The sequence below is a fragment of the Argentina anserina genome, chromosome 6, assembly GCF_933775445.1.
Source record: "Argentina anserina chromosome 6, drPotAnse1.1, whole genome shotgun sequence".
Taxonomy (NCBI): domain Eukaryota; kingdom Viridiplantae; phylum Streptophyta; class Magnoliopsida; order Rosales; family Rosaceae; genus Argentina; species Argentina anserina.
In genome coordinates this window covers 27,400,169-27,543,881 of record NC_065877.1, presented here as the reverse complement: position 1 = coordinate 27,543,881, position 143,713 = coordinate 27,400,169, and the positions used below count along the sequence as shown (strand labels likewise).

Here is a 143,713-nt window from a genome sequence, read left to right as displayed (position 1 = left end):
AGTACGCTCAAGTTTAATTTCGTTGTATCTAATAATGTAGCGGAGTACGAGGCACTGATCGCAGGACTATAGTTAGCCCTAAGCACTGGCGCAACGAGTATCAACGTATTCAGTGACTCTCAGCTGGTAGTCAATTAATCAAGTCACCGGGTCTTTCACCGCCAAAGGCGAGCAATTAGCAGCCACAGTGCTATTGAAACGATTCGAATTCTATCACATCACCCAGATCCCGAGCGCCAGTTACGCAAGGGCGGACTCCTTAACAAGGCTTGCCACGGCGCAACCACATCAGTGCCATAAAGATACCTTACAAGAGATATGCCAGATAGAACAACAACAAGGATTGTGGATGGATGAGATCGTAGCCTTCAAACATGATGGCAAGCTACCAGAGGACAAGGATGACGCAAGACAGCTAAGGAGGCGTGTGGTGAGATACCACTTGCAAAACGGCATACTATATCGCCAAGGCCTTCTAAACGCCAGTTTAAGATGTGTCACAACTGAAGAAGGCAAACGGATCTTGCAAGTGATTCACAGTGGCGACTGCGGTAATCACTATGGCAGTCGCGCACTAACCGGAAAGACATTGCGGACAGGCTATTACTGGCCCACACTTGCCGCTGACGCACAAGAGTTAGCAAGATCTTACTACGAATGTCAGATACATTGACCTATACTACGATAACCCTAGAACCACTATCATACATAGTCAGCCCAAGGATCAACTGCCTCTGGGGCATGGATTTGATCGGCCCACTTCCCGTCGAAAAATGCCAGGTCAAGTGGGTCATCGTATGCATCGACTATCACTCCAAGTGGATTGAAGCTGCACCCTTGGCCGCAATAACAATTGAGAAAGTCCAATATTTCCTACAACGCAATATCTTTTACCGCCATGGTACGCCAGAATCCATCATTACGGACAATGGCACGCAGTTCAATAATGACCTCCTAATCACGTGGTGCAAAACAAGGGAGACTACGCTCAAATTTGCATGGGTCGCGCACCTCAAAACTAATGGGCAAGTGGAGGCTGCCAACAAACTAATCAAAGGTCTCCTAAGGAAGAAGTTGGATGATGCAAAGGGGCTTTAGCCCGAGAAGTTTGACGAAGCATTATGGGCAATCCGAACCACGCCAATAGAGGCCACGGGCGAGATACCCTTTTGTCTAATGTATGGCATAGAGGCAGTACTCCCCATCGAAGAGATCCAACCAACACAACGGGTTACATTATTTGAACCAGAGACCAATTCAGAGAACATGCAACTAGAGAAAGACCTCTTGGAAGAGAAACACATTGCAACACACCACCGCAACATCCTGAACAAGTAGCGCGTGGCACACTTCTACAACTCTTGGGTGAAGAGCATAACACTTCAGCTCGGGGACTGGGTCCTAAAGAAAGTTCAAACAAAGGTTACCAGACTACGCCCGAGATGGGAAGGACCATATAAGGTTGTGGAGATCATTACGCCCAACACGTACTATCTGGAAGACAAGTACGGAGAAAGACTAGCCCATCCTTGAAACATGGAACAGCTTAAGTACTACTACAAGTAAAGGTCCGTGCGTAACGCAACACTTACCGACTTGGACTGTTTTAAGAACTTATGGCACACTGCCAAAGTTATCTTTGTAAATGTTCGACTACGGCCAAGCTATCAATGAAATGAAGAATTTTTCAAACCATTGATTCTTACTACGCGAGTACACACTGGATAGTATTGAGCATGTAACCAAAAGTATGAAGTACAATCACACAATGTTTGCTACGGAAATAAACACATGGGAAACAGGAAACTTTGAAGGCCCAAGGGCACAAGGCTTATTACAGATAAAGCTAGACACAAGGCCCATTACATATAAAGCTAGTTAAATACAAGGAAAAACGCTTAAAGAGGGTGCATCGAGAACAAAGGGACTTCTTCCATTTCACCCACCTCATTCTTCCCTAGGCACCATATCTTCGGATATACTCCCTTTCCGCTCCTTTGCTACAGCTTAGACTACGCCGTATTGCTCAGGCTGTGCCATCTACTCGCTCGATATCCGAGTCCGCCGTTTGCTCTGGTTATCCTTGTGACGACTGTGCATCCTGGCGCTCTGCGAGGGAGGAGTAGGAGAAGGAGTCTCTGGATTAGAATCACACCTGTCATTATCAGAAGATAAACCAGTAGAAGAAGAGTCAGAGAATTCCTTACCATTTTCCTAATGCGCGTCGTCGTCCGCAGTAGAAGGCAGCTGCGAGAAGGGTGGCACTACCTGATGCGGAATGGGTGGCGCCTCCAATCATTTCTCCTTCAGCCGCACCTCATAATCCATTGGGTCCAGCATCTCAAGCTCTTAGAGCTGTGCCACCATGTCGCCCACAACCGTGACATAATACCCTTCCAGGTATTCCATCATCTCTGGTGACATCTTGAACGCTTCAATTACGCTGGCCAAGGCCTCTTCAATTGCACGCGTTTTCCTGACCGCCGCTTCCGCCGTCACCTTCTCAAGCAGATCCTCCACTTTCGCTAAGGCTGACTTCGCCGCATCCCTCTCCGCAGTCATCTGCTGCGCTAGAGATTCTGATACCTCTCGCCGGGCAACCTCTTGACACAGATCTTCTTGCATGTTCGCTACATTCTCTAGCTTCGCACGGGCATTAGCCAAGTCATTCTCTAGCAGCAGACTCTTTGTAGCGTGCCCGTTATCGCACTCCATCACTTCAATGAGCAAGCGCTGCTCCTCCATGACTTCCAGCTCCACCTCAAACAGGTTAAACACTAGCTGTGTAACGAGCCGCCCCGCGGCTCGAACCGACTACGGTCGTGCCCTCATCGCGCATTTCAAAGGGAGCTCCAGAAAACACCCCAACTGGACTTAGTCCAACATCGAAGGACATGTGAGTTAATGATCTACCTCAACTCAACCATAAAAGGTCAAACCCTTGACCTCATAAGGTAAGCAAACTAAACCAGTTACTGTTACTCTGTAGAAATTACTATCTATCTGACTTAAGCATCAGAGAGTTGAAGACCATGCTGTCGTGGTATCCAGTATGAAATTTATCTTAGGCATTACGCCGCAGCAAGCAACACCGCAGCCAAACACGAACAACCTAAACCTAGAAGTCAGAGAGTCAATCAGACTAGTCTAGAGTACCATAATGATGAACATGAAGAACACGAAGAATAAGAGGAACACCAAACCCAGATTCATGCGACATTCATCAACAACCACCCACACAAACACCTTAACTAGCCAGAAAACACATCCCCACAGATCAAACAGACCCAAAACCATAAATTTTTACCGAAAACCAAAGGCCAAAACCCACTACATCACCCCAAAACCCAAAATCTACCAAAACATGCAAACAAGGATAAAGGGTTTCAATAGATACTAACATTGGAGAACGATTTGCACACCAACTCTAGCAAGATTTCGATTGAGGGTGAAGAATGTGGTCGAGAACAAAGGAGGGAACGAGAACTTTCAGGAATTCAAAAAACTTAACACTGTTGATAATGAAATTTTCTCTCTCTCTCTCTCTATGTCCCCCTTTTATATTAACCCTACACTTGATCATACCCGTTGATCTCTCACAGGCAATTTCCAGCCGTCTCACAGGCACAAGTCGGATCGCAGTCGTTGACTCGAAAGGCGTCATCCTAGAACCTGCCACTTGACACGCGTCAGTGAGGCGACGCCAAAACGTACACAATAACTGCCTCAGCCACTACGCATAAAGATTCGCTACGCTATGACATACACACTATGCTCAAAGACAGCGTCAAAAGACGTCCTACGCGTAAAGATTTACTACGCTATGACGGACGCAGTACGCTCAAAGAAAGTCTCCAAAGACGTCATACCCGTAAAGATTTAGTATACTATGACAGACGCACTACGCTAAAAGAAAATGTCAAAAGACGTCCTACGCATAACGATTTACTACGCTATCAGGAACGCAATACGCTCAAAGAAAGCGTCCAAAGACGTACTACGCGTAAAGATTTACTAACCTATCATAGATGCACTACGCTCAAAGAAAGCTTCCAAAGACGTCCTACAGGTAAAGATTCACCACGCTATGACAGACCCATTACGCTGAATGACAACGGTCAAAGATGTCCTCCGCGTACAGTTCACTGCGCCATGACGGACGCATTAAACTCAACAACCGCCCCATTAGCATCCACAGCTGAGAGGCGGCATTGCTTAACCGGGGAGTGGAGGGCCTCCGAGTAGGGTCCACTAGGCCCTGCAACGCTAATTGTGGCAAAACATTTAATTTTAACTCCCCGATCAAGAAATTGCCTCCTAGACTGGAAACTTAGGGGAGTTGTTGGCATAGACTTATGCCCAACCATAATTAGCGTGCCTATTAGCACACTTAGGCTTAAAAATAACCCAGCCCCGCAGTACAGGCAGGAAGCCAGCCACACCAGCTGTGTAATGAGCCGCCCCGCGGCTCGAATCAACTACGAACACGCCCTCACGTGTATTTCAAAGTCAGCTTTGGAAAACACCTCAACTGGACTTAGCCCCACATCGGAGGACGAGTGAATTAATGATCTACCTCAACTCAACTATAAAAGGTCAAACGCTTGACCTCATAAGGTAAGCAAACTAAACCACTTACTGTTACTCTGCAAAAATTACTATCTATCTGACTTAAGCATCGGAGAGTTGAAGACCACGCCGTCGTACTCTCCACTCTGACATTTATCCTAGGCATTACACCGCAGCAAGCAACACCGCAGTTAAACACGAACAACCTAAACCTAGAAGTCAGAGAGTCAATCAGATCTAGCCTAGAGTACCACAATGACGAACATGAAGAACACGAAGAACAGAGGACAAACACCAAACCCAGATTCAAGCGACATTCATCGATAACCACCCACACAAACATCTTAACTAGCCAGAAAACACATCCCCACAGATCAAACAGACCCAAATTCATAAATGTTTACCGAAAACCAAAGGCCAAAACCCACTGCATCACCCCACAACCCAAAACCTACCAAAATCTACAAAAACATGCAACCAAGGATAAGGGGTTCAACATATACTAACCTTGGAGAACGATTTGCACACCAACTCTGGCAAGATTCCGATTGAGGGCAAAGAATGTGGTCGAGAGCAAAGGAGGGAACGAGAACTTTCGGGAATTCAAAAAACTTGACACTGTTGATAATGAATTTTATTTTTCTCTCTCTCTCTGTCCCCCTTTTATATTAACCCTACACTTGATCATAGGCAATTGCCAACCGTTGATGTCGAAAGGCACAAGCCGGATCGCAACCGTTGACCCGAAAGGCGTCATCCTAGATCTCACCACGTGGCACGAGTCAGTGAGGCGACGCGTCAAAAAATTACGCAATAACTGCCTCAGCCACTAACGTCACCTCCCCAAAATTGAACCATCCAGGGCACGTTCACCCAATGCATGTACGCCATGTGCCACCTGCAGCGTGAATAACGCCTCTTCCAGGTCACGTCATTATGCTACAAAACAGCATCCAAAGACATCCTACACATAAATATTGACTACGCTAAGACAGACGCACTACACTTAAAGACAGCGTCCAAAGACGTCATACACGTAAAGATTTACTACGCTATGATGGACGCACTACGCTCAAAGAAAGCGTCCAAATATGTCTTACGCATAAAGATTTACTACGTTATCACGGACGCACGACGCTCAAAGAAAGCTTCTAAAGACGTCCTACGCATAAAGATTTACTACGTTATCACAGACGCACTACGCTCAAAGAAAGCGTCTAAAGACGTCCTACGCGTAAAGATTTACTACGCTATGACAGACGCACTACGCTCAAAGAAAGCGTCCAAAGACGTCCTACGCGTAAAGATTTGGTACGCTATGACGGACACACTACGCTCAAAGACAGCGTCCAAAGACATCCTACGCGTAAAGGTTTACTACGCTATGACGGACGCACTACGCTCAAAGAAAGCATCCAAAGACGTCCTATCCGTAAAGATTTACTACGTTATGACGGACGCACTACGCTCATAGAAAGCGTCCAAAGACGTCCTACGCGTAAAGATTTACTACGCTATCACGAACGCACTACGCTCAAAGAAAGTGTCCAAAGACGTCCTACACGTAAAGATTTATTAAGTTATCACGGACACACTACGCTCAAAGAAAATGTCTAAAGACGTCCTACGCGTAAAGATTCGCTACGTTATGACGGACACACTACGCTCAAAGAAAGCGTCCAAAGACGTCCTACACGTAAAGATTCACCACGCTATGACAGACGCATTACGCTGAACGACAACGCCCAAAGATGTCCTCTGCGTACAATACACTACGCCATGACGGACACATTAAACTCAACAACCGCCCCATTAGCATCCACAGCTGAGAGGCGGCATTGCTTAACCGGGGAGTGGAGGGCCTCCGAGTAGGGTCCACTAGGCCCTGCAACGCTAATTGTGGCAAAACGTTTAATTTTAACTCCCCAATCAAGAAATTACCTCCTAGACTGGAAACTTGGGGGGAGTTGTTGGCATAAACTTATGCCCAACTATAATTAGCGTGCCTATTAGCACACTTAGGCTTAAAAATAACCCAGCCCCGCAGTACAGGCAGGAAGCCAGCCACACCAGCTGTGTAACGAGCCGCCCCACGGCTCGAACCGACTACGGACGCGCCCTCACGCGCATTTCAAAGGGAGCTCCAGAAAACACCCAACTGGACTTAGTACCACATCGGAGGACGAGTGAATTAATGATCTACCTCAACTCAACCATAAAAGGTCAAACCTTTGACCTCATAAGGTAAGCAAACTAAACCACTTACTGTTACTCTGCAGAAATTACTAGTTATCTGACTTAAGTGTCGGAGAGTTGAAGAACACGGCGTTATGGTCTTCACTCTGACGAGTTGTGCTACTTGTGACAAGAAAGAGAGTAAGGAGCACGGCGTAGTCAGTGCATGAGTGGTGGAGTGTATTGCCATAACGCAGTATACTACATTAACAGTGGGTTTTTCGGATCCGCGGGCTAAATGATGAGGCTACTTTCTAAGGGTCCTGCTTATTCCCATCACGTTATGTTTTTAAGTAAAATGCCTGCTGTTGACACTCTCAAATTAAATATTGATGGGCGTATAGATTCCGGCAAGATTGGTGCTAGATCTCTGGTTTTCAATTTAATCTTGGTGTTGGTGACATCTTGGATGCTGAGGCTTGAGCTCTTTATTGTGGTTTGAAAATGGCTGATAGTCTTTCTATTAACAATCTTGAGAGTAGTGGATTAGACTCTGATATCTTGGTGCAACTTATGCAGATAGACATAGGTTGCATCGTCTTGATACTTTGCTTGTTGGTTGCAGAAAGTTGATAGGAAAAATGCATAATGATAAGCTCAGTCACATTTACAAGGAGTTCAACATGACTGGTCACATTTACAAGGAGTTCAACATGACTGGTGATTCCCTTGCTAAGAAATTAAGAATAACGTTCTCCATGATGAAGTTTGATGAACCCCCTGTCATGCTGGTCAAGCCTTTCTAGATGTAGTAGAACCGGTCTTGATCAAAAATGCTTAGTTCTCTTTTTGTTTTTTGTTTTTTTGTTAAGTGCCCCCCTTTGTAACCAAAAAAGAAGTACTTGTTCCTTTTTGACAAGAAGCATCAGTTTTTCAGTTTTTCTGAATATATGGGAGAATAACTTTCATACAAATACCGGCAATTATAAGTCTATGATGAATGGGAAATTAACTTTGGTCTTTATTAGTTTGCAACAGATTCCTAACTCCATTACCTGTTACTAAACTAGGCTGAAAAGCTACGAACATGTCTAGTCTGTAGCTAACTGAATCTGCAGCTCCTAACCAAAAAACAATTCTGAGCTGGCAACTGCCAAACTGTACACATCAGCTAAGTCAACCAAACTAAGCTGAAGTATATTGACTTTCCTTTCTAGAAGTTGTCTTTTAATTTATGCAAGGCCTAATCTCTAATAAGGCTGCTAATTACTTACTTAAGCCAGCTGCAGCTAACGTTGGAGTTTATCCGTATTATTTCAAAGATCTTGACTCTAACACCAAACATGATTTATGTTGAAGCTTAATCTCTCTTACATTATTATCTGAAATTTCGTGTATAGAGGACAAAAAATTTAGAATACTACTTAACCTAGTTATCTATATTAGATAACGAAGACAAAATATGTCTGTCACATATATTATCCATACTCGTCAGCTACTTTGAATTTTCGTACGCGTTGAATTCCATGCCAGATTCAAGGCTCGACAGTCACACCTATATAGAACTGAAGCTGGGGAGAAGATGATGCAATAAAATATTACCATACAGACTAGAATGGCAGCTTTGAAGATTCATGTTCTGACCTTGGCATTCTGGGTTGGTCTTCTTATTACTTGTAGCTCCCATGGTGTTTCTGGGCTTAAGAAAAAGCATGCAGCCCTGTACATCTTAGGTGATTCATTGTTTGACCCTGGAAACAATAACTACATAAATACCACCAATGATTTCAAGGCAGATTGGTCTCCTTATGGTGAAACTTTCTTCAACTACCCAACTGGTAGATTTTGCGACGGGCGTCTAATCCCCGATTTCATAGGTAAGATCCTTTATTCATTAACATACTATGTTTCAGTCATTTCATGGAAGAACTTGTTTGTGAGACTGATTGTTGAATTGGCATTCATGTTGCAGCTGAGTATGCAAAGTTGCCAATTGTACCATCTTATTATCCAAGGATTGTGGACTATACTTATGGGGTTAACTTTGCTTCTGGTGGAGCTGGTGCTCTAGATGAAACTCGTAAAGGATTCGTATGTGCTCTACTTTCTAGATATCTGGTTACATTTATAATTTCTGAATTTATATTTTGGGGGATTACTTGGTTTAATTGTTTGAATTCTTGTTGTTAGGTGATACCCCTTAATTATCAATTGCATCTTTTCAAGAATATGGAGAAACAGTTGAGGCACAAGCTAGGTGATGCAGAAACCTACACATTGCTCTCAAGTGCTGTTTACTTGATCAGCATTGGAGGTAATGACTATTTCTCTCCATTCGCTGACAATTGCAGTTACTTCGAGACTCATTCACAAGAGGAATATATTGGCATGGTGATGGGGAACCTCACGAATGTGATCAAAGTACTAGACTTCTCCATTTCAAACATTTTTTTATAGTTCATTTGCATATATAAACCACCATACACATTGTTGATTTTACATGCTTTTTCCAGGAAATACACAACAAAGGGGGACGGAAATTTGGGTTTACAAGAATGCCGCCTCTGGGTCTTGTACCATCCCAGAGACCAGGAAACAAGAGAACCTGTGTTAAAGAAATCACATCACTAGTGAACATGCACAATGCAGCACTTCCTAAAACCCTCAAAAACCTGAAGAGCAAACTGCAAGGATTCAAGTATTCAATTGCAAAACTAGATACTTACCTTATTGACAGAATCAATAACCCATCTAAATATGGTATGTATATGCATGACCTCAGGCCCTCACCTTCTATAGTAAACTTTGTTCATTTCTTATCTGTATTTTTGTCATAAGCTAAGTTATGTCTCTCTTTCCATGGTTTTGTTACAAAGGTTTTAAGGAAGGAAAGAGTGCATGTTGCGGCTCTGGACCATATGGAGGAATTTATAGCTGCGGAGGGAAGAGAGGTGTGACTGAGTACAACTTATGTGCCAATGTTAGTGAGTATATCTTTTTCGACTCTTTCCATCCAACCGAACGGGTTTACCAACAAGTATCCAAGCTATGGTGGAACCGATCTCCTGATGCCAAAGAGCCTTACACTAATCTCAAAGAGCTGTTTGAAGTGTAGCTAAATGGGCATTTCTTTGTTTTATAATAAACTCAGAATTTAACAGATATATATATATATATATATATATATATATATATATATAATTAGTTGCTATGTAATAAGTTCAAAGTGACCAAAAACAGAAAAATCTGTAGTCATGGATTGTGCAATAACTGACATCAATAAACTGTGTAATTGTTTGCATCAGAGAGATTCTTGTGTCTGCTGGGTAATTGCGCCGGACTCTTAACACATGAGAATGTGAAATCCACTCTAAACAGTTCCACATCTAATGTGATGAGGCGTTGGCTGCAGTTGTCAATGATTTGGTGAGTAGAATATGCTCCGAAGAGACCGCTGCCTACCCACCATGGAGGAGCTCTAACAAAGTTGGGACAGCAAACTCAAATAAGATGCTGGAAGATATGCTGACAATCTGAGAATTATCTTATAGCTACATGAACATCAATATATAAAACTGTCATTCCAATGGCACTAAAAATGTCTGCCCTTTAATCTGGCTGCCACTATATATAGGGAATCCAAAGAATGAATTTTTCTTTCTCATCCGATCTTTAGTACATGTGAAGTTGAAGATACTTGGACTTAAATCTTCAACCATATGTCAATTCAAATCTAGTGTAGTTGATCTTGTGCTTATCCTACTCACTTGGTGGCATTGATTACCAAAATTTCCTATTAGCTGTCTGATCTATAGGCCTGCTGATCTTAGAGCTTGCCCTGAAACATGACTAGTTGATACATTGTGAAACTGTTAAAAAAGAGTATGCTAGTTAAAGCAAAACATGTTCTTCCTATAAAATAGAGTCAAATGATATGCATCCAGATGTATCCGGCTTCTATAGAACACAGTGAACTATCGAATCAAAGTGATAGAATTTATCACCTGATAAAAATGTACTAGCAAGTAGCAACTTCACAGGCTTTTGGAAAATATGCACTGATCCTTCTGCATCGCACAAATCTTCATCTTTCTCTTTTGTTTTACTCTTGTAAATTGTAATACCAGGTATCTGAAATGATGCCAAAATATAACACAAGTTACATAACTGTTCTCTTACATTGATAAGGATAATTTGAAATCAAGCAATTCCCTGGCAGCAAAAAAATCGATTAGGATTAGGACTGACACGTCTTAAACATAACAATATGGGCACAGAACAAATATAGCATCAGTTACTTGCTTCATGTCCTTTTTATGCAATTTTAGAAAAGAATCAGTTGTAATTCTGCAATAGTGCCACTAAAAGACTAAAGACATAGACTGTAATCCCTTGTCATCTTATAATTATGAATAGATTCTTCTTATTTTTCCAAACTTGGTTCAAATTGTTATCTCCCGTGATCCTTTAATAAACATTCTTCTGCATTGAAATCTGTTCAGTGATTTATGCACACAAGTATAATATAACATTCATACCTACTAGGGTGCGTTGAGATATTCATAGCCGGATATGACTTGGTGCTGGTTTCCAGAAATGTCTAAAACTGGCATATTCGAATGTCTTTCTTGCTTGCGTACTCGATGGAGAAATTATTAGAGACGACTTAAACATTCCTTCTACCTAAACAATTAAGAAAATAAATTCAATGCATGATTTACAATACTTCAATACAATAATTTTTAAAACCAACATTCTTTAGAATTTGCTGCATGATGATATCAAATAGTGAGACGAAACACAATGCACATCAGCAAGAACGCGGATTTGAAATTTTAAAATGAGAGTCAAATAAGGAAGGCACTGAAATAATAATAACATTAGGATCAAGACTCAAGAGGCAGCAAAGAGGAAAGGAAAGCTCTGGGCAGACAAGTGGACAGAAAGGTCACACTAAATTTAAATCAAAAGAAAGAAAGAAAAAATGTGATCGAATAGTCGTATGTATATGATTGTAGTGCCAGGTACTTGACAAGGTAACATGGTATGATTTTATGCGACTGGAGTACCACGTACCATTTGACAATGTTACATATTCACGTAAGTGGTGATTTAACAATATGATCATTTTCTGTTTTTTACTAAATTGCAGAAAACGCAACTGAAGAGTGATTATTTGTTGCATAAACTTTCTGAAAAGAATCACAAGATTTGATCTGGTACCGCTTACTGTCACAATTATGGTGTCACATCTACAATTTTCCTTTCCAAAATTGATGACTCAAAAGAGCACTTTGCACAGAAAGTAGTCAAGCACCAAGCTTTATCTTAAAAAAGTAAGTATGATCCACATGCCAGAGCAAAGTAGACAAGCATTTACCTTCAACCTCCCAACTCATGAGGTCAATCCCTCCACTCCCTAATCTTGTCTGTTTCATAATGCTCTACACATCACTCTCAACTTGGTTCTTCCTGTCCAAGTAAAGAAAGAACAAGATATGACTGCAATATCCGGATACACAAGATTGCTCAGCAACATTTTAGTTACGAGTTTCTAGAATTTAGACCAAGTAAAAGAAGCAGCGGAACATGCTGCTTTCACTGATACCAAATTACCAGAACCAGATAAACAAAATTTGACATGAGCATTTGCATTTACTTTATAAGAAACATAGCACGGCAGCACCATATATATGCTCGATCCTATTTAGTTCCTAAATGAGCAGATTGCTCACCTTGCAGTGGTTGCATTACCAACATGCAGAGTTTCCCAAAAGTAAACGCACACTACAGTCGCATTCAATTCTCAGATTCTGAGTTGCAACATGAATGCGCTGATCCCTAATTTTTGTGATAGAATGAAACGACATATTGCTAAGGGGATATCTACAAGCTAGAGAATGAAGAACTATAGAAAGAAAAACCTACCAGCAAACAGTATAAAACACTAGTTCTCTTTCCTAATTATTGTGGTTTCATATGCAGATACCTTGAACAAACTTCAAATGCTTATAGCAGTAATGCATCAGCAAAACCTCCAAATGTTTAGTATAGAATTCCAAAAGATATAAGGCAAGAGCATGAGTAAGAATAGTTTTAAGTAGAGATGAAAATGAGCAGAAATTCTAACAGACTGGCCTGGTGTGCCTGGAAAGCATTCAACTTTTTTACTAATGAAATGTACTTATAAGTTATAACACAAAGGGACTCCATAGAGCTTCAAAACAGTACCATTTACAGAGGTAAGGTTGGGAAAATCTGCATCATCAAACCATATATCTATGTGCAAGTATACATCTGAAGAACTTGGATATGTTAAGAAAAAATTTCGCTAGTCTTTATTTAAGTCTTGGTGAGATGCCCCTACATTTTCCAGCCAATGAACAACTTCGTTGATGGTTGGTCTCTTAACAGGGTTCTGGTTCACACACATGCAAGCTACATCAAGCACCTGTAGCATCTCTTCTTCAAAGCCTTTCCCTCTCAAAAGAGGATCAAAAACTTCTTCAGGTTTGCCTTCCTTCCTCATTTGCTCTACCCAACTAACCAAGTCCCGAGACGCCCTAGGTTTACATACCTCAAATGGCCTTTTTCCTGTGAGCAACTCAAGCATTACAACACCAAAACTGTATATATCTCCTCTTAAAGTGGCTACCCATGCTTGTCCATACTCGGGAGGAATGTAACCAAGGGTACCAACAAGTTCAGTTGTAACATGAGTTTCATACGGCAGAATCAACCGGGACAACCCGAAATCAGCAACATGTGCTTTGAATTTTTCATCCAGAAGGATGTTGCTGGACTTGATATCACGATGCACAATGTGTGGCTCACATATCTGATGCATGTATGCCAAACCATCCCCTGCTCCCCGTGCAATCTTCAGCCGTGTTGGCCAATCTAATCGGGAAGCACCATCAGGTTTCTCATGTAACCAGTAATCCAAGCTTCCATTCTCCATGTAAGAATACATTAACAGGCGAACACCATCATGCACGCAATACCCTTGCAGTGAGACAAGGTTATCATGTTGAGCAGTGGAAAGAGCCTCAACCTCGGCCTTGAATTCTCTTTCCATCAAACCCAAGTCTCCTGAGAGTTTCTTAACAGCCAGTTTGGTTCCATTTGCTAATGTTGCTTTGTACACCAGACCAAAACCTCCACAACCAATGATGTTTGCTTGATTGAAGTTGTTAGTTGCTTTCAGAATCTCATATATAGTAAGATCCTTGATTTCATTGGTGTTGGTAGGGAAGACAATGACCAGGCTTGTATCCTTCTCAAGCTCAGGAGTAACAACAGAAGTGGAATAGCTGGAGTATGTATCCAATTCCATCTTGTCAGAATCCCCTCCTGGAATGATTCTTCTCTTAGACAACATCCATACTGCTAGCATTGCAATGATAAAAACAATGCCAAAACAGATAGAAGATGCAAGGCCAATCAGAAGGACTCTATTCGACTTCCGACCATGAACTGGTGTTGATGATTGAGGTGCTGTTGATTGCGAGCACGAGTGCTGTTCAGTCATAGGGCCACATAATCCTGGATTTCCTTCAAAGCTGGAATTGGTAAAAGTATTAAACTGACCTCCAGTTGGCACAGGTCCCTGAAGATCATTGTATGCCACATTAAAGAATGACAAGAAATGCAAACCTTTGAGACCAGCAGGTATTTCACCAGACAGATGGTTATAGGAGAGATCCAACCTCTCTAAGTTAGTGAGGTTACAAATTTGATCAGGGATGCTGCCAGAGAAGTTGTTGTGACTAAGGTCCAACACGAGAATGAACTCCAACTGCCCTATCTGGGTGGGGATAATGCCACTAAGGCTGTTATTACCGAGATATATAGCTGGGGGAAGGTTGGACAGCTGATTATACTGCAGATAACTTACATTTTGCGGCATCACGAAAACTGGCAACTCTAGATAACTGCTGTTTGCTAGACTGGTGGCCTCTTTCGATGTCAAACCTGGCATTCCACAAAGCTCCCTAGGAAATCCTCCAGTAAGGAGATTATTGGACAAATCCATGTAAAAAAGGTTTGGCAGAGAACCAAACCAAGCTGGAATTGGACCTGTTAAGTGGTTAAATGACAGGTCCAACACTTCAAGTTTCTTAAGCTTGCCAAGCCATGTAGGAACTTGACCTGTGAAATTGCAGCCACCCAGGGCCAAAATCTGTATTCTCTCAAATCCATCAGAGCCTTTTAGGCTTTCATCATCTGGCAAAGGTTCATTCATAAAACCCCCTCTGGATAGGACCAAAGTGGTCAGATTCTTACAACTCCTTAGAATCCTAAAAGCCCCAGTGGCATTGGTCAAGTTGTTGTTAGAGATGGACAGGAAAGACAAAGATTTTAGCCCAGCTATGTCGGGTGATATCTGGCCTGTCAGCCGGTTACTAGCAAATCTAACTGCTGCTAATGACTTGCAAGAGTAGAGGCTTTGTGGTAACTGACCAGCAAAGTTGTTGTTACCAAGGTCAAGTATGCTGAGGCGTTGGAGTGTCGAAAAGTTGAAGGCAGAAAGTTCTCCAGACATGGAATTCACCCTCAAATTCAAGGTGGAAAGATTTGTGCAGTTACTGAGAGATGGAGGCAAGGCACCGGTGAGGTTGTTGATATGGAGAACAAGCTTTTCCAACCTGAAGAGCTTACCAATTTGGCTTGGTATTGGCCCTATGAACTGGTTCGAATACAGCTCCAGGATCTTCACATTGGTTAACCGCACAATGCGATCATCAATTGGTCCTGTCAAGTGATTGGCAGGCAGAGAAAGCTGTTGGAGATCAGCGAGGTCGTAAATGTCATCAGGGAGAGGACCAGACAGAGCATTGAAGCCTGCACTGAAGACTTGGAGCTTCGAACAAGGGCCAAGACCGGTGGAAACTGTACCATTGAACTTGTTGAACGAGAAGTCCAAGATGGTGAGGCTGCTGCCATTTTTGCAGAGAACAGAGATGGGAATGGAGCCGGTGAAGCTGTTGTTGCTGACATTGAAAACGACGAAAGGGCCTGCAGCCACAGATGGGATGAGGATCGAAGATGGGATCGTTCCATTGAAGTAATTGCTGGACAAGTCCACAATCTGAAGCTTGCTGGCATTGGATGAGAGTGGTAGGTACCCATTGAGCCTATTGAAGCTCAAGTTCAGAGCTTGAAGTCGAAACAGGGATTGAAAGAACCCATCTGGGAGAACACCCAATAAAGAATTGTAAGAGAGATCAAGATGGGTTAGATAGTTGAGGTTATTGATAGCTGGACTGATCGGGCCACGTATTCCTCTTCCGGGTAGGGAAAGATTGACAACTCGATCATCTTCTCCGCAGAGTACTCCTTCCCATAGACAACAGTCAGAAGAAACAGACCAGTTCAATGGGGAGGAGACCTTGAAAGACAGCCCCAAAGACAAGAGAGCATCTTGATCCACTTTGTGACAAAGAGCAGAGACAGAACAAGGGAGAAGAAGAAGAAGAAAAAGCAGAACGAGGGAAGCCCAGTTCGGGGAAAAGAAGAGGAGTGGCAGTTTTGGATGTGTTGGGACTTCTTCTGGCTTCTTGTCGTGTTTCATCGGAACAAGAGAAGAAGAAATGAACAAGACTTGGCCGGTCGCAGAAGAGTCGGTCATTGTTCCATACACGTCGCCTTCATTTTTATCATATCCCCCAATCTCACGAGGCACCAATGTATATATGTACGTCTCTGTGAACTACCTAGCTACCTGGTACAGAGAGATTAAGAGAGAAAGAAGGGGGAGAAGGGGCGAGTGACGTTGACATGGGCATAGAAAGAAGATGATGTTGATGATAAATTAAAGAAAATCAAAGGAAGAGGGAGAAGAGAAAAGGCGTTTACTTTGTGGTGGGCGGCAGCTAGTGGCTGTTGGTGTTGTTGGACATTTTTCTAATCTAGCAATCATGATGGCGATGATGGTGATGATGATCGATTCTTCTGAGCTTAGCGTGTGCAGTAGGATTAGGATATTGAACTTGCTGCAACCCTCTTTACTTTTTAACTCACTTGACGATTCCCGTCTGTTTTGTCTCCGAAAGTGAATTTCATTTATATACGAGGGCAGATCCGGTTTTATCCCCTATGCATTTATAGAGGATAAACCCCCATGCGAGACTCGGAAGCTAAAACTGGATTTGCTTCCAGACGAAGATGAGTGAAGAATGGCCTCCAAATCCGCGACAGGTAATGTCTTTCCGACGAATTGGGTTACGTTTTATCTCATCTGTTTCTAATCTGTGGATAATCTAGATTAAATACGATGGAAAAACTGAGAATTTGGGCGTGCAGCGATAGAAAACTCATTTCATTTTATCTAATTGGGGTGGGTGTTAAACCCTTTTCCCAGTCTAAGATTCGTAATTAGTTTTTGGGTTGGATTCCGATTGAGAAGTGTGTGTCTTACTTTTGATGTTAGAGACTTTCCGAGGTGCATGATAGATCTGAGTCTTGTAGCTTGACGATTCCACTTTGTACAATGTAGGTCACTTGGTTTGATTATGTGAAACTGCATCTGTGAAGCCACATAGAAGTAACTAAAGCAACATGTGTGTTTGCTTCTAGACATTTAGGGAACTACTGTCTAGGTGCAAGTTTAGGATACTGTGAACTTCAAGGTTGTTCGATCTCTATGATGTGAATCTGTGTGGGAGTTAGATTGTGAAGATTATGCAATCGAATTATTAATGCATCATGTAGTTGAGTTAAAGGAGTTAAAGAATGCATATGCAATGATGAGATTATGGTAGTGATTTTAGAATGTCACTGTTATCTTTTGGTCGGGAGAACTGCTCAGCAATAGGATCTATTTGCTGTTGCTTTTAAGTAGATAAAACTAGTGTATATGTATATAGGCAGAGGCGTAGAGCATTAGTAGGAACTAGGAAGCGGTGAATCTCGATATGGTCATGGTTTTCAGGGTAGACTTGTTGCATCTATTAGAACAGTTTTAACGTTAGTTCTCTGAAAGTCACTACTTCACGTCTTTGTTATTTGTAGTCGATTGCAAGTTCTATATGGGGGCTGTGAGGTGATTGTTTCTGGTAATCATTATTGTTAGCTTCTTCTATTTCGGAACTGGTGATAATAATCGTGCAAAAATTCTGTTAGTGACTGTTCTGTTCATAATGATTGACAATTATACGAAATTTGATCACATAGATGAGATAAGTTTAGTGTGAATGTGATGGATTTAGGGTTTTAAATCCCACTAGCTGGGCAAATTTGAGGAGTCTCTGACCTCTTGGTTCTAGATGGAGCTTTAAAGGATTGGACCAATTGATGTGGATATTGGAAGCTTTTGAATACAGATCGTCGACGAGATCTCAAAGGAACTAGAAGCGGGAGGAGAGCCAGGGAACCCAGCTTATTCCTGTTCCCATTGATCCTCTTGCTTAATTTTTAAATCATCGCTGGAGATTTTCTTTTACCAATTGGTCCTCACTGCATATTCGTCTTGGTAACCAGCCTAAGGTCCTAAGGACTGATTTATACAGCATAGTACTCAGCTCAGTACCATAACCAATTGGTTGTATATTAGATTTTGCAAAATGTAGAAATTTGTTGATGTACAATGCATGTTTGTAGATATACAAGCCTTCCTCCTCCCATTATCAGTTATTAGTTTTATAACTTTATCATAAACAAACAACAAATAGGGAATTGGGGATGGAGGGTTGCTGGTTGTTCAAGCCAGGGTCCGGTTGAAATTGGACCCTGACCCGGACGGACTGGGGTGGTCGAAGACCAAGAGGTTGCTATGTTTGGTAAACGATGGGCTATGGAATCTTCAATGGTGATTTGGTCACCTAGGTGTTGAAACTTGCTTTGGTCAAAGACTCGAAGGTAGGAATTGGAGTGAGGAAACACAATTCGGCAAACAAAAATGGGAATCCTTGGACTGATCATAATAAAATTTGTTTCAATTGATTTTGACGGATTTTAACCTTAATCATTTTGGTCAAAAATTACTGCCAGAATGCCGGGAACACTCGGTTGAATTAGTTGTGTTCTTCTTACAGAAGGAGGAGGGAAGTTTTGCGATTTAGCCAAGAAATGAATGTAGATTCACTATGAACAGAGGGTGAAGTGAACGTAGATAAGTAGGTCCACTCTTGATAATGAACCTTGATATAATCCATATTAACAAAAGTTAGTGAGCATAATCTCTCTAAAAGAAATATATTAAACAATAACCACATAGTTAGTGACCATAATTAGTGTGCACTACTCACAGAACTACGTGCAAAGTCAACTTAGGTATCATGACCCGCAGTGTTGTCTTTAATATTAAACTTGAATCAAACGTTACGAGACAAATGTATTTCTGCAAATATTAATAACCAGGTTGGATGCACTAGGCCAATATCAAATGAAAAAACAAAAAGATATAGTAAAGAAGCTAGTGGGGAATAATCAAATGATGAATGCATATGTCAAAACTCAAAACTAAGTAATAGGTATCTGAATGTGATCCCACTACAAAGAAACACCTCGTGGATTTGATCATTTCATAGATGTCGATTGGAATTACTATTGCTCTTGATCGATAAATTTTTAAGACATTAATCTTTGGGTTCGGGTTTTACTTTGGTTTTTTTATGCCCACTAGAACATGTGACTAAGCATGTATGCTTTTGATCACAAAATAGGAGATGTTCAAAGGGTTGCCAAAGAGGGGTTCTCGGGGTTGATAGGGATGTGATCTTGCTTCCAAGGATCATTTTACGACCTTCCATATTTAACTGGTCTTTAGCCCCTATCTTGTGGATATTAATAACTAATTCTTCGTTTATTATTATATCATATCAACGTGTTGAGAATTTAAAACTCTACTAAGTAATTATAAATGCTACATCAATGCATATAGAGTTGCAAGCCTCGATGCCAATTATCAACGGATTTATATATGTAAAATAGGGGAGTGAGACCTTCCATTAACCTTATAATGAAAATTTGATGGGGACTTTTAAATAAACGATTGGATAAATAGTTTTTAATGTTCAATTGATATTCTCAAATTTTAATGTACATGTCATTTAACCGTTTATTTAAAAGTCCTCATCAAATCTTCATTATAGAGTCCTCAATAAAAGTTTTCCTTGAAAAATACATTCGCATAGCTCAGAATCAGTCAACTTTAGTGTGATATATACCAACTTGTATCGATAGTCAAATATTGTTCAAACGACCATTTATCAAAAGAGAAACATTATTTGAGGAGTATAATTGTAGAAACGGAATACCTTATGTCCCAAACAAACGATTCATTCTTATGCCTCTAATAAGTAGGACATTGGTTTTTCATGCCTCTACTCGACTTTTCTGTAACCACGAAGTCCCTCCTCAAACTCCTAAGGCGGTCACCTCCTTATGAGCAAGAAGATCAATGTTTTGACAAGTAACTAGTTTCTCGCTACAAATTGTCTGAGGCTCAAATTATTGATGTGGAATTTGTAGCTAGACATGGCTTATGCAACAATGAGTCATGGGCTACAAAACTTGAGATTCTTGATCAATTTCATGGGCCTGGTTATTCTTAACCTAGATCTCCTCTCTATAAGCATTTTCCCTGTTCTGGGTCTTATTGAACTTCTTTCGACCCAAATCACCCAATAATAGAGAATTTTATTTTTCTCCATTCGTTTCGTTGTTTCGTTGTGGTCATTTGAGATCTTGTGGGTACGTATGTGCTTAGCGCAGCTACTTTGTTCAAAACGGAACTATATTATACCATTGACTACAATCGACCTGTTATCCACACTTGACACTTAACAGTAGAACAAACCTGGAACTAAAGGAGAGATGAAAATAGATATATGATACAGATCGTAAAATTGAACATATTCGATCCATAAATAGGTGCATACCTTCTTCATTGACTCAAATGATAGATTGACTGCATGGTTCATTTCTCGTTTTTAGGCTATAGGCATACGCACTCAACTGAACTATGTGACAATGTAAAGCAATAAACAATCATCCAACTGAAAATGGTTTACCATTAAGTTTCCAAGATATTCAACAAAAATGGTTGAAAAACAATCACTTATAAAAACAAATATAATGGATTACTTAAAGTGGGTTGCACTTTGATTAATAAAAGATGAATATATATTTGTTTCTTCAATGGTTATATGTGTAATTTAATTATGAGGTGAATGAGAAATTATCACGTAAAGATGGTTGTTTGAAATGAAAAAAAGAAAAAAGAGTTTGCCTCATGCACATTAGAAAAAGAGAAGTGGTGCTTGTTGTTAAGACTTGTAAATCTGTAAGCACCTTGCACGCAGGTTGGGGCGCAAAGAAAAAGTTTTGGGCACGAATGCAATTGTGATTTTAGGGTTTAAAAAGCAGGTGGCCGGGAAACCAGCGTCATTTAGTTCTTACAGTCTTACACATGATTGGACAAATCCTTTCCGTATTGGTTTTTCATTCTGCAAATTTATGATTTGTTCTTGATGGACAGGTTATAGAATATGGAACACGAGTAACGTACGTTTAATTTTATTGATTTGGTACGTAGTTTGGCTCCTTTTTAACTTACTAGTCCATGCATGCTCAATCTGCTCACCAAACTACCGAACCAGTCCTTAGCATGCAATCAACTACCAGTCCTTAGTGATAAAAACTTGAATTCGATCAGCTGCAAATTAATCAGTGCAGGCCAAGGGCTGTGATCCCGCGGCAAGTGAAAACAATTATTTTAATTATTGTATAATTATGATATAATTATTATGATTATAGTATAATTATATATAATTATAATATTATTTAACTCTAACTAGGTTTGAGATTTTACATTCCATAACCGTTTAAAACCGTTAGAATTGCACCGAAATGGTCAATTCAATTTGATTCGATTCTATAAAAAAATTACTAACCTTAGAGGAACCGCACCGAAACAATTAATTCGATTCGATTCTGGTTCTTATTTTTGAAAATGATTTTGGAAACCGTTAGAACCGAGTATTCATAACTATATAAGAAAAACCCCTAAAAGAAACATCTTTCATCGCCGCCTCCTTCATCACTTTCTTTTCTTTACTTCTTAGACCCATACTAATCACTATATATAAACTAAAAAAACCATACCCGCTATGCTTACACCCTCACTTCCTCTATTATTTTGTTACTCCCTAAAATCTAAATTATCCTAGGTTTGCAGTCTCTCTCTCTCTCTCAATTCTTTTTGAAATAATTGAGTATGTTAATTGTTGATCATTGGATAATTATATTAAAGAGATTATTGACGTTTTGTATTTACATTTTGAAGTTGGTATTTTATGTAATTATTGTTTTAGGCTTGGAGATAAATATATATTACAGTGAACTTTTGGAGCCGTAAAAATTTGAAAACCAACCCGATATTTTCGGTTCCGGAAGAAAATAGTGCAAAATCCGGAATATTTTTTCTTTTCCGATTCCGGTTTAAGGAAAAGTCAGCATTTTGGAACCGGTTTCAAGCCTAACTCTAATTATGATATTTGTGTATAAATATTGAATTTAATTTGAAAATTTGGTATTTTTTTAGATCCGTCACTGTTGAAAATCCAGAAAATTCATATCTAATGTGCGCTAGGAAGTTTAAATCCAAAATAATTACATATAACATGGCCAAACAGTACGTCCCAAATGACACTGTAGATACAGATGCAGCATGGCCATATGGAGAAACGTTCTTTCACCGTCCAAACGGAAGATTTTGCGATGGCCGTATAGTGCCGGACTTCATCGGTAAGCTAGACAAGCCAACTATGTATTATATATGCAATCGTACGTGTTTATAAAACAGGTTTTTTAGCTAGAAATTATGTGGCTACTCATTGCTAAATGATGCATTCAGTTCAATATTTACAATGAAACAATGCTACTTTAATTTGCAGCCAAGTTCGCAAACTTGCCTATGCTGCCACCCTACCTGCAACCAGAACGACAAAACTTTACTCAAGGAGCCAGCTTTGCTTCAGCTGGAGCTGAAGTATTTCAGACACGGGAATTGTAAAACTGTGATCGATCTTTACTCTTCATTTGCAAACTAACTAAGTTTAATAATTTGTCGCTGAACATTTGGCTCCGGCCAGCGCCTGATCTAATTCAGTTTCTACTCTATTCTTTGTCGCTCTGCTCCAGATAAACCTTCCAGTACAATTGAGCTATTTTAAGAATGTGACGGAATTGTTGCAAGAGCAACTCGGTGATGAAGAGGCCAAGAAGTTGCTGGCGCTGTGTACTTGATTAGCATTGCAGGCAGTGACTATTTCACCTTTTACGGCATATACCAAGAAAACGCCACCGAAGCCATTCAGCAGGAATTCATAGGAATTGTGATTGGCAACTTGACCACTGTTCTCCAAGTAAATTAATTAGGCTTAAATCGGCCATTATTTTCCTTTTCTAGTTCAGGAATGAACCTTAACATTTGAGGGTACCGTGCTACTTTTTTTTTTGGGTACAGACTGTGCTACTATTTAGTTGATCAAGTACTTAATTTACGTATTATTTGTAGGGAATATACGACTTAGGAGGAAAGAAATTCGCATTCCAAAATGTTGGACCTCTTGGGTTCTCACCTCACGCAAAACAAGAATACGACACTTAACTTATTATCTAGGATGCATGGAATCGGATGCGGGTACGTAAGCGTTTGGAAACGCGGAAGCGGTTTTCTTCAAAAATTAAGGAAGTGAGTGCGTTTTGGAAGCGTCAAAATAATAAATATTATATACTATTTTTATTTTTTATTTTTACATTATTTTATCTAGTTTTAAAATAACTTGATAACTATTAATAATTTTTCTTATAAACTATGATTATCCTTGGTTATAGCAATATTAAAGCTTCCTTTCAAAATTCAAACAAAAGAATGTCAAGTATAGTGTAAAGGTGTTGGACACGTGCAAGTGAAAGAGACATCACTAGATGAAATTGAATAAAAAAAAGTTTTGTCTTCTCTCTGTCTCGTCTAGATTTTCTTCATATCTCTCACCAGTTCTTTCTCTTTTCTCTGACACATATTAGATCAATTGATGATATTCATCTTTAACCGCTTGAAAAAATTGAAAGAAGATGAGACGACAAGAAAGAGACTCAAGACATTGATTGATGAAATAGAGGAAGCGAAGGAATCGCGCTTCTAATTTTGAAACCAACGCTTCCACCGCGTTTTCAATTAGGAAGCCAACGCTTCCACCGCGTTTCCAATTAGGAAGTCAACGCTTCCGCCGCGCTTCTAATTAGGAAGCCAACGCTTCCACCGCGCTCTCAAACCCTCCTTTTTTGGAATCGCGCTTCCGTCACGCTTCCGCTTCCGAATGGAAATCGGTCGTCAAGACAAGGTTCCGTGCTATTGCGTTAAAGGGCTCCAGAGTCTGGCGAGGCAGCACAACAAAACTCTAGCCACTCCTCAAAGAACTCGAGAGCCAACTACTGGGATTCAGATACTCAATATTCGAGTACTATGATGCTCTTGGCGACCGAGTAATTAACCCCACTAAATACGGTATGTTAGCTGATTAAGCACTATGTAAATGATCAGTGTCAATTTTTGATCGATTATCCGTAATATATATGCATTAATTCTAATTAGTTGCATAATTTGTGAAGGCTTTAAGGATGGAAGAGATGGGTGCTGCGGTAGAGGGGCATACAGAGGATCCGATTGCGGCGGATACAATGGAACAGTGCCATATGAGCTATGCAGTAATCCTGGAGATAGTCTGTGGTTTGATGGCGGTCATACAACTGAAAGGGCAAATCTGCAGTTAGCGGAGCTGATATGGAGTGGAACGCCAAATGTGACATGGCCTTACAATGTTCAAACAGCTTTTTGAACAAGACTGATTCTGATCGAGGGTTCAGGGTTGGAGTTTCTTCTTTTTTATCTTACTGGTTTCTTTTATTTTGTGTGGGTGGCTTTTTGTATTTTTGGTGAGGAGGTCTAAACGTGTTCTTTGCCTTTTGATAAATTATATCATATTGAAGTGTTGAGAATTTAAAACTCAAGTAAGAAAATATAAAGCCTACATCACTGCTTATATACTTAAAGAGTTACAATTGGCTTGTCAACGACTATTATATATACAATGCACTTATACGCAGATCAAAGCTCCAGTTAACTATGTTGATTTCAATTTGTGTGGATATTTGATAGTCAATTTAACAAAATGAAAACATTATTTGAGGAGTAGGTATTGCGTGCTTCATGTCTTAAACAAGAGATTATGTCTCATGCACCCCCCCCCCTAACAGTAAATAGGACATTTGTTTTTCATACCCCTACTCGATTTTTCTGCAACCACAAAGTTTCTCCTCAAAGGCCTAGAGTTTCTCCTCAATGTTTCAATCTGAGTTTCTCTTTACAACTGCCTGAGGCTCAAAGAGTCAAAGGTGTATTGATATGGAATTGAGTTATATTACTCAGTTTAACCCAAAAAAAAGAGAGTTATGCTACTCAAAACCAAAAAAAAAAAAAAGAGATGCTACAATGAGTCTGTTAATATGCATAATGGATCTACAAAATTGGAACAAATTCTTAATCAATTCCAGTCTGTTGCGAGTACAAAATCCAGGAGTCTTGTTCATGCAGTTTGTATTCAACCTTTGGTCTGTTTAATCTATACATAAACCGGGATTAAGGTCAAATGCCAGTGGTGTGCCGACCTATGACTCTCCAAAACTTAAGTTAGATTCCGGGGGACTTAAGTTCGTAGGTTAAAGATTTGGAAGAAGTTACCATTTTTATGAGGTTTATGGTTGCTTTTATATGCGCATTGGGAGAAGTGATTCTTCATTTTCCCAATGTGGGATAGTGTGCCCGCATGGTGCTTTGGCGAGCTATTTGGGTTTTGTTGGCGGCAGCGCCTGAGCTAGGGAGGCGTGGCCTACCCTGCTGGCTCAGTGTCTCATCTTGTTGGGTTAACTCTGGTCGGCCTGGCGGCCGGAATGAGAGGGAATCCAGCCAGGAATAGCCCCGTCCAGGGGGAGGTGTTGACACAATCAAAGCGCAATCTTACATTTTGGGCTTCTGATCTTGAGACTTGTTTCCTCTAAGGTTGGTTCGTCTTATAGCCTGGATGGCTAGATGTCCTCTCTGAGTCTCTGTAAGCGTTTTGCCTGCTTTAGGTTATTATTCAACTTCTTTCGATAGAGAATAACATACATGTTGTAGGGAAAATAGAATGTTTTACTCATCTCATTGATAATCTCATTTATATGGGGGTCATGATTACAATAGAAGTAAATAGTAATTACAATGGTAATTAAGGCTACATAATAGTGATTGATCCGTTATGTCCGTTAATCATAAACATCATTAACTCATTCCTTTTATTTACTCTAACGAAGGCTCACTAATAGTGTTTTCCTTCAACACTCCCCCGTGTGCCGAGTTGAAGATATAATGGTGTATAAAGTGTTGCCTCATTAAAAACCTTGCCAAGTAACAAAACCCAATGGGAGAAAATAAAACCTTGGTTGAAGGGGAAAAGAGCACAACACACCTATTACATTTTAGATTAAAATATATGTGTTAGACTCCCCCTGATGTCTGCACCTCCCTCTGAACTTTACATTAATCGTGGAAGCTTTGATAACTTTTGCATATTTACTTTAAGCACATCTGGTGACAATGTAGATAGTGTTCATCCTTACCATGTCGTTTTCTCTTTTCTGTATAGGAACTAAATAAGCCTAAACTTTTAGGTATTTTTGTTGTGTGGGCGCAAAGCTATACAACGAATGAGATGTCAAGTCTTGCATATTGTGTTAAGTGCAATGATGCATCTTTACACTTGTATAGGGAATCTCATTTCCTAACACATACTCGTCATCTTCCATTTAGACGAAGATGGATCTATTTTTAAAGACTTTGACTGATCATGGGAGTTATGGAAGCCTCACTTTTAACCTTTAGAGTGCTTGAAGCTGATTGATGATTAATCATCAAATTTACAGTCTTCGAGATCCATATCAAGTTTGTGTCTTCCCAAATATCTTTTTCATTCTCGACTTAGGATTTGCAATAACGACATTTTTTTAGTTCATCAAGAGACTGTGCAAATCTATATTGAACACGCAATGACATAATTCATCTGATCCCTATTCAAAATCAAGTATTTACTTCGTGCACGTTTCAATCCCTTTTGTAGCGTAACGTGGTCTAGTACCATTTCTTGAGTGAATACAGTATGTTCTATGACTTTCATGTATATCTCTTAATTTTGATCACACATAGAGATATCTTGTTAAAACAGTCATAAGCTGCATTTGTCAGTTTTTCAAAAAAATTCTAAACTGATAAAGTAGTGAAGTGCAATGACATCCATTACGAGAATATCTCATTGTGGTTCATTAAAAATGAATATCTTCTCATAGTCAATTCCAGTGCGTTAGTGAGAGACCTTTCGCCATAAGGTGAGTTTATACTCTTAATTCTCATACGCTATCCTAACAAAGATATATGATAGGGTTTACACTTGTGGTGTCGGCTTCACCTGCCCAAATACATATCTCTTTGTTAATGAACTTTAGTTCATGCTGTATCGCTTCTTTCCATTAAGCCAAAAGTACTACGTTTGTATATCTCAATGAAGTATGGTTCAATATCAAGAGTCAATATCCTACATCCTCATGTGGTTTGTATTTGTAGAGATCTCTATATATTCAAGGATTTCTTCTAACTTATTGGTAGATTTGAGATTATGGATCAATGGATCCAATTGTGTCAAACTCGCTTTCATCCTTTGATCGAGTATATATCAAACATAATGTGGTCTCCCCCTCTTCCTTGGAGAGCCACGGCCTATGACACTATTTATACCACTTTATGGTGTCAATATGCCACCATCTATGGCGGCAACACAATGCCCAATTCCTTTTGGGTAGTGTCATGTCTTCTTCTTAGGACATTGAACCTTGGAACCATATTTGCAGCTAATCTCTGTGATCTCATCACTTTGTGCAATTGTGAGGATCAAGATGAGACACAATGAAGACAAATCACGACAATTCATGTCGTTCCAGTTGAACATTCTTTGTTCTTATCTCCCTCTAACGATGGAAAGATTGTCTCATCAAAGTGATATTCCACATATCTTGTGGAAAAAAAAGATCGTTTGGCAAAGTTGCAATATAGCGGACTATATGGATGCTCGTCTCTAATAAGAACACGTATTCACATTAATTGACTTCATCATTATGCGATGTGGCGTCGCAATTTGGCAAGTAGGTTAATCTAGTTTAGCTCAAAGATTGTAGATCTGTGTCAATCCTGGCGAGCTCAAGTATTTCGATCCTTCGATGTTATAGACTGTAATTTCTTTGACAATGATTAAGGTGATAGCCAAGAACTAGTGAGTAATAAGTTGTGTATGCACAAATTACATTACCCTAAATGGAAAGATTGGTGCACATTACCACTATTAAGACTATTATTGTAGTCGTTTTCAGTGAGACAAGTGGGTTTGTATTTAATATAAACAACATTTGTTTTAGTAGTGAATGGTGCGATGACACATGACCAGCGTGTTGAGACATCAACCAACACCATAAATTATTTAAAGTGTCCGCAAGTTGGTTGAATTAATCCACATAATTTGTGTTGGATTCAATCCTTGAACATAGTGAGAATACATGTCATTTTGCATAGGATGATCTCAATCCAAATTTCTTTAAGAGATCGATAAGCTTTGAATGATTAGCTTTACATACCTAATCAGAATGGATATAAGAAGCATAATATGGTGTTAGTGCATATACTTGTGCATCAAACATTTCACGGTTTCGTCTTATTGGAGCGACGAAATATGGGGATGAAATAACTTCTTCAATTCCTCCATAAAATTATATTTCTATGATTTTTACAGTTCTTTTTTTCGTTTGTTTTGTACTTCTATTTATCCAAAACATGAGTGTATGTATATAATTATTTAAATATACAGATACACATATCACGACTTGGGTCGCAATGAATCGTGACAAAGCCCAAATATGTTAAGATCCTGAAATTCATTTTCTTTTCATGTTGTGGGATTCAATTTAGCAGTTTCATATATACTGGCTAAATATACATATAAACTTATGTAATACGCGGTTACATCAGCAGTTATTAGACATAATGCAAAGGATGTTAATCGTAATCTCACGTATTCTTTTCACATGGAAAGGCGTTGACATAAATATTTAAAACGTATGAGGATTCAATTGTCTCTTGTTGGCTCTTGTTACATAAATTATCAATGAAGTATATAGTTAAGACATGAGGATGAAATATAAACCTAAATTCTTTATAGTAATTTGATAGAATCGTAAAACGATATCTCCATCTCATAATGCATGTACATTGTGAATCCCGAAAGATTATACATTAGTGATCATTATTAATTTTATACCACAAATATAATACTATTATTCTTCAGTACTACTGTGGGTATCGCATGATGCATTTCTTTGCATTCAGTTATTCATGTCATACTAATATTTTGTGAAGTTGTTTTACTGTATGCGATACTTCGATAAAATATTAAAAATCGAACCATGTATATCTCGATTAATATTCGAATATTCTCAATTCATTGAGAAAAATTCATAACCTTGATTGTATGTCAACAATTGCATCAAGGTCTTGTCCAATCCAAATGTACTTCAATATCGACGTTTAATAAAATTTTAGGTATATATAATAGCTATTACAATTATATCTTGGAAAATTAGTGGCAGACTGTAATCGAAGTCTGAAACATTTTGAATTGACCTAGATTTGTGTCGCTCTTAAAATTGAGGAGTTTTCTCCTTGTAGTTTGATATTGAATATACTCTTTCAAATTGTCATACTCTCATTATTCTATACTCATTTTGTAAGAGGACATTTTATTGCTCATGTCATATCCATATGCATTTGCCAAACAGTACATTGTTATCAAATGTCATTGATCGATTTATATGAACCTACATGTTCATAATATTTGCCAATTACTTTAGGGTTATTACTTCTTTATTATCCATAGTTGGTTCTAAGAAAACTTTTTTTTGTCTTAAGAGACATTTCATTGTCATTTAAGATTTGAATTATGCTTCCAAGTTACGTGCAGGAAAACATGTTTGCATAATTCAATCAAGGTTGACCCTTGGTTGGCTTGTAAGGCAGGTTTGTACTCAAATTCTTTAGAGTCCAATATATGTTGTGTTGGTTTGACCAACTGTAGATAGAGTACGAGACATATTAGTTTCGCAGTCTAAATTTCTAAGTCTTTACACGAAAATTAAACATACCAAGATACATTATGTCCATTTTGGAGCTTTATGAAGTTGTTTTTTCACAGTAAAGATATATAATTTAATTAATTTTCAAGAAATACAAAGCGGATTGCAAGACCAAGAATTGAAATGGTCGTATTTTTAGATGCTTCATGAAAATACTTTATCACAAGAATATGTTTGTCCTCTCTTTATTTTTAAATTATAAAATTATCATGAAATTTTCGTTATCATGACAATGCTCATATAATATGCTAAATAACATAATTATTAAAATTATATAACATAGCATATGCAACAAATAGAGCATATCATTTGTAATAACCCTAAAATTTCAAACAATATTAGTTTGATTTGAATTCTATAAAATTGCGAATTTTAATTAGAATGAATGTGATTGGTTGCGATGTTATGAAACGAGAAACGGAAACGTTCTCGGAATGTTTAATTAGAAAAACGTTACGTTTCCGCAACGTATATATCGAAGTTTATTCCATCGCTCGTTTGCGAAAACTTCCTTCACGAAAGTTGTAGAGCTCGTCGATACGAGTTCATGAGTATGTGACGCGTTCGAATCGGACGTCGTACATAAAAGTTATTAACGACGGAAGTTAGTTTCCGATTTTAGAGGGGGGTATAAAAGGAAATGTTTTCAGCTAGGGTTCCCATAATTGGAAACCCATTCTTCCCTCTCTCACCCCGCCTCCTTTTCTTCTCTCTCCCGAAAACTCTCTCATCCTCTCGGCTCACCAATGAATCGCCGCCCTCCGTGCGCCGTGCTCCTCTCCGCCAGCATCAGCGGCCTCACAACCATGATGCGACCTCCCTCCGAGCAAGGCACGGACTCCAGTGACGCCGTGAAGCTTCGGCGTGACTCACAGGAACCGAGCACAATCGGTCTGATCCAACCAATGAGTTCAAACGATTTCAAACCGTGTTTTGGGTAAGGATTTGGTTAATTCAATTGTTGAATTGCTTGTTGGTGAATTTGTGGATGTTTTGGAGAGGTTTTGAGGTAGATCGGAGTAGGAGAACAGAGGAGGAAAGGGAGGAGATTTCCGCCACCATGGATGGCGCGTGGGGGTGCGTGGGATAGCCTAGGGACGGTCTGAGACCTTATGAAAGAAGAGGGAGGAGAAAGGAAGAGAAATGGGGCGGCGGTGGCGTGACATGCGCCGTTGGTGGCGTCGGCACGTGAGCCCCACGCGCAGCCTGCCAGCGGGTGGCGCGTGTATGCCACGTGCGGCGGCGTGAACAGTGTTTCTGGAAGGGTAATTTTGTAATTTATATACGTATGGTAAATGTAAATTTTATTTACGTACGGTAAATGTAAATTTTATTTACGTACGGTAAATGTAAATTTTATTTACGTACGGTAATTGTAAATATAAATTACTTTTAGTAAAGGTAAAAAGTAAATTCATAAGGGTAAATCAGTAATTATTATTTACTGAGACAATACGTACATCTGAATAGTATTTATACGTACAAAAATACACAAACAGTATGTACTCGTACAGAGATACGTATTGGATGTGTATTTGTACATTAATACATAAATAGTAAATACTAACAGTGAATCGTGACAGTGAATAGTAGCCGTGAACAGTATCAGTGAATAGTAACATTGAGCAGTAAATTCGTAAACCGAAAATTGCTGAACAGTAACCGATTATTACTGTTACGGCATTTAAAGGTTTACGAACCGTTTCTAAATTCTTTTCTTATCTTTTCAAGGTGATCGATAAATCAAGGAAATGAATTATCATCGGAAAATTGTGGAATTACGCTCGAGTCGATAAGGTGAGTAAAATCTCACATATTTATGAATCCACCCTTGCGGTGATTTCAAGATTTTTGCAAGATATTAAATATTGAAATACGACATGTATACAATATAGTGGATTACATATATATTGTATAAATGGTAATAAGTACATATATATATATATATAGTTTGCTATATTATATACTGTTATGAATTCATTTGAAATTAGTCATTTCGATGATGAGCATGTGAATTAGTTTGTACATGACTTTAATATGAAGTTTGTTAAATGTTTTGTCTTCGGACGTGTTTATAAATTATGACGTGTATATAATATAGTGGAGTATATATGTATTGTAATAATGGTAAATAAATACATATATATATATATATAGTTTGCTATATAATATACTGTTATGATTTTATCGTGATGATGTCATATTGATGACAAGATTTTATCGAGCATGTGATTTTGATTTGTACAATATGATGTGAGATTATTGTACGTGATTTAACATGGAGATTGTTAAAATGTGATTTGTCTTCGGACCTGATGTTTGGTACAATATGATGTGAGATTATTGTACGTGTTTGGCAAGTCGGAACTTAGCCTTTGGCCGGGCGAAAGTTACGATACAGTTAGAGCTCTAGTCTGTTTGTCGTAGTACTGCATGTGAGGTAACGGGTGGTTATCTGCTCATGGGTACTCAGATTGTTTTAGATGTTGGGTAGCGGGTAGCTATCCAATATCGGCGGTGTATTACGAGAGGGGTAACAGATGTGTACCAGCGTTCTTAGTACCCGTAATATAAATGCATTTGGGTAACCAGAAGGATTACTAATTTCTCATGAGCGTTTTATTTCATATTTCTTTGGGACGACCAGATGGGTTGTCCATTGACTCATGAGTGCATTTATATTTGTTTGATTTCTGGATTTTCGTATATATTGATATGCGGGTTATATTTTCATTTTACTCATACGAGCTATAAAGCTTACCAGGTTTGTGTTTACAATCTCGGTGCACCAATTCAATGGTGTAGGGGATACTTTCGCAGGTGTTGAATTGTGGTGATTGAGAGACGACTCCGGAGACTCGAAGTTGTTCGTTACCCTGCTTGTGGTGAGAATTCTAGAGTGGATTTGTGAGTGAGAATTTTGTGAGCATTTATTTTGTGAGTTTTGTAAGAGATTGTGAGGATTATTACATTTCCATTTTATGTATGGATTATAAATTTGGTTTGTAATAATTGGGTTGTCTGAGTTGTATTGAGAACCCAGTAATGATCCGCTGTGACATTTTAAATTATTTCAGTTTCATTGAGATTGTTTGGTATTTAACGACTTTAAATTTTTGAGTTTTTAAGCTCGAAATTTTGGGGTCGTTACAACAATGCTCATATAATATGCTAAATAACATAATTATTAAAATTATATAACATAGCATATGCAACAAATAGAGCATATCATTTAACATGATTAAGTAATTTTCAAAATTTAGGAAATTATCATATTCATGATACATGCCAATGACCATGTATAAATAAATAATGCTTAAAAATTTAAATCATAGTATCACGATTTAATGACATGCTAATTAAATTTTGATAAAACACATAGCATATAACATGAATAATATTTAGAGAGTACTTTGCTCACATAACATATATAATTTCATTTATATGAATGAAATTTAATAAAAATGACAATACTAATTTAGATCTTACTTGTCAGTTTGTCAAATAAACTGCACATTAAGCGAAACTTAATCTCATGATTCTATGTCGCTTGTCACGTTATTAATAAATCACATATAGAAAAAATGATATTTATATGATTAGTCACTTTTATTCATTATAAATTAAATTTATTTAACCATAAAAAATAAATTATATTATTGTAAAACAGTAAATTATAAAATAGTAAACTAAGATTAATTATCCGGTAATTTCGAGAATTACCTTTTAATTTTCTTTTATCATAATAGGTAAATTTCATTTTACCATGGGAAAAATCTATTTTCATGGGTCGGGTACAACAGATCCGGGTTGGGGGTGGTGGGTTGCCCCATTGCAGATCTGTGCAAGACTTCGTCGGCGCGCCGGAAGAGACGTCAGAACCAATCCAGTCAAAATGAAGCCGCGCTGGTGATCTGCAGTGAATGAAGGTGACGACTGAGAAGGCTGGGGTCGCCGGATTGGTAGACGTCAACCGTGGGTCGGTCGGAAACAACGTGAGGGCTGGTTTTCGATCGAGGGGTGACATCGTTGTGGCGCACCGATCTGGAATGAGGGAGCGTTGGTGGAGAGGATTGGATTGTCGATCTAGGTCGTGTCTTCAACGATCGGGGGTTTGCTACAACAAATGTCCGGATCTGGGCTCGTCGGTCTAGACGCCGCAGACATGGAGGCTCGCCGGCGTGGGTCCGGATAGGTGCAGGAGCGGCTGTCGGTGCTGTAGCGTTGACGTTGCATCGTCGTCACTAGGCAGCGCTGAGGAGATGCAGCTAGCGTCGCTGATTTGGGCAAGGCAAACGGCAGATCAGAGAACATGGGTGCCCAGAGAGATTTTATGGGTCCCCACTGGAAAATAAAATCGATTTATGCTATTTTTCTTGGTTTTTTCCTTTTCTGCAAAAAAATTTCCGTCTGCTGTCAGATATTTTTCATGGGAGGAGGGATTTTTCAGAAAAAACTAGGGTTTTTTTCCTTTTTTTAATTTGCCTGAAAACTCAAAGGTAAAGCAACGTGGTGACAACGTATTGTAGGAAAAAATAGAATTGGTTACTCATTTCATTGATAATCCCCTGTATATATGGGTCATGATTACAATAGAAGTAAATGGTAATTACAATGATAATTAAGACTACATAATGATGATTGATCTGTTATGTCCGTTGATCATAAACTTCATTAATTCATTCCGTTTATTTATTTTAACGAATGCACAATAATGATATTTTTCCTTCAACAATATACTAGTTTTCTTTCTCTTTATTCGTAGTTTTATTTTAGTCATTATAGGTACGTATGTGCTTAGCGCATGAAGCTACTATAATAAAAATAAAATGAAGACTATTCCATTGACGACAATCGATTTCTTATCCACTAAACCGTAGATCTTAGAACTAAAAGAAAGGAGAAAAATGATACAATAAAGATCGTACAACAGAACATATCTGAATGGCAACTTCCAGATTTCAAATTTATGTCCTGGCTTTATGTGCAGGCCTCCTTTTTCCAAGCAGCTGCCTTGAGGGTTATTCTGAGGTTCAGAAGCAACATGCAGCCTTGTTCATCTTTGGTGATTCAGTATTTGATGTTGGAAACAACGACTACATAAATACAACCGACATTTTTCAGTCCAATTTCTGGCCCTATGGAGAATCCTACTTCAGGTATCCAACTGGTAGATTTTCCAATGGGCGTCTAATCCCAGATTTCATAGGTAAATTTAAAATTTCGCAATTCTTACATTTTCTTCAACACTAGACTGTTCATGACAAGCTGATTATTTTTGAAATCGAATGCAGCTGAGTATGCAAGCTTACCTTATATACAACCATACTTACAACCCGGGTTCGATGACTATATTTATGGGGTGAACTTTGCTTCTGGTGGGGCTGGTGCTCTAGCTGAAACATATCAAGGATTTGTATGTGATCTTGCTTTATATTTGCCATCAAAATTTGATTTTCTGCATTGCATTGGGAATCAATTGAATATGTAAATGCCTTCTTTCTTAACTCAAATTATAGATTGACTGCATATTGTTCATTTCTCGTTTTAGGCTATAGGCTTAAAAACTCAACTTAGTTATTTCAAAAATGTGGAGAAGCAATTGAGGCACAAACTAGGTGATGGAGAAGCCTACACATTGATCTCTACAGCTGTCTACCTAATTAGCATTGGAATTAATGATTATTATACCCCTCTTACGAAAAATTACAGCTCGACTCAAAATGAAGAATATGTTGGCATGGTTATTGGCAACCTCACAAATGCGATCGGGGTAAACTATACTATCCTTTCCAACTATTCCTATGAGTAGTAGTCCATAACAAATGACAGATTCTATGATAATTAACAAGAGAAGAAAAAAAATTAGGATGAATTAATTAATTCACATGATTTTGATGTATGTGTCAGGAAATATATAAGGTAGGTGGTAGGAAATTCGGGATTGCAAACTTGTTACCTCTTGGTTGTCTACCAAGCTTTAGAATACGAAATCCAGATAACATTGGAGCCTGTATGGAAGAAGCTATATCACTAGTGGAATCTCACAATATCGAACTTGCTAAAGCGCTCCCAGAGCTGAAGAGCCAGCTCCAAGGATTCAAATATGCGAGTGCCGATTTCTACACATACCTGACTGAAAGAATGAATAGACCATCAGAATATGGTATTGATCCATAATCGACTAACGTACTCCTATTTTAATTTTCTGGTCTGGTTCCTTTGATTCGTTTGTAATCTCTGTTACTCTGTTTGTTATAGGTTTGAGGGAAGGAAAAGCGGCATGTTGTGGCTCCGGTCCATACAGAGGACATCAGAACTGTGGAGGAAGGGGAGGTGTGAAAGAGTATGAACTATGTGACAATGTAACCCAATATGTTTTTTTCGACAATCATCCAACTGAAACGGTTTACCACCAAGTTTCTAAGATATGGTGGAATCAATGTACTTCAAATGTCACAGACCATTACAATTTGAAATCTCTATTTGAAATTTAGAGAAATGTGGATTAACAATTTGAGTTATTTGCAGACACATGTTGTATGACATCTATCATGATTTTTATTAATCTATTCAATTTCTGAGATAATGTTATCCGCCATTTGTCAATTATCATTCATGATGGAAAGGTTTTTGGATTATGATGGATTGATGGAACAAGTCACGCACGTTTAATTACATTGATTTGTTTGTACGTGGTTCAGTTCCTTTTAACTTACTAGTCCATGGCTCTTGCGTGCTCTGCTGACCAAACTACCAGTCCTAAATAATATAATTACTCACTTACTCGAAGCCCAAATAATATAATCTCGCTGTAAAATCCAGAATATTCATAAACTGCGCGCGGGATGTGTAAATCTAATTTAACAGTGATAGTGTTGGAGAGGAGAGATCTCACATTTAAGAAGTGACAAAGAAAATAAAACTTATAAGTTAGTGGATAATAACCAATTGTACCGAGGTCTTTTGTGATTAAAACCCAACACCTGTGAGGTGGCTAAGTTGGGACAATATCGGTACAGTTGGTCCACGGGCCACGCTTGTCGCTGTTTAACTTGGTATCAGAGCATTGAGCTCTGTTTTTGTTCTGGGACTTTTTTCCCGTTTTTTTTTCTTCCGGTCGGGTTCTGCTTTCATCTCTTCCGGTCGGGTTCTGCCTTTCATCTCTTTCGGTCGGGTTCTGCCTCCTTCCCTGCGCCATCCGACGATCTCCGGTGATCTTACTCGACCCGAAGTAGTCTCTCCGCTCTTCGTCGCTGCTCGCCGCCGCTTGCCGCTCCTCGCCGCTGCTCGCCAGACGTCCTCAGTCGCCGCTGCTCGCCGAAGCATTTCCCCGATCTCTCTACACCGACCCGGTTAGAGCTCGCCCCGGCCCGGCCCCAAAAAACGCTCTAGACCCGACCCGGTCAACAGATTCGACCCGGTCATCCGACCCGGTCCACTAACCCGACCCGGTCCACTAACCCGACCCGGTCCACCGATCGGGGTAAAAACTTTACTCAATTGAGTTTGTTTTATGATCCTCATTCTTCAATTTGCACTTCATAATTATAATGGCTTTGGCTCACGATAATAATAACTGGGTTTGAGTTCAAATCAATGATAATCATGTCAAAATGTTACGCTACCTCGCAGGGATCTATATTTTCACATTCTTACATCCTCCGAGCTAAAAATTATAAAGAAAATGGCTAGCTAGTTAGTCCAAACCTAATGTTGCGTTTTTATTTAAATTTTGGCAAAGAATTGAGATTATTGCCTAATATAATATGTAATATCCCAGAAATTTATAATTATTTTTCGGATATATTTAAATTAGTGGTAATCCGATTATATACTACGAGAGAGAAAACGAAAGTGTTCGAGCGATTTATACTCAAAAATGTCACCGTGAGGGGTCAAGAGTTGACTCTTTATCCATTAGGAATCTCAGAAAACTTCATTCATGAAAGTCGTATAGTTCGTCGATACGAGTTCGTAGATGTGCGACATGCTTTAATCGGATGTCGTATGTGAAAGTTGTTAGTAACAAAAGTTTTGTTTCTGATTTTAGAACGAGTATAAAATGAAATTGAGGAGATTAAAAATTAGAAAATCAGTTTTTTTTTTCTCAAAATCAGCTCGGTTACTGTTCACCTGAGCTCGGGTTTTTTTTTCCTCTTTGTTGTCGAATCTTTCTCCGGCCATATCTCCGTCGTCCAACAACGGAATTGAGTGAGACCGGTGGCGTTGGAACCGTCTTTTCGTCCCCTGCCGATCTGGGTTAGTGTTTGGGAGAGATTCGAGCTGTTTGAAGCCCAGAAATGAAGAAACAATACAACTCTTCCATTTAAAGAAGTGAGGAGAACTCCCTCCTCCGTGGTGATCATCGGTGGTCACTGGAACGGTGGCGGCGCATGAACAATGGTTTGTTAACACTGTTCATGTGTTTAGCTGTAATGAATCGTCACCTGAGATTTTACGTATCGTTTTCTAAGCATTTTATCATGCTATTAGGTGACTGACGAAACGAGTGAGGGAATCGCTCTCGGTGTCGTGGAAGTTGCACGCAGGAAATAAGGTGAGTAAACCTCACAATGATCATCATGATCGAAGTAGTGTTATAATTATTGAATTTAGTTTGAGTTGTTAACATAGTCATTGCATCACTAGCTTATAAAAATTGTTCTAAAAATATGTTTTGGTTTAAATTACGTGAACCTAATCATCTACGGTTCATGTGTAAGTGAAACGCTATTTTAATAAATGATTTTAAAAGGTTTTAGTGATTATGGATTATGGTGAATGTGAGTAAACCTCACTATGACAAGTCTATCCTTGGCGGTGACTCATATTTACGATTTCTTAAAAAGAGTGAACTGTGACATCTATATAATATAGTGGGTTGTGTATGTGTACAAAAATGGTAAATACGATATATATATATATATATATATATATATGAGTTGTTGTATAGACGATATTTATATTATTGTACAAGAGTCGTTTGGTGGTAGTACATAAACATGTGATGATTGTTATATTGTACGTGGTTTTAACATTGAGTCTTGTTAAAACGTTTTCTGATCTTCGGACGTTGTTGGCAGTAATTAGAACCAAGCATTACCCGAGTGTCGGTTACGATTCAGTTAGAGCTCTAGTCTGTCTGCAGGTGTACTGCATGAGGGGTAATATATGAGTACCTGGGTCTCATGAGTACCCATTTTTTAAATAATTTTGGGTAACCAAATGGGTTGCCCAGTGCCTGTTGGTGTACTGCATCAGGAGTAATAGGTGGGTTGCCTGGGTCTCATGAGTACCCATTTTTCTAAATGATTTTGGGTAACAGATGGGTTGCCCAGTGTCTCATGAGTACCCATGTTTTTAAATGATTTTTGGTAACAGATGGGTTGCCCAGTGTCTCATGATTACACATATTTTGTAAATGGTATTGGGTAACATATGGGTTGTCCAGTGTCACATGAATATGTTTGTCTTTAAATGTTATCTGTCATATTTCTTTTGTGTGCGATGTATGTTATACTGTTGGTTTACTCATACAAGCTGAAAAGCTTACCGGGTTTGTGTTTACAATCTTGGTGCGCCAATTAAATAGTGTAGGGGATAGTTCTACAGGTGGGGATTAGCAGATTCAGAGGGCTTACTTTGAAGATTTATTTCTTCTATTTGTGATGATGATTGAGTGAATTTTACATTTCCATTTGTTATAATACTGAGATATAAACTGGTTATGTATTATTCAAGTCGACTGAGTCGTGCTGTGGACTCAGTTTCGATATACTGTTATTATAAGATGAATTCAATATATTTGAGATTGTTTTAAAATTTTCATGATTTTAAATTCAAATTTTTATTATTCGAAATTTCGGTACTATAAGATAGTATGACCGTAAATTGAACCCACAATTTGACACAGTCAGCTACCACTCGCTCTCACAAGCTCATCTACTCCTTCTAGTCTTGTACAATGACGGGCCATGCCCTAATCTCTATTTATTAATTAATGACGTGTTTTATTGTATGGTAAAGCACATCACATGCTGTTCAATTATCACTAATTTAACCACACCGGCCTATAAAACTGGAGACCGAGAATTCGAGATATGTCATGATATTTGGAGTATTATGGCAAGTCTTAGCTATCTTGTTTATGTGCTGGTAAGCCTTTTCAACCCAGTTAGCTACCTTCTTTATGGTCAAGATCACTTCAACAATAAACCTGCAGACGATAATGAGGTACGATATAAGGCATTGTTCGTGTTCGGAGACTCGCTGTTTGACCCTGGCAACGATCAATACCTCCCTAATGTCACCTTCGAAGACTACCCAGCAATGACATGGCCATATGGAGAGACCTACTTTCACCGTCCAAACGGAAGGCTTTCCGATGGCCGTATAGTGCCGGATTTTATCGGTAAGCTAGACTAGCCAAATGTATATCGTGCATTCGTACGTGTTTACAAAACAGGTTGTGTGGCAAATAGATAATGTAGTTCAATACTTAAAGTCAATCCATGCTGGTTTAATTTGCAGCCAAGTTCGCAAATTTGCCTATGCTTCCACCCTACCTGCAACCAGATCCAAAAACATTTACTGATGGAGCCAGCTTTGCTTCAGCTGGAGCTGGAGTTCTAGTTGAAACTGAGCCAGGAACTGTAAGAACTGTGATCGATCTTCACTCTCATTTGCAATTAATTAAGCTTTGTAATTGTTGTTGAACATTATTGGCTTCGGCCCCACGATCTAAGTTTTTTTTTCTTTTTTCTTTTTTCTCTGTCTCTCTGTTCCAGATAAATCTTCCATTACAGTTGAGTTATTTTAAGAACGTGACAGAATTGTTGCAAGAGCAACTCGGTGATGAAGAGGCCAAGAAGTTGCTGGGTAGCGCTGTGTACTTTATTAGCATGGGAGGCAACGATTATTTCACCTTCTACGCCAACTACCAAGAAAATGCCACCGAGGCCCTTAAGCATGAATTCATAGAAACTGTGATAGGCAACTTGACCACTGTTCTCCAAGTAAATTTATTAAGGATTAATACCAGTCCTTATCTTCCGTCTGAGTTCAGGACTCAGTCTTAAACTCTTAATAATATATCTCACACAAGTACTTATTTTCTGTATTGTCTGCAGGGAATATACGACTTAGGAGGAAGGAAAATCGCATTTCAAAATGCCGGACCTCTTGGATGCTTACCTTATGCAAAACAAGAATATGACACTCAAGGGTGCGTCGAAGGGCTCCAGAGTCTGGCGAGGCAGCACAACAACGCTCTAGCCAGTGTCCTCAAAGAGCTCGAGAGCCAACTACCGGGATTCAAATACTCAATATTCGAGTACTATGATGCTCTTGGCGATCGAGTACTTGACCCAGCTAAATACGGTAGGTTAGCTAAGCACTATGTAATTTGATCGATGGATTACTACTATCAATATACGATGATCCATGTAATTCTTAGTAGTGTATATATGGTGCGTTGTGAAGGCTTTAAGGATGGAAGAGATGCATGTTGCGGTAGAGGGGCATACAGAGGATCTGATTGTGGCGGACTCAATGGAACAGTGCCTTATGAGTTATGCAGTATTCCTGGAGATAGTGTGTGGTTTGATGGCAGTCATACATCTGAAAGGGCAAACCTGCAGTTGGCGGAGCTGATTTGGAGTGGAACATCAAATGTGACATGGCCTTACAATGTCCAACAGCTTTTTGAACAAGACTAGTTCCAAGGGCCGGTGTACAAATTTGAGATCTGTCCCTTGATATGGTCCAGGATCATTGCTAATTACGCTATACTTCTTTCTTCAGAAGTAGCGGTACGAAACCATTTCATAATTGATGGAACATAAAATAGACCTCTGTTTATCAATGTCTATCTCTTTCTCCCCACACATAATATGTGGCTCAAAACTCAAATGTTCACTATTAATTACTGGCTAGACCGACATTTTTTTACGATTATAAAAGAGTGTTTTTTAATGGATTACAAAGGAGAAGTAGTTGTTCGTGATCGAATGAGCACGGTATCTTTGATTTTAATGAATTCTTGGCCGGGACGTGGTTCAATTTCTTCTCACTTACTAGTGACTAGTCCATCTGTTCATGCATGCCTGCCTCACCAACTCACCGTGTACGTGCTTCAGGCACCCCCCCCCCCCCCCCCCCCCACTTTTTTTGTTGTTGTCAGAATTGCTTGTTCGAAAGCCTTAGCAATTACTCCAATAAGTTGTTAAGATTTAAATTAAGTGGAAACCAATTAAACAGTACGTTCCATCATATCTATGATTAATTAAGTTGAACACAAAGTGTTTATGTTAAGCTAGCTACTTATTTAACGAGTAATACGCTGTTTCTCAATTACGTATCTCCATATATATATATATATATATATATATATATATATATATAATCTCTATCCAGAGTGAAGCTTCATTCTGAAATTACAGAGTAAAGTTCCAATTTTGACACACTTTTCGATCAAATTTTTTCATCATAAGCGATTCAATATTTAGGTATGCTATTCAATATCATCTCTACAAAATTTCATCTAATTCGGACATCGCTAAGGTATTGAAATTAGATTAAATGAATGAATGAATTAAAATTGTTCAAACGTGAACCGTTCGTGTAAATCTCAATTTTGAAAGCTCAAACCATTATCAAATTGGATGAAACTTTGTGGAGATGATTTTTAATAACATACTAAAATATTAAATCGCTTATGGTGAAAAAATTTGACCAAAAAGTGTGCCAAAATTGGAACTTCACTCTGTAATTTTAGAGTGAAGTTTCACTCTGGATAGGTACTATATCAGTATCCAGAGAGAAGCTTCACTCTGAAATTACAGAGTGAAGTTCCAATTTTGGCACATTTTTCGGTCAAATTTTTTCAGTATAAGCGATTCAATATTTAGGTATGCTATTCAAGATCATCTCTACAAAATTTCATCTAATTCGGACATCGTTAAGGTATTAAAATTAGATTAAATCAATGAATGAATTAAAATTGTTCAACGTGAACCGTTCGTGTAAATCTCAATTTTGAAAGCTCAAATCATTGTCAAATTGGATGAAACTTTATAGAGATGATCTTGAATAGCATACCTAAATATTGAATCGCTTATGGTGAAAAAATTTGTCCGAAAAGTGTGCCAAAATTGGAACTTCACTCTGGATAAGGACTATATATATATATATATATATATATATATATATATATATATATATATATATATATATGGTAGCAAAAAACATTTTAATATGCAATCCCTGGCGTCACATACTTCATGCCAGTAGCTAGCTTAAGTAAGGATTAAGCAATCACGAAGAGACCGTATATATAGTAAGGTGGTATCTCCATAATTCCAGGCGTACACGTACGTACAACTATATGTTTCCCCTTGATTAAAATTAGTTTAAATTAATTTTTCTTTTTTGTTGTCTATAGCAAACCACTGAAACCAGTCACCCAAAAATATGCTCAATGCAAATACAAATATACCAACTTTTTTTTTATGGATAGGACAAAACTCTTTTATTCTAAATAAGTTCCTAATTGCTTCGTGAAAACTAGACCTCTTTAAGGTTCTTTTTCAAAAAAAAAATTGTTTCCATCTGGCAACGCGTCCATTGACATTGCTACCAGACGGGAGTTGTGCTTAGGTCAATTGGTGTCCAAGCTTTTCCACATCTACCAGACGGTGGTTGCTCCAAAAGTTGTACATTGGATTGCTTGGTTGTATTCTGGTATTGCAGGGGTCTAAATCCGATGGAGATGCTTATGCCTCTCTTGAGTTGGCAGGTTGGTCTCGTCAGCAGGTGGTACTAGCGTCATTGCGGTTTGTGAAAGGGAGGATGAGCCGACGATTTTTCTAGGTTGCTCTTCCAACCCAGATATGGAACTTGGCGACTTCCGTTGGATTCATCATGTTGCACAACGAGCAATGCTGGTTGTGGGTTTGGGTGATGGCTCAACGGAGGCGGCCGACATTGACTTTGGGTGGTGGTCTCTGAAAATAGAAGGTGGTGGCGGCAGGTTTTGGTCTGTCTTTTTGTTTTTGTTTTTTTTGTCATTCCTCCTCCTTGAGCGAGAGTTTATGTTTTAGATGGTAGAGTTTGGTCATGTCATTGAGTACGTGCACATGTTTATTATGCATGTCATTTTCAAATATTATTTTAAAATCGATTATGTCTATGTGTCAATGTGATGGGGAAGTTGACTCTGAAATATATCGGAAGTTTTGGTATGTGATGTTATTGGAATTTGGAATGGTTCTATCTTGAGATAGATAACGAGTAGGTTATCAGCTACTTTTGGAATCGGTTTGATTGGTTTGAGATTGTGTTTTCTTAGCTCATGTCGATCTATTATTTTTTGTGATAGTCTTGTAACTAACAGTGTTAATCGGATGGAATGTGGAGAAATTTTTTATAAATTAAGAATTCTGTACCCCTAGAGGAGCTGTCAACCTTTTCAAGTGCAACAATCTAATAAAAGAAGCTCATAAAAGACTCAAAGCCCAAAATGCGAAAGAGGTTGGTTCGGCTTGCCTATCTGTCCGGCAGCTTTGTTTTCACTCACTGCAATAATCTAATAGACTAATACAGTAATACACACCCTTCAAAAAAAATTAAAACAAAAGGCTACTACACAACAAAATCCAGAAATCATTAAGATATATCAGCTCCTAGTGTTAATTAGCTGGTAAGGGAGAAACTCTCTGACAAGTAGAATGATGTCCACTTCCTCCTCAAATAATGAGCTCGGCATACTTAATCTTCCTCATTCTATATTTTGTGTCACTGCAGTTGTTTTAGCTGCTATCTTCCTCAACTGCTATCTTTCTCTTCCTCTGATTCTAAAGTTTTCTTTTCGCCCATTCTAGGGCAGAAATTTATACCATTTGAAAGAAACTTTTCATCTAAAAAAACTAATTCATCAGAGTGATGAGTTCAGCCTAGTTTTGTTTTCGTACATAAAAAAAAAATTGGTAACTCCGAGGATTCTTTTCGAATTGAGTGATGAATGGGCCACAATTTACCTAAAACACAATTGATGGGAAGAACTTCTGTGCGAATCAAATTGTATATGGAAATCAAAAGGATAGGAACTTGAGAGCGTGAAGCTTTGTGTGGGAGCTAAAAACGCACAACGGTGAGAGAATGGAGGTTTTTGGATAAGTGCTTTTCGGGATGAAACGATTTGGGTAGATAACTTTGGTCTTGGTGTTTCAGAGCATGTAGGCTTGAAGACTTGAAGACTTGAGGATTTGAAGATTGTTCCTACGCTTACTGGATTTTCCTTACCCCTCGTTGCCGTTTCAAGCCTCTTCTTAACATAGGCTTAATTGGAAGGTACTATTAGAACCAACCAAAATCACGATTACACACAAGATATATATAACTGTATAATTGAATCGAATTTAACAACAAACAATAACACAATGAAATCGAGATTGAAAATACTAACTTGATTCAGATAGAGGCCTGTTTTGCAGTGATCTAAGACATAAATTTGTCCCCACTTGTGCTGCAGTTGCGAACGTCTATCTTGAAGATACAACTATCTGGTACAAGTTCTTGCACAAGAACTTGTCCCTGGCGAATTACTTTGTGTTTCAGAGAAGTCGATTTGGGGAGGAAGAAGAAGAGATGAAATTTTCGATGGGAAACAACGACCACAGTGTCATCTTTATATAAAGTCAAATTCGAACACGTAAAACAGTTCAAAAGGTTGTAACTGTTACCAACAATTATTCTATGACTTTATATAAATATATATTTAAATATATATAATTTTCTATTAGAAATTCAATAAAAAGCTCATTAAGCCCTCTCTAGACTATTCCACCCATTCACTTGCTCACATGGGTGTTTGTTTATAAGCAATCAGACTGCTAAATATAGAACGGTTCAGGTTCGACAAATTCAATACGTCCATTGGTTTTGATTAGTTCGATACATTAACGATCATGAAATCAGCTGAAATTTTGTGAAGATGATCTATACATTATAACCTAGATATTGGACGGTGGAGATGTGAAAACGCGATAAAAAAGTTGGTTAAAAATGAAAATCTGTACCTTAAGCTAAGATAAGGACCTCATTATGTGAAAAGTCTTGTATATATATATATATATATATACACACTCTTGTGATCAACTTTTTCTTTAGGTTTGAAGTTATGTTACTTAAGCCCTTCTTAATAGGTACATTAATAATGTAAATGGTTGAGATAAATAAGCTATCTCAATCAAAATTAAAATGACTAATTATATATCTAGAAGAAGAGAAAAAAATATCAAAGAACAAGATTGCGTAACTTTACAATTAGACACCTTTTGAGTAGACATATAACATCAAACGTAGTAAATATGAGTGAAAATGCAATCCAATCAATAAAACAAAATTGTTTCCCTCATTGGATCTCGTTCTCCAACCACTTTCACAACACAATCCATAAAACAAAATATTTTCCTCATTTCTTTTCCAACTTCTTTCTTTTCACATGACACTTATATAAAGAGTATATCTACATAAACAAGGTAAGAATGTAATATTTATGATAAAGTTAAATCAAATTAAATTTTAGCTTAGTATTTGACATCTAAATTGATGCTAAAATTGAGTATGATACCAAATATGACAATCTACAATTTGAATGACAAATCAGTAAATTAAAAAATTAAAAAAAAATATTAATCATAGACAAACTCTCAATATGATAAGTTTGTTTATGTGAAGTTAAAATGAAAGAAAATTATATATGAATTTATTTTAAAATAGACTTGATAATATTGGGTTTATATATAATTATCTCTATTATTTCAATTACCGAATGATCTAGAGTTCTAGACCCAATCTAATTTCTTCTTAACGCTCACCGACCTGGGTGCATCACATGGGCCGCATCGTCAAAACCTGAAACAAAAGGAGTCACATGCTTTGATTCTATCAAGATCCACTGATTCCATATCATCATCTGTACGTCGGCGAGTCTCAAGAGATCTGAACGCGTTAAATACTGTACTATATGTTCCCACCGCACAAACCCACGTTTAGAATTTTATCTTCTCCTTCGATGTGGGAACACATATGCTTCACGCGCATTTAGTCGATCTGTAGCTTAGCGTAGATCGAAAAGAGATCCGACGCTATATATGCAGAGAGACACCAACGACTACTAGTCCATCTGCAATTCTACAAACAACCAAACCAACTGAACTCGTCGTCATGGCAAGTCCTGGCTACCCTGCTTACTGTGTTTTACTTCTAGTGACTGTCTTCACTTTAAGCCCAGATAGCTCCTTCTGTAGTGCTGCTCACCAATCTAAACCACAACACAAGGCGGCATTGTTTGTGTTTGGGGACTCACTCTTTGATTCTGGGAACAACCAATACCTCAATGCTAGTAGCGGCATGGGAGCTGGATCAACTAAGCTGCCGTACGGGGAAACTTACTTCAAACACGCCACCGGTCGAGTATCCGATGGCCGCATTGTCCCCGATTTTATTGGTAAGAATCATCAGTTGATTTCACTTACCAACATGTATGCTAATTAGAACTATCTATTTGGTAATTATATTAATTTCTTCATTTCCTGGCTGCAGCTCAGTTTGCAAAGCTTCCTATGCCACCACCATATTTGCAACCTGGTGCGCATAACTTTACAGACGGGGTCAATTTTGCTTCTGCCGGAGCTGGTGTTCTTCCCGGAACATTCCCCGGAGCAGTGAGTAACCTGATAAATGAATTAAAAAAGATAACATCCATGTTAATTAGTTTGTTCTATTGTTCAACAAGGATGTTAATTAGATGCATGGCTTCCAACTTTCCATACATGTGGGGATCTTGCTTATAATTCAATAATAAACAAGGGAATTGCCTGTTTGCGTAAGTTGATTATTCTTTGATTTCCAGATAGACTTTCCAACTCAATTGAGCTATTTCAAGGCCATGGAGAAATCTCTGAGACAGAGACTAGGTGAAAAGGAAACCAGGAAGTTGCTGGGCAGAGCTGTTTATTTGTTCAGCATTGGAGGAAATGACTACTTTAGCTACGCTTCTAAGAACCCAAAAGCTCTACAGATCTATAAGAGACAGTATGTAGCAATGGTGATCAAAAACATGATCAGTGCGCTCAAAGTAAGAACATAAAACTACTATTCTGCAAGACTGCAACAGTTAAGGTTCGGAGATACTGATAAATTTCACTTTCATGTTATAGGAAATTTATAATTTAGGAGGAAGGAAGATTGCATTTCAGAATGTAGGACCTCTGGGATGCGTACCGGCAACAAAGGCAATGAATCCTTCACTTGGTAGTAAATGTTCTGAAGAACCACTAACACTAGCCAGACTCCACAACAGAGTTCTATTCAGTTACTTCGAGAAGTTAGAGAAGAGTTTGCCAGGATTCAAGTTCTCAATTTTTGACTACTACAATGCACTTGGGGACAGAATCAACAACCCTTCAAAATATGGTAATGCTCTATGCCTCTATCATCTATACATGTTACAGTTCATCATGAGAACACTCTTGTTTAGCTACTAAATTGATTGGGACAAATTAGAGTTCAAGTACTACCCTAGCCAGTACTAATATATATTTTGGCTGTTGAATTGGTGAAGGTTTCAAGGAGGGGAAGGCTGCTTGTTGTGGCAGTGGAGCATATAGGGGGTCTAATTGTGGCGGGGGAAAGAATGGGACAGCATATGACCTATGCAGCAATCCTAATGAGTATGTGTGGTTTGATGGTGCTCATACGACCGAAAGTACCAACCACCAACTAGCTGAACTTATATGGAACGGACCACAAAAAATCACACGACCTTACACTGTGAAACAATTATTTGAGCATGCTTAATTCTGTTACTACTTGGGAGTTGAGACTTTTGTAAAGTTCTTAGCCTCTTTGATTATTGTACTGCGCATATCAGCTTATTTAGAATTTTACCTTCAGAGGATTTCGTAGAAGTCATTTTGTAGATTTCAGCCTCTCACAGTATTATACAATCCACTTTCAGCTGAGATATATGCCGAGTTTAGCTCAGCAGGATATATTAATCCTAGAGGACCTAGATGATCCTTTTACTTAGAAATCCTTTTTTTAAAATTAGTTTTTAATGACTTTATATGAATGAGATTAAGTAAAAAAAATTCAATACTTTTTGTCCAACCTGAACTATTCAAGGTCATTAAACATATCCGATCCATAGGGAAGCCAAAATTTCAACTGATGTTTCAGCTCATCTTTGGTTCTCACTTCTCAGGGTGATTTCCTTCTTGCGTAATTTTTAATACTTCGTTTTCACTTTTTCTTGAATCGGTATATGTACGTGTGAACTGTGAACATGTGCTTGATCGATCAAATCACTAAGATAACTCATTAGTAAGATCTAAATCTTCTTTTAACCTAAGAGAAGAGGAACTAATAAGAACCGAACAACTTCGACTTTTTTTTTTGAGTATCTTTGTTGATGGTGAAAAGATGGAGGAGGAAAACGTATGAGAGTTTGTTGATGAAGACGACACGTACTTCAAAACATTTTAATCTATATATTGATTGTCTAACATTTTACTCTAAGCTGCACGTACTTCCTTGACGATTTCAGTCCTCTTGTGATTCCAATTTCACAATTTTATGCTGAATCGAATCTTTTCCCTATTTCTGCTTATTCCACCGCCGTAACCACCGTCGAGAACCGCTGTCCCGACGTCGTAGCAGCCACCGAGAGACCAACGTGAGGTCTGAGAACCCAGTTGAGCAGCTGCTACAATTTGGGTGAAGTGCAGAACTTATAATTTTGGCGTTGGAAGTTACAGGAGCAAGGAGAAGCCACTACTTTTGATTCCGACTTCTGGGACGAGAATTAAAGGTAAAAGCCATTCTGTTTTGGTGTTGTAAATAGCTGATTACCAAGGATAGGAAACTTATCAAAGGTAAATTGGATTATTTATAGTATGACTATCATTCTATTTACCTTACTGATATGGTCATTTGTTTAAATTGAATTGTGATTTTCTTGATCCTATTTTTGTGGCACAAATGGAGATCGGACAGAGGTATTCATTTACTCCTATATATACTGCGTCTGTGCTTGATGATCAATTAACCATTTTTCTATTTACCTTACTGATATGGTCATTTGTTTAAATTGAATTGTGATTTTCTTGATCCTATTTTTGTGGCACAAATGGAGATCGGACAGAGGTATTCATTTACTCCTGTATATACTGCGTCTCATATGCACTGGTCTGATATTGCACAAGCATATGTGCTAGTGTCAACTGTGTATTGATTCAAGGTTCTGAGATTAGTGTGACTGTTTTGTCTACTGCATATTTATCTCACTAAGAGATTGTTTACTTGTGTGCAGGAAGGGAAGGAGTTCTCATCAAAACTGTAATTCATGAGATGAATGAGATTTAGAATACAAGTTCACAGATCAAGTTAGCCACGGTTGCTAGTAAAAAGATATCGTTGTAATCTCTACTTGTTTGAAGTGTATTGAATAATGTTTACATTATGAAAGATTTTGTATGGACTACGATAAAAAGTCTTGTAGTGGTTTTCACCAATTATTGGTTTTCACTGTAGTTAACAAAAATTTGTTCTTTACTTCTGTGTTTGGCTTGTATTTGATTATTGTCATATTATATATCTCTCCAATACTTTTACATCGTTTCTAGATTAGGAAACTTTCCAGGAAACCTTATGGGTGTCCTTAGTAGATTTTGGGTTAACTAAAATTATTCTATTTATGACTTGACCAATCATGAATCCTAAACTCGTTGACTTGATGATTATCGATAAATAATGGAATTTGTCACATTGATCAAATAATATATATCACTTGGTAAATTCCTTGAATTATTAAGACAAACTTACTCATTTAATATGATATGCAGAAACCCGAATAATTATATTGTTCGAGTTTATTATACTATTTTGTATTATGAATCAATAATCCAAGCATCTCGTCATGATGGGTCAAAGTCAACCTTTGGTTAATCTCCTAGTCAAATTAGAAATGACTTAGTCAACCCAAAGTCAAAGTTCAACCTTTCCTAGTCAAGTTAGGAAAAGGTTACGTACTATTTTTATTGAGATTCTGGAACTTAGACTTGCGTTTCCAGAGCATTTTGTCACGGACCTAGCCATTCGGCTGCCACACTTGGTCCATGCGGCGTTCCATCCCCATGAAGTCAGCCTTATCCTACGGGGCAATACACTGGTTTCGCCCTGCCTTGGGCTCATCAGGGGATCGGCTCCAGACCCCTACCTGTGTGTAGGGCGGCCAACTCGCCTCTTTGACGTTAAGTCCTCGACTAGCGACAAGCTCTCCGAATTTAACTGGGTCGGCATGTCTGAACCCCTCGGAAGGAGCAGCCATATATCTCCCACACATTGAATCTTGGAGCAAATCCCACATATCCTTGATGTTCTTTCAACCAGCAGCCCACGATCGACACTCCCAAAATAGGGACGTGACAATTTGCTCAAGACTTTGAGGCCTTAAGAGGATTTCTCAGTACTTGGAGCTTACATTTTGGTTATGAGAATTTTGCACGTTAATCTAGGTGGGGGAGCTAACACTCCATATAGCTTTTGGCCAAATTTAAAGTTCATAGTCTATGCCTTGTTGATAATTTATGATATGCATTAAATGTTGCAAAAACGCAAGGCTTGACAAATTGTAGGATTTGTTGGTGAGATTCGCGAGTATGGAAAAACCTAAGAGTGAATGAGGCTCGGGAGTCCGGCAACCCCTCAGTGTCGATAACCGTAAACCTCTGGAGGGGTGATGCCCTGTTTTATTATCTTTTACCCCCGTTTATTGCACTTTGATGTCACGGTTAGGTTTGAGACTTGGATCCATCTTATACAGTGTTTGTTTAGGACATTCTAGTAAAATGGACACTCTCGCTCCTTTGTTATTGCAATAAAGGCGGTTGGCCTCGACTTTTGAGGTCACGAGTTTGGTCTCATTAGTTGCTAGGCTCGATCGTGCACTTTCTGTATTATCTACCATTCCTACCAAAAAGGAATCCATAATGTTTTAGCATGATTTAAGTTTTCCCAAAAATTTGCATAAATATTTTTTTATGGCTTTCTCAAACCTAAAAACTTACCCTCAACGTTTAATGAAAACTATTTTGTATCCCTACCTGTTTTCAAACCTATATGGGTGGCTGGCCCCTACTGAGCAAGCGAGGAGACGCTCACCACCTTAAAACAGTCTTTTGCAGGTTTTCATTTGTATTCTTGGACCTAGGAGCCTTGTAGAGAAGCGAAACCCGAGTCTCTTGTTATGTTTGCGTATTACTTCCTATATTGTTAAGTTTAGCATTTCCCGAGGTTTATTTCTGAGAGTTGTCATCATTTTGTTTTTGCTCTTTTTTGGGTTGTTGTAATAAAAGTGCATTTGGGCAGGTGACTTACCGCCACCTTCCGCACTTGTTTGTAAACTCTTGTTTCACGGAATTGCTCAAGTTGTTATTCTAGTTTTGTGAAAGTAAAGTTATTTTGTTTGTAAAATCTCTTTCACAGGTTTAGTTTGCCGAGTGTTCAAATGACACCATGTCATTTGCTTGTTTGCCAATTTTTCTTTGTTTCTATTTGTTAAGCCTAAAATCCCCCCAATATATTGTTCATGTACGTTCCATTCCGGGATGTGACATAACTTGGTTCGTTGAGCATATCTAAATCTTCATTTACCGAAGAGAAGAGGAACTAATAAGAACCAAACAACTTTGATTTTTATTTTTAAGTTTCTTGTTGATGTTGGAAAGATGAAGAGGGAAAACGTATCAGAATTTGTTGATAGAGAAGACTTCAAAACACAAAGTCTTAACGTTAATCAAATTACACTACTAGACTTGCTCGACCGAACAACTGAAGAATTTCGTGCCTTGTATCAATGTTTGTTTTACCTAAGAGTCTCTTGAGCATTAAGAAATCTGTTAGCTAGTTGCATCAATGCATTACGTACTAAACTCGTATGTGTTAGTGTGTTACTCACGAACAAATACAAAATTAAAAGACAACGCTCTAGAAGTTAGACATTTATTAGCATGCAATCAGCTGCATGTATATACGGACTATGAACTAGTATATATACAAAGGGTAATTAGGTATTGTAATTAACTCTCATCAGCTACGCAATTCTAACTAATTCTCAACAAGATAGTGAAGAGACCATCCGCTTGTTCCTCTATTAGTCTATCTGCAACACTAAACTGAAATCGCTCGTCGTCATGGCAAGTCTTTGCTACACTGCAACTTATTGTGTTTTACTAGTAAACGTTTACAGTAGCTACTTCTGTGCTGCGCTTGCTCACCAGTCAAAAGTCAAAACCACAACACAAGGCGGCATTATATTGTATGTGTTTGGGGACTCACTCTTTGATTCTGGGAACAACCAATACCTCAGTGGCGGCATGGATCCACTACACCACAAAAGATATATAACAATGTGCATTGCATGTTGTCAAAAGTAATTGACAACATTCAGCGCATGTTATAGATGTTAAAGTCGTTAAAAGTCTAAAACTTTCAACAACACAACTTGGACGTTGTAAAAAAGATATGATGCGCATTGTTATATTTTTTTACCAACATACATTGTTTGTTGTCGTACGTTTTTAACAACGTGCATGTTATGCGTGTTGTGCTTTGCAACAAGGCACTCTGCATGTTGTTGAAAACTTACAACAACATACATTATGTGCATTGTGCTTTTCAACAATGCACTTTGCATGTTGTTATAAGTTTTTGACAGCATGTCCTTGTTCGTCGTGCTTTTTAACAAGAAACTTTGCATGTTGTTTGTTGTACTTTTAAGCAACATGCCATGCTTAAGCTGCCGTACGGAGAAACCCTAACTTCAAACACGCCACCGATCGAGTATCCGATGGCCGCATTGTCCCCGATTTTATTGGTAAGAAAAATCAATTAATTTCTGTCACGTATGCATGCATGTCAAAGAACATAATTTAAGGTATAGGTACTTGAATGGTGTTAATTACTAGTACTGGTTGCAGCTCAATTTGCAAAGCTTCCTATGCCACCACCATATCTACAGCCTGGTGCTCATAACTTTACAGACGGGGTCAATTTTGCTTCTGCAGGAGCTGGTGTTCTTCCCGGAACCTCCTCCGAACTGTGAGTGACCTTATAGGCTTTATATATGGATTAAGATAGATGATATTCATATAACTGAACAGTGTTCTTCTCTTCTTTTGATTACTACTATTATATTTGGGTTCAGATTGTTTTGTTTTATTTTATTTTAAAGTATAACATGAACCTATGAAACTTGTAAATAGAAACATATTGTTTTATTTATATGATCTACTATGAGGCAACATTTTGATTGTTCGCCTCAAGCCACTAAAATGTCAGGTTCGGTCATGTTCAGTATGTTGGTTCAATTACCACATTGTTGTACGTGTAAAAACTTTATTCAATTGCTAAAAAAAAAACATGTTTTTTGATTTTGCAGATAGACTTTCCAACTCAATTGAGGTACTTTAAGGCTATGCATAAGTCTCTGAGGCAGTGACTGGGTGATGATAAGGAAACCAAGAAGTTGCTCGACAGAGCTGTTTATTTGTTCAGCATTGAAGGAAATGACTACTTTAGCTATGTTTCTGAAAACCGAAAAGCTCCTCAAGTGTACAAGAAACAGTATGTAGCAATGGTGATCAGAAACATGATCACTAGTGTTCTCAAAGTAAGAACATGCATCTAGCCATCTACTATCCTCCGATGAAACTTGATTAGATTCTGCGTACTGTTTAGTTTCTTTGTAATGAATCATATATCTGGGAGAGAGTGACGTATATATTCGTACTGACTAATTTACTTTCAATTTATAGGAACTATATAATTTAGGAGGAGGGAAATTTGCATTTCAAAATGTAGGACCTCTGGTATGCGTACCCGCAACAAAGGCAATGAATCCTGCACTTGGAAGTAGATATTTTGAAGAACCACTTGCACTAGCCAGACTACACAACAGAGCTCTATTCAGAAACTTCAAGAAGTTAGAGAAGAGCATACCAGGATTCAAATTCTCGATATGATGCACTTTTGGACAGAATCATTTACCCCGCAAAATTTGGCACGATGGATCATTCATGACACTGAACTTTAAGATCTTTCCTCTCCAAGATCTAGTTCTAGCTAATACTTCTTTTGGTTATTAAATTGTAAAGGTTTCGAGGATGGGAAGGATGCTTGTTGTGGCAGTGGAGCATATAGAGGGTCTAATTGTGGTGGTGGAGAGAACGGGACAGCAGCATATGAACTATGCAGCAATCCAAATGAGTATGCGTGGTTTGATGGACAGCATACGACTGAAAGTGCCAACCACCAACTAGCTGAACTTATATGGAACGGATCACCTTTCACCGGGCCTTACACTGTGAAACAACTATTTGAGCTTGCTTAATTTCATTGATACTGGCTGTGTTCCATATGAGTTGGGAATCCTTAAACATTCTCAGCCTCTTCGATTATTATACAGCTATACTATAGCATATCAGCTTCTTCACAAATAATCCAATAAATCAGCTTTCTTTAAAAATTTGCCTTCAGGGGAGTTTGTGGATGGCATATATTGTAAATCTTAGCCTCGCAAATAAATGAAATAATACAACTACTTCGCTGGTATTTACACGTACTAGCCTTTTATCCATGCAGTTGTACGGATTCAATCTTAACAAAAACAATGTTTATTCCCAATTTATTTTACCTAATTAATTAATCTCCAAGTTATAGAAATGTCGAGCAAGTAAACTCGTCCTCTTGTTCTCTGCAAATCTTGGTCCCTCTAGGGTTCTAAAACTTTGATATTTGTCCGTCCTTTGACGCTACCAAAGGACAATGAAGATGGACTTTTAATTGTTTCAGATCTAGTTGCATCTAATAGTGGTTATTGTCTGTGAAAATGAAAATGTTCTGAGTGGCAAAAGTAGTCTATAGGGGGTAAATTTTATAATCAGACCTAACGAGTGTTTCACTTCCTATAATTATTCGTCAATCGGGTGATTATTAACATTTTAATTAAAGATACATTTTTTTTTTACCAAAGACAAAATCTAAATTACCAAAGGAGATCATGATGAGTCTGGATTGTAAATCCGAGACTGATGGATCAACATTTTTTTTATACGAGATGGATTAATCAACATTGCCGTTGGTTTGGCAGAAGTAGTACACAACGAATGAACAAATTCCATCGGAAAAAAAAAAAACAAATGAACAAATTGACCTCTAAATTAACAAGTCAACAGCCAACCAAGAGCAATAATTGGCACCATTTACATTAGTCTATTCTGGTCAAGTGAATGGTTGATGAATATGTTGTTGCAGAAGAGAACCTAGTTGAAATAATACATAAAGGAATCCCAACTGTCAGTCTCTTACTGAAGTCACTCACCATGGCTAGTCTTGGATACCTCTACTCTCTGTTAACCCTCATCAATTTCGACCCTGTAAGCTTCTCTACTCACCGATCCACACCAGAAGCAAACCACAAGGCCCTCTTTGTGTTTGGTGATTCACTCTTTGATGCCGGAAACAACCAATACCTGAACACCAGTGTAGAAGGGTCTGCAGTTATCTGGCCATATGGGGAAACCTACTTCGACCACCCCACGGGTCGAATCTCCGATGGCCGCATTTTACCTGACTTTATTGGTAAGATGATCGGTCAATTCTGTGAGTTGATTGTTTTCTTGATAAAAAAAAACATTAATTTTTTCATTGATGGGTGCAGCTCAGTTTGCTAATCTTCCTCTGCCACCACCATACTTGGAACCTGGTTCTCATCAGTTTAGTGATGGAACGAACTTTGCTTCTGCCGGAGCTGGTGTCCTGCCTGAAACTCAACCCGGAACGGTGTGTAATAGTTTCTTTAATAGTTCCACAAGTTAATCAAGTCATCTTATTTGGTCTCGAGTCTTTCGTATAGGGAATAAGAAAGTTTCCTGAACTAGTTTGCCATGTCTGAATTGTTGGATTTCTATGTCAGAACCTAGGACAAGTTCTTGCTCCAATAAGAAAGTTTGCTAAACTAATTCACCAAGATCCTTAATTTAAGTTGATTAAAGTTTTTGTCTTTTAAGAGCTGATTGACCCCTTAATTTCCCAGATAAGTCTCCCTAGTCAATTGAGCAATTTTAAAGATATGAAGAAGTTACTGCATCAGAAATTGGGGGGAAAGGAGACCAAGAACTTGCTGGGGAGAGCGGTTTATTTCTTCAGCATTGGAGGAAATGATTACATTAACCTCTTTACCCAATACCCAAAATCTTCTAATAGCTACAAGATGCAATATGTAGCAATGGTGATCAGAAACTTGACCAGTGTGGTCAAAGTAAGAACATCTGCTCTTCTGCAATGGACCTTTAGATTTGTTATATGAACTGATCGATCTGTGCTTTGATAGGAAGTATATGATTTAGGTGGAAGGAAAATTGCATTTCAGAATGTGGCACCTTTGGGCTGCATTCCTACAGTGAAATCAGGAAATCCTGAAGTTGGTAGTAAATGCCTTGAAGAACCATTAAAACTGGCCAGGCTACATAACCGAGCTCTCTCTGTTGCACTCAAGAAGTTAGAGAGCCATTTACCAGGATTCAAGTACTCCATATTTGATTACTACAATGCACTTGGGGACAGGGTTAACAACCCTTCAATATACGGTAGGCTACATCATTCATTACATTAGTTCGGTTTTTGGCTAGCATTGCTTGCTGTTGTTCGTGTACTAAACGCGAGATTATAAAACCGTAACTTCATTCTTGTTTTGATTGCTGAATTGTGAAGGCTTCAAGAATGGGACATCTGCTTGTTGTGGCAGTGGAGCATTTAGAGGGTCTAGTTGTGGAACAGAACCATATGAATTATGCAGCAATCCCAGTGAGTATGTGTGGTTTGATGGTGGTCATACAACTGAAACTGCTAACTTTCAACTAGCTGAGCTAATATGGAGTGGACCTTCAAACGTCACAGGACCTTACACTATGAAACAGCTATTTGAACAATCTTGATTTCAAGTTTCGAACAGCATATCTGCATATGCTAGTTATTAATTTGTAGTTCTTAAACCTCTTTCATTATCAGTCTGGGTTTTAGGAGGTCATCTTGGAAGCTAGCCATCGAACATTTCTTTTTATCATCATGGTTTAGTGGTATCTTTTTCAGTCACGCCGCCCTGTGCTACTATTACTTCAATCATCCTGGAAACTTGAAGTGCGGGTTTTCCCAGTCCAGACAGGACACAACTTGTTACAGAACAACTAATGAAGAAGACAACATTATCCCCCACCCCCACAAATGTGCTTCGAATACTGCAAACTAAAATATCTGCAATGTTATCTTCTTCGAGTACATAGAAATGTGGAACCACAGTCCATATATATCTGCCTATCAGGTTTATAAAACTCAGGGAAGGTCCCCTTCTTAAAACATAGGCACAAATTCAATATTAACTGGAACATTTAGTGCTAAGCATATGCATAGGTGGTCTCATCACTCATGGTTTACCAAGGATAATGTAGGGTTATCAGGGATTCAGGGTGTTACAAACAAGCATGGCCTCAGTTTAAAAATCCAATTTCGGGTGTGAATAAAATAGCTACACTTTGCCTTAAACCAGTATATATATGTAGTTAGTGGAGAACCATAACTAGTAGGTGGATCATGGGTACATAGTTAGTTCATATATAACTGCATCGAATCATATACAGATGATATCGATAATTGCTCGCCTTTGATCATAAATTAGAAGAGGGGGCTTCCAAATTTTCACGGTTTCACCTAATACTTTGACACGTTCATGGCCCCTACATATCCGCCGTAATCATTCTCCTCGCATGTTTCTTCAGTACGAGGGAGTCTGTCTTCCACTCCAAATTCTTCTTTCTTGTCTCTTCCCCAGTTCCTTCAGCGAAGAAGGTTTTGCTGCAAGCCTTTTTAACAAATTAGGGAATCTAGTTTCTTCTAATCATGGCCATGCAAGTGTTAATTAGCAGCAGAAGTATGTTTGTCTCATCAGCAGCTAGCCTAGGCTCTCTGCTACTGAGCTATTGCGATTGTTTAATGAAATTCATTTTCCTCCAAAATTAATATAGAAGCAACACAAATCAATGTCGACAAATAATCAGAAATTGTATGATCATCGAGTTTTGTGGTGATTTTCTGCCAGAATGGTCCTGTGGCATGGTGGCTAATTTGCTCCACAATCATGAAGAGTTGAACCATTTTTTATGTGGCATGTGTTACACGTGAAAGAGAAATTTTGTTCGCATGCACATAATAAGGATTGGTACGTGAAGATGTAGATTGGAGAATGAAGTCGCACAAGTTAATTACATGCCACAAATTAGAAAAGATAAAGGAGATAGAGACTTATTCTGGAGACTAACGACGCAAATTTCCCTTTCGGAAAACAGTCAGAGAACCATGTTCATCTCTATCTGATATGCTCTACGTACCTATTTAAGTTAGATGCTGAATTTTTATGCGCAATATGGTACATGGAGAATCCAAGGAACTCAACCTCCTACAGTCCCACTTCACTCATCAGGTATGTTGGAATCATTAGAAAGGCTTCTGTCACAATATTACGCCAAAGCATGATTTGATATGAAATGGAAATATGACGCACCTAGCTTTCACTCATCTCACTCTCTCGATCAATTATTGCTCTAGAAATTTATGAGTCTTTTTCTACTACAAATGCAGGCAGAGGTACACAATACTGGTTACTTCTCTAATTTTTAATAACTTAACTTTAGTCCTTCATGTTTCAATTTCAACTGATCACTCTTTATATTTTCAAATTTTAAACAATTTGGTCATTACGTTAAGTCTCCGTCCAATTACACCATTAAGTGGTTTTTTCTCTCTTATGTGATGTTTTTCAAATCAGCAACTTAACGATGACTTAACGGAATGACCAAATTATTTAAAATTTGAAAGTATAAAAAGTAATTAGTTGAAATTGAAACATAGAATGACTAAACTATAGAGTTACAAAAAAATGGAAGAGTGACCAATATTTTATTCTTAAGACTCAGTCGGAAAACAACTCGCGGCCTAAACAAAAAAATTATATGGAAACATGTTGTTCACACATCTAAGATTTTATGCTAACATGTGTGCAGATGAGTGTGAATTATCTATAATCTTTTCGTTCTAAAGATCAGCATCATTAGAAAAATACTATTAAAAAGCTACATGTATTATATATCTTTCTTTTTACTGTCATAACATACATGATTTCAAAGTCTTTCACATTTTTTAATAGTAAGGTAGTTTAAGCCGTTTTAATCATTCTTCAATTACTATTATTTTATTTTACTTTTCTTACATTTCAAGATGGAAAAAAGAAAACTCAAATCTCTCCTCATGGACAGTAGAACGATTAAAACGAGTATCACTTAAAAGTTAAAACAACAAAGTTATATGTTGTGAGGCACATTAACCATGTAATAAAAGATCAAAGACTGTATATCTATATCAAACGATAATTAAAGATACGAGCTTTTGTTTGGAACACAATTACACACGCCAGATGTATATATGTAGCTTGTCCAGTTGTACCCACTGGCGGAGGCCAGAGGGGTGCATGGCCCCCTCCAGGGAAATTTTTATTTCCCCTTAATTAGGTATTAATATCATAATTAATGGTACATTTAGTGTAAATTGCCCATCCGGTAGAATTAATTTATTGTTTCCGCCACTGAATAAAAATTTAGCCCTTTTGAAATCTTTTCTCAGATTCCGTCACTGGTTGTACCCACCACGATCATGTATAATTATTGAGAATGAACCGATATTGATCCAAGCCTATCATGATCTAGACATCTTATCTATTGATCAAAATCGAGTCTATCAGTATTGAGAGGAAAGGGTTCCAAAGCCAATAACCTAATAACTTTCTTCTGATCGAAGTTTATGACTAGTAATGTGCAAGCAATAGAGCTATCAATTTTAACACGCATATATGTTCTAGTCAACTTGCCCTTATCGATTAAGAAAGCTCGAGTAACATTACTTCCAGAAAAAGCTATTTGTCAAAGCCCTACATATCATTCAATGGGTAAAAATTAAGAACAAAATACAAAATTGTCTTTGATGCATGAAACGTGTTAATTACCAGCTAGGGAGCTGTTGATGGGTAAAGCCAGTACAAATCGAATGAAATTGCTATAAATTTCCGGTAAATTTCCCTCCTGGATACGTAAATGATTGCTTTGACCAACCTCATGAGCGACACGTAGTGTCACTATCGAAGATAATCTGGGATAAGTATCACGTGGTGGAGAGGGTTCAGGTAGGGCCACCGCATCCAACTTGTCAGTCTCCAGCTAATCCCTGATTTGGACACGTTGACATTTGACAAGTAATTACCAGTAGACCAGGTCAGAAACCCCGGGCATGCCTCAAGTAATCAAGTTTAGCTAAATTTATTTAGTTTAATGAAGATATTTCTTTTCGTGAAATGGAGGGAAATATATATGAAAGATAAGGATGGAAGAAGGTTGGAAATATGGGTTACTGTGTGACAAATAGAAATGAGAAATGGTCATGGAGCGAGGGTGCAGCTAAACGTGTGGAATGGGGTTGCCCGCTTCATATGAATTAGGTCATTTCTTATGCTTTAGTGGGTTGAATTATACATCTAATCAAGTCCTATATGCATCTATGTTCATATGCCAACGCAACCATAGTCATATGTACGTATGGCGTTGATAACTATATAGATTGTGTATCTTGTAATATTTACAGTTTTGTGATCGATGTTAATTTCTAGAGAGAAGATGAAGCTTCAAACCTGTTCAAAAAAAAGATGAAACTTCAAAGGTCTTTCAATATTGCTAAGAGAAAAATAGATAACAATTAGGTCATTATCCTCAAATGATTGATATCTTTAATGTTAATGGCGTAATCATCTATATATCTAGAATTGTCAATCTCTTAAGATTGATGGGAGTTGAGATTACTACTACATTGAACATTCGATTCTTTGGATGCAATAGTGGTCAAATTTTCCAGGTAAGTTCATCAGAAATTTCACATTTGTGTTTAAGACTATTTTTCCTTTTTGTTATATATCTAGTAAATTGCATTAGATCAATAGCAAACAGCTAGAGTCTACCAAAACAAACTTACATAAGAATTTGGAAATAAAATCCAGAACAATTTAAGTATGTTAAAAATTCACGAACATAGTGTGTAAAAATCCCTAAGTTCCAAATTTCTACATCGATTCAGAAAAATTTTGATCCTTTAATTTGCATATTCCCCCTTAGAAAAAATACAGTAAATCGTTAATAAATTAGATATAAATGCATTTATTGGTTTCAAATTTAATCATTAAATACGACGCAAACATGGTAGCAATTGTGTGGAACAACAGAGATGGGGTTCTACACTCTTCCTAGCTTGAATGCATTTGCCTCACAGAACAGATGATAGTTACATGAACATGTAGACCCGGCTATAATGAAATTGTTCTTTGAATTATAAGAAAGAAAACAAGCATGTGTTCTCACCTCTCCGACCACTTTGCCCGTCCATGCTTATCATGTGGGTGACTTCTCATCAATCCGTTTTGAACACTCCAGAATGATTTTTTGATGCTGTTAAAAATCAACTATTCCTTTTAATTGGTTTGAGCTTCTTATTTAATTCCTTTTATCGATCATATGCCTACAGTTTCTTACACGGATTAAAAATTAAAGGTGGAAATAGTAAGTGTTACCTTTCTATTCGATATGTGGAAATAATAAGTCGGTTTGCCAATATTAACTTGTTTTTAGTTAGAGGTCAACTTATGTTATCGTGTGGTGATGTGGGTGACTTCTCATAAATTGGTGCCGAAATGTATTTTAGTGCATTAACCAATTTCATTAACCATTTCGCCTTCGGAGCAATTCTTTTACACTTAGAATTGAAGCATCAATGACTTGGGATGGGAATGCAGCATGTCGATCAAAGGCCAAAGGTTTTCTATGGGGACATATCACAGTCAATGCTATTGATTTGCCTGAATTTGATGGATGGATGCACTTTGTGCGTGACTATGTAGTCTCATGGTTATCTATTAATTTTACTTCCCATATCGCACTCATAATGTAATAACGGCTACATATATGATTTTCGGGAAGCATAACATGTATCAACGTACCATAGAATTTTCCGAATTTGATGCCTTTGATCATCTTTTTTTGTGATATTAACATATGTATTGTTTGTGGAGATATCTTTGCCAATTTCTATATCATTGCCCGGATCGGTGATGATATAATTGTTTTCATGCATTCACTTGCATTAGCGTTTCTATTTCGGCTTCGGGAGAATGTTTTTAGAGTTATCATCTATTGCTATATACTATAATATCTTGTTCATGGTTGTAAAATTAACTCTCTTACTGTTGCGATACAGACTAGCTAGATAGAATCGAAGAATAAATCTTGAAATCTTGAAGCAGCACTTCACTATGATATAGATTCATCGTCTAATGGAAGCATTCACTGTACGTCGATTGTACTGCCTTCTATTTCTATGAATACGTAATGTGGTAGACGTCATTACCCCAATGTACCAAGGCTATAACAGCGACTAGAACACTTCCAATATTATCTACTGCTAGCTGCATTAATGTTTGTCTAATTTTATGTGAACATGCATGTGATGCACATTTGAGCTGCTGAGAATAATTTCCAGCTTAGAGCGACATTTCAGACAAAGTAGCTAAGCACCAATTTCAGCTCACTCCATAAATGGGTTGCAATTCGATCTCAGATCAGGTATGATTAATTAATGATCTGAGAGTGATATTCAACCAAAATAATTAACCTAGTTGACTTGATGATCGAGAGATTTTTAAGTCTATACGCTTCCTATTAATAGAATCGTATATTTGAATATTACATAACTAGTGATCATGAAAAAATTATGAATTTATGCCGACCGCTTGATTACTCATCAACTATGATGCACAAAATCTTCAACGGAGGTCCAATTCCTACTTCGGAATCAAAATCGGAAGCGTAAGCGCCTGGAAGCGCGCTCTCGAAAAAGAAGGTTCTGGAAGCGCCGCGGAAGCGTGGTGGAGGCGTGAGGGTTGTTGGGGTTTTATAGTTTTCTTCTCTCTTTTTTGGCTCTAATATAAATCTCTCTTAAAAATCTTCATATTCTAAGGGACTCGATAATTCATGAAGATAAATTAAAATATATAATTGAATGAAAATGCAGAAAAACATACAGTTGAAGCCTCCGTTCAAGCAGGTTGAATGAAATTTGAGGATTTGTTTGAGCTTTTAGTTTTGTATGAGACAACAAGGGCATATAAGATTATAGATGAGTTTGATTTGGAGCAAGATACTGATTGAAACTAGATGAGTGAAAAATAAGTATTGTGGATTTTGGGGCTAGACTAGGATGAAGCTCAGAGAGAGCACGCATAAAGTTATTTAGCTTTGGGACACACCGCTCATTGCAAAATTTAGATACATATGTTTTTAATTTCACATACTTGGTCAGTGTGATTGGAGAGATCGGCATGTGTATGATAGATTGATTGAGAGGTGATGCGCAACATTTGTGGTTAACTACACTACTAGTATCATGTTAGTTATTAAAGTGTTTGTGTTGTTTATTCTAGGTAATTACAAAATGTTTATTAAGCTCATTTTCTATCATATTGTTCTTCTATAATATTAGTAATTAATTTGCTGTTTTATATGATATATTTTTAGATATAAATATATATTATGACGCTTCCAAAACGTACCACTTCAAGAAAAAAATTTCAAAAAACCGCTTTCAAAAGCTTCGCTTCCACGTAGTCGCACCTAATTTAGCTCATCAACCTCCATATATATTATCACTAAAACAATATTGTACTTTTAAACCGAAAGAAACAATTACACCGATTCAAACTTTCTTCCAATTTCCTTGTGCATTAGATAGCGAAAACTGAAAAAAAAATTCAAATCTAAACTTTTTAAATGTCATACGCGTATACTGTATTGATTGTAGTATTGCACTACCCTACGTTACATACTTATGATGGGAGGGAGTCAGGGAGTGTAAGAGTGGGAATGTAGTTTACAAATCTCCTATTATGGTAACTGTTCTTTTTCACCTGGCTTAGCTAATCGGGTAATTTTTCTTTTCAAGTACGAAATTGACTCCAATCATTGCAGTAATAAACGCAAAACCACCAGATGAATAGAAGAACAAAAATACCTCATAAATTATAAGAATACATGTAGAAAAGGTTGTACCAATGAGAGAAGGAGAAATGGAACCAGTAGATTCTCTAAGAAAGATTCTCGGTATAGTATTTTAGTTAAATAGACTTACGAAGACCTGTATTTAAATACAAACTATTAATATGGTATTTCAATACAAACTATACACTATAGTATTTCATAACAAGGAGGAGACGAGTTGAGCATGGGAAAGCATATTAGTATATTCTCCATTTCTCCCTATCATGATTAACATCTGAGATGTTCGTTTAGCAATTAAAATACAAATGTTGAACAATCATTGGGAATACATCTCCCCACCCCAACCTCATATTAGGCCAAGTAAAAAAAATCAAATCAAAGTGATAAAATGCAAAAAAGACAGAATTCCTCAAACACTGGAAATAAAATAAATTTTCTCCCTATACAATTCCCAGAAAAAATAAAAATTTCTTGGTAAAATTTGGGTTGACTCACTGAGTCATTGCTATTTCCCCATATAATTATGAAGAAATCGCAATAATATATAAATTTGACCCAGTAAAAGAAAAATGAAATGTTTATGAAAAAAAAAAGGAAAAAGAAATCAATGATTGTTTTTTGTGGATACAGAAGTCGAAGCTGTCATTGGCTTCTCTGCTTCCTTTAGGATCTGAGGCTTTCTCTGCCTGCTTTGCTTAATAAGCAAAAAAAAAAAAAAAAAAAAACAGATAGAGTCAGAAAGAGCTTCTCAAAGCCTCAGCCTTTTCTGTTTGTAAACTGTTTCTCTTCTCTTCTTTCTAGCTTCTGGTACCAAAGCTTTGTACTTTCTCAAACATATATACAAAATCTTTACAGACTTCTTGTCTCTCTCTCATTGTGTAACGTATTATGCATATTTACATGTCTGTGTCTGTGTCTGTGTCTATATATATATGGCTTTGTATATATAGAGTAAAATTCAGGGTCTGAAAGATTCTGGGGAGTTGAAGAGCGAGCTGGCTTGGTCTTGAAGTGGTGCTCAGGTTTTTCAAGCAAGAAGCTTTCTGCCCCCGGGCTATTTTGAGGCTCGGGTGGGTTTTGATCCAGAATCATGACTTCAGAGAAAGAGCTGCCGATTTGGGTCGACAAGGAATCCGAACCCGATAGTCCTCCTTGCTTTTTGCAGAAGTTCAAGCTCTACGAGACTCGCTCGGTAACTTTACTTGTTTTCCCAGATTGTGTTCGTGTTTGATTGATGCAGATATCTTGTTGGTATTGGAGTTGGGTTTTGGTCATTAGCATTGACTGGATCAGAAGCCTATCATGCTAATGTTGGTTTTGTGAGTCTGGATTTGACTCGGTAGAATAGGGTGTTGAACTCATTGCAATTCAGTTTTGAGTCTTGGGGGCAATTTATGAGATTTATACAGATTTTAATTTGGTCAACTTCATGATTTTTTTTCTGAGTGTGCTAATTAGCTGTTCATGTATCTTAGACTTTACTGCTGCAAATTTATCGACAGGCTTGTATATTGTGTCAACTAGTTCCTTGTACTGACTACTGAGGCAAATTTTGCCTGATGTCCATCTATTTTGATAGTAAATTTCCGGGCAAATGAGCTAGAGTTCTTGTCTGAAAGTCTGTTTTTCATAGTCTTTATTACTTTGGAATATGTCTTTAGACTTGTGTTCATTTGTAAATGCTTTGATTTTGGAAGCTGCTGTTCTTTAACTCCTTTTTGGAGTGAAAGCAAGCAAGCAAGCAAGCATGCATATGTTCCTTAGTTTCTTGGCTTCACCCTCAATATGTTCCTTAGTTTCTTGGCTTCACCCTGAATGTACTAATGGTGGCCTTGTGTGCAACAGAATTTTTATATGATTGGAAGAGACAAAAGCAGAACCTTATGGAGGGTGCTAAAGATTGATAGATTGGATCCATCTGAGCTGAACATTGTTGAAGATTCCGCAAAATACACAGATATTGAGTGCTACGACCTTCTAAAACGCATACATGAAGGAAACAAGTCAATTGGTGGACTTAAGTTTATCACCATTTGTTATGGAATTGTTGGTATGATTTTTTTGCTTATTTAAATACCTTTGCACATCTTTTGCGTTCTTAGTTGGATTTTCAAGATCTTTTCTCATCATTTTAGGGTTCGTGAAGTTTCTGGGACCTTACTACATGCTTATCATTACAAAAAGAAGGAAGATCGGATCAATTTGTGGTCATACCATCTATGGGATTAGCAAGAGCGAAATGATTCCAGTTCCAAATTCTTCTGTGCGGTCAAAATTGGCTTATTCTAGAAATGAGAACAGGTCTTTTGTTCATTCTGCATGTAAATGTAATATGTACCTGATATTTCTAAAGAGATCGTAGAATGTAGATTCAGAATTTTACGTTGTCTATTTGTACTTTGTTAAGTAAGTGCCATAGTGTTAATTTAGTTTCATTCAACTCATCTGGGCAAGTAGTCTGGTGTTATGATATTTTTAGTATTAGAAAGTTCTCTATATTGGAGGTAATCTCTTTACACCCTTCAAAGTGCAATTACTAATGTGGGCGTTGGCGACTCAATGTTGGCTCTTGTTGTAGTAGTTTTAGTTTGTCTTTACTAAGATAAGACATATCTGCTGGTATTACTTTGATAAATATGAAATGTTTGTGTTAGATTCTATTTTGGTTATACTGTTCTTTTAGGGGCTTTTGCCACTTGCTAGCCAGGCCATTCCTGCAATTGTGCAGGGGCAAACTTCATTTCCATTGTGATGATAATTTAAGATGTTGAATGGGAGAAGGTATCATCAGGGTTTGTCTGGGAAATCATTCAGTTTTTTTTCTGACTTCTTTTTACTTCTTCTCATATTGTGGTTATTTGCACTTTCTGATACTTTTTTTTATCTCTATTATTTCTCTTTTGATTAAGATTAAGATCTGTTTATTGATGACTTAGATCTAATTTTCCTTTGTTTTTTTATGGGCGTAGATACAAGAAGCGCTTATGCACAGTGGACCTGACAAAGGACTTCTTTTTCAGCTACTCATATAATGTAATGTGTAGTCTTCAAAAGAACTTATGCAACAGTAAAACAGGACCATTCCTTTATGAAACAATGTTCGTTTGGAATGAGTATTTGACTCGTGGAATCCGAAATTGTCTGAAGAATACTATCTGGACAGTTGCCTTAGTGTATGGATTCTTTAAACAGGTATTAATTCTTACACTTCAGTGACAGTTCTATAACTAGAGATTTGACTAATCGGTCACTTGAGCAAGTTGCATCTGTATTTTGTTCTATTTAATTGTCCAATTTGTATTTGTTTTTCCCTTTGTAGCTATGTGTTTGTTCAAGAAATTAATTCTTAGTGCTACTAGTGTAGATGTGTTGTCATTCAGTAAAATCTTGGTTTCTTTTGGTATTGGGATGTATGAGTTAAATGTTTACTTGTTACTTTTATCTTACTTTTTCAGTAGTTCTTCGTCCAGCAAATGTCATGCACATCATTTTGTACTTATTTGATACGCTTAAAAGTTTGATATGATATTAATGGTTTGTTGCTTCAATATCCAGGTCAATCTTTCTGTGTTAGGCAGGGATTTCAAGTTGATTGTCATTGCCAGGCGTTCCCGTCACTTTGCTGGCACCAGGTTTGGACACCGTTCAATGCATCTTTCACATTAGTTAATTGTTTGGACTCTCATTCCCAGATGTGCACATCACTTACCTATATTCTTCGTACATATTTCATATGATTAAGGTCCCGTCTGTATTACCTATTTCCATACCATTTCCTCTCTCTATGGAATATAGCTGGTTCTTTCCTGATTTTGCTAGATTGAATAAACATAAATGTATGTTGGCCTGTATTTTCTTTTCCTAGATTTTTACAAGCTCAATAAAATTTTATTTTTTCTCGAAAATGAACTTTCTCCTCCCTCTGTATTTTCTTTGCAGATATTTGAAAAGAGGTGTGAATGATACAGGTAGAGTTGCTAATGATGTCGAGACAGAGCAGGTTGTGATTGAAGATGTTCCTGAAGGATGCCCGATGCAAATAAGTTCAGTTGTGCAGAACCGAGGCTCAATTCCCCTTTTTTGGACACAAGAAACCTCAATAATAAATATCAAACCAGACATAATATGTATGAATTGAAGAAAACCCCACATGCTTTGTTCTCTGTTGTTATTCTCATTTATTCTACTGAATCCTTTTGTTTGGCCAGTATCAATGAAGGATCAAAATTATGAGGCCACAAGACTTCATTTTAAAAATCTTATGGAGAGATATGGAAATCCGATTATTATCTTGAATTTAATTAAGGTAAGATTACTTATTTAAATGACCATCAACACTCTTTTTTATACTGTGATATAAAGCATATTCTCAAATGTAGTGCTCACTGTATCCTCATCTTTGCTCTCATGGTTATATCGCTAGACACACGAGAAGAAGCCTCGAGAAACAATTCTTCGTGCAGAGTTTGCAAATGCAATCCGATTTATCAATAGGAGTTTGTCAAAGGAGAGCCGCCTAAGGTTTCTTCATTGGGATTTGCATAAACATGCAAGAAGGTACTATCTTTCCCTTTTCTTACTTTTTTTCTTCCTGGTATTCTTATTAAAAGTAGACAGAGTGCTTATTTCCTAATTCAAGGTTGAGATGAATAGAATCTGTATCATTTTCCAGCAAAACAACCAATGTGTTGGCACATCTAGGGAAAGTGGCTACATATGCATTGAGCTTAACCGGAATTTTCTACTGTCGAGTAACCCCAAATTTAAAGCCTGAGGGTTCATTCCACAGCTCCTGGTTTGAGTAAGTTCTTTTCATGACAGCACATTTCTTTTCCTGAAAAAATTAGACTTAGAAGAAGAATAAAAGCAATCTTTGCGCCACATAATGTTATATTCTTTCTTGCTCAATTCTTTTGATATTTTATGTACAAAAATGCTTGAAGCTAAGGCCAATGTTAACTAGTTTAAACTATTGTGATGCAGGAAAAGTGATGATGGTGGTGACGGCTTTTCTCCTAACTGTTCCAGTAAGGATGAGGATATTGATAGTCTAGAAACAGAAATTAGCGATGGAAGCGGTGGTGAAAATATGACAAGGAATCACAGTGTCAAATCCCCAATGTTTCAGAAAGGAGTCCTGAGAACCAATTGCATAGATTGTTTGGATCGCACAAATGTAGCCCAATACGCCTATGGGCTTGTTTCTCTCGGACAACAGTTGCACGCTTTAGGATTTATAGAATCCTCAGATATTGATCTAGATAACCCTCTGGCGGAAGATTTGATGAAAGTTTATGAGGCAATGGGCGACACTCTTGCATTGCAGTATGGTGGTTCTGCAGCTCACAACAAGGTAACCCTTCTAAGCATATTACAGAGGAAAGCACTTACAATGTATGAGTTCAGATACCAACATCCAGTCTCTATTTTCAATGCTCTTGCAATGTGGGTTATCTGATATAAATAACTTGTGAAGAATCTCATTCTAGTTATAACTGTTATGACATAATCGCAAAGGTATCTACCATATGCAATGCTAGTTTCTTGTTTAGAGTTCCCCTGTTTGATTTCCCATTTCTAGCTCTTCATTTATTAGCAGGACCTCTTTATGGATGTAGTATAAAATCCTATCCTGATTCATTCTGTAAAATGGTATCCTGAGTCAGACCTCTTCATGAAAATGTAATCTCATTGTCTTGCCTTTTTGAGTGGGTTCAAGGCCCATGGCAAGACCATTACTTCACCTAATTCTAAAGAGGCATATTTTCGATTAAGAGTATCACCTACTAGGTGCAATTCTTTGTGTTGGTTGGTCTCACAAAGAGTAACGGACCTCAATCTATTTCCTGACTGGACTTTAGAGAAAGAATTCACTTGTTCATTGTTGATTTGGAATAGATATTTTCTGAGAGAAGAGGTCAATGGAAGGCAGCAACTCAGTCCCAGGAGTTGTTTAGAACCATTCAGCGGTATTACAGTAATGCCTATGTGGATGGTGACAAACAAGATGCTATTAATGTGTATGTCTAATCAACCCAAGTTTTTCAAAATAACATTAAACCCTGATATACTCGGTCACATTGTCACGTTGTGTAACATATTTTTATTTGTTTTTACTACTGTGCAGATTCCTAGGGCATATTCAACCACTGCAGGGTAAACCAGCATTGTGGGACTTGGAATCAGACCGGCATTACAATGTTGGGAGGCGTAATCCTAATTTTACCAATGACAACTATGGCAGGTATAAATGTTATGCTTGTGTTAGTTTTTGTTTTAGCAATTAAGAGGAGGACACCATATAGAAAAGTAACTCAAACATTCACACATAATGAGGCACCAGATGTTAGTTTATATCTTCAGTTGAAGTTATATACCTCCGCATCTTATATTCTGAACATCTTGCTAAATCTTTTTAACTTTGAATAAAGTTAGTAACTGTCACCTCCCTCTCAAAGTCATATCCAATTAGATGATATTGGTGCTATTTTCAGATAATCATGTGCTTATGAGGATGGAGATAATTCAAAAGAACCATCTTAATCAAAAATAAAAATAGGTCAATGTTGCAGTGTGTCTGTCTACTTATATAGTAAAAGTAATAAGTAGCATATGGCTTGCTTTGACATTTGACTTATGAGGTGGGTCTCTATATATGTAGTTCATTTATAAAAAGATCACTATCGGATGGCAATATAGTCTGTGAAAGTGATTCACCTATGGAAAATACGGATGTTGGATACAATCAGCCTATATCTGAAATTTCACAAGGAAGTAGCAGAGGTATATCAGAGTCCGCACCAGCAATCTCAATTTGTGGGAGCGCAATATCTTATCCCAGGTGTGCCTGTGTTTCATTCACGTACATGTTACTAACATAAACTGTTTTAACAATTAATCAATTATAGGTTTCAGAGTAAAATAGTAAATTGTTGTCTCTCCGTTGGTGTCGGACCATAGTATTCTCTTTGGCTATTTTTTCCCATTTTCTTTTCGAAGGTTAAAGAATAGTTTTCATTGGAGGTCGAAAAATATGTACATCAAATTAACGTGCAGTCTGATACTGTCTTCTTTAGGTATCCTCCCACAATGCCTCGCAAGCAGCTGTTTGATGGATTGCAAGAGGATCAATGCCTTAACAGCGATCACATATATTATGATGAGCATGATGATGATTGTAACTTCTCAAATTTTCTAGATGCAGACTGGTTGTCTTCATCTGGTCATTCTTGTGAAGAAATGTCTGTAAGGTAATTGTTCCTACTGCCTCAAAGATTATGTAGATTAGATTACATCAGGAAAGTACATTCATATAAATCTGACAACTGACAATTTGTTTCTTGGTTCAAGATCCATTGCCAGCCTTTCTTCAGAGAACCTCGTGAGTGCACCAAAATTTGAAACGAGCACATCTGCTAGTGAATCTGAATCCATAAAAAAGGTCAGTTATTCATATAATCCCGCCGGTGTTGGCATGAAATACTCAAGGATCCTTTCGTTTAGTAATAACTGTTATGTCTTTGAGACTGTTAATATACATCTTATTTTCTTCGTTTAAGAGTTGAAGTTTCAACTTTTTTCTTTTCTTTTCTTATTTATTAGGGAACAGGGCAGAGTGACTCTGATCTCGCAGGCGATAATATGCCACCCGAGTATTCCCTCAGCTTCATGAACTGGGTAGCGCAAGGGGAGTTGCTGTTTCTTTGAAGCTAACTAGAAGATTTTGCATCATGACCTCTAATTGAACCCCATCCGAAGGATTTGGGTTTGTACAGAAAATAAATGGTAAGATATCAACAGAGAAAATAGTACTGCATTGACGGAGAATCATATTCTTGAAGGTGGAAATTAATTGCTCGGGACATTGAGAATAGAGGGGAAGTAAAGATAGATATCAATAAGCAAACTCTAATCTTCACAGCTTCATTTAGGTTTTAGATTTTCAAAAAGTGGGTACTTGTAAATAGTTAAATAACAACAAATTTCCTCCATTTGTTCAGTATGCAGGTCCAGATTACATTCAATTTCCTTTTCTTTTCATTTTTGTCAAACGTGGATGTATACATCAAGTTGGTGGGTTATCTTTGAATTACTAGAAACTGAAAAACGTAACAAGGTAACTCAAAATGCACCCCATCCCATAGGAAAATTGTAAAACACATCAGTCACCCTTACATCTTCAGCTAACAAATCTAATGACATGGCCTCCTACTTAACACCACAACATGACTGTTTCAGTGTAGTTACTTCTAACCAGTTCTAGCAACTAAACAGCCATAATCCAACTACAACTTGCACCTAAAAGAGGTCAGATTGTGGGGGGAATGAAGATGGTCAATTTGATTCTGCATGCTCCTATGGTGTCCCATACCATATTTGCAACTGCAGAAAGCCTCAAATCCTTTCTCAATTCAACACAAACTTATATATAAAAAAGATACGATCTTGCAAGTTGCAACTGCAGCCTCTGGTATCCTCTTTCCAAATTAAGAAAGAATCTAAAACAAAAGCAAATATCCCGATACAAAAGGAGTTATCGTATAAACTATTGTGATTCAAAGAAACATATTTAAATTACTCAAGCATCAGAAAGTAATCTTCTTCCATCACATATCCCAACCACTGGGCACTACGGTTGTACCACCTTCAAGGATAGGAGCTGCAACCACTGGTGCTGCAGCAGCATCCCAACCGTCTTGTCCCGCACCTACAAAGTTAAACCAAAAAAAAGAAGAAGAGGTAAGTATGGCTTGATTTGACAGCATAGGCCTGGCCCCTCACGTCCCTTCCCACTATCTCTCAACATACATTGAGAATCACATTGTAGGTTACGAGGATAAAGACTGAGAATGCAGTAAATTCTAGGTGACAATGAGATATAAAATTGCTAGCACAACAGTGAAAAGGTCGCATGTGAAACCTTGTTCTGCAGTAACTGCTGGAATAGCTGGGGCATCAGCAGACCAAGAAGCATCAGCACCTTGGGTAGGCCACTGATCGGTACCAAGACCACCAGAATATTCAATGTACTCCGGAGCTTGCACTGCTTCTTCCTCCTCTTGTTGCTTGGCCTCCTCAGGCTCTCTGTAGAAGAACAGATCCACCTGCGACATTCAAATTCGAGTCAGCACAAGAAGCATAAAAACATTCTTAAACAATCCCTCCAGTTCTTCCAAATATTTCAATACCGATGCATAAAAATATCAAATGAAACCAAACATCACATTATTATACCGAGCATCCGTTCCAACTCACCATGACATCCCACTTATATCCTGGCCTTAGGGAACCGCGCATTTGCAGAACCATCCTTGCCAGCAGCCAGAACAGACACCCAATGCTGTGCTTCCCCTTGTTATTAGCCGGAATGCCAATGTCAACATACCGCATTGGTGAGTCAGTGTCGCAGAAAGCAATGGTGGGAATGTTCCCAAGCGCAGCTTCCTTGATCGGCTGCAAAACCAAATCAAAACATATTTTCAACACATTCACAAAACCAACCCACAAACATCATAAACTCGCAATGCAAGTCTTTGAAACTCACCTGGTGGTCGGTTCTTGGGTCAGTCAGGATGAGGAGCCGGGGCTCGTTGAAGGAAGTCTGGAGCTGATTGGTGAATGTACCGGGAGTATGGCGTCCGGCAATGGCATTAGCACCAGTGTGCTGAGCAAACTTGAGGACAGCCCTCTGGCCATAAGGCCTAGCAGACTGGACAATAATGTCCTTAGGGTTTTCAATAGCAACAATAACCCTAGCAGCTAGCTGAAGCTTCTCCCATGTCTTTCCAAGATTGATAATATAAATCCCTAAAACACAATCACCACTTATCACTAACCATCATCAACTAACTAAACTACGGTTTAGGGTTTACATATGCGCAAAATCAAATCTGATCGATAAAACGAATATAAACAAGAGAATTATAAGGAAATTTAAAGAGGTGGAGGTGGTGGTGGTGGGATTCGAACCGTCGTTGCGGCGCTTGAAGACGTAACGCTCCATCTGGAAGTCGCAGTTTTTGGTGCCGAGGTGGACTTCGGCGGCCAACATCATCTGGATGTCGGCCTCCTTCTGGGAGAGCTGACGTGGAGGGGCGGGAGCTGTGGTCGCCATAGCTGGTTCAACTCGACGGAGAGAGAGAGTAGAGGTGGGTTGAGGATCTCTGAAGAGTTGAAAACGGCTCCGCCCCTCTCTGTTAGCTTCTGAGAGCTCAAAATGAAAATCGGCGAGGGTTTTAATTAGGGATAGTAACCCTAGCGGGCCTGCGATTTTGGGCCTCCGGGTTACCGAATACTTGGCCCGTAAATTTAAACCCAGAGAGTCACTTGCTCCCATTCACTTATATACTTGCTTTGCTGATATTGTCGCAATTAAAGTTATACCAAATCTGATTCTCAAATAAAAAAAAGAATCAGTCAAGATTACAGAACCAGGGTCAGACGCTTAATGTCTAAAATTAAAATCTTGAAAATTCACCGTTTCAATTAAGCTGTCAAAGTGGTCAGACATGGTGTTATATGACATAAATAAACATAATATATTTGTCTTGTAACATACTCCGATACTAATAAATTGTAAATTTTTTTGGACTAGTGATACTTGTGAAGAATCTCCCATAAATGGAATTAGCTCAAAAGTGTGTTTTAAAAGAAACTAAGTAAAACTTTGTTACTAACAACAATTTGAGTCTAACGTAAGGACATCCTAATCGAATTTTGGAGTGGCAATCAAGATTAAGTCTATAACTAACTAACATGACGATCAAGAGCCTACTGTAACCAAGTGATGATATGCGACTCTAAGCAAATGAACAATGGGAAACCTACACATAGTTTTCCCTCATAATATAAATATAACCCAAGAAAAAAACCCTAGTGTCATTTTAAGGCGTCTAAACCCTAATAAAGCCCAAAAATTGTCCTCTCTTCTTTAAACCCTACGGAGCCGAGCCAACTACAGAACTGAGTCACCTTCATCCCTCTCAAACTCACCTCCCACATCCCGCAATGGCGGACAGAAAGAAGAGATCCAAGAAACCTTCAAACAACGTCGACAACCTCAAGACCGACATAGCCTCCTTCGCTTCCTCCCTCGGCCTCTCCACCTCTCTCCCACCCTCCGACACCTCCGGCTTCAACGACGTCGACTTCCGCCACCCCAAAAAACCCGCCCCCAAAAGACCCTCTAAACCCCAAAACATCTCCAAGCCCCAAAATGAACGACCCAACTTCGCCAAACCCAACCCCAAGCCCCCTCCTTTCCCTGACCTCAACAACCCCGAAGCATCCAAGAGCTTCGAGAGCCTTCCCAAGCTGCCGCTGATTTCGGCGACCAGCATTGGCGTGTGGTACGAGGAAGCGGAGGAGCTGGAGGGAAAAGTGGTGGGGAAGATGAAGAGAGTGGTGGTGGTGGTGGGGGCCAGGAATGAGAAGGAGTGGAGTGGTGAGGTGGCCAAGAAGCGGAAGCTTGCCGAGAGGCTGATGGCGCAGTACACGGCGGATTACGAGGCTTCGAAAGGGAAGAGTGGGGATATCAAGCTGTTGCTCACCACTCAGAGGTCAGGGACTGCTTCGGATAAGATTTCCGCGTTTTCCGTGTTGGTTGGGGATGATCCCATTGCCAATTTGAGGTCGCTGGATGCGCTTTTAGGTAATCTAGCTAGTCAGATGGGTTGCATTACATAGGTTGCTTGCATTATAAGTGAGTTATGTTGGATTGTTGATGTGACCGAGTATGCTGAGGTTTAATGGGGGATTTTGTTGTTGTATGATACAGGTATGGTGGCATCAAAAGTAGGGAAGCGGTACGCGTTTGCAGGTTTTGATGCATTGAGAGAATTGTTTCTTACAAGGTTCTCTCTCTCTCTCAATCTTTTGCTCTCTTAGCGCCGTAGTCAGAGGTTATGTATGAACTACTAAACAAGCATCTATGTCAACTTGAACTAAAGTAGTCCACTAGTTTATGTAACTGTGCAAGTGAATTTTAAGGTTTTCTCGTTTGGGGTGCTTCGTGTTACAGATCTACCATGTATTGTTTAGTGACACTTATTGTTGGTAATGAACTAATGGTAAAAAGTATTTATTTGTGCATTTGGAGTTCTGAATTGAATTTTGACTCTATTGCTGAAATTTGTGTTTATAAAGTTAGCTGCTCTACTGTTCTGACGCGTCAAGTATGCTTCTTTTTTCTAGCTTGCTACCTGATCGCAAGCTTAAGAGCCTCATACAGCGGCCTGTTAATGATCTTCCGGAGACAAAAGATGGTTACTCTCTTTTGCTTCTGTGGTATTGGGAGGAATGCTTGAAACAAAGGTATCGTCTTTTTGTTTTGTTTTTCCACATCAGTCCCCCCCCTCCCCCCTCAATTAAAAAAACGAAAAGAAAAACAGATTCAATGGCTTGTAATGTGTAGTAGAAGGTAATATTTTTAGGAAAATTGTTTCTATCTTAACCTGATTAAAATATCTCAGGTATGAACGGTTTGTTATTGCCCTTGAGGAAGCATCAAGAGATATGTTACCTGAACTTAAAAACAAGGCATTGAAGGTTAGAGTCCTCCCTGATTGATCTTGTTCTATTATTCTTGTGTGAAGTCCTTGAGTAATGGCTTAATTGTTAATTCCTCAAGAGCTTTCAACATGTCTTTTGATCCAATGACTTTCTTTTTCATGGTCAGATATATGTGGCTCTTCTTTAGTTTTGGAGAAATGTTTCACTGTTTCCTAAACTATTTACATGTGCAAGCACACTATTTCTCTCTATATCTATGTTTTAGCAAAATTTACAAAATTTAATTGTTAAACTTGTATCTTGTTCTTTTCTGTTTCCTCTTTATATGTGATTTGATACAAGGCAAAGCAATATACAAGAGATGCAGGCCTATCTGATATCACTAAGCATATTTGGTTGAAGTAAACAATTTTAGTTACCAGACCAAAAATTCTAAATTTCTTATGCTCATAAATAAAAAAGAAGTTTATTTTAGGCTGACACAATTTATTCTCTTCATAACTACTTTCAGACTATATATGTGTTACTGAAGAGTAAATCGGAGCAGGAGCGAAGATTACTCTCTGCTATAGTAAATAAAGTAAGTTAAGGCTCACCACTGCACTTGTATTGCCGAAAAACTCTCCCTCTCACTGCTGCTGACCTGCCTTATTGCTTGCTTATAACTTACAGCTGGGAGATCCTAAAAATAAGGGTGCTTCAGATGCTGATTTTCACCTATCAAACCTTTTGCGTGACCATCCAAACATGAAGGTACTACAGTGCAACATGCTAGTCTAAACTCGAAACTTTAGAATATATTTTCTGTTTTTGTAACATCAAGCTTTTAAAGTTTGGTGCATTATGATATATGCATCCACTTTTATCTCGATAATAATGACACCAAATTTTATTGTGCATAATAATAATGACATCAAGCTTGTCGTCTCTCTCAATTTGGCATATGTAATTGGTGGATCCTAGTAATTGTTTTGGTGCCGTTGCATCTCAATTCTGACTAGAGTTGTGGTCCTTGTGGTTATTGAACAGGCCGTGGTGATTGCTGAGGTTGACTCTTTTCTCTTTCGGCCGCATTTGACCTTACAAGCAAAATACCATGCGGTATGTCATGTCACTGACACTAGCAATAAATTATTCCCTACCTTGTCATCTTAGTACTCTTGTAGTAATCTTACTATTCAACTTTCATGGTTACATACTCCTTTTCATTTCCAGTGACTGATAGTGTTTAATCTTTTTAATCTTAAATTTTAGTAGTGGTGAATTTCTGAGTTAGTAATGATATGGAATAATGCTGTCTTGGCAGTAAATAGATTAATTTGGTTTTGATCTTATTGAAATCCTTAGGTCTTACTAGTTATGACGGTGGGTCTATGGGTAATATTATGGATAATGCTGCCATGGTAGAGCGACTAGATATTTAGAGAAGTTAAGTCCAACTGTCTAAGTGATCCTCAAAGCCAAGAAAACACTGACAAAAAGCTCCCAAATGGTCAAAATCATTGAAAATGTAAATAAATTGGCCACATGTGACTTTGTATAGATATTAGGGTATAGGTTCTTCAAATTCCATTGCACCATAGAAGTTGTACCTGAAATAATTTGAAAACAAATATAAATTGAAGATTTAGTTTTGTAAAGAGATACTTATGAATGTGCATAGAAGAATGTACATATTTTTCCCAGATAAGATGTGTATGTCAATTGTCATTCTGTCGGAAACTTCTTACGTACAGGTGCTGTATCAATCACATTCCGGAACTCCGGGTTTTAGATCTAATGTGTTCTTTTCGATCTGCCTAAAAAGATGATTGTTTTTTGGTCGGCAACAAAGTTTAAGTTCTTGATGAGCCACTCAAAATGTCCGGAAACTGCATGCATTCATTTATTTGGATTTAGCATGGCTTGAAACTTTTCGTGATCTAACTGTTTACAACTGCAGGTTAACTTTTTGAGCCAAATTCAACTAAGAAATACAGGAGATGGACCAAAGGTGGCAAAAAGTTTGGTAGATGTATATTTTGCACTTTTCAAGGTACTATGACTGAACTATACTTTCTTTTGTGTTTTGAATACTCTTGCCTTTGAGCTTGGAACTTGTAAAATTTTCTACACAAGCAAGTAATAAACATTCTTTTCCAATCAAATCAAGGTTTGAGTGAACTATATGTACTTTTTCTTTTGAATACTCTTGCCTTAATGCTTGCAACCCCTGAGTTTTTCTCACAAGCAAGTAATACACATTCTTTTTCCAATCATTTAACCTGTGTTTTAAGATTATGTTGTTGATGTTTCTCATGAAAAGACGATTTACATATTCAAGTCTATTATTTCAATGTCTAAGCTACGAGTCTGTTTTGTTTGCTTATGAACGTCAATTACGAATTCGAAAATAAATATTCATATTCTTGAAGTACATTTCAGGTACTCATTTCTGAGGCTGGTAGTGGTGAAAAGACAGAGAAGAGCAAGAAAGGAGGGGGCAAAAAGCCACCTAGTTCTCATAAAAATGGCAAATGGAAGAATTCCACAGATACTCATGTTGAATTGGATTCACGCCTTCTATCAGCTCTCTTGATGGTAAGTACAAATTGAGTCAACACTATAGGATACATTTTTTAGCTATCAGTCAAAACATGGCACTATGACGCTACCAATGTTCTTCTCTGTGCTTTTCAAGGAAATCACTGAAAGAAAATGACGAATGAAACAATAAATGCTACTTAAGTTTTAAAAAGAATCTTTTTCAAATACTTCTCTAATTGTTTTTCATCGCTTTTCTTGCCATCCTAACAGGGCGTCAATAGAGCATTCCCTTATGTTTCGAAGAATGAGGCTGATGACCTTGTTGAGGCCCAAACACCAACACTTTTCCAGTTGGTAAGCTCAAAGCTTTACTGGTATCATTTGATTTAGCAATTATCTTACTCTTTGAATCTAATTTGGGCCCTTATGCAGGTTCATTCTACTAACTTTAATGTAGGAGTTCAAGCACTGATGCTTCTTCACCATATTTCATCTAAGAATCAAATTGTCAGTGATAGGTTTTACCGAGCCTTGTACTCAAAACTACTGCTTCCGGCTGCCATGAATACTTCCAAGGTAAGTAAAATGACTTTCTGCACTTCCTCTCACTGATGAATGTGCAGAAAATCAATTTCAAAGTCCAAGTATCTTCCTATTTATGCTGTAGGTCGTGTTGTTTGAGTTGGATATTTTCCTGTCCTTTCTTTGTAGGCTGAAACATTTATCGGACTTCTTTTGAGAGCAATGAAATCTGATGTCAACGTGAAGCGTACAGCTGCTTTTGCAAAACGTCTACTGCAGGTTTGTTTTTCATCTATCCATCTTTTCTGTGTGTCCAATGGGACCATAATGCCACATTAAATAGCTCTACCTGTAAACAATATAAGAGCATGCATCTTTGAGGAAAATATGCAGTGTGTAATGTAGATTGACTGCCCTTGTTCTTGACTTATGAGAAATATTTAACAAACATATTGGCTTGAACAGGTCGCCCTTCAGCAGCCGCCTCAATATGCATGTGGGTGCCTCTTTCTTCTTTCTGAAGTTCTTAAAGCACGGCCACCATTGTGGTAAGTGTACGGCCAAATCAAATATTTGTGCACTTTATTTGTCGAATAAGTCATAAAACAGTCTCTCTACTTGTCAATCTCAGGAATATGGTGCTCCAAAATGAGTCAGTTGATGATGACCTTGAGCATTTTGAAGATGTAATAGAAGAAACTGATAATGAACCAAGCCCCGTCTTACAGATACAAAATGTTAAAGTTGTCCATAACAGTGATGAAAAGAGTTACACCGCCAATTCCGATCATGATTCTTCAGAAGATGATATTGACTCTCCTGACTCATATTCTGAGGATGAAGCATCTGAGGAAGGAGATGACTTTTATTTTAGAAAGGATACAAAGAACTCAGAGACGATGCTCAAGGGTAGTGTGCAGCAACCACAAGTAGTGTCCTCTGAGAAGACTGCACTACCTGGAGGCTATGATCCACGGCACAGAGAGCCCTCCTACTGGTTAGTATTCTTGACTAAGCTTCTATATGTGCTAGAACCCGTGATTTCAATGCTTCTGATGGAAACCAGGATGGTCCATATCATGTAGGAGTGTAGAACTCATGCTAATGGTTCAATAAAAGTAATGACGAAAAAGATGACTAAACGGAATCTTCTTTCCCTTGCACCCCTTACAATATCTCACTTCTATGTTCTTTCTGACTTTCTAACAACTTTTCTTTATGGTGAACAGCAATGCAGACCGTGTAAGCTGGTGGGAGTTGACAGTACTTGCTTCTCATGTCCACCCTTCAGTTTCAACTATGGCAAAGACACTTCTCTCTGGAGCTAATATTGTCTATAATGGAAACCCCCTAAATGACCTATCACTTACTGCTTTCCTGGACAAGTTTATGGATAAAAAACCAAAGGCAAGCACATGGCATGGCGCTTCACAAATTGAACCTGCAAAAAAGGTCTCAATTCTGTACCTCTCTCAAAAAATTACCATCTTAGCTTTATCTCTTCATTTATGTAGAAGAGACTTTCTCTTTTGCTCTTGAATTACTGTATTCAACCTTATTTAACAATTGCCCAAAGCTAAAGCCCCTCATCATCAACTGACTGAGATTTTGTTCCAGCTTGACATGACCAACCGATTCATAGGTCCAGAAATCCTGTCACTGGCTGAAGAAGATGTACCTGCAGAAGATCTCGTCTTTCATAAGTTCTACATGAATAAAATGAATACTTCAAAGAAACCAAAGAAGAAGAAAAAGAAGAAGGCAACAGCAGAAGATGAAGATGCTGCGGAGTTATTTGATGTGGATGGTGGTGGTGATGATGAAAGTGACAATGAAGAGATCGACAATATGCTGGATTCTGCTGGCAGTGCCATGGAAGCAGATGGCGACTATGATTACGATGATCTAGACCAGGTTGCCAATGACGATGATGAAGACCTGATCGGTAATGCCAGTGATGGCAGCGATGCCGATCTCGATGTGCCCTCTGATATTGGAGAGGAAGAAGATATTGATGCCACTGGAAATAGTGATGAGAGTGATGATGTAAGTGATGATGCTATTGATATAGGAGACGCCGACGATGATGATGATGATGAAGATGAAGATGTGCCTATAGAGGATATCAAGCAGAAAGGTAAACGGAAGCGGGGTAAAGCTGCAGCATCTCCGTTTGCGAGTTTGGAAGAGTATGAGCATTTGTTTGACGAGGGTGACGCCCCCGCTAAGGAGAAATCCAAAAGCAAGAAATCCAAGCCTCGAAAGAAGAGGAAGTCATCTGATTGAACCAAATTTTGCCCTCTTGTTTTTAAAATTCATTCATACATTTTCATACCCGAGAAACGTCGGAGATTTTGTTAAGCTTTAGTCTACATTGTACCATTTTGTACGACTATAACTTATAAGAACCTCTGGATCATTGTACCATCAGTATTGTCGGTGAAAGAAACTATGATGTTCCAATTCGCGAGTATGCGAGACAAATAATACCATCATTCCCATAGCAAAAGAAACGCAAACACAAAGCATTCAAATAAAAAATGTGGTCTTGCAAAGTTGTAGCTGAAACAGAGATGCATTACAACTTGATGCGCCTAAAGCCTGGAAAGACTAATCTATCTACACCATGCAGGTGAACAAAAAAAAAAGGATTTTGCCTACATATCGATCAAAGTCCAGCCTAGCTTCTTCTACGACATCATCCCCTGTTCGCTTCAAGAAATGTCGACAGCAACTGTTTTGGGTTTGGAAGGGGGATGCTTCTCAACAACTACAGTCAGAACTCCGTTTTCGCATTTGGCAGTGATGGCTGCAACATTGGCATTTTCAGGCAATCGGAACTTCCTCATCATCTTCTGCGGTCCTTTTCTCTCAAGCCTAATATACTTGCAACCTTCCTCCTCCCCATCTTCTCGCTTCCTCTTCCCGTTGCCCCGAATCACCAAAGTATGGTCATCTTCAACAGTAACCTGCACAATAACGTCTTCCTTTAATTCCTCTCCTCTCACATAGCTAAAAAAACACCCAATCCGAAATCATATATGAGGAAACAGAAGTTGATACGTACCTGAATATCAGATTTGGACAAGCCAGGAACATCCAAGTAAAACGTGTAGTCCTTGGCAGAGTCCAATATGTCAAGCGGAATGGTAGAAGCACCTTGGTTTTCTTTGGTTCCATGAGCAGCATGAGAAGGATAGATGTAAGAGGGGATGGTCTCCGGGATATTGAGAAGGTGGTTCACTACTGCTTCCACGTCCATATTTGAAGGCAAGTACTCAACCGGAATCTCTACAAGCGCAGGATTTCAGCGCGTGATGTTGCGATTAATCGATGATTGGTTCCGGCGAGAAAAGTTTGGGGATATAAGAAGGCAGCTGGGAGCAGTGCAGAAAGTTCGGGAGTGTAATAGAGGGAGAGCAGTAGCGAAGCGTCTGGAAATATCGCGGGTAATGGAGACTCCGGTTCACACGTGTGAATTTGCAGAATTCTTTGTCGGATTGGTGTCAACGTGGGATGGTCTACAAATTACCACATGTCCATATGCATGTATGCTCAGGGCATCCAGGTTGGAGAGGCCCTGCAATTAGCCGAAATTCTTTTGTAGAGTAAATCTCCCCGCATAGCACTGAAGAACAAAGTCTAAAATATTCATAATTTTTTTAATATTTTAGTGAAAGTTTCTATTTTTCGCTATATGGATATATATATTACATACTAATCATTTTTTATAGAAATTTTTGAAATTTCCCGATAATATCGCCACATATCACACCAACTTAAAAAAAAAATCACTGGTTAGAAGAATCAAACCTCAGATCTATTTTTTTTATAAACACAAATTTATAATAAACTTATTGTTATATATGGCTTTTTATTATATATTATATTTCATGTCTCAACATTCACCTAAAATTGAAATAAAACTAAACTAGTTGTTGAGGGGAATCGAACCATTTTAGTGTAAGAGGAAGCAATGCTGAACTTTACTCTTATAGGGGAAATTCAACATGCCTTATCCACCATATTTATTCTCTAATGAGATGCAATCAACTGAAAACATATGGACACAATCTAATGCACAATTTTCACAAAACTATGGTTATGGTCAAAGTTGAGAAATGCTTGATCTGAACGGGAACTACTAGTACCACAACTCACAGTCAATCACCCACAAACCCTATGGTTGGTATATAAATCAGTATATGTAAAATTATAAAGAGACATTATTATTAAACTACTCATGTAATTTCATGTTTAATGTATCATATGTAAATAATGTGTGATGACATAGCCTCTTATAGGGTATATATATATATATAATTTTTATCTAGAGTGAAACTTCACTCTGAAATTACAGAGTGAAGTTCTAATTTTAGCATACTTTTCGATCAAATTTTTCACCATAAGCAATTCAATATTTAGGTATGTTATTCAAGATAATCTCTACAAAGTTTCATCCAATTCGGATATCGTTAAGGTATTGAAATTAGATTATATTAATAAACGAATTAAAACTGTTCAACATGAACCGTTCGTGCAAATCTCAAATTTGAAGCCCAAACCATTGTCACATTGGATGAAACTTTGTAGAGATGATCTTGAATAGCATACCTAAATATTGAATTTCTTTTTGTGAAAATATTTGACCGAAAAGTATGTTAAAATTAGAACTTCACTCTGGATAGACTGTATATATATATATACATATTTTAAGTAAATTTTTGATAATGTTTGACGATTATTTCACCTTAAATTAATATAACTCACTATAAACTAATAGTTATATAATAATTTCTTATGACATATAGTAGATAATTGATCAAATAAACATTTATTAAAGTTTCATTCAAAATTTCCATGTTTTTATATAAATTTCCATCAATTTACTTAATTATTTTTTAAAATCTAAATTTCAAATTTTCGGATTCTCGATATTTCCGTTTTTACCGAAATTTTAGTCAAGAATTAAAATATGATCCATTTCACACTTCATAATTATCGACGAAACAAAACAATTTTAAAGATGACACAGGGATGCGATGCTACGTTTTATAATTTGCCCTTTCTGTTAACTTATATATATATATATATATATATACATATTACTCGCGAGGTAGTGAAAATTCAAGTTTTCGGGCAGCTCATAATCATAAGATAATGAGATTACATCCGAGCAGCTCATAGAACTTTTTACACGATTCTATTCGTGATCATCACCATCTCTTGAACGGCTCAAACATTATGCACGATCATTTGGGATGATCTCTGATCTCTCTAAACTTTAGGGAGTTCAACTTCAGGTTTTGGCTCTTCTTCGTTATCATCCCAATTCGTGGTTCTGTAGAAAGTGCCATACAAGATGAGTTGCACCAAGCCCGAAAGCGTTCCCAAACCATTAGGAATCTGCCATGATTTTTAAAAGACAATGATTAGTCAATTATTTTGAAAATTACTATCAAGATTTTTTATTTTTGTTACATAATTGTTGTTGCATAGTATGTACGTTGTTTCGTTCTACCCGGTACTTTTACTTTCATGCAAAGTAATATAGAGATCGATCATATATATTTGATTCTGTTAGATAATTACCAGAACATAGGGATCAAACTTGAGGAGTGCATATATAGACCAGATAACTCCATTGGAAAAGTTGGCGAGTGAGAGGGCAAATGGCATGTACTTGACACTTCTTGTCTTGATCACCATTTTCTATAAGCAGCCAACCGAAAAATGTAATTGGTTATCCGAAAATTAGACTAACATTTCAAAAAGATATATTAATGTAATGAACTGTAGTACTTACCATCACTGTTAAGGGTGATGCATACATAATGATATTGAACACAACACACAAGATCCCAATTATCATTGACCTTTCTTTAGTGTTATGGTAGACTTGAATGGTAATAAAAACCACAACAGCGAAAAAGATTGCTTCAACCATAAGGGCACTGATGATTTTTCGCTGAAAAAGAAAGAACGAAAGAGTAGAAATGTTAACCACGTACAGTGTCATGCATGCATGGGTGTACGTATAAACCTAAACCTCTGTCTCTCTCTAAAATAGTTATAAGTACGTTAGCTAGCAAGCAATCTAAAATTTACTTACTCGTTTTTGGCAGGAGAATATATGAGAAAGATTGAAACATAGATGAGTTCGATAAAAAAGCCAGTGCCATTGATCGTAACAACGAGTAGACTATCGGGATGCACAATGGGAAGGCCATAAAAAGACCAGAGAGCACAGTTCAGCAAAGTTGCTACGTAAGGATCCGGCTTGAAATCTCCTACTGATTTGTCCCTAATTATCTTTACAAACGTTGGGCTGCAAAATTTCGAAATTCATAGTTTCAGGGCAGTTATAGCTAGTGAGCTAGGATATATATAGCAAGATGGGAAAATATTCAAGTGCACTAGTTTTGTTTGTAGAACTGCAGCTGTGCAGATATCCATGCAAGCCCTGTTATATTTCGAAATGTTTCTGAAAGGATATGAGCATTAGGTATCTATGAATATGAACGAGTGATTGCTTACATTGGAGACGTAAACAAGCCGAAAGAGATGACATTACCTACAAGGGGGAGGTAAGAAAGATAAGCAAATTTATGCGATATGGACATATATATATGCTAACTAGACTATATATGAAATTAAGATACGTAAATTAGAAAACAAAATAGAGAACTGAAATGCCAAAAATAATTACAGACCAATGATCCCAACGACAGTTCTAATGGCGTTTATGTTGGCCATATTTACGTTCGTACGTAGAGCTCAACAGAAGTGTAAAATGAGAAAACTAGAAGTGCTACTTTGCCGTGCCTCAGAGGGGAGGATTTGAATGTTTTGATATATTTAAAGGGCACGGTATGACCTCTATTTAGACACAATGAGGTGTAATCCGACCTGCCGCCAGTTAGTAGTTGGTTGTGGTAACTAAGTTTCTGTTTTCAGTTGACCTGGTTTGGATAATATCACCTCAAAAAATAAAATATATATGAAAAACCCATAAGCCAAATGGTCCATTTTCCTACCTCAAGTATCATATATGAAGTATTTATTTAAAATTTCATTTTCCACCAAGTAGTAACCCTGGGGTAAAGAATGAAATCCGTAGCTGTGATTTTGTCTTGATAAATAAGTAGACAGCATACACTACTTGATTATCTCTCTGCATTTCTATATGTTTGTCCGATTATCTAGTCGGCAGTTTTCGAATAGCATATACTGCCTTGTGGTCATTTTCTATTTTCCATTCAATATGATTTAGTTAAATTAATGGTGATCTGGCAAAAAAAAATGTAGTCAATATCTTAACAAAGTTTTGCTCCAAGAACTCGGAGATCCCCATACTTTCCTCTGAAGCACATGACCCAAATCCTAAGTATCTTTCACGATTTCGTTAAGCACATAATGCCTTTAGAGACTAAAATTTATCTTTACGTTTGCATTATCAAGATTTTATATCTTTATATAATACAAATAACGATATATGGTAGAGGGGGTGGCGGTGGGACACAAATTAAACTAGCTAGGCAGTGCAACATAATGCATATATGTCTTCATTATCTTCCAAAACGAGAATAATTGAATGTTTGAACCCTAGCTAATTCTAATGAATTATACGTTCCACTACTCAAACACAATTATCATGTTAATTACTATTATTATATCCGATAGTTATCAAATCTAAGCCTAATTTTCTCCCTTAATAAGACATGGCATGGTTTGAGAGTTTTTTCTTTGTTTGAAACAATTGTGTGATGATAAGGATTAGCTTGATCGGTAACATTGGTTTGATCCAAAGAGGGCGTACACATAGCCATGCATGACAGTAGGGACGATTTTGAATGGGTCACTACACCTGCTGATCCATTTAGTCCAATTGAAAGGAACTAGCTAATTAAGATGCATCAGACATTGTTTTTCCAAAGGATTTGGGTCAGCAACATACACTAGACATTGTTTTAATTAGCTAACACATGCATGAGATAGATATTGTTTTTCCTTTGGTTGGGTGGTTGTGTCTAGCTATATGTCGCTTCTTAGAAATAGATACGTATATAGCATCTCAATTTATATTTCTAGTGTTTGACATTCACCAACTCGAGAAGAACGAAAAAGACTACCAATAGACATCGTATGCAATTATGCACACCCCAACTAAGTAACGTAGCCCCAAATTATTATTAACTACAAAAATATACAATATTGGGGCAACCGCACAAGTGGTTATAATATCGGAACTTTGAGATTTGTCCCTAGCAAGTTGTGGTACCCTTACAGCATTTGGACCACAATTACAAACAATTAGCCAATCCAAGCTTTCATTTTGGTTTCATTGATTGTTTCTGTCCTAACCTAGCCTCGTACTCGCTCAATTAGTGAACCTTTTTTTGGCCCATTTCCGATCCCTTTAGGGTAGGCTGTACCGCTGTAACTTTCAATAGCAATTCACTAGCTCAAATTAGTAGTAAAACTTCTCTGATAGCTTTTACAGTTTACCAAAACGTAATGCCTAAGAACAGAGTTTTCATTGTATGACGTAGTGTAAATACACATCTCAGTGTGAATGTTTGAAATTAATAATTTTAATATAAATACATAGTGATCAAATGTCCGGACGATTACGATTGCATCGCATGCAATTGTACAATAATTCAATAATTTTTGTCGTGCGAGGTATCAACGACTGCATATAAGTGGTTTCGGAACCCAATTGGTATTCAATTAAATAAAGAAATGAATGAGGATATATTAAGCGGTTTGGTAAAGCCGAACCATTCATAATTCCATGAGAGAGGTCAGAGCTGACACTTCTTTACAGTTCATAATTCCATGCATGGATGACATCTTTAATTTGCAGAGGTTTGTTGGCAACAATTTAACAAAAGCTGGTATAACGCATACTGGAATTTGTGTGAAGACAAAAGTTGGTACTAGTGGCGATGATGATCGATGAGAGGCGAACAAGATTCCCAGCCAAATTAAAATTAACCATTTTATCTTGTTTTCTTCTTTTCTCTTCACTATGTGATCTGAAACACAAAACCTACGGTTGCAAATATACTAGACTGCTTACCAACAAACAGCTTACTTTTTTGTTCTTGTTGCTGTTGCATGCTGTTGATGATTATATAAATATATATAGGAATACCATGACTCCATGAGTACTACACAAGAGCAACAACCAACAATGTTATCCTACAATCTAGTTACATGATTACCTTTGCTTACTTGAACCTTAATTAATCCAAGTATTCATTATATGTGATTTGTATTTCATAAGCACTCTTGTATACTTAGTGGCTTGCGGTGCTAATTATATTTGGCCCTCATAGCCTCCATGCCTTCTTAAACTGTCTCCAATCAATTAAGGCACTAATTTCTTGCCAATCAGTTAAATTTGTATATAAACAACGTACAAATCATTGATTTATTTTCGAATTTTCTTCTATATTTAGTCAAATATAAAAACAAATAAGGTTTCGAATTATGAAAAATGTGATAACATTAACTAATGCATATCGAAGCGTAAACAATTATGCTACGGATAACAACGAAGTCGGAACACCAAAGTGGTTGATCGACAACTTTAAAATGCTTAAAACATTCAAAAGAATATTTAAAGTGAAGTTGTTAACTAAGATTGCTCAACATTTCTTAGAAAATAAGATCGAGGGCCATGATAATTCCCTTGTGTTTTGTCTTGTTCTGATAAACTATGCATCTGCCATGGCTCCAGTTTTTCTTCTTTTCTAATTTTCTTCCAGAAAATGAGAATAAGATCTAGTTATATAATTCTTTGGAGATTGAGCTTGTAGTCGACTACTCTTATGAAACGAATAATGGGTTGGCAAAGGGGCATCCTTGTAATATCAACGTAATAGACATAATTAGGAAAATTAGAAAAGGCCATTATAGTTGAGATTATCTGCCAATCGAAGCGTCTGAGCTCAGACCCGGCCAAATTGCCAAACAAAGCGCATCTGGTTTTGCACTCAAATATCTATCTCATTCTTAGCTGGTTTGAAACAGTGGGCCATGCAACTCTCCTCCTTGGTTTTATATAGCTGAACCTTCCTTCACTCTTTCCTCACCACACTCCTCAAATCACAAAAACCTTTCATCACAACTCAAAACCCTTCTCAGAGACCGATCAGATGGCCAAGACAGGGAAGCTGACGAAGCTCAAGTCGGCCATAAAGAGATGGCCTTCCTTCACCAAACTGGCTCGCACCACAAGCTCCATAGCCGCCGCAAACGACGACTCATCCTCCGCCCAGTACGACAGGGCAGTGATCTCCAGGCAACTGCATGCCGTCTACGTGGGGAAGTCACGGCGTCGGTACATGGTCAGCTCCGATGTGGTGGAGCACCCCATAATTCAAGAGCTGGTGGACAAGTCGTGTGAGGAAGAAGAAGGTGTCGTAGTGGTGGCATGCGAGGTCGTGCTGTTCGAGCATTTGCTGTGGATGCTGCAAAACGCCGAGACTCAGTTGGGTTCCATGGACGAGCTGGTTGAGTTCTATACTTGCTGACAAGAATTGAAGGGGGTGCTGAGCTAGCTAATTGTAAAGATATTGGTAGGAGAAATTAATGTGTTTCTGTGTGCTTCTCTATGCTTGTGTAAGTCCTTTTCTGGACAGCGAGAATTACTTCACCCATTGCAATTTTATTTCCTGCTAATGGCAGAGATCGACCCGTGATAAAGAACTGGATCGATCGTTGATCATGTATCACATTTTATATTAATACAATTTTTCATATCATTGAAACTACCTGGCATTAGTAATGTGAGCTACATTTTGAGTGTATATAGTTTTACTAATTTTCGTTAATTTACTACTGTTTCGAATTCTAATACTGTCAAAGTGTTAATTTGATTTTTATATCATTCAGAAATCTGGTAGGGGAACAAAGGTGGTTTATGAAATGGGTCAGGCAAGCTTTTTTATGCCAATAATTGAGCTCCGGCGAGTTCTCAGTCCCCTACTTTGAAGGTGATCGAGTACGTACGTTGTATCTATATATATCAAAGAAAGCCGATTCTATCAAATTCAAGTTATATCATAATTAATGAAAAAATATGCACTTGGAGAATCTACTTCTACACTTCTACATGAATACGAGGAATTCGACCCAACCAATTAAGAGACAGCAACGCTCACGATCAGTGGCGGAACCTGAAAAATAATCTCGGAGGGGCTAATTTTTTTACTGGAGGGGCAATTTTTTCTAAACATATCACTAACTGTGTAATTAAAATCTAATTAGGGAGAGAATTAATTTTCACCAGAGGGGCCGTGACCCTCTCTGGCCTCCAAAGAGATCCGCCACTACTCACGATGCAAGTTTGGTGATTTCAATCCGAATGTTTTCCTTAAAATGGAGAAGGAAAAAAAAACATCCCCTGAAAGCTAATTAAATCTGTCTCCACAGCTAATAAGCAGACATGCATAAAATTCTTGTTGAGTAAAGAAAACCATATGCAAATTGGATGTTGTTGCTGATGGTGATAGTAGGAGAAATCTAGCCCACAGTACATGAACATTGATGAATTGGTCCCGTCTACTCTAGGTCCTACAACGAGGACTATGACTCTGTGAGGATCTTCCGTAGATTGCCGTCCCTTGCAATCGAATTTTGTACCTGCTGGTTGGATTTCATCTCTTCATAACTACCGTAATTCTACAGAGACAACGACCTAAGCATCGTCAGAAATAGTCAGCAGCATGGCAGCCTTGTTCATGTAATTGCCATACTGAAAAGCGTATATATGCGTTTTAGTGGAATCAGACAAATTAAAATTATTATATGTACCAAGTACATGGGTAACGTAGTGTATATTTTTAAGGTTATTAGTCAATTTTTTATCATGTTTGTTTTTTATTGGGAGAAATTATTATATATACCTGCAAAATATCTCACGTGGTGTACTCCTTAATGTTATTGGTCTATTTTTACTGTACATAATAATTACTCTGTTATTGGTTATTTATATTTAAATAATCTTATCTCATTTCACTGTATGCATGTTTATCACACCATAAAGTAATATAATTAGCTGAATACACCACATGACAAAACCACATGGTATTTCTGGTACATAGAATAATTACTCCTCATCACATTTATTAAAAAAAAATTATCCAACAAGCAAAGTGAAATAAATTTTCAAAATACATAGTTTATTCTTGAAATATTGATGTTATGACACAACATGTACAACTTAATAGAGGTAGGGCGCCCTCATTTGTAGATATCTAAATAATTAGGAATAAATTAGTCGGCTCTTCCAGGATTGTCACACCAATAATTTTCGTTAAACAGAAGTACCGAAGTGATTTCATCCAAAACTACGGTTCTTTTCCCAGACAACATAATTGTCATCACCCACTTTTTGTACTTCTTAGGAAGCGAGGAAAGCAAAACTAATACCCTGTCTTCTTCACTTATCTTCACATCTAAATTTGAGAGTTCCTCGATAATCCTATTGAACTGATTAAGTTGCTCCATCCATCGTTAACTTGAAAAACTGCTTCTTGAGATTGTAGAGTTTCTCGAGTGTTTCCCAGATCTCTTTTAGCTGACCTCTCTGCTGCCTTGATGTTACAATCAATCTCTCTTGACAAGTATAACCGGATTGTAGAACACGCTTCCTCGTCAAACTTTCTCCACTCCTCTTCTTTCATAGCTTCTGGTTTTTCACCTAAAACTTCTGCTAGGCCTTGCACAACCAGGACCTTCCACACCTTTGCTTGCCACACCTTGAAATCGATATCCCCATCAAATTTTTGGATATCATACTTCCTCGGAAGCCATCACCTTTACTTTTCCGATCCTTATAATGGTTTCTTGAACATATTCTGTAAGATAGTAATTGTGACCAGTGACGGATCCATGATGAAAACATCGTCAAGGCTAATTATAAGTCATTAATCCGAATTTTTTCGTCCTTGTTGTTTCTAAGATTTTTTTTTCGAATCGCTCATAAAATGATAAATTTAAAATCATTTATATATATATATATATATATATATAAGTCAGTAAACACTTTGAGCCGATCGTACTTGGTACATAAAAATATAAAGTATCCGATTTCATCTAGGCTTAAGCCATAAAGCCTTCCAAGTAGGTCCGCCTCCAATTCCTCCAATTGTGACATTATGGCCTATAAATAAGTTCAATTTGAATATACTTTCTCCAGATAACATAAGGAAAACTGGAGAAATCCTCTCTAAAACAGGTAAAAAATTGATTACCTAAACCGTTAACTTTCTCTTTTCAGAATACGATCGAATTATTTATTATTATTATTATTATAAATTTATCGTCTTACATAAACCGTGAACTTATACCTAAGCACGACCGGAAACCTAACAATAGGTCATCATTTTGTTCATGATGTACTGTACTCCAACTCTCACAAAGTTTAACACACTTTAGATTAATTCTATATATTGATTAATTGATCAATACGATCGGCTCAAAGTGTTTACTGACAATTCCATTCCAAAAAAAAAAAAAACCAGTAGTGGACAACAAATGTTTGGGGTAGACTGTAATAACCCAATTTTTCATGAACGATTATTGGATTGATTTTAAATTTATAAAGTTGTGAAACTCATTAAACGTGTTTGTGTCGCTTTGCGACGTCAGAAATCGAAAACGGAAACATTATCGTAACGTTTATTTAGAAAAACGTTACGTTTCCGTGACGTGAATATAGACTTTTATTCCGTCGCTCGATTGCAAAAACTTCATTCACGAAAGTTGTAGAGCTCGTCGATAATGGTTCGTGGACATGTCACGCGTTCGAATCGGATGTCGGACGTGGAAGTTATTAACGTTGGAAGTTAGTTTCTGATTTTGGAAACGAGTATAAATAGACATTTTTCAGATTAGGGTTTCAATTATTGGAAACCCCTCTCTCTCTCCTCTCACCCGCCCCTTTCTCTTTCTCTCTCCCCTCGCGATTTTCTCTCTCTCCGACCCTCACCTCCCACGCCGGCGATCTCCCTCCATAAGCTTCTGTGCTCGACACTGCCGGTGTCATTGAGACCGCACGGCCACGACGCAGCGACCGGTCGTAACGGCGACGCACCCCGAGCGGAGATCAAGAAGCGCCAACGGAGCTCGACCACGGGTTCGCCGATTTTGACGTTGCTGGGATCGCAGGAGCTCGGAGCCACCACCACGAGCTCACCCTCCTCTTCCTCGACACTAATCGACCCACGGTTAGACTCACTTCGAGCGGCGACACCAGCGATCATCTCCTCTCGAATCCGAGACCTCGCGGCGGCGAGTGCGGCGGTCTCCGGTCGTTCTAGGGCGCCATCTAGGTAAGGTTGAGTTCAATTCGATGATTGTGATGTTTGTGATTGATTTTTGGGGTTGTTTGAGGAGGATTTGGGGAGGATCGGAGGAGGTGGTGTAGGGGTGAACACCGCCGCCTTAGGCGGCGCGTGTGAGTGCTTGAGGTGTTTTGGACGCGGCCTTGGGCCGTGTAGGGGTGGAGGAGGAAGAGAGGAAGAGAAATAGGGCAGCGGTGGCGTGCTACGCGCCGGCCTTAAGCTCGGCGCGTGTACCCCACGCGCCGCCACGTGCGGCGGCGCGTGAACAGTAACATTTATTTTTACGTGAACAGTGATTTCAAAACAGAAATTTTGTAAAATTTATTTTTACGTCGGTGAATGTAAAAAGGGATTTACGTACTGTAAATGTAAATTTATTTTATGTACGGTAAATATAAATGTAAATTACTTTGAGTAAATATAAAAAGTAATTTCGGATGGGTAAATCAGTAATTATTATTTACTGACATAGTATTTACATTTGAATAGTATATGTACGTACAGAAATACGTAAACACTATGTACATGTGCAAGAATACGTAATTGACGTGTATTTGTACAAAATACATGAATAAAAAAATACATGAACAGTAATTTCGTAAAACCAGAAAATTGCTAAACATTAACATATTTTTACTGTTTCGGCATTTAAGGTTTACGAAACGATTCTAAATTCTTTTCTTATCTTTTCAAGGTGATCGATAATTTAAGTAAATGAATTACTTTCGGAATCATGGAATTACGCTCGAAAATTAAAAGAGTAAAATCTCACATACTTACGAATCTACCATTGCGGAGATTCAAGATCATGCAGAATTTTAAAGAATGAAATATGACATGTATATGATATAGTGGAATATATATATTTGTATAAATGGTAAATAGGTACATATATATAGTTTGCTATATTATATACTGTTATGATTTCGTTGTGAATATGTCATTTTGATGAAGAGATTAAATATTGAGCATGTTGATGCAATTTGTACAATATAATGAGATGATTATTGTACGTGGTTTTAACATTTTGTTTTGTTAAAACGTTTTGTCTTCGGACGAGATTTTGTCTTCGGACATGATTTGTCTTCGGACGTGAATTGTCTTCGGACGTGATTTGTCTTCGGACGCGATTTGTCTTCGGACGCGATTTGTCTTCGGATGTGTTTTGTCTTCGGACGTGTTTATGTCTTCGGACCAGTCTTTAGACGTGTTTGGCATGTCGGAACCTATCTTTTGGCCGGGCGAAAGTTACGATACAGTTAGAGCTCTAGTCTGTCTGCCGGAGTACTGCATGTGAGGTAACATATAGGTTATCGGCTCATGAGTACTCATATTTTTGGATGTTGGGTAGTAGGAGGTTGCTCAATGTCGGCTGTGTACTACATGAGGGGTAACAGAGGTGTACCAGCGCTCATGAGTACCTGTGTTATAAATGCATTTGGGTAAACAGAGGGGTTGCCCAATTTTTCATGAACACTTTCATTTTCATATTTTTGGACAACCAGATGGGCCGTCCATTGACTCATGAGTGTATTTATAATTGATATTTTGTGATTTTCGTATATATTGATATCCGAGTTTAATTGTTGTTTTACTCATACGAGCTGTAAAGCTTACCGGGTTTGTGTTTACAATCCCGGTGCACCAATTCGATGGTGTAGGGATTAACTCCGCATGTGTGGATTAGCGGAAGTCGACAGACCTCTCAGAGAACTCGAAGTTATTTATTTCCATCTTGTGGTGAGGATTTTGTGAGGATTATACATTTCCATTTTTTATAATGTCGAATTATAAATTTGGTTTGTAATAATCAGTTGACTGAGTTGTATTTTGAACTCAGAGATGATCCGTTGTGGCATTTAAAATTGTTTCGATTCATTGAGATTGTTTTAGTGTTTTTCATGATTTCAAAATTTGAGTTTTTATGCTTGAAATTTTGAGGTCGTGACATAGACCAATAAATAGTGTGCTATACTATGGACTCCGATCTGCGCTTAATCACTTTCTCCTAATATTACCTAATAGGATAATCTAAGCCGTCCAATTTTAATCAACGGCCAAGATAAAGTTTTTCAGATTTATATACTCTACGTTTTCTTCTCATCCTAATATAATCTCTTCCGAATACATACCTCCAAAAACGGTATTTAGACCTCCTCACTTAGTAGATGTTCCTTTTATTTTTACAAATACTTAAAATGTCATTAGATCTTCATGCTTTTTCGAAAATGTCCATTATTAATATATCATTATTAGATACCAAATCAATCTATTATCCATTAATCCTAATATCTTTCTAATTCTACTTTTATTAAATTATTATTAAAAAAACTCGAAAATTCTTAATAATTACGTAATCCATCTTCTTAAATTAATGTTCTCTTAAACTCCTAAATTCATAATTAATAATATTGTTATTTTTTTCATTCATTGATTTGAAACTCACCAAATAGTAAAAGCAACAAAAAATTCTAACATCTATTGAACATTTTTTTCTCTTAGATCCTAACTATGTAAGTTATATTATATATACACATAGATCAAACTCAAGCTTAAGAACACAAGCATACCTAGAGCTGCTATAGATTATATCTCAATACGAATTTGATTAGTTGACGGGCTTTGTTGATTCTCCTATGAGCTATCCTTGATGAGACTTCTCTAATGGGTAGAGCGATGTATTCTCGGTTGTAATCGTGATAGCTAGAGCAGAGACCAAGATATTCCATATATAAGCTAATTAACATAGGTACCTTCCCATAAAAGTTTTCCTTTACCTATTCGCAATAGGAATAACATTCATGTACTATCTTAATGTAATGAGGTATCATTAATTATGTTCACCCCATGAAGTAGGAAAACTGGATTGAGATATCATTGCTAAGTCTGATTGCTTGTTCTGAATGAAGAGTAACAAGTTGTTGCACATGAAGTTATTGATAATGTCCAAAATATCTTACAATCTCCCACTTGGACTATCAATGTTCAATACAACAAGAATGTTACCAAAGCCAGATATAGCTACCATACCATGTAGTGCGTGCTGAACTAGCTATGAATTTCTACGTGTTCCTAAAACTCAGTCAACCTGAAACTTGCTTCAATAGACAATGAGAAAACTAACACTTAACAAAGCACTAGTACCTTGATACCATGAAGAAGTAGCCACAGATCACATGAGTCAATTTAATGTACATGAAATCTCTATGTAGGTGCTAAATGAAACATATCATCACAAGTGGTCCATGATGCAATATTCAAAATAGAATCATGAACTATATAAATTTGCTTACTAATATCAATATAATATCACACGTTAAACTCATCACCATGCACATGTAGTTTCTGCAAGGACTTTTGATAATCTCAATTAAGCCAATAACATAGGCAGAATGCATGATCACAAGTAGAAAAAATGAATAATTTTATAACTTCCTTAAAATATCCTTGGTTCAAGGAGCCTTCAGATTTATCATGACCTTTAAAAGGAGCTCCTTGCTTAGCTAACAATCTAACACTCTCTATTGAAGCCTTCAGCGTCAATCGATTATCTTGCACTTCCTTCAATGATCTTGTATGAATAGCTGCTTCAATTCCCTTGGTTGGGTTTCTCAATGAATCCTATTTTTATATTGCAACATGATGTGGAGAATTAATGCCTCCAACATGCTTCAACAACACATCATCACTATTGTAAACCTTGTTCCAATTTCTAAACCTATCAACGGTGAATGATTGATGCTTACTACATTTGGTATTAAAAAGAAAATATGGGAAGCAATATGTCTTATCCTTATCAATTGAATAATCAAGCCATACCAAATCCTTGTACAAAGAACTTTGAAACCTATGTTTTTGACCCCCTTGTTCACTCAATGGAAACTCTAATTCAAGTTGAAATAGACCCAACAAACAATACTTTTTTTGAATCTTATCCCTATACTTAAATGGATATTGCTAAATGGGACAACGTAAACCATGATCTCTCTCAAGAGCATTAATATTATTTTTTGGCTCGGGAATGGAAGATATGGGTGCATCATCAATATGTAGAGTGCACAGAGAAGGCTCAGAAATGAAGTTTGAACTTGAGGACTCATTTTTACAAAACCATGAAGTGATAAATTTTGTTCTCTTTGGTAGAGGCCCATACATTATAATTTAACCTCGATAAATCAAAACATAGATATTCATATATGAATCCAAAATTTCTAATTATTGAAACAGACTAAGTCACAAACAAATAACAAATCAACCAATACATCTTAAAAGTATATATATAAATTATAGTATTGCATTTCATGATATAAAGTTTAATACAGGAACACTTTGTCTTACTTTGAAATTAAAAGAAGACTGAAGACAACCGAAGAATTGATGAAGAACAATCAGCAACAGACCGAAATTAAGTCATCACTCCTCAGCAGCAATCAGAAGACTACAAGGTTGTAAACTTGTAATGGACTAACCGCCATTGAATGATTCAATGATATATACAAATCATTCTATTTAGATTACAAGATTTCCCTCAAATTCTAACACTAAACTCTGAATTGATTCAATTGATCAAAATATTTACATTGGATTTGAGTAGGATAACAGAGAGAATTGAGAGCTCACAGGGACTTGATTGCCAATTCTTTTGAGAGCTAAGAATTAAGGTGAGAAAAGATAGAGAGAGTGGAGAAAGGAGAAGACGCAGAGAGAAGTGTCGAACTCAAAGTCTCAACCCCCCCCCCCCCCCTCCCTCATTCTTTTCTTTGTTTGAATATTAGTAGTAGTATTTTTTTTTTGCTCCAAGAATTTAGGGGGACTCCAAACTCTATACTGCATCCACGTTTGGTTTGGGAATTTATGCATCTTGAAATATTTATCTCTCTCTAATTCGAATTTCGCATTGCTTGTTCTTGTTTGTCACTCAGGGAAATTTATCCCTGGGATCCTTATCCTTGAAGTCAGTTTAATAGATTGGGGGCGAGAAAGAGATAGATGATGGAGAATTGAGAGGGGAGAGGAAGAGATGGAAGTGTGCTCAAAGAATCTCATTATCACCGCCAGGCTCATCTACTGGGCTCTCCCATGTATAGGATTAGAGAGTGTGAGAAATAAACTGTAATATCAGTAAATGAATGAGGTGTCAAATCCTGCCATTCATTAACGTTGGACGGCTGAGATTTCTTTATTAGACAATATTAGGAGAGGATCCGAGTCCCTATATTATGGGCATTGCCAACAACCTTATATTTGTTCGATATCATTGAGTGCGTACCTTGCTATTTGCAATTTGGCAGAGAGGTAGCTGGATTAAAGACATAATTTATTAACACCCATACAAAGAAAAGCTAAAATCATCAAGGCAAGGATAACTTAATCTATAAGATAAAAAAGAGAGGTGATTGAGATTTCAAAGTTGGTGATTTAAACTAGTAATAAAAAATAAAAATACAACGATTAAGTGCTTTCAGATTTGTTTTCTAGGAGTCTGTCAAGTAATTTTGGTCAGTAATTTTTCTGTAAGCTGTAGAAGGGAGATTGAATTTCTCGTCTTTTTTAGGGATCAATTGGAATTAATCCAGTGACCATAAGTTATTCACGACAGCAAGGACAAACGTCCAAACATATGCGGTATAAGCATTTCAAATGAATGCTGAACTAGACAAATAAAATAGGCAGCGCTTATTAAAACAAATCGCAAATGAAAATAAAATCGTCCAAAATAAGGGATGAAACTAGACAACTCAAAGGAAAAGCTAGTGGGATGATGTGAATCATGTGATCATCTTCTCGAGCCCGGCTTGAATTGAGGGCTAGTGACCATTACGGAGTACTTTTCCGGCCACCATGTAACTCGGCCAATATCAGGGGCCAAATGCTCTGTCCACCGACGTAAGTCACCCCTCCGATAGGTGTTCTCAGCTTTCCACCATCACCAACCCAAGCAATTGCGCGCTACCCGACCCCGTCAAACAAAAACCCCGCTGCGTTGAATCTTACCTACCACAACCGGAGATTACCGTTGCTAAGAGAGAAGGTCGCCTCGCGGTCGCTCAACCACGACTAATCGCCACGCCTTGGCGCCTCCGACAGAGACAACGGTTCTACATGTAGTTACTATATATGATCCAGAAAACTAATCGTCACACTCATCAAGACAAATTAAAAAGATCAAGTCGAAATGAGCTGCCATAAAAAAGAGATGGAGATATCTAATAATCTTGGACCTAAAGATTTCAGAAAAAATGGGGAAACTTTGTATACACAAGCCAACCTGATCATGCAGAAACATATCATTGAAAAACAATTACAATAAACAATGAACTGACATGAATCCTGTGAATATGCTAGGGCTAGCTATATTGGTTTAACCTTGAAAACCTTTGGTTTGGACTTTTTGATCATCCAGTACTCCTCAAAATCCTTGGCTTCATATGGGATCCTTAAAACACCATGATTGCAGAAACCATATTCCTCAGCTGAGCGATATAGCAGCTCCATGAATTCTTGATGTCCAAGCAATTTAGTATGAACCATGAACCGCCGAAAATCACCATCGACTCCGACACAAACAGGCACATAACCTCTAGGAGTCATAACTGGAGTGCTCGATCTCAGACTCTTGTTCACTCCAATAATAAACTGGCTCAACTTACTGCCTCTAACTCCCATGGTTACCAAACCCTCTAAAACTTCCTTTGGGGTATAATCGTCCCTTTAAAGTACACAATCAAGTACTCTGCGTACCTTGCCATGATATCCTACTGCTTTGTCCCCATTAGACGTTGATTAACGATATTATTTATTCTAATTATCTTAATGATCTTGACATTTTCAATATAATTTGTTAATGCAAATGTACATTGTATTTCGAGGAGAGTCGGAGACAACATACCGTGGCTACAAAGTTGATAGCTCAAATATGTTTCTTCCTTATATTTCGAAGGATCAAGTAATTTTCTTTCTTCATCAGCGTCGATACTGATATTTTAGTCTGTCGGTATCATCTTCATTAATCTGCTTTTGTTTATGCTAATTGTGAACGGGTCAATTAGATGAAGACTAGACAATTCTTGCCGACCCTCTATCTACAAATTTAAATACACATCCAATAAGGTAGGTGTATATATGTTTACTATATATCTAATGTGTATCTAGAAGTTTAACTAAATTAAACGACTAATGATTGAATGCTATATGTTTGCTTGCATTCACATTTATCTGCAAGACCATATATGTACAAGCAAGAATGAGTGTACTCAGTGTAGTACTATATACTCGGGAATGAATGTTATTAGGGTTAAGAGACAAAGTTAAAGTTAACAGGTAGTACTTTGAGCTATATATTGGCCAGTTAGTTAATTACTAGCAAATTCTAGAATGAATCTTAAACTGAATTGATGAAATCAACGATCGGTACCCTTGTACTTTACTTATCATCTGCAGGCTTGGAATCTGGTTCTTGGAACCATATTGGTTAATTAGTTAATTACTAGCACATTCTAGAATGAATCTTAAACTGAGTTAATGAGCAAGTACAGTATTCTTGTACTTTACTTATCCAATCTGCAGGCAAGGATTCTGGTTCTTGGAACCATATGCTTATAAGTTGTAACACGAATTTTGACCGAAAAGTATGCCAAAACTGGAACTTCACTCTGAAACTTCAGAGTGAACCTTCACTCTGGATATGAACTATATATATATAGAGAAAGTTTGAGGAGGAACCTCATGATGTACCGTGTGAGAATTTATATGGTACCTACATGTATTTGATATACTCATTTGCACATCTAGCTAATAATACGTAAGAAATATCACTTTGGTCATCTAATTTTTAAAAATTTCACTTTGGTCATCCAATTATGTATGTCGCATTGCTCATTCTGTTTATTTTCATCGTTTTTCTCTGACAATGCAAAGAGTAGTTTGGGGATTAAAGCAATCAAACAACAAGTTTTTCTTCTTCTCTAGCACAATAGTTTAATTATTTTCTAATTGAAATGTTAAATATGACCATACATATTAAGATTTAACGTTTAATTAACAAAGAAAATATACAGAATAACCAATGTGACAAGTTGGATGACAAAAGTGAAGTTTTCAAAAGTTTAATGACAAAAAAAAAAGATTTGATCACTTTAGTAATCAAAGTATGCTTCGATTGACACTTTGATCATTGAATTTTTAAAAACTTCACTTTTGTCATCTAATTATACTACCCGCATGTCACATTGGTTATACTTCGAGGACCAAAATAGTTGTTGCTCTTGTAAATAGAGTCAATCTTTGGGTAATTTGAGTTCCATAAGAGATGATAATTACTCTATTTACTAAATTTTCACAAGCTTAATTATGAACATATTGTTATCTATGTGCTAGGTAGCTTGGTTCATTCATGTATAAATACATAATACCATTTGTTATTTTGTTGTCGATGTCGTAAGTTTGATTCAACTAAACTAATTATATTTCTGGTTCAATTATATTAAATGAGTGTATGGCAAAGGTTCAAGTATTGTACATATTATATTTACACGTTTGTTGCCATTGTGATAAAAGAATTTGGTTAATTATGTAATGTATAGAACCATAATAACAGAGCGTCTAACAATCACATTTTCAAAAGTTATGAACAGTAGTTTTCAACTTGCTTGGTATGTTGGTAACTTTGCTTGTTGAATGATTTCGACAAATCCAGGTTTATAGCTCTTATAACACCAGTTTACGTATCAAGAATAGGAAACCTACTTAACTACGGGGTATGATGTAGTGGTTTCTGACCGCGACAAATCTTTAATCATGACTTAAACTTGGCATTGGTCAAATGTTCAAAAGTTGGCGGAGGCATTACACATCTCTTTGTTTCTAACTGGGCCACAATATGGGCCTGAGTTGGGGCATGCATGACATTATTGTGGCCAGAGCACCCGGTGAAATTCCGGGTTGGAACCATTTTATACGGGCTCCATCAGGGATTAGTCTTACGATGAAGGTATTACCTTTAGCCGGGGAGATACCCTGATACCCGGTTTCTAGACTGGCTCCTCCGCTTCGGTATGCAATGATGTACCACCGTGGAACATTGGAGAATTGTCCTCTGCTAGTTTATTCCGGGCTCCACATATGAAATGTCTGAGAACTTGAAAAAAAAAATAGAAAACCTACAATAATCAACCTCAGGAGTATGCGTGGCCAAGAACTATTTAATTTCTTTTGTCCTACATATAAATTATTTTCTTCATCAAGGAAAATATGTGGCCTCAGCTTTAGGAACCATGGTTAGCACTTCGGACGGTCAATGCTCTGAATTATCCCTTTCCTATATGGAAGAGGGAAACATACTGAGTAATTATCATCTATTAATACTATCGGTCCTAGAACAACAAGGCAAAAAACTTTTGGGTTTGTGAAGACTCCTTTTTTCATATCTTAGCTTCGAGTTCGTATCGATCAATGCCATGGCTCCCATTCTTGAAGAGAGTACCAGCAATTCTGTTGGCAAAAAGAAGAAAACCCTAGGCCGGAAAAGAGTCGAAATGAAGAAGGTGGAAGCGCCTAACCACCGCCACGTCACCTTCTCCAAGCGAAAGAAGGGACTTTTCCAAAAGGCCGACACACTCAGCAGCCTCGCTGGCACCGACGTCGCGGTGGTCGTTATTTCCGAGTGCGGAAGGGCTTTTGGCTTCGGCACCCCAAGCTGTGACTCCGTCGCTGATCGTTACCTTGCCGGGTTGTCTCCTAACCAAAATGCCAAACATCAAAACCACCGCAGCAGTTGTCAAGACGATAGCGGATTTATGATTCTGGGAAGTATTCCTTCCACGAGTTCAAACTTCTCCCTAAACGAAAATGTCCATCATCAAAACAATGGTGTAGTAGATGGAACGATGATAGTTCAAACTACTCCTTCGATGGGTTCCCCCATTAGGGGTTTGGAGGACGATGTGCTGCCGGATAGCTATAACTTGGATTTGGTCCGGCACGATAATGCCGATTATAGAAACCACAATGTTGTCGTTGGATCAACGTCGACCACTATTGAAACCGCTCCTTCCCGTACGAGCTTTCTTCAAAGTGACGGTGTAGACTGTGTAGTTGTCGAACCCACTCCTTTGAGTTCAAGCTTCTCCGAAATTAGGGTTTTGGATGACGATAAATTGATTGATGAGCACTTGAATCTGATGAACGAAACCGTTTCTCCTGCCGAGCCCTGTGAGAACCTATTAGGGAATAATGGTGAATCAGAGGCGGGGGAGATGAGTAAGGAGATGATTGAGGAAATGATAGAGGAGATGATGAACGATAAAGAGGAGGTACCGGGTTGTAATGAATTTTTGACTAAGTTGGTTAGGGCTTTACTTCCAACTACGGCTTCAAATTACTATACCTCGATGTTGGTTGTGGAGGATGAAGATGAGCTTCTTGTGGATAATAAAGGACTGGGGACTTGTTACTTCAACCCATACGACGATTGGAGGTGTGGAGGCATATACCATTAACGTAGGTAGAGTGTAATCTGGTAAATGGATGTAGCTAGAGTGTAATGTAAGTATATTACAGACGCATATTATAGAATGTAGGGTTTAGAGGGAATGATACGTATATATGTCTAGACCGCTTGATCTAACTTTTACTCATGAATGTACCGTAACTCCGTAAGGTATATAAGAATACCTGCTGCTCTATTTTTTCTGTTGTTTCCTTTTCTATTTTCTTGTCCGTGATCAACTAGAATAGTGTGGAAAGAATAATGAAATCAGCATACTATAATAACTATATATATAACGCTGATGTTATGTCATTCTAGTTCCCAAACGCCTAATGTTTGTACTTTTCTTTTTTATCAATGAAATGTTGTTGTTTCACCTACAAATACATTTTTCTCTGATGGATTTATACCACTGATTAACCCAATTGTCCATTTTTAACCGAGTTATCTCTAAAGATCACCAGCACTTTTACTATCCATGTCTTTTTTGAATTTCTCGATCGTGATGACGTGATGTTTTTAGAAATGGGAAATGGGTAAAGGCTTTCCAAGGATGTGAGGATTGTGAGCTTCATACAAGAAATGGGCCTTTAATCCGCGATCGAAACATAGAGAAAAACAGTCGCACATTCGATTACTATGTCAAAGACTAAGGCAAAGTACTGATCCCAGTTCAAATCCTTCCTTCTGTATTTCTGAGTCTGATCATCATCCATTGCTTGCGCGGCAGACTTTTACATGCATTCACAAAATGCATTCTACCAGACGTGTAATGCGTTTTTCGTTCACAAAATGTGCTATATCAGAAGAGAGAAAAACCTTATAACCAACATGATCTTACAACAACATCCTCAACCACTGGTTTAATGATATTACAACAATGGAAAACAGTACCGCATTGATACATTTAACTTCAAAATCGACAAAAAAGGGTCTAGTACTAGCACTCCACTTTGAATATACATTAGTTTTGTGTATCCCAGTTGCTGACAAGTTGACTGAAGATGATTTGTATGTCACCTTGCACTTCAAATTCTGATGATTAGCAATCGCTCTGCAACCTTGATGGCGTACAAATTCAACAAAAATATCCTGAATTTTGGCCATGTCAATAGGGTTGTCACAGTCCAAGTAATAGATGATGACATGAAGTTGGAGATACAAAAAGAAAAAAGAAAAAAAAAGGACATGAGCATTCTAATAGTAACCCTTGCCGCTATGATGAAAGTCTTCCCAGTAGGATTCCACTGCAAATAAATGCACCAAACCACTTGTTCGACACAAACCTATAACCGAGACAAGCGAGAATGCCAAGCAACGGTTATAGTGTTGAATGATCTAACAAGTCAATAATTCTCCCCAATAATATAATCATTTCAGAGACGGAATTACTGCCGCACAATACACATGGTTTCTGATAATAAGTAAAACACACACATCTCCATCTTTTAACTTAGAATATTGAATAGATATAGATATCCAGTTACAATACATTCTATTGCAATCAAGCCTGGATGAAAGGTCAACTGTCCATATCTGCCAAGCTAATTGTCCAGATGCAGGCACCAGAAGTGCATAATATGGCCAGCGTGTTCTATGGTTAACAGTTTCGGTGTGGCAGCAGAAAGAAGAAGGAAAATTAGGCTGAAGTTCCAATAAGAGTAACTATAAAAAAAAATGGCACAACCAATTTCGGCATTGTAATAACCCTATTTTTTTTCTTCAATATTTGGTTTTGATTTGAATTCTATGAAGTTGTGAAATTCAATTAAAATGAATTTGATTGTTTGCGACTTTACGAAACGAAAACGGAAACGTTCTCGGAACGTTTAATTCGAAAGACGTGACGTTACCGCAACGTATATATCGAGTATCGACTATTATTCCGTCGCTCGGTTACGAAAACTTTCTTCACGAAAGTTGTAGAGCTCGTCGATACGAGTTCGTGAGTATGTGACGCGTTCTAATCGAACGTCAGACGTGGAAGTTATTAACATCGGAAGTTAGTTTCCGATTTTGGAAATGAGTATATAAAGAACTTTTTCTGTTTAGGGTTTCCATTTGTGGAAATCCCTCTCTCTCCTCACTCTCTCCGCCTCCCTCTCTTCTCTCTCCCCGAAACCCCTCACTCCCTCCTTCAGAAATTTCTCCACCACGATTTGACGAGCTCCGACCTCCGTGTCTCTCACCGGCGGTCTCTACTCCATCACTAGCTCGACTTCATCCTCTCTGGGGCAAGACGCGCCTCCCCTCGTCGCCGAGGATCGACATCGATCTCCTCTGTCCCCTGCAACACACCCGCCGCCGTTCAAGCTCTCCTTCGACGAAGCTAGGGTGCAACGCAGGTGCGCCTCCATCACCCCTCAAGCCCTGCACCACCTACGAACGAAGGGGGGGGGGACGCGACGACACACCTCCTCAAGAAATCGACACGATCGGCGACGAACTCGACAGTTCAAGCTTCGATTAAAGTAAGGGTTTGTATAATTTGATTGTTGTGATGCTTGGTGTGAATTTTGGATGATTTGGAGTTGAGATGATGGAGATCGGAGGTGGAATGAAGGAGAGGGGTTACCGCCGCTCTAGGCGGAGCGTGGGAGTGCGTGGAGGCGGCGTGAGGCCGTGGGAAGGAAGCATGGGAAGAAAAGAGGGATTTTGGGGCAGCGGTGGCGTGCTACGTGCCGGCCTTAGGCTCGGCGCGTGTGCCCCACGCGCGGCCTGCCGGAGGTGGCGCGTGCACCGTGCGGCGGCGCGTGCACAATGTTTCCGAAGGGTAATTTTGTAATTTATTTTTACGTGCGGTAAATATAAAAGTGATTTACGTATGGTAAATGTAAATTTTTTTACATACGGTAAATGTAAATATAAATTACTTTCAGTAAATGTAAAAAGTAATTTTAGAAGGGTAAATCAGTAATTAATATTTACTGAGACAATATTTACATTTGGAATAGTATTCGTACGTACATAAATACATAAACAGTATGTACTCGTACATGAATACGTAATGGATGTGTATTTGTACAGTAATACATGAATAGTATACAGTGAACAGTAAATTCGTAAAACCAGAAATTGCTGAATAGTAACAGATTATTACTGTTTCGGCATTTAAAGGTTTACGAAACGTTTCTAAATTCTTTTCTTATCTTTTCAAGGTGATCAATAAATCAAGGAAATGAATTATCTTCGGAAATTATGGAATTACGCTCGAGTTGATAAGGTGAGTAAAATATCACATATTTACGAATCTACCCTTGCGGATATTCAAGATTTTGCAAGAGTTTTAAATATTGAAATACGACATGTATATGATATAGTGGATTATATATATATTGTATAAATGGTAAAAAGGTACATATACATATGTAGTTTGCTATATTATATACTGTTAGGATTTCGTTGTGAATATGATCACAATGGTGATGAGAATTATATATTGAGCATGTTGATGCGATTGTACAATAATGAGTAGATTATTGTACGTGTTTATGTCTTCGGACCAGTCTTCGGACGTGTTTGGCATGTCGGAACTTAGCCTTTGGCCGGGCGAAAGTTACGATACAGTTAGAGCTCTAGTCTGTCTACCGGAGTACTGCATGTGAGGTAACAGATGAGTTATCGGCTCATGAGTACTCATATTTTTGGACGTTGGGTAGCGTGGAGGTTGCCCAATGTCGGCGGTGTACTACTTGAGGGGTAACATAGGTGTACTAGCGCTCATTAAAACCCGTCTTATAAATGCATTTGGGTAAACAGAGGGGTTGCCCAATTTCTCATGAGTACTTTCATTTTCATATTTTTGGGACAACCAGATGGGCCGTCCATTGACTCATGAATGCATTTATATTTGTTGATTTGTGGATTGTCGTATATATTGATATGCGAATTATATTTATTTTATTTTACTCATACGAGCTGTAAAGCTTACAGGGTTTGTGTTTACAATTCCGGTACACCAATTCGATGGTGTAGGAGATACTACTGCAGGTGTCGATTAGTGGGAATCGAATGACAACTCTGGGGACTCGAAGTTATTCATTATCCTGCTTGTGGTGAGGTTTCTATTGTGGATTTGTGTGAGGACTTGTGAGGATTTATTTGTGGGTTTTGTGAGAGATTGTGAGGATTATTACATTTCCATTTTTATGTAATATTGAATTATAAATTTGGTTTGTAATAATTGGTTTGTCTGAGTTGTATTGAGAACTCAGTAATGATCCGCTGTGGCATTTAAAATGATTTCGATTCATTGAGATTGTTTTGGTGTTTCACGATTTTGAAATTTTAAAACTTTATACTTGAAATTTTAGGGTCATGACAAACATTATATCACTAAGGGCAAGACTACAGATGCACAGGATTCCAAACCCAGCAATCCACTGCTTGGTTGAATCACCAAACCTCAAAGCGGTAGATTTGACACCAACCTTCAGATCATCTTTTTTATCCGGCAAGCATTGAAATAAACAACTTTTTTTATTAGACTGCACTGGAAAGTTAGTTGCCCCTCCATATTCCATATAAAGTACAAGAAAAATTCTACTTATCTTCATAGGTATTTCCATATTCTGGAAACTTGACCAGAAGCAAAAGCCATTTTGTTTACTTTTTTGTTGTTGAAAATAGTAACATATTATATAGAAGAGGATAAAAAAAAAGGTATATATTCATTGCACATTTCTGGTACCTGATGTGCATATATCATATCATATAAAAGTGTCCAAAACACTCTAGATATGTACAATGGAATGGATCAATACTCCCTTTCTGACCTTTCAGTCTTTCACTGCAGCCCATCCTAACAAGCTCCCGAGTTAAAAGTCAAACCTAGGTATGCTTGAGGTTTCAGAAAGTATCGTACCATTTATCAATCACTTGGTAAATTTCAAGAAAAGTAGTCCATTCACTCCATTGTCTACTTCGGGTAAAACTAAATTACTTAACCGGAATGTCAACCTTTTTTTATGAGCGGACAGGAGAAAACTAGTAACAAAGACGAAGCCCCAGGCATTGTTTTTAAGTAAATTTATACATGATTTCAGACTTTTTATCCTAAATAGAAGCCATAAATGCTGCTAACCGTATGAGAAGTTGAGAACCCAACAATGACAACTCAAAGAGTACTAACCTATAATTATTCAGTTGGAGAAGAATCTCAGGACCGAAAAGCAATTAAAATCCAAGAAAACACAATCCTTCAAAAGGTGACAAAAGACCACTCGCAACTGGCCGCGACTTTGTACGTTCCACCTGAATTACAGCTCTTGATCAGGGAAATTTACGAACTTGTATGTCACAGAAGCAGGAGAAAAAAAAGTTTTCAACTTTTAAACTCGGAAAATTTCTTCATCTTCAATTTCCATATCAATCATCAGCCATTTAATTTAATTTAATATTACCCAGACGTTAAGCAATTTTATTTGAAAAAAACAGAGCAACTCTCAGTTGATCACTGCCATTCAAAACTCTAATATATTCATATGCACACCACCATGTCTAAGCAGAAAATAGATAATATACTTCAGCACAAGTGACCGGTCACCAGCATAAAAGGGTCATCAAACTCAAAAGAAATGCATGGTCGATGATTATTACCATGGTGTCAATATCCCGATCAAGGAGATCATTTACCGTACTTCCAGCACCCCTTAAAAGCAACGCCCCACATCCAAATAGTGTCAACATCTTAAAATCAGGAAGGTGTCCAGGACTTTCTGCCAATGTTATTGACCTGCACAAACAATCAAGCGTGTATCTCACTTCATTAATTTAAATTATTAGTTCCTCACTTTTTTAGTTCAACCAAGCCAAATTGCTACTTTTCAACGAGTGATGTAGTAAAAAGCTGTCTTGATTTTCTATTCAAGTAAACCAAATTGCTAACACTCCAATCAAACAAACAATGTAGTAAAACAGAACAGCTGCTAAGCCTCGTGATACTAATATAGATACATTACGTACCCCTTACTACTTACAGGATCAAGCAATGCAATAAAATAAATATAACTGCCTTAGTATCACTCAACTAAGCCAAATTGCTATCACTCCACCAAACTAACTACGCAGTCAAAAAAATTAAAAGTTGCTTTCTTTACGGATCAATTCAGGAGCAAGGTTCAAAATATCGGTATCGGTAGATATATCGTTTTTTTTAAGAATATATCAGAAATATATCGGGGATATTGGAAAAAATATATCGTTTATGTTCCGAAATTATTTATTTATTATTAAATTACATACAAACATATACAATTATTAACTTTATCTAGTACCAGAAAAACACTCTAAGTGCTTGAAAACATGCATGTTGGTCAACAAAACTACAATACTCTGTCCAAGACATACGAGCTATATCTTATGAATTGTAATTGTTAACATGATAGACATATATATCTTTTCGAGATGCTGATAGTTTCTCTAAGAAAGAGATAATAAAGGTAAATCTAACTTGATAATTGATCATATACTTTTTCAAACTGATCATAATCGAAAATATGATAACCAGATTGATAGTTTGACTTCATGTGATTCGTTTTACGTCTCACTATGCTATGTGCTCTATCAATATAGAATCAAAACTTAAGGAAACTAAAGTAACATTAAATGAAAATACTTTGATCATCAATGACTCATCTTATCCTCCTCTCACACCTATTTTGTTATTGCGCACCGTGACCACCTGCTCTAGATCTATGATTCTCATCTTGGGTAGTATGATCAAAATTACTTTCACTAGTAAACTACTCAAATCCTCCACCTATAAGATTGTCATATTCAAACCTTTTATCTCCACCACCTTGTCGACTTCTACCACTACCACCACCATCATCATATGAACTATCTGGAGTTGCAACGCCTCCCCACACTAGAATTATCATAATCATTTTTCGGGTCTTCAACTTTATCAGATAATACATTGTTTACATCAATTCCAAAATCAGTTGCATTTTCTACGACATGTGGAGGAGGTTGCCATTCAAGAGTTGAAACTCTACCAAAACACCACCATAAACTTCCCTTATAAATCAGCCAAGCCGTCCACCCTAAAACCATCATCATCTCCACCGAGTTTCACCTATTGCAGCCGTACCTCTAAGGTTCCTCCAACGTGTGATTCTCGCAACTCATCTCCATGGCTTTGTTTATTTGTATTAATCTACAATTCTTTGTCTATGAAGATTGTAGTTTGTTGTTTATGTGGAAGTATTAGTTTTGTATTTGTTTCAAAATGTTCAGATCGTATTTGATATGTTTTTGAGACTATGCCGAATCTATGTTCTTATAATTATTGAAGTTTGTATTTCTATTGTTGTGTTCTACTCTTTTTTTACTTGTTCTTAGATAATTTTCAGATATGTGCATACAAATTTAGTGGTTGAATGCAGTCCCTAAGATTGTATTTGAGTGCTATCTTCATCATCCATATTGACACAAATCGAATCATGCCCTAAGTAGGTTCGGTTTGTGTTAATTAAAGTGGGAAATTCTGGAAATTTACATGTACCCCATGGTGAGTGACGTCACCATGAAGCATGTCTCTAACAAAGATTTGGTGCTTAAATGTACTCTTGTTTAATTTCTACCCTAAGTGTTGTTAAACTTGATTGCATGTAATTTAGGTGAGGCCCTAAGTCAACCTAAATGTTAATAGAAATCTTGCATGATTAGATGTTTCCCTAAGCCTCTAATTGTATTGGTGTCTGAAAATATGTAATCAGATGAATTAGAATGCATGATAGAACCAAACTTGTAATTATGTGGTGCATTGGTGAATTTGGTTTAGTTTGGTAAAGAGAAGTTGATCATGTAAATAGTAATTTAGGTTTTATTTTAGTAGTTAATAATCAATCGCAAACCCCTCATTATTTGTTAATACTAAAAGTTTAGAGTTCATTTCAATTTTTCGAACTGAACGATCCCTGCTTAATCTATACTAACGATGACATTTTACAGGGTTTATTATAGACATCTTAAAACGCTCTATCATATGCTCTTGCAATGCATTGAGATTTTTTATGATGTGCTCAACCTTCAGAGTTTCTCAATCTTCTGATATCCAAATTTACATAAAGGTTATATTTTATCTTTCCTTATTGAAAAAGATGCAAAAAATCTAGCCTAGATATTTTGTAAACAGATATATGAAAGAAGGCAAAAGATGATAGTCTAATTGTGATTCCAAAAGTAGCCATACTTGATGACTACTGTAAACATATGATGGACAAAAATTGTAGCGACCCTAAATTCTGAACAGTAAAATTTCAAAATTTAGAATTCTAACACTCTATAATATTCTCAATGTAATTGAAATTATAATACAGTTGTTGAATATCGATTCTGAGTTTAAATAACAAACCCAGTTACAACTTAAATCCAAACACACTGTTTACAATTAAGTATAAATTACAGTTGTAGGATTCACTCGAAACTCACCAAAACTAAAGAATTGAATCAAATAGCACGTTGCTGACAGCTGCTCGACTTACCAACTGTAACTACGTACAACCTGCGGTACTACCTCCTGGACCATTGATTGGTACACCAGGATTGCAAACACAAACCCGGTCAGCTTCACAGCTGGTAGGAGTAAACTGAATATAACTACTCAACAGATAAACAACAACAATAACATGCAACAACGATAATAGATAATGCAACACATCTCAATCAAAGTTAAGTTATCGACTTAACATTATCATTTCAACAACAATAACACCACTCCCAACACTTTCTACAACACTCTCCACCTCTTACTCAAGATCTAACTGTAATAACCCGATTTTTCGGGATGATTTAATAGACTATTTCTAAAGTTATAAGTTTTCGAAAATATTAAATCATGTTCGTTCCGCTTGAGGCATTGGAAATCGAAAACGAAAATGTTATCGGAACGTTATTAGAAAAATGTTACGTTTCCGCAACGTGTATATCGATTTTTACTTCGTCGATCGTTTGCGAAAACTTCCTTCATAGAAGTCATAGAGCTCATCGATGCGAGTTCATGGACACATCACGCATTCTAATCGGATGTCGGACGTGAAAGTTATTAACGTCGAAAGCTCGTTTCTAATTTTGGAAACGGGTATAAATAGACAATTAATGAAACTAGGGTTTCCATTTCAGGAAACCACCCCGCGCCTCCCTCTTTTCCTTTCTCCCTTCTCTCTCTTTCTCCCCGAGTTCTCTCTCCCTCCCTCACTGTCTACGCCGGCGATCTCGCCAACCAGCCCAGCGTGGGCCACACCGCCTAGCCCAAAAGGATCGCTCAACGCTCCGCAGTCGACCCTGAGGTGGCGACGCTCCATCTCGCCGTCATGAGCCTACACCCACGACCCCGAGCCTCCCTCTGCGTCGCACCGAGACTTCCCTCCTCCGGGCGACGTGGCCATCACCACCGGCCCATATGCCCTCGCCGGTCCGACCCCATCATCCTCCAAGCACGACACGACCCATCACGCCGCCGAGGAGCCGCATCGACGCACGAGGACCCTGTGAAGAACTCGCCGGTGATTCAACCACTTCTGGCGCCATTCGAGCTCCGATCTAGGTAATGATGCATTCTAATTCATGGTTGTGATGTTTGTGGATGGATTTGAGTGGTTTGGATGGAGATTTGAGCAGATCGGAGGAGAGGATGAATTGGTGAACACCGCCGCCTCAGGCGGCGCGTGTGAGACCGTGAGGTAGTGTAGGGGTGGCCTTGGGCCGTGTAGGGTGGAGGAGGAAGGAAAGGGGGAGATTTGGGGCAGCGGTGGTGTCATACGCGCCTTGGTTGGTGTCAGCGCGTGGGTCGGCAGTGAGTGGCGGGTGTACACCACGTGCCGCCACGTGCGGTGGCGCGTGAATAGTGATTCCGAATCAGAACTTTTATAAATTTATTTTACGACGATGAATGTAAATTTTATTTACTTACGGTAAAGGTAAATGTAAATTACTTTTAGTAAATGTAAAAAAGTAATTTTCGAAGGGTAATTCAGTAATTATTATTTACTGAGACAGTATGTACATTTGAATAGTATTTATACGTACATAAATACATAAACAGTATGTACACATACATGAATACGTAATGGATGTATATTTGTACATGAATACATGAATAGTAAATACGTGAATAGTCTCAGTGAACATGTAACGACCCCAAAATTTCGAGTATAAAAACTCAAAATTTCAAAATCGTTAAACACCAAACAATCTCAACGAATCGAAATTATTTAAAATGCCACAGCGGATCATCTCTGAGTTCAAAATACAACTCAGTCAAACCGATTATTACAACCCAAATTATAATTCAATATTATAACAATGGAATTGCGTAATCCTCACAACAAACTCACAAGATAGTCATACAAAATCCTCACACCAGCTGGAGATAAATAACTTCAAGTCCACTGAGCGGTACGTTAATTCCCACTAATCCACACTTGCAGAGTTATCCACTACACCATCGAATTGGTGCACCGGGATTGTAAACACAAACCCGGTAAGCTTTACAGCTCGTATGAGTAAAATGAAAATATAACTCGCATAACAATATATTCGAAAATCCAGAAATCAAACAAATATAAATGCACTCATGAGTCAATGGACGGCCGATCTGGTCATCCCAAAGAAATATTAAATAAAACGCTCATGAGAAATTAAGTAACCCTTCTGGTTACCCAAATGCATTTATATTACGGGTACCAAGAACGCTGGTACACATCTGTTACCCCTCTCGTAATACACCGCCGATATTGGATAGCCACCCGCTACCCAACATCCAAAACAATCTGAGTACCCATGAGCAAATAACCACCCGTTACCTCACATGAGTACTACGGCAGACAGACTAGAGCTCTAACTGTATCATAACTTTCGCCCGGCTAAAGGCTAGGTTCCGACTTGCCAAACACGTACAATAATCTCACATCATATTATACCAAATCACGTCCGAAGACAAATCAACATTTTAACAATCTCAATGTTAAAATCACGTACAATAATCTCACATCATATTGTACCAAAAATCATGTCCGAAGACAAATCAACATTTTAACAATCTCAATGTTAAAATCATGTACAATAATCTCACATCATATTGTACAAATCAAAATCACATGCTCGATATATAAATATCGTCATCAAAATGACATAATCACGATAAAATCATAACAGTATATTATATAACAAACTATATATATATATGTACATATTTACCATTTAAACAATATATATATAATCCATTATATCATATACATGTCATATTTCATAAACACGTCCGAAGACAAAAACTCGTCCGAAGACAAAACTCGTCCGAAGACAAAACATTTTAACAAACTCATGTTAAAACCACGTACAATAATCACACCTCATATTGTACAAAAATCAAATCACATGCTCAATATTTAATTCTCGTCATTCGAAATGACCAATTCCAATGAATTCATAACAGTATATAATATAGCAAACTACATATAAATGTATTTATTACCATTTATACGATATATATGTAATCCACTATATTGTATACGTGTCGTAATTCAATATTAAAAACTCTTGCAAAATCTTGAATCACCGCAAGGGTAGATTCGTAAATAAGTGAGATTTTACTCACCTTATCGACTCGAGCGTAATTCCACAATCTCCGAAGATCATTCCATTCCTTGATTTATCGGTCACCTTGAAAAGATAAGAAAAGAATTTAGAAACGTTTCGTAAACCTTTAAATGCCGAAACAATAATAATCGGTTATTGTTCAGCAATTTTCGGTTTTACGAATTTACTGTTCACTATTACTGTTCACGTATTAATGTACAAACACACATCCAATACGTATCGTTGTACGAGTACATACTATTTACGTATTTCTGTACGTATAAATACTATTCAAATGTACGTACTGTCTCAGTAAATAACAATTACCGTATTACTCTTCCAAAATTACTTTTTACCTTTAGTAAAAGTAATTTAAATTTATAATTACCGTTCGTAAATAAAATTTACATTTACCGTACGTAAATAAAATTTACATTTACATTTACCGTACGTAAAAATAAATTACAAACTTACCCTTCTCGGAATCACTGTTCACGCGCCACCTCCGGCAGTAGCGCGTGGGGCCCACGCACCGAGCACAAAACTCTTCTCCTTCCTCCCCTCTTCCTTCCCACGGCGTCACACCGTGCCTAGCCACCTCCACGCGTCCACACGCGCCGCCCAAAGCAACGGTGTTCATTAATCCTCCAGTCCCGAAACATCAACCCAAATCCAACCAATTTCAATCCCACAATCACACACAAGAATCAATCACTTCAATTCTTACCTAGATCGTATGGTGGAGTTGTTGGAACCCGTCGGAGAGAGATGGATCGTCGGTGGAGCTCGATCCTTCAAGGGGGCTTGCATCGGCTCGAGTTGTGTAGTGATAGCTCACATGCGGCGTTGGGGGGAGGAGAGGGGTGTGGATCGTGTGCTCGTACCGGCGGAGGGCTGCTCGAACGGCGGAGGGCTGGAACCCATCGTTGCTGGGCTCGGTGTGGTTCGATGATACTTCGCGGCGACGCTGGAGCTCGTGCCATGCTCGGTGGGTCGTTGTGTCGGGCTGCTGAGCGCCTTGGAGCCGGCGGTGAGGAACACCTCCCTCGGAGGAGGGAGATCGAAGGTGGAAGCCGAGAGAGAGTGAGGTGAGCTCGGGTGAGAGGGAGAGAGAACGAGAGAGAAAAGAGAGAAGTGGAAAAGGGAGGCGGGGTGAAGGGTTTCCGAAAATGGAAACCCTAATCCCACAATTTTTCCTTTTATACCCTTTTTCCAAATCAGAAACTAAGTTCCGTCGTTAATAACTTTCGCGTCCGACGTCCGATTCGAACGCGTGATATGTCCACGAACTCGTATCGATGAGCTCTACGACTTTCGTGAATGAAGTTTTCGCAACCGAGCGACGGAATAAAAGTCGATCTATACGTTGCGGTAACGTTACATTTTCTAATTAAAAAATCCGTTTTCGTTTCGAAATGTCGCAAACCTCCAATTGTCGTCTTGAATTAATTTCACAAGTTTAACACTTTGAAAATACTCGACATTTAGTTTCTAAAAATTCGGGTTATTACAGAACAGTAATTCGTAAAACCAGAAATTGCTGAACAATAACAGATTATTACTGTTATGGCATTTAAAGGTTTACGAAACGTTATTAAATTTTTTTCTTATCTTTTCAAGGTGATCGATAAATCAAGGAAATGAATTATATTCGGAAATGGTGGAATTACGCTCGAGTTGATAAGGTGAGTAAAATCTCACATATTTACGAATCTACCCTTGCGGAGATTCAAGATTTTTGCAAGAGTTTTAAATATTGAAATACGACATATATATGCGATAGTGGAATATATATATTTGTATAAATGGTAAATAAGTACATATATATATATAGTTTGCTATATTATATACTGTTATGAATTCATTGTGAATATGTCATTTTGATAACGAGATTTATATGGCGAGCATGTGATTTAATTTGTACAATATGAGGTGTGATTATTGTACGTGGTTTTAACATGGTGTTTGTTAAACGTTTTGTCTTCGGACGTGTTTATGAAATATGACATGTATATGATATAGCGGATTATATATATTGTATAAATGGTAAATATGTACATATATATATATATAGTTTGCTATATAATATACTATTATGATTTTATCGTGATGATGTCATTTTGATGACGAGATTTATATATCGAGCATGTGATTTTGATTTGTACAATATGAGGTGTGATTATTGTACGTGGTTTTAACATGGTGTTTGTTAAACGTTTGGTCTTCGGACGTGTTTATGAAATATGACATGTATATGATATAGCGGATTATATATATTGTATAAATGGTAAATATGTACATATATATATAGTTTGCTATATAATATACTGTTATGATTTTATCGTGATGATGTCATTTTGATGACGAGATTTATATATCGAGCATGTGATTTTGATTTGTACAATATGAGGTGTGATTATTGTACGTGATTTTAACAAGGAGATTGTTAAAATGTTGATTTGTCTTTGGACTTGATTTTTGGTACAATATGAGGTGTGATTATTGTACGTGATTGGCATGTCGGGACCTAGCCTTTGGCCGGGCGAAAGTTACGATACAGTTAGAGCTCTAATCTGTCTGCCGGAGTACTGCATGAGGGGTATCAAATGGGTTATTGGCTCATGAGTACTCATATTTTTGGATGTTGGGTAGCGAGGAGGTTGCCCAATGTCGGATATTGGGTAGCGAGGAGGTTGTCCAATATCGGCGGTGTACTACGTGAGTGGTAACAGATGTGTACCAGCGTTCATTAGTACCCGTATTATAAATGCATTTGGGTAAACAGAGCGGTTGCCCAATTTCTCATGAGTACTTTCATTTTCATATTTTCGGGACAACCAGATGGGCCATCAATTTACGCATGAGTGTATTTATATTTGTTGGTTTGGGGATTCACGTATATATTGATATGCGAGTTTTGTTTTTATTTTACTCATATGAGCTGTAAAGCTTACCGGGTTTGTGTTTACAATCCCGGTGCACCAATTCGATGATCTAGGGGATAATTCCGCCTGTGTCGATTAGTGGGAATCGAAGAACAACTCTGAGGACTCGAAGTCGTTCACTTCCCAGCTTGTGAGGATTTATTGTGGATTTGAGTGAGAGTTTGTGAGGATTATTACATTTCCATTTTATGTACTATTGAATTATAAATTTGGTTTGTAATAATCGGTTTGACCGAGTTGTATTTTAAACTCAGAGATGATCCGCTGTGGCATTTAAAATGATTTCTATTCATTGAGATTGTTTTGGTGTTTCTCGACTTTGAAATTTTGAGTTTTCATGCTCGAAATTTGGGGTCGTTACACTAACACACACCATTAAGCAAAAAAAAAAATTAGTGAATCATACAGGAAAGCATAGTTTAGGAATTCACGTATAACAAGAAGAAAAGCACAGAAGAATATATGTGATTCCTGCATAATAGCATAGTTTAGAAATCACTTAAACATAAAATATGAACAACATATAAGTAAACAAATAACAATCACCACATGAACATACAAACACAACTCAACACCACTTGCATCATCCTAGATGATACTCATCAGTACGTGTAATATGTCAATCCACGTATGGTATACACACCACAAACATCACGTACAATATATATCAATCCAGGCATAATATATATGCACACCACAACAACACGTACAATATATATCAATCCACGCATGATATATATGCACACCACAAACAACACGTACAATATATATCAATCCACACATGATATATATGCACACCACAACAACACGTATAATATATATTAATCCACGCATAATATATATGCACTCCACAGACAACACGTAAAATATGTATCAATCCACGCATGATATATATTACACACTACAATGACATGTACAATATATATCAATCCACGTAAGATAAATATTGCACCTCAACTAATTCTCTGTCACCACAGTGACTGTCCGAAGCCAAAATGTTTTAACATCACTTCAAAGTTATAAAAACATATGTACAATATATCAATCCACACATAATATATGCACAACACTCCACCAACTCACAACAACAACTCACACGGCACCACCACCACAACACACAACTCAACAACTCACTCACATAAGAACGAAATGTAAGAAAACAAATAGTGAATCATGCATGAAAACGTAGTTCAGGAATTCACGTCACAAGAAATGAGATAAGAAAAATGTAATCCATGCATAATAACTTAGTTCATGAGATTACACTGCACACAAGAACAATTAGTGATTCCTGCAGAATAGCGTAGTTTAGGAAATCACTTATCAAACAGATAAATCTAATAAATAAGAATCTTACACCACAATAATTTAAGATAGTCCCTAAGCATTAACCATTTTAAAAACCATAACAATAAAATCATGTTTTTACTTACTCATGGACCGTAGTCGATCAAGTCCATATATTTTAAAAAAAAAAATATTATCAAGATTTAATAGGTTAATGGCCCTAACACTATGTCAAAACCCTCACTACCACAATATAACAAATAATATAAAAAAAATCACATTTAACATGACCCTCCTATCCACCAACATTTCAAACCACTGTACTAAAATTCCATTTTTACTTACCCATGAACCGTTGACGATTAAGTCCATACATTTTTAATGCAAATATATTTTTAGACTGATTTTAAGGTTGATGGATCAAAGACCAAGCTAATAGGCTCAACATTAAAATCAAACACACATACTTGAGGTTTACTCACCTTTCCGCTTCCGCTAGCAACTTGCAACCTCAAGTAACGAAGTCCAAGTACCTAAGTGACAGAAGTCTCACTTAGTAAATAACCAAACCGACAATAATCTAACTTCCGAAAACAACCAACAACAAATTTAACTTAAAATCACCAAACCTTTAACAACAACTAATTTACTCAAGAATTAACCTAACACATGCAAATAACCTATGTAAATGCTCGTATTGATGAGCACATCACAATGGAGTAAACAATTTATCCGAAACATAACCCAATACACTGCCACGCGCCGCCAACAGTGGCGGTACTACCACTGTTCCAGTGACTACCAATGATCACCAAATTTACTACCACAATCTAAACAATATTTCCAACAACTTTCTAGTTGACAATAAAGTCTAAATCCAAGTCTAAACAGTCCAATCGACGAAGAACATAAAATCGACACTATTCACATACCCTATAAAAAGAAATTGTCGATTCTCCTTGTGTGTTTCGAAATAGATAAAACTGTTTTAGAGGGTTGATATACATCCTACAAGATTCAAAACACAAGAAGAATCAACTTGATTGGATGCCGAAGGAGGGAGCTCTCCTCACTTCTTCAAACGGAACAGCCGCATTGTTTCTTCATTTCTGGGCTCCAAACAGCTCGAATCTTTCCCAAACACTAACCCAGATCGGTAGGGGATGAAGAGACGGTTCTAATGCCACTAGTCTCACTCAATTCTATCACCAGACGACGGAGATATGGCCGGAGAAAGATCCGGCAACAAAGAGGGAAAAATCGCATGAACAATAATCGAGCTCGAGTGAACAATAACCGAGTTGATTTTAGAAAAAAAAAAACTGATTTTCTGATTTTTAATCTCCTCTCTTTCCTTTTATACTATTTCCAAATTCGGGAACTAAATTTCTGTTGCTAACAACGTTTACATACGACATCCAATTAAAGCGTGTTGCACGTCTACAAATTCGTATTTACGAACTCTACGACTTTCCTGAAGGAAGTTTTATGAAAAGAGTGACGGATTAAAAGTCAACTCTTGGTTCAAATGAATTCAATTGAATAACGACTTATTGGTTCACGAAACCAATTCTTACTTCGAATGAAGGCTATTTTAAAGACGTAGAATAAGAGTATAATCACTTTATTTGTTCCATTAAACTCCGAAAATTACAATAAATGTAAACGAATATTCAGGTTATTACAAATGCAGCCATTATTGTCTTCGGATTGATTTTATAAATCTAAACAGTGAGGGGTATATGGTTAAAAAACTAATACAACATTATACTAGTCTACTCTAGAAACGAACAAGTGTGACATTTAAGTATATACTCTGAACTATTGTTCAACCATATATTGATACGACCCGAATCTTTTACAATTCGTCGCGATATAGTTTTATCTTTTTCTCGAAACGAGCGTCGTACTAAGTGTAACAATTCTAAAAGTTGACTTTTTGATGCGTAAGATTTTCGGAAAAACTTTCTTCATGAAAGTTGTAGGGCTCGTCGATACGAATTCGTGGACACACGGTACACTTAAATCGGAGTCCGTATGAAAAAAATTACAAATTAGGAAGTGTGTTGGGCATTTTTGGAAATTAGTATAAATAGGGGGTTAAATTGAAGAAAATGGGAAAATTTGAAATCGGGCGGGTACTGTTCATCCTGACCCCGTTTTCATCTCCGGCAGAGATCTCCGCCGTCCGGCCACCAATCGACGCGCCACCGCTCCTATTCGAACCGTTTTGACGTTTCCAACCGACCCATACCGGTCTCACACCACGCCGACCGCCGTACACGGTGCAGTCACCGCCGTAAGGTTGCAGCCGATAGTCAACACCGCCCCCAGCGTTTCCAGCCACTCCGGAGCTTGGGTTTGATGCTAATCGACGTGATCCTTCATTCTGGGCAGGATTCAATTGGAGTTAGGCGACGAATCGAGCTAGATCGCGATCTTACAATCGGTGAACTGTTCTAATTTCATCTGCGTTTTCTGGCCACTTCCTGGCCGATTTGGACTTCGACGCCGTCGTGAAAAATGTTTGTTTTCTGGTGATCTATAACTTTCATGTTGGGGCCGAGTTTCTTTTGGAGAGGTCGGAGAGGGGTGGCGCATGGGGCCTACGCGCAACCACTGTGGCAGCACGTGCGGCAGCGCGTGTTGCCGCGCGTGTTGTCATTTTTGGAGCAGTGAGTCACTCTATCATGTAGTATACGTCAATATGAGTTTATTGATGTCTTAATTGTTGAATTTGGTTATCGTATGAGGTCGTTAATCTAGATTATCGTTGGTATTAACGTAAGCTTTGTGTTCATTTGATGTTACGACTATGTGATTGTGTTGATTGATAATGATTATGGTGTTGTGTGTTTGATGGATGATAGTTGTGATGATGGTTATGTACGTCGGATGTGATGATGTGTGTGATATACGAATATGAATGGTTATGAGGTTGCGTGTTGTGGTGAACTAAACTACGAATGACTTGATCCCTGATGTAGGGTACGTACGTAGCCCAACCGAGGTTTGGGTGCAGCCACAAATATTCTAGGATAGATTCTCGTTGCTAGATGATTGTATGACGTTAATTACGCCTATCAGAATTAGGGTTATGCCCGTGGGATGTCTGTCAGGTAAAGGTATGCGGTTAAACGCCGAGTGTGGGGTATTCGTTCGAGATATGGTTTCAGTTATCTTTGTTAGTCGGATTGATTAGCTTTGGCATTTACGAATGTGACTCGGGAGTACCAGAAGATAAGGGATGAACTTGAGGTACCGAAAGAGAGGGGATGAACTGGGGGAAACCGGAAGAGATGGGATGAATCGGGGAAACCGGAAGAGGGTGGATGAACCGGGGGTATCAGAAGAGAGGGGATGAACCGTCATAACTTGAAGAGAAGGGATGAACCATAAGTGATATTAATATTACCGACTCGCTAGAAGAGAGGGGATGTACTAGTAGAGTTCTGATAGAGATTAGAAAGGAGAGGACTAGGGACTCGCCAAATGTTGTATGATTATTGTGACCCCGTCGTCTTAGTGGGTTGGGCAGTTGCGGTATAAGACGAGTTACGAGCTCTTGGGGTCCAACAAGATTAGATAACGAACGTAGCATTTCTGTCATACTTTTTGAATTATATTTTTGAATTGTGTTTGTGGAGTTGAAAGTGTGGGGAGCATGGTGGCTCCAGGTGTTGAGGTTTGATTTGAGTTAGTGGGAATGTTTTTTTTTCTGCAGATTGGGTTGACTACTTTCAAGGGAGATTATGCCGAAATTTTCGGTATATCTCACTTGATTGTGGTTCCCGCACGATCTACCTCGATATTAGGGTATATTTTAGGGCGGGTCGTATCATATATATTATCAATATATTAGAGATAATACCTAATGTCAGCATCACCAACTATACCAGCCATTCCGGAGGAGAGCCCGGCAAGACCACAAGCAAGATGTACATAGCCGCCAAAGACGTAATACGACTTTGCCATAACAACAGGAACAATGGACTTCTCTGATGATATTCCAAACATATAATTAATAGCAGTCAAGTATAATTCATAAGAATAAAAGACAAAATTACTGTATGTTAGTAAAATGAACATTCTTGATATAATCATGAAGAGAGCAAACCGTTGTAAATTAGAGAATAAACTCAATAAAGCTACACGTACCACCACCGTTCCAAAAAGATATTGACAAAGCCTCCCATTAAAGGTTCAAATTCAAATGTGAGATAAACATTTTAAATGAGAAATCACAGCTTTAACATGTAATAATAATCAAACAAAGATAGCAGCAAATTGAACGATTCTGGCATTCACGATGCAAATTCCAAACATGGGATAGCCAAAAGAATTTAGATACCAAACCTAGTTGATAATTCGATGATCTAATCCTTAAGCTTCACTATCATATGTTATCATATCAATCCTTATTCATGATATCCCCAGTTTTGTTGATTTAGGAGTTTAATATATGCTATGATTTATCAGTTATTACAAAGAGTTATTATAGAGAGAGATCGATGGGTACCTCTGAATTGAATCTAGAAGACGAAGAGAAGAACTGAAGCATCGATCTACGTGTGAAGACTAAAAAGAGCGGTTTTTCTTCTTCAATAGCTTGCGTGGATGTAGTGGGTAAATTGTTGAAGGAAAGGAGGGCAACCGCTGGTGTTTTTAAAAGTTTCATTAATCTACAGTAGACACCGCTACAGTTGAGAAGCGGCTTCTGGCTTCTAAAAGAAGGTACCTCCCTCCTTCTACTTATCAGCCAAAAAAGCTGGTGCTTCTTAAATAAGTGGGTTGGCGTTGTGCTTAACAAACACTTCATGTCTCATTGCTTATAAGCAGAGGAATCAAAATTACTAATTTCAACCACACATTTTTGGCTTATTTCTACATATTAAAATTGATTTATGAAATTCAGATAATTGATATTGATCGACTTCCATAGATTTTTCAGTACTCATAAAACAATTGAAACTACTTTTTTTTGTTAGTTTAGAAAATAACGCATGGTAACTGAATAATGTGCATACTCTATCTTTCAACTACAAGTCCACGGTTCCGTGATAATTTGTTTCATCCCCGGGTGGCCGGGTGCGTCCTAAGTATTTAGGTTTGCCTTATGACTTCATTGACACCTCGTGGGTGCTATTGGACGGAAATTAATGAATCTTAATTTTTTTTTTATACTTAATAAATTTTTTTCTAAACAAATTTATTAGTGTGTATATTATAAAGAAATTAGAGAATCTCAATTATTTAAGAAAATTTACCCTTTTCAAATTTAATATATCGACAAATAAGTACCAAAGAAAATGGAAGTAAATAAATTGTTCAGCAAGTTTCAAGTTAAAGATCGAAGTCGGTGTTCATGAGACATTGATATGATTATTAATTTTTTTTCTTCTTACGTACTTCTTTCATCGTCATTATTTTTATTGTTATCATTGAACATGTGTTCACATATGAGAATGGAGTTTTAATAAGTATAAAGATACAAGGAAGAACATAACATAAAGAAGAAGAAAAATAATCATGAGATCATAGGAATAAATATGTTAGGTTGTAGGAAAAAGAATCGGTAAAGAATAGATAAAAAGAAATAATGAAAAATGGTGAAGAATGAACATCTTTAAATACAATAATAAAGTTCATGAAAATCTTTGGTCTAGAGGCTAGACAATTTTTAGATTGTGGTGTGTATAATTAACACTAGAAGTTCATGAGATTCCATGAGTTTATAATTCCACAAGTATGAATGATATGCAATAAAGAAAACTTATTACTAAAGAGTAACCAATTGGGTTTCTATATATTCTTCATTATAATCTCTCACTTACAAAACTTGAGAGACATTCAAAGATGCACTATAATTCATAACCCATTTGAAACAAAAACGGGACTAAGATAGTAATGTCGGACCAACTAAACTTTGAGTATCTCATTCTGAGAGTACTCTACAATTGAGCCGTCACTTTAGCGCCACAACGTAAAAGTTTTCATTGTACCATCAGTAAAAGCTCTTTGTCTTGATTGAACACTGTTTAATGTAGAATAGATAATAACTGATAAGATGAACCAATATTGAATAGCAAGAATAAAAAGAAGTCATGTCAGTAACAAAATTTGATCATGGCAAAGGCAAACATTCAAAATGGAACACAAAATATGAAAAGAAAAAAGTAAAAACAGATTGCTAAAATAGTTAATTTCCCACATTAGAGAATTGGAGAGAAGATAGAAAATGGCCAAGAGATAATTTATTTGAGAATATTCAATTCAAACAACCTGGACCACCACAGTTCATTTCCTGTTTACTTATAGAGAGGGAAAAATCTTGGTTGGATCATATATCCACACTATTGACCAAGTTTGATTATCCTACAACTAATTTACTTAAGTTCATGGAAATAGAAGAATTTGGTTGATAATTGAATCGCCACACAGTACATAGCTCCTACCATTAAAGAGCTCAGATCATATCAGCTAAAGAACAAAGAAGTAAACCTATGAAAGAGATCAGATTATATCTATGAAGAGCTCATCAAAAATTGTAAGAGACTACAAGGGCATTGCAAAGACACATACCAGTATTAACTTTTTTGCTCAAAGATTTGAATGTTTCATCATGTTCGATTACCCAAACAAAATAACGAAGATGCATCACAATTATAATAAGAATAAGATACAAAGAGCTCATATCAAGCTCACTTAAAGCCTAAACTCAATAACCCTATTGAATAAAATGTACAACTCTTAGTGAGAAAAAGCAATAGTGCTAAATTGAAACCAACATTAGAAGTCAAGTGTAAATTCCAAAATCCAAATTATAAAAATAAATGAGGATAATCAATGAATACTTACCAAGGTAGGGGATTAGGGGTTTCTTCCCAGTAGAAGAACTGAGAAAAACGATCACGCAGCTCTCAATATGGGTTCAATTGAAGCAAAAACAATCTCTTCAAAACCTAAGGAGATCTCCAACAACCTAGCCATTTTGAAAAAAAAAATGAAATTTAACAATTTTTAAGATAATTTAGATCTCTAACAGAATAGCTATTTAAAAGTTAAATATAATTTTAACTAAATAATCTAGCTAGAGGAAGAAAAAATATTTAAAAACTAAATATAATTTTTGCTGGAATACACCTCTCAAAAATAATATTTAGCCATTTTTAACTATGTAAAATAGTTTTATTGTTGGAGATCCGAACAGAAAACAAAACAAACGAAATCTTTTTTGGCTCTCGGTTTTCTAATCTCTCCACCCATCACCAACGCAACCGAAAGCCCACCCGACTCAGTGGTAGTTTTGTAAATAAACTGATTTTCGCCAAGACCTGAACGCAAATGTTATTTAGGAAATTGCAGTTGTAAACTCGGAAGCGGTGAGAGAGTGAAGAGTGAAGAGTGAAGAGTTTTGGGGATTCAACTCCTTGGTAAGCCAATCTCTATCCTCAATCTGTTTGAACTCCACCTTTGATTAAGCCTCTTGTGATTATCATCTTGTACTTCTCTTTCTTGATTCTGGTCTGGGGCAGATGGGTCTTGCTCTGCTGGGTTTCGAGATTTAGTGTTCATGGGTTTCTGGTTTTTTACATGTGCGACATTTTTTTTGTTTTTGTTTAAGTGAAGAGAAATGTCCAGGTTTCGATCACTGTTGCACGCAACCAAGAAAGGTATTCTACTCCTCTTTGTGTAACTCAGACATTTTACGAGCTTTGATCCTGTCTATTCTATATTTCTATTTCAGCAAAATATTTGTATCTTCAGTGTTTTGTTTCTTATGCCTGGAATGCCAATTTCAGCTCTCACATGGAATGTTGAAGACCTGGTGCCTCCCACTGAGAGATATATTTTCAATTTCAATTCCAAGGATGAGCTCAAGAAGTGGCATTTGTATTCGGATTCGGAATATGGAGGTACATGTTTTGATCTCTCCTTTGTAGGTGTGTAAATGAATCAGCTGATAGGATTTAAAAATTAATGTGCAGTTTAGAAATTAGAACTGATTCACAGTCGAGATTGATAGACCTGCAGTGTTTTCTTTTTGGATAGATTAATTGATTTCTATGATAGTTTTCACTTTGTGTTTGTAGTCAATTTAGCTGATAATGATATGCAATGTTTTACAAAAAGGAAGAATTAGTGGAGGGTTTTAATATATATCAATGATATTAGCAGTTTGATATATATCACACTTCTTGAGCAGTACTGTGGTTGAAGTAGTAATGAATCACTGCTTGTGTATTCAAGATAGCCAATTCATTTTGACCCAGCTGATCTATCCCGGTCTGATCCTAGTCCAGTATTTCAGCTACTAAAATTTATTGCATAGATTTCTCTCTGTATTTTAGTAGAGGGAGGCAAGTCAACTGGTGAAGGACATAGAGTTTATCTAAAACTGTTTTAACTTTCTAGTCACTATATATTGGCTGTATGTAACAGTGTATAACACAAACTGCTAATAAGATACTTTACTACTTGGAGTCAGTTTTTCCTTTCTGTTGAAATAATGTTTTTCTCTAACCTAGGATATAACTATATCTGTCAGAACTACACTTCGTTCCACTTCATGTGACAAGTTATGTCAATGTAATTTATTGAGATTTACTTGTGTGAAGACTAAACATGGCTCCTAAACCTTTACCCCTTTTGAGCAATAAAAATCTGTATATGAAGTGTTATCTTGCTCCAAGTTCTAAGACCCTTGCGTCCCAAAACTTGTATAAAACTTATATACACTCGTAAACTGCAAACAGTTAACTTGCTGAAATCTAATTATATACAAAAGCTGCAAACAATTATGTTACAGAAATGAAAATCAACTTCTGATTAACAAGATAAAGAAAAGGTAACAGTTCATTGTTTAAATCCAGAACAAGCAGTTGTAACAGTTCATTGGCCATTTTCTTTAATTTATGTATGATATTGCCATAGATAAGTTGGCATGTATATTGCTCTTTAAGTTAATTTTGATGAGGATTTATTAGTAATGTGTTGGACTTGAGCAATCAAACTCCAAGGGATGATAGTGATCAACACCTATCTTAAAGTATGCTATTGCAATTGTCTATTGATTTTGCAGGGTTGTCCTCAGCATCTTTAGAAATCACAGATACTGGAAATGGACCCAGTGGTAAGTATTCTATGCTTATGGAAGCCTATCACAGTTTCTGGAAGTCTGATTCATGCATAAAAATCGATGACTTTTACAAGTTGCTAGACATTGTCATGACCGTGCTGGCAAAATTAAGATACCAATATAACTTCTGAAATTTTCAAAGTTTGTGAAACCTCAATAAACTAGTTGATTGTTATGGACTTAGATAATAATCTATTCTCACTTTTACCTTCTGCATCAGGTATTTTCTCAGGTAACCTTTCTTCGGATTTTGCTGAGGGTTCAAAATGGAAGATGAACAGGAGTGGCTTTTGTGGAATGCGGTCGAAAAAGGTTGAACGGTATTTACAACATTTTAGGGCTTTAAGCTATCATGTAGCACTTTGTTATTAAATGATTATTCCTAATTGGCTTAAAGTATAACAGTATGTGATTGTTCCTATTTGGTTTTAGGGCCATGCACCATTTTCTTATTCTTGATGTGAATTTCATGTATGACAGTCTCTTACTTTTCTTGGAACTGTTGATTCGTAAAGATGCAGATCTTATATTGTTTTTCAAATTCAGACTTGAGTTGGACCTGAATATTGTTGCTTGTATCTGTGACAACCACAATGCAAATTGTTTATAATTTTTTAGGATGTATTTCCGCTTTAAACAGCACAAAATTATGGAGTGAAATAATTGCAGCATACTGGTATTCACATAAAACATGTTTGCAACTTTGCATTAGTTTGAAATGCATTGTTCTTCTGCAGTTTAATGGCTTCATTGATCTGGATGCATATGATACCATATCACTAAAAGTTAAAGGTGATGGAAGATCCTACATATCTACGGTAATTATTCGTATCTTAAAAGTACTGAGAGAGCTGAATGGTTTTGTACTTTCCATATTACTTCCGTCTTTTTTTTTTCCTTTTCTTTTCACTATTCCAAATTTACGGTTAGACTTGCATTTGCAGATCTACACTGAGAACTGGGTAAATTCCCCTGGACAAGATGAAGATAATATATGGCAGGCTTTTGTTTTTGTCCCCAAAGACAACTGGTACATTGCAAAGGCAAGTTTTACTTATCTCAATGTGTTTTGCTCGGGCCTTTTCTAGTTTGTTTTCTCATAATTTGCTGCCTCTGTACCAAAAAACTAGGGTAAATGTTATTCTCCCTAGCATATAATACTGTTTGTCATCTGATGTGGAGTGAACAAAAACTAAAACTAAATAGCACATAAATAAATTAGCACCACACCAGGCCAATGTGACAGCTTACGCATTTGTTGGAGCAATAACTACCTTGTTCAGATCTAATTCTGCCCATTTTTGCATCATCTTCCAGATCCCTCTTTCTCGTTATCTACCAACATGGAAAGGGAATGTTATAGACGCTGAGATGGAAATGAATCCTGCCCGCGTTCTTGGCATGTCTCTCTCGGTGAATGCAGAAGGAGGTGTGCCAGGTGCTAGATCTGGTCCAGGTGATTTCAAACTCGAAATTGATTGGATAAAAGCTTTAAGAACAGAGTGATTTTGTAAGATACATGGAGAATGAAACCGGGTACATGGAGAATGAAACCCGGTTGTATCAAGTTTAGTTTTGCAGTAACAATTTTTACACAAGATATGAATGCTACTGTGGTTAGTTCTGTCAAAAAATTTGATTGTACCTAACACCACCTATTCTCTTGAGATTACAAACTCAATTTCCCAACCTTAAGAGGTTAATTGTTTTGATTAAGTGACAAGTTCTCAAAACATCTACTGTCATCCTGTTTATTGACAATTGTGTATAAATAATATGATCAGACGTATTTGCGCTTCATACTTGACTAATGTACAAGACTTTGGGTAAACATAAGGGCATGACCGCATGAATAAGATCAATATACAAAACTGGAAAAAGTATAATTCTCAAAAGTATCTCAATCAGATTAAGAAACTATAGTACAATTGATTTGTATGTGGTTGCCTGGTTGGTTCCTTGCAACAATTGAAAGAATTTACAGCAGTTTTTACAAAAAAAAACTGGAATTAAAATACAACAGCGTGGGTGCTCATCAGTCATCACCCTTCTCAAACCTAATATCGTCCACTCTATCGTTCAATTCTTATCAACTTATTATACAAAATAAGTACAATTGAGATCTTAATTAGTAGTATAGTACTAGGTCTAATCTGTACTAAATTTATACCATAACAAAAAAAAAGATAATATGACTATTACATGTGGTATGGGAGTCACGTTATAGGAGAAGACTAGACTAGACAAAAGACCCAATCTTAGTCAAGAAAGTCTGCAGGCTTCAGTTTTTTATTGCCTCTCTCTGTGTCATCATCATCTTCTTCTTCCCAACCCCATCTCTCCCAGATCTGTTACACCAATGAAGAAATCAAGCTCGGCCACACCATCCAACCCTAAATGGGTCCTACCCTACCAGACCCAAAACCTCACTGATCTCTACACCCTGGGCAAGATCCTCGGCCAGGGTCAGTTTGGCACCACCTACCTCTGCACTGACAAGTCCACAGGCCTAGACTTCGCCTGCAAGTCCATCCCCAAGCGCAAGCTCCTCTGCAAAGAAGACTACGAAGATGTCTGGAGGGAGATTCAGATCATGCACCATTTGTCGGAACACCCACATGTTGTCAGAATCCGGGGAACCTATGAAGACCCCGGCTCTGTTCACCTGGTCATGGATCTCTGCAAAGGTGGAGAGCTCTTTGATCGGATAGTCAAGAAGGGCCAATACAGCGAGAGGGAGGCTGCAATGCTGATCAAGACTATTGTGGGAGTTGTGGAAGCTTGTCATTCTTTAGGTGTCATGCACCGTGATCTGAAGCCTGAGAATTTCTTGTTCGATAATGAGGAGGAAGACTCTGCTCTCAAGGCTACGGATTTCGGGCTTTCCGTTTTTTACAAGCCAGGTGAAGTCTTCTCTGATGTTGTGGGAAGTCCTTATTATGTTGCCCCTGAAGTGCTGTGCAAGCACTACGGGCCTGAGTCGGATGTGTGGAGTGCAGGAGTGATCTTGTATATATTGCTTAGTGGGGTGCCACCATTTTGGGCTGAGACTGAGATTGGGATCTTCAGGCAGATTCTGCAGTCGAGGTTGGACTTTGAATCCGAGCCCTGGCCTGCGATTTCCAGCAGTGCTAAAGACTTGATCGCCAAGATGCTTGAGAGGAACCCGAGAAAGAGAATCACTGCTCATCAGGTGTTGTGTCACCCTTGGATCATAGACGACACCATTGCTCCCGATAAGCCTCTGGACTCGGCTGTGCTTTCGAGGTTGAAGCAGTTCTCTGCAATGAACAAGCTGAAGAAGATGGCGCTGAGGGTCATCGCGGAGAGACTATCCGAGGAGGAGATTGGCGGGCTGAGGGAGCTGTTCAAGATGATTGATGCAGATGACAGTGGGAGCATCACATTTGAGGAGCTGAAGGAGGGTCTGAGGAAAGTGGGGTCTGAGCTGATGGAGAGTGAGATCAAGGATCTAATGGACGCAGCTGACATTGACAACAATGGGACTATTGACTATGGGGAGTTTCTTGCAGCGACTGTGCACCTGAACAAGTTGGAGAGGGAGGAGAATTTGCTGTCAGCATTCTCATTTTTCGACAAAGATGGAAGCGGGTTCATAACCATCGATGAGCTCACACAAGCTTGTGTAGAGTTTGGATTGGGGGAGGTGCATCTGGAGGATATGATCAAGGAGATTGATCAGGACAATGATGGGCAGATAGATTATGGTGAGTTTGCTGCTATGATGAGGAAGGGGAATGGAGGCATTGGAAGGAGAACAATGACCAGGACTATAAACTTGGGGGATGCTTTTGGCCTAGGAGTGGATATCAATGGAGATCAACTAACTGAACAGGGTTCACTTTAGGAGTGGAGTTTTTGGGGATGTTACTTGGGCAACTGGAATATGAATGTCACAGGATGAGTGTGAATGGTTTTCAGGTTCAGATCATCTTGTAAGGAAAAACAAAAATGTGTTGGAAATTGGAATAACATTCTTTTGATTTATGTTCATAAAAGGTCTGAGCTTTTAAGAGAATGAGGCACAAGTGTTGAACATTCCATGTAATTGTGGGCAGTTACTAATTGTCTAATTGACTATACCACTAAATTCTTGTCATGTTTATCAACCACACATAAACTTGAAGGTCACATTTCTGCCAAGTTTCTCCATGGCAAAATTTCTGGGAAAGTATTATCCTAAAGCGGGGCTTATTTGAAAGATATGGGCTTCATAATTGCTGTTGCATGTTCTCCAATACATGTAGTACCGGGCACTTCGGCGTATGTGTTTCTGGCGCAGCGCCTTAGTAGTAAGGTCCAATGACCCACACTTGTGTTACTTGTGTAGACTGGTTTTGGGGGTTAAACTTATGAGATCGTTGTTATTAGCACAAGGAATCTTGTCGATCATCATACTTATTTTTGAGGAAGGATCTTGCTACGGCGAAACCGTTCAAGACATATTTGAATGAGGGGAGTCTGGAGAGATTTGCTTGAGGTGGATTAAAAATCCTCTTGAGATGGATTCGAATGAGGCGAAATCAGCCTACTCAGAGTTCGTAGTAGGCGTAAGCACATTTCCACGTTATGGAGGAATCTCACGCATAATTTGAGAACCAAGCGGATAATTACTAACACTAGTCAAAATATCCACTTTAACTTGCCTATAAATATTTGGAATCGTAAACTTTGGCGGTACACAATCTACAACTCGAGACCTCGAGTCATGAGTAATTACTAGCTTAGACATAGTAGGCAAGAAGAACAAGATTTTGGGAATTTCTAAATTGTATTACTTTGCTTTACGAATAGAGTTAATATATGTTGGATCATAATTCTCATATATCATAATGCCCTAAAACATAGAATTTACTTATTCTATGTGCTTAATTTAATTTAAACTAATACATTTCTATATTTTGTAGAATATCTTGATAATAAGAGAAAAATGTCAAATTCCGGTAATATTCCGAACACCACCACTTTTAGTGGCACTATTATGGCGGAGCACCACCATTTTTGGTAGTGCCATGCATTTTCCGGCTAATTTTATGGAGGAGCAACACATTGTTCTATCACAACTAGATCTCATCTTTTTAGTTGAGATTTAACTACACTACTTTTCTCTCTTTCTCATAAAATCATGGTTGACCATTGTCCAAAAATCCATACCTATATTATGCAAAAAACTGATTTGATTTTGTGTGTAATCATCACCTCTAGGTCCATCATTATCTAGTCATCCACTCACTTCCTCTTTTATCACTCACTTCTTCCATGATCATTCATTTCCTCCATGATCACCCACTTGTTCTATGATCATTCACTTTCTTCTTTATCACCCACTTCTTTCATGATCACCCACTTCTTTCATGATCACTCACTTCCCTCCTTTATCACACATCTTCTTCTATGATCACCCACTTCCTCCTTTATCACTCACTTCTTCCATGATCACCCACTTTCTTCTTTATCACTCACTTCTTTTATGATCACACACTTCCTCCTTTATCACTCACTTCTTCCATGATCACCCACTTCTTTCTTTATCACTCACTTCTTCCATAACCAACCACCCCACTCAATACACTATTATCTCTCATTTTTCTCTATTTTTTCTACCACCATTCTCTTATACAAAAACCTCCATCACCATCACCACCATCTCCATCACCACCAAGAGAAAGAGAGGAAGAAAACATTTCCATCTACCCATCTAATTCTAAAAATACCAAGTTTCATCACCTCATCATCCATTATTTTTCATACACCATCATCAAGCAAGGAGGAAAAAGAAGTGTCTAGCATCATTTGAGGATCTCCATCACTACCACCTTCATCACCACCATGTCAAGACCTCCATGAGTTCATCCACATCATCCCTAACTTGAGATTCACTAGTCACCTCTCTACTATCTCTTTACTTTGATGTTCATAAACATGTTGAACATTGTGTATTTGCTTATGAGTGAGTAGTTAGTTTGCTGGGGCTAGGGTGAAAGCCATAGCCAATCTTGTGTGACATTGATATAAATATTTTGTTTGATGCACTTTTCTTTAGCACTCTAATATGCTAGTTCAAAAGTTGAACATTCATGTTTAAACTTAATCAATTGGGTATGATTGTTTGCCATGACATGATGAATTATTAAAGCTTGATTAACCTTAGTTGTTTGAAGGATGATAGCATATCATATGTGCATGTTAGAGTTGTGAACTATAATCACTTAGAGATAAACATGCTTGGTTTGCTTGATTAACCTTAGTTGTTTGAATGATGATAGCATATCATATGTGCATGTTAGAGTTGTGAACTACAATCACTTAGAGATAAACATGGTTGGTTTGCATGATTTCTTCATCTCTAAACTTTATGCACTTAGGGTAATGCCTTTGATACTTAACCGGATTCATATGCATGACTTAAGTAGTTAAGTACTACACCTGAGAGGGGTTACTTGATACCAACAAAGGAGATTATCCCTTGTCATACCCAAGAGGGATACAAGGAGAGAAATTGGCTAGTTAGAGTGGCATCATTCAATTTAGTAGCATCATTGTTCACAAGCGAAGCTGGAGGTGGAAACCTTAAGTTCTAACTCTCATTCATTTCATCACATCTAGTTTAGCATAGCCTAGTTTACATTTTAAGTAGTCATTTAGTTTTTAGAAATAACTCCACATCCGAAACAAATTTAAATCACTACACCATCTTGCATATATCCACCATGAATTTAGGTTCACTTGTGAGCCTTGATTTGTGACTTTTACATTTGCATATTCTTCTAGCATTCCTTAGGTTCTCCTAGCTAGAGAGAGTTTTTACAATCCCTTGAGTACGACATCCCCTACTCACAATCCTACTACACTATAACTTGACCCTTATACTTGAGGGTGACTTTTGAGTCGACAATATACAAGATACAAAGAAACCTATTGGGAAACTAATTACAATACTCTTACCACAAATTACAATATTTACAATCATATTACCACACATAACTCACGCCAACACTCCCCCTCAAGTTGTTGCATACAAATTTGGAATGCCTAATTTGTCAAGTGAGTTATGAAAGGCTTTACTAGAAAGAACATTCGTAAGAATATCAGCCAAATGCTCCTCTGTAGGGACAAACAGAAAGAAGATAATCTGGCTATCCAAATTCTCCTTTATAAAATGTGACTCTACTTCCACATGTTTTGTTCGATCATGCTGAATATGATTATGGGCGATTTCAATTGTAGCCTTATTATCACAATAAAGTGTCATAGCTTTTCTCTACTTGAATCCCAAGTCTCTTAACAAGTTCCTCAACCACAACATCTCACAAAGGCCTCGTGTTCCTCTATACTCTGCTTCTACACTAGAACGAGCCACAACCTTCTACTTCTTACTCTTCCAAGTGACTAAGTTACCACTAAATAATGTAAAATAACCCAAAGTAAACCTACGGTGTGTAATATTACTTGCCCAGTCTACATCAGTGTAACCGAAAACATCTAAGTGATAGTTTTAAGAAAAAAATAATCCTTTTTCCAGGATCAGACTTCAAATATTTCAAGATACGAAATACATCATCCATATCAACCTCACTAGGATTATGCATATACTGGCTCACCACACTAGCTACATAGGCTAGATCAGGTCTAGTGTGAGACAAATAAATAACCGACCAACTAATATCTGATATCTTGCTTTATTCGTTGGTACCTGGTCCACATACTCTGTTAATCGATGATTTTGCTCAATAAGAGTATATGCAGCTTTACACTCAAGCATACATGTCTCCTCCAACAAGTCTAGTACATACTTCCTTTGACTCAACATAATACAGTCTTTCCCACAAGCAACTTCAATTCTCAAAAAATATTTCAAACTACCTAAATCTTTCATCTCAAATTTAGAAGATAACTGACCTTGCAAATTTTGTATCTCCTCAATGTTATCACATGTCACAACCGTATCATCAACATAAATAATCAAGGCAATAACTTTACCATAACGATGTTTTAAAAACAGAGTGTGATTTAAATTGCTTTGATGGTATCCGATTTTTTTCATGAACTTGGTGAACCGGCCAAACCAAGCTCTTAGAGACTGTTTCAAACCATAAAGAGACTTCTTCAATTTGCAAACCACTTGTTCTCCAGTGGAAGTTGCATATCCATGAAGCAAATCCATATAAGCCTCTTCATGCAGATCATTATATTATACAAGAATGCATTCTTAACATCAAACTATTGTAGTGGCCAATCAAGATTCATAGCTAATGAAAGAAGTACCCAAATTGTGTGATTTTTGCCACAGGTGCAAATGTCTCATCAATCCACTCCATATTTCTGAGTATAGACTTTAGCCACTAATCTTGCCTTGTACCTGTCTACTGAACCATTTGAATTATGCTTCATTGTATACACCCACCTACAACCAATGGTTTTCTTTCCGGTGTTAATGACACTAACTCCCACTTATTATTTTCAAGAGCATCCATCTCAACTAGAGGTGGCAAACGAGCCGGTCCAATATCATAAATATTAAGCCCAACCCGGCCCACTGCCCAATCTCATGTCGGGTCGGGATCAGGCCTGTGCAAGACCAAGAAGCGGGCTGGCTCGACCCATTAGGATTATAAGACACAATTAACATAAAAATATTATGTAATTAGAATTTTTTTATATAAATATTTATAATAGTTAGAACACATTTGATAATCTTATTTTTAAAACGTTACATATGTCAAAACTAGGATTTTTATCACTACTTTAATGATATTTGAGACATAATATAATTAAAATAATAAAATAATCAAGAGGTTTATATTTGAAAGATTTAATATTCAATTATCATTATTATAATTGTTTAAATATTTATATAAATAATATAAAATTATGTGTTTACGGGCCGACCCATGAACTTATTGTGACCGGGTTGTGCCGGGCCCAAAACGGGCTCAGGCTCATGGGCTAAAATTTCTCGGCCCATTACAATAATGGGCTCGGGACGGGCTGGGCCGCTAATGGGCTCAGGTCTATTTTTAACGGGCCGGGCATGTGCCGAGGTTGGGCTTTTCAGCCCACTTGCCACCTCTAATCTCAATCGTCATTGCTTCATCCACTCTTCATCCATCATGGCGTCTTGTACTTTACTAGGAAGAGACACAGTAGATAATTGATTTACAACGGCCACATACAGTTTAGACATTTTATGGGCTGGCACATAATTAGAAATAAGATATTTAACCTTAGCACTTAGAGTAGGTTCATATTGTTTTGGAGGTTGACCACGAGTTGAACAATTGGATAAGGTTTTGGTGGGAACATTACCAGCTGACATAGAAGGATTAACAAATGAGGAAGGAGTAGAACATGACTATGATGATATTTCAACCTGTGTAAGACCATTTAAAGAAGCGATACTATTAGGCAAAGAATAATTTTTGGTTAAAGAGTAATCATTACTTACCTCAAGCGAAGGATGGACATGAGAGACCACTGATGGAGAGAGAGAGATGGGAGTGGCAGAAGTAGCTTGTACATCTTTTGTTGGTGCACTATCGACGGGTTGATGCTCTCATTTCGACTGATCAAAGTCTTTATGTTCGGTCGAACAAACCCAGTCGATATGTCAAGAGTTTCCAAAACTGACTGTTGTGGTGGTTCAATAGAATGATCCTCAAATGGACGAACAATTTCAAAACTCCTTTCGGTCACTGCACTGTACTGATCTTCAAAGTAAACACTCTTCTCCCATTGACTAAGAGTCGCAGTAGATGAAAAATAACATGTATCCTCATTGAAAGTAACATCCATTGTGATATAAAACTGTTGGGAGGGAGGATGATAACACTTATAACCTTTATGAGTCCCGTATCCGACAAAGACATATTTAAGAGCTCTAGCATCTAATTTGGAATGTTGGTTCTTATACAGATGAGCATAGGCTACACAATGAAAGGCAGGGGCATAAACTGTATTGAGAGTTGAAATTGAGACATAACTAGATAACTCATTAAATGGAATACGACCCTTAAGAGAGGATTATGGGAGACAATTAATAAGCTGAGAGACACATAACACAGTTTCCCCCATAGATATCTGGGCATATTAACTCTAAGAAAGAGAGCACGACCCATGTCTAATAGATGAAAACCCCATTTTGTTCTGGTGTTTGTGGACAAGTGATTTGATGAATAATTCCATGGGATTGAAAATAATCATGAAACCAATGGTTAACAAATTTCCCTACATTATCAGACCGGAATGTCTTAACACAAGCATCATATTGGGTACGGATAAGACTATGGAAAGCTGTAAAGGCAGAAAAAACTGCATCTTTTGTTTTCAGCAAAACGACCTAAGTCACTGTTGGTGACGAAAAATTCCTAGTAGGCGTTTGTCTCATCAAATTTAGTACTCGTGGACAAGAACTGACGTGGATTGTCATTTTTCTTGCTCTTCGCTCGATTTGGACAATCGTCTTTTGGTAAGAGGGGGGAGGGGGGGGGAGTACCTGCAGAAAACCCTCAGATGCCAAAGTCAGTTTTTATCTTAGATGTTCTCAATTCAAGTAATCAGAATTAGTTGTCTTACCTCTTGTCTATCCCCTCCTTTATATAGTGGAGCTCTTCCTTTGTCACTAAATAGTTTTTATGATCACCATTAATTGAGACATTCATGTGCACTTATGTTTGTTTTCCATCAATGCTCATTCATTCTACCATTGGTTACAACATTTATGTCTCCTTAATGTGTCAGTTTCACACTGAGCATTTATTAGTAATTACAAATGACTGAATTATGATTGTCATTCAAGTCTCAATCAATTACCTCCTTCATCGTTACCTTCATTGTCGTAATCATTTCACCACAACAATTACTCACACTCTGTCTTTACTCGATGTATTTACTGCATTTTTATTGTTGGGTACTAATATTTTCTTGCTCCCAGAATGCCCCCAAATTTCTCTTTTGGACACTTGTCCAAAGGGAAATTTCCAAAATGACCTGCACACTTTACATTCGCACTTTCCCATGTTCTAGTTCTCACGTAGATGAATGCTCTCCTTGCTCTACCATGTTCCTTGTGTCGGCCGTGCGCCTGTACTTGATTAAATTCCTCTAGTATCCCTCATTTTAGGTATATGCACATCCTTTTCCACGTTTGTGTGTTCCTCCTAGGTGGTGCATCGCTTCGTCGCGATCGTCTTTTCTCTACGCATCACCTTTCCACGTTTAGATGATTTTGATGAATTTGACGATCGTCTTTTTTCAACGTTCTCTCTGTTTTTAGACAATCGTCTCTTTTTCTTCAGACGAACGTCTTTCTCATTTCTATAGATAATCGTCTCTCTCTTTTTTTAGATGAACATCCTCTTTCTTATTGTTGGGTACTTCATTTTTACTCGATGTATTTACTTTATTTTTATTGTTGGGTACTTCATTTTTATTGTTGGGTACTTCATTTTTACTAGATCGGTGACTCTTAGCAATGGCACACGTCTCACAATGTAGGCTAGAATCACTTATCCTATAGAATAAACAGCGCATGAACTTCTTCATGACACTAAATGATGAATGACCCAAACGTTGATGTCATAACCAATCTTCATTCAACTGATCGGAACTCACTGTTAGAGCAACTGAACCTTGTGGTTCTGATGTCTATCCAGCGTACATGCAATCCAAGTGAAACAATCTCCCTCTCATTTCTCCCTTTCCAATTATTACCCGAGTGCACAAATCCTGAAAAACAACATACATTGGATATAAGGTAACATAAAACTTGTTTTGTGAGTTTCACTGAGACACAGATAAGAGACGGTGAAACAAAGAATGGACATAGAGACCATTATGAAGAATAATGGAAGGTGTGATCTGAATCAACCCAATTTCTAAAATCTGAAAAGACTCACCATTGGCATTGGATACATGTTTTATAGATGGAGAAGACAACTTAACAAAGAATGAGTCATCCTAAGTCATATAATTATACGCACTAGAATCAACAATTCATGTGTTAATTCCAATAAAGACAGAGACAAGTAAAGCAATACCGAATTCATCTCGAGACTCCTTACAGTTAGAAAGGCTATTTGCTACTTTCTAAACGAGCATACCTTCACGAGCCACAGTAACTCATCCTCGGTTCACATTCTAAATATTCACAACCCCACAAGCCATAGACGTGGCTCCTCTAGAATAAGAGCAACAAAGAGTCAAATGTACCATCTTCCTTCTTTTCCACAGATCCACTCAACAACGTTCTTATGCAGCAAATGTTTTTCTTCAAGGACCCAATTTAGTCAATGATCAGTGACCACCAACGTCTTCAACAAAGAAACCCACCACAACAAAAGAGACCTACGTACAAAACCTGATATCTTCTTCTTCAAAGACAAATATACTACTTCCACACCGTCAAATTTGGAGACTAATTCTAATCAAGGAGATCGCCTTGAAGAACCAAACAACAACCATGCATTCAAAGCAATTAAATTAATGTAATATCCTGAAAATATATAACTTGGGCTATACGATATGTTATTGTAAAGCCTTGAAATAGTTTAGCTAAATTTCAGAGTTATTTGACGGTTTTAGTATGAAGTTAGTGGTTGAGAGTAAGCTGAGTTCTCAATCAAGCATGCCAAGTTAAAGACACATTATCAGAAGATGTGGCATAAACCTAATTAAAGATGAAAAAAAAATTTGCTTGGTTTAATAAGCTCCGTACAATTCTTTAACTTTTGATCACAATCTTTTATCCAATAGTATAAGAAAGAAATCTGATCAGTTTTCCTAGGCAGGGAGGAAAAGAGGAATCGACCTCTTTCTGCTCCCTCTCGGCAATCGTCATTCCTGGAATTGGATTAGCAGTCAATCCAATTCGACAACTAAAATCATCATCATTTAGTTTTCTAATGATCATGATTTCTTTAGGAGATGTGTTCGAAATTATGTCTATTAGTTTGTGACCAAATTTCAAAAAGATCTAACGGTTGGATCTTCTCGATTTAAGGTAAAGTTTATGACTACTCGTGCTAAGATTATATGTTTTTGAGTTAAAGTGTGAATGTTTC

General features: G+C 37.7%; 13 protein-coding genes and 2 pseudogenes across 19 annotated transcripts; 10 read left to right on the top strand and 5 right to left on the bottom strand.

The window, feature by feature from the left end:
* Positions 1-8,235: 8,235 nt before the first annotated feature.
* On the top strand, positions 8,236-10,065 carry LOC126800537 (GDSL lipase-like). The gene is made up of 5 exons (XM_050527915.1): positions 8,236-8,621; positions 8,717-8,835; positions 8,935-9,165; positions 9,258-9,504; positions 9,621-10,065. Exons 1-5 carry the CDS (start codon positions 8,360-8,362, stop codon positions 9,857-9,859), a joined length of 1,098 nt encoding a protein of 365 aa, XP_050383872.1. The 5' UTR covers positions 8,236-8,359; the 3' UTR covers positions 9,860-10,065.
* A 2,891-nt stretch (positions 10,066-12,956) lies between these two features.
* On the bottom strand, positions 12,957-17,398 carry LOC126800509 (tyrosine-sulfated glycopeptide receptor 1). The gene is made up of 2 exons (XM_050527879.1): positions 16,603-17,398; positions 12,957-16,468 (listed from the first exon to the last, which is right to left on the bottom strand). The coding sequence occupies exon 2, from the start codon at positions 16,373-16,375 to the stop codon at positions 13,076-13,078; it is 3,300 nt and encodes a 1,099-aa protein (XP_050383836.1). The 5' UTR covers positions 16,376-16,468; positions 16,603-17,398; the 3' UTR covers positions 12,957-13,075.
* A 4,972-nt stretch (positions 17,399-22,370) lies between these two features.
* Positions 22,371-24,590, top strand: LOC126797194 (GDSL esterase/lipase 1-like; annotated as a pseudogene).
* Positions 24,591-34,916: 10,326 nt separating this feature from the next.
* On the top strand, positions 34,917-36,624 carry LOC126800536 (GDSL esterase/lipase 1-like). The gene is made up of 5 exons (XM_050527913.1): positions 34,917-35,227; positions 35,313-35,434; positions 35,570-35,791; positions 35,929-36,184; positions 36,280-36,624. Exons 1-5 carry the CDS (start codon positions 34,963-34,965, stop codon positions 36,513-36,515), a joined length of 1,101 nt encoding a protein of 366 aa, XP_050383870.1. The 5' UTR covers positions 34,917-34,962; the 3' UTR covers positions 36,516-36,624.
* Positions 36,625-40,134: 3,510 nt separating this feature from the next.
* Positions 40,135-41,821, top strand: LOC126800531 (GDSL esterase/lipase 1-like). 2 transcript variants are annotated; one of them, XM_050527907.1, is made up of 6 exons: positions 40,135-40,176; positions 40,244-40,432; positions 40,552-40,673; positions 40,809-41,036; positions 41,151-41,400; positions 41,503-41,821. In XM_050527907.1, exons 2-6 carry the CDS (start codon positions 40,351-40,353, stop codon positions 41,736-41,738), a joined length of 918 nt encoding a protein of 305 aa, XP_050383864.1. In that variant the 5' UTR covers positions 40,135-40,176; positions 40,244-40,350; the 3' UTR covers positions 41,739-41,821. The 2 variants fall into 2 exon arrangements, with proteins under 2 accessions (XP_050383864.1, XP_050383863.1); XM_050527906.1 differs by having other exon boundaries at positions 40,144-40,432.
* Positions 41,822-46,978: 5,157 nt separating this feature from the next.
* LOC126800524 (GDSL esterase/lipase 1-like) lies at positions 46,979-58,351 on the top strand. 5 transcript variants are annotated; one of them, XM_050527897.1, is made up of 5 exons: positions 46,979-47,530; positions 56,804-56,925; positions 57,179-57,403; positions 57,476-57,731; positions 57,856-58,351. In XM_050527897.1, the coding sequence occupies exons 1-5, from the start codon at positions 47,248-47,250 to the stop codon at positions 58,077-58,079; spliced, it is 1,110 nt and encodes a 369-aa protein (XP_050383854.1). In that variant the 5' UTR covers positions 46,979-47,247; the 3' UTR covers positions 58,080-58,351. The 5 variants fall into 5 exon arrangements, with proteins under 5 accessions (XP_050383854.1, XP_050383855.1, XP_050383853.1 ...); XM_050527896.1 differs by lacking the exons at positions 56,804-56,925; positions 57,179-57,403; positions 57,476-57,731; positions 57,856-58,351 and adding exons at positions 47,626-47,747; positions 47,936-48,160; positions 48,243-48,498; positions 48,647-49,048 and having other exon boundaries at positions 46,983-47,530; XM_050527895.1 differs by lacking the exon at positions 46,979-47,530 and adding an exon at positions 56,370-56,724 and having other exon boundaries at positions 57,856-58,346.
* Positions 58,352-65,978: 7,627 nt separating this feature from the next.
* LOC126800511 (phosphoinositide phosphatase SAC2-like) lies at positions 65,979-73,317 on the top strand. The gene is made up of 16 exons (XM_050527881.1): positions 65,979-66,471; positions 67,125-67,329; positions 67,415-67,580; positions 68,249-68,471; positions 68,835-68,911; positions 69,219-69,406; positions 69,488-69,585; positions 69,703-69,836; positions 69,952-70,080; positions 70,263-70,632; positions 71,178-71,299; positions 71,407-71,523; positions 71,941-72,120; positions 72,356-72,529; positions 72,630-72,720; positions 72,882-73,317. The coding sequence occupies exons 1-16, from the start codon at positions 66,370-66,372 to the stop codon at positions 72,984-72,986; spliced, it is 2,481 nt and encodes an 826-aa protein (XP_050383838.1). The 5' UTR covers positions 65,979-66,369; the 3' UTR covers positions 72,987-73,317.
* A 414-nt stretch (positions 73,318-73,731) lies between these two features.
* Positions 73,732-75,469, bottom strand: LOC126800540 (40S ribosomal protein SA-like). The gene is made up of 5 exons (XM_050527918.1): positions 75,249-75,469; positions 74,824-75,086; positions 74,535-74,732; positions 74,200-74,383; positions 73,732-73,986 (listed from the first exon to the last, which is right to left on the bottom strand). Exons 1-5 carry the CDS (start codon positions 75,391-75,393, stop codon positions 73,886-73,888), a joined length of 891 nt encoding a protein of 296 aa, XP_050383875.1. The 5' UTR covers positions 75,394-75,469; the 3' UTR covers positions 73,732-73,885.
* Positions 75,470-76,188: 719 nt separating this feature from the next.
* On the top strand, positions 76,189-83,329 carry LOC126800510 (protein SLOW WALKER 2). The gene is made up of 16 exons (XM_050527880.1): positions 76,189-76,929; positions 77,056-77,131; positions 77,472-77,591; positions 77,750-77,825; positions 78,301-78,369; positions 78,462-78,542; positions 78,819-78,890; positions 79,732-79,824; positions 80,214-80,369; positions 80,586-80,669; positions 80,748-80,891; positions 81,027-81,116; positions 81,303-81,385; positions 81,469-81,834; positions 82,067-82,289; positions 82,455-83,329. Exons 1-16 carry the CDS (start codon positions 76,287-76,289, stop codon positions 83,121-83,123), a joined length of 3,045 nt encoding a protein of 1,014 aa, XP_050383837.1. The 5' UTR covers positions 76,189-76,286; the 3' UTR covers positions 83,124-83,329.
* A 182-nt stretch (positions 83,330-83,511) lies between these two features.
* LOC126800558 (17.4 kDa class III heat shock protein) lies at positions 83,512-84,099 on the bottom strand. The gene is made up of 2 exons (XM_050527940.1): positions 83,905-84,099; positions 83,512-83,806 (listed from the first exon to the last, which is right to left on the bottom strand). The coding sequence occupies exons 1-2, from the start codon at positions 84,097-84,099 to the stop codon at positions 83,552-83,554; spliced, it is 450 nt and encodes a 149-aa protein (XP_050383897.1). The 3' UTR covers positions 83,512-83,551.
* Positions 84,100-86,114: 2,015 nt separating this feature from the next.
* LOC126800546 (bidirectional sugar transporter SWEET5-like) lies at positions 86,115-87,593 on the bottom strand. The gene is given in 6 exon segments (XM_050527927.1): positions 86,115-86,243; positions 86,430-86,549; positions 86,644-86,805; positions 86,946-87,165; positions 87,375-87,411; positions 87,551-87,593. Coding segments are annotated over 6 exon segments (711 nt in total).
* Positions 87,594-90,813: 3,220 nt separating this feature from the next.
* Positions 90,814-91,621, top strand: LOC126800557 (auxin-responsive protein SAUR78). Its single transcript, XM_050527939.1, has one exon. It carries the CDS (start codon positions 91,004-91,006, stop codon positions 91,379-91,381), a length of 378 nt encoding a protein of 125 aa, XP_050383896.1. The 5' UTR covers positions 90,814-91,003; the 3' UTR covers positions 91,382-91,621.
* Positions 91,622-106,899: 15,278 nt separating this feature from the next.
* Positions 106,900-112,603, bottom strand: LOC126797193 (4-hydroxybenzoate polyprenyltransferase, mitochondrial-like; annotated as a pseudogene).
* Positions 112,604-128,850: 16,247 nt separating this feature from the next.
* On the top strand, positions 128,851-132,337 carry LOC126800545 (probable complex I intermediate-associated protein 30). 2 transcript variants are annotated; one of them, XM_050527925.1, is made up of 8 exons: positions 128,851-128,928; positions 129,120-129,168; positions 129,298-129,411; positions 130,578-130,628; positions 130,855-130,946; positions 131,372-131,452; positions 131,579-131,677; positions 131,952-132,337. In XM_050527925.1, exons 2-8 carry the CDS (start codon positions 129,129-129,131, stop codon positions 132,138-132,140), a joined length of 666 nt encoding a protein of 221 aa, XP_050383882.1. In that variant the 5' UTR covers positions 128,851-128,928; positions 129,120-129,128; the 3' UTR covers positions 132,141-132,337. The 2 variants fall into 2 exon arrangements, with proteins under 2 accessions (XP_050383882.1, XP_050383883.1); XM_050527926.1 differs by having other exon boundaries at positions 128,854-128,928; positions 129,125-129,168.
* Positions 132,338-132,882: 545 nt separating this feature from the next.
* LOC126800521 (calcium-dependent protein kinase SK5-like) lies at positions 132,883-134,693 on the top strand. Its single transcript, XM_050527893.1, has one exon. It carries the CDS (start codon positions 132,994-132,996, stop codon positions 134,500-134,502), a length of 1,509 nt encoding a protein of 502 aa, XP_050383850.1. The 5' UTR covers positions 132,883-132,993; the 3' UTR covers positions 134,503-134,693.
* Positions 134,694-143,713: the final 9,020 nt, after the last annotated feature.

What these genes read in the sequence shown, in the direction of transcription:
- LOC126800537 (XM_050527915.1), top strand. Translation starts at nt 8,360, where the DNA reads ATGGCAGCTTTGAAGATTCATGTTCTGACCTTGGCATTCTGGGTTGGT. An exon ending in TCTAATCCCCGATTTCATAG is followed by an intron (nt 8,622 to 8,716) that starts GTAAGATCCTTT and finishes TTCATGTTGCAG; the next exon opens with CTGAGTATGCAAAGTTGCCA. An exon ending in CAATAACCCATCTAAATATG is followed by an intron (nt 9,505 to 9,620) that starts GTATGTATATGC and finishes TTTGTTACAAAG; the next exon opens with GTTTTAAGGAAGGAAAGAGT.
- LOC126800509 (XM_050527879.1), bottom strand. Translation starts at nt 16,375, where the DNA reads ATGACCGACTCTTCTGCGACCGGCCAAGTCTTGTTCATTTCTTCTTCT.
- LOC126800536 (XM_050527913.1), top strand. Translation starts at nt 34,963, where the DNA reads ATGGCAACTTCCAGATTTCAAATTTATGTCCTGGCTTTATGTGCAGGC. An exon ending in TCTAATCCCAGATTTCATAG is followed by an intron (nt 35,228 to 35,312) that starts GTAAATTTAAAA and finishes AATCGAATGCAG; the next exon opens with CTGAGTATGCAAGCTTACCT. An exon ending in ACCTCACAAATGCGATCGGG is followed by an intron (nt 35,792 to 35,928) that starts GTAAACTATACT and finishes TGTATGTGTCAG; the next exon opens with GAAATATATAAGGTAGGTGG.
- LOC126800531 (XM_050527906.1), top strand. Translation starts at nt 40,144, where the DNA reads ATGGCAAGTCTTAGCTATCTTGTTTATGTGCTGGTAAGCCTTTTCAAC. An exon ending in TATAGTGCCGGATTTTATCG is followed by an intron (nt 40,433 to 40,551) that starts GTAAGCTAGACT and finishes TTTAATTTGCAG; the next exon opens with CCAAGTTCGCAAATTTGCCT. An exon ending in TTGAAACTGAGCCAGGAACT is followed by an intron (nt 40,674 to 40,808) that starts GTAAGAACTGTG and finishes TCTCTGTTCCAG; the next exon opens with ATAAATCTTCCATTACAGTT.
- LOC126800524 (XM_050527895.1), top strand. Translation starts at nt 56,373, where the DNA reads ATGGTTGATGAATATGTTGTTGCAGAAGAGAACCTAGTTGAAATAATA. An exon ending in CATTTTACCTGACTTTATTG is followed by an intron (nt 56,725 to 56,803) that starts GTAAGATGATCG and finishes TGATGGGTGCAG; the next exon opens with CTCAGTTTGCTAATCTTCCT. An exon ending in TAACAACCCTTCAATATACG is followed by an intron (nt 57,732 to 57,855) that starts GTAGGCTACATC and finishes TGAATTGTGAAG; the next exon opens with GCTTCAAGAATGGGACATCT.
- LOC126800511 (XM_050527881.1), top strand. Translation starts at nt 66,370, where the DNA reads ATGACTTCAGAGAAAGAGCTGCCGATTTGGGTCGACAAGGAATCCGAA. An exon ending in TTGCATAAACATGCAAGAAG is followed by an intron (nt 69,837 to 69,951) that starts GTACTATCTTTC and finishes ATCATTTTCCAG; the next exon opens with CAAAACAACCAATGTGTTGG. An exon ending in AATCTGAATCCATAAAAAAG is followed by an intron (nt 72,721 to 72,881) that starts GTCAGTTATTCA and finishes CTTATTTATTAG; the next exon opens with GGAACAGGGCAGAGTGACTC.
- LOC126800540 (XM_050527918.1), bottom strand. Translation starts at nt 75,393, where the DNA reads ATGGCGACCACAGCTCCCGCCCCTCCACGTCAGCTCTCCCAGAAGGAG. An exon ending in ACCCAAGAACCGACCACCAG is followed by an intron (nt 74,733 to 74,823) that starts GTGAGTTTCAAA and finishes TTGGTTTTGCAG; the next exon opens with CCGATCAAGGAAGCTGCGCT. An exon ending in AGCAGTTACTGCAGAACAAG is followed by an intron (nt 73,987 to 74,199) that starts GTTTCACATGCG and finishes TTAACTTTGTAG; the next exon opens with GTGCGGGACAAGACGGTTGG.
- LOC126800510 (XM_050527880.1), top strand. Translation starts at nt 76,287, where the DNA reads ATGGCGGACAGAAAGAAGAGATCCAAGAAACCTTCAAACAACGTCGAC. An exon ending in CTGCCATGAATACTTCCAAG is followed by an intron (nt 80,892 to 81,026) that starts GTAAGTAAAATG and finishes CTTTCTTTGTAG; the next exon opens with GCTGAAACATTTATCGGACT. An exon ending in CACAGAGAGCCCTCCTACTG is followed by an intron (nt 81,835 to 82,066) that starts GTTAGTATTCTT and finishes TATGGTGAACAG; the next exon opens with CAATGCAGACCGTGTAAGCT.
- LOC126800558 (XM_050527940.1), bottom strand. Translation starts at nt 84,099, where the DNA reads ATGGACGTGGAAGCAGTAGTGAACCACCTTCTCAATATCCCGGAGACC. An exon ending in TGTCCAAATCTGATATTCAG is followed by an intron (nt 83,807 to 83,904) that starts GTACGTATCAAC and finishes GTTATTGTGCAG; the next exon opens with GTTACTGTTGAAGATGACCA.
- LOC126800557 (XM_050527939.1), top strand. Translation starts at nt 91,004, where the DNA reads ATGGCCAAGACAGGGAAGCTGACGAAGCTCAAGTCGGCCATAAAGAGA.
- LOC126800545 (XM_050527925.1), top strand. Translation starts at nt 129,129, where the DNA reads ATGTCCAGGTTTCGATCACTGTTGCACGCAACCAAGAAAG. An exon ending in GTTGCACGCAACCAAGAAAG is followed by an intron (nt 129,169 to 129,297) that starts GTATTCTACTCC and finishes TGCCAATTTCAG; the next exon opens with CTCTCACATGGAATGTTGAA. An exon ending in GTGGAATGCGGTCGAAAAAG is followed by an intron (nt 130,947 to 131,371) that starts GTTGAACGGTAT and finishes GTTCTTCTGCAG; the next exon opens with TTTAATGGCTTCATTGATCT.
- LOC126800521 (XM_050527893.1), top strand. Translation starts at nt 132,994, where the DNA reads ATGAAGAAATCAAGCTCGGCCACACCATCCAACCCTAAATGGGTCCTA.